At 36.2% G+C, this 110,005-nt stretch overlaps 1 protein-coding gene across 1 annotated transcript; it reads left to right on the plus strand.

The window, feature by feature from the left end:
* The first annotated feature begins 11,801 nt into the window (after positions 1-11,801).
* Positions 11,802-84,970, plus strand: LOC124539661 (dedicator of cytokinesis protein 1). The gene is made up of 36 exons (XM_047116966.1): positions 11,802-11,953; positions 42,969-43,140; positions 47,087-47,189; positions 47,482-47,627; positions 48,677-48,800; positions 49,709-49,936; positions 50,606-50,847; positions 51,589-51,709; positions 52,788-52,997; positions 53,787-53,885; positions 54,400-54,576; positions 55,509-55,698; positions 56,538-56,686; positions 57,241-57,404; positions 58,482-58,698; positions 59,250-59,380; positions 60,985-61,159; positions 67,764-67,859; positions 68,380-68,565; positions 68,966-69,186; positions 70,167-70,405; positions 70,628-70,771; positions 71,311-71,768; positions 72,633-72,881; positions 73,739-73,874; positions 74,514-74,657; positions 75,147-75,248; positions 75,547-75,711; positions 76,738-76,887; positions 78,773-78,879; positions 78,967-79,094; positions 79,617-79,667; positions 80,058-80,109; positions 80,737-80,991; positions 82,216-82,291; positions 84,707-84,970. The coding sequence occupies exons 1-36, from the start codon at positions 11,908-11,910 to the stop codon at positions 84,961-84,963; spliced, it is 5,910 nt and encodes a 1,969-aa protein (XP_046972922.1). The 5' UTR covers positions 11,802-11,907; the 3' UTR covers positions 84,964-84,970.
* Positions 84,971-110,005: the final 25,035 nt, after the last annotated feature.

The raw sequence follows: 110,005 nt of genomic DNA on the forward strand, positions 1-110,005 counted from the left end.
ATATTTTTCTAGATAATGTAAGCTGGAAAGACTTGAATCGTATCAAATTAGAATGGTTTTGTGATCTGTGTTGTTCAACATTACATCCAGGAAAATCTGGGCTAAGAACGAATTTGTCATTATCGTGAAACAATTATGTATGTCTTACAAAGATTGATGGTATACTGGTGGTATGACCTCTTAATAGAGATTAAGATTTCTTACCAAAGAACGATAGAACACTTAGATTTACATTTGGTAAAACTTCTTTAAAGCTTTATCTACATATAATAATTATAAAACATTGTTCGAGGATTTTATTTATTTTATGTCGATGGCCTTAAAGTATATACAATTGCAAAAACAAATTTGAGCTGAAACAAGTGTAAATTGTTATACTTTTTATGGGTTTGGTTAAAATGCAATACCCTGCTAAGTCCAAAACACGCACAGTTCTCCACAGGCTTACCTTCTTGAGTTTCTCGTTGATATAATAAATATACATGGCAATTAATAGTCATTAAACAGAATATTTTTATTAACTTCATGCAGTAATAAAATTTAGGAAACAAATTGGTATCTTTCCCGTTTGTTCCATTTTTAATTAATGAGATCTGCTACAATCATATCTATAAAGCTGAATATTCTAAAGCTAAATATTCCGTACTTAAGTAGAAATATCTCGTAATTAAAAAGTCAATTGCCTGTACAGCCTCTACAGAACCTCAAATTATGAAACTCAGGCTAACATATGTCGACGTGTTTACAAATTACATAAAAACTTGGTCCATGAACTACTTCTTTCATATCTCTTCGCATATCGCACGACAAATAATACGAGATTATTCGTGGCATAAGAACTCTCAAGATACAAGACAACAATATCGGGCTAACATTCGGTACGTTCTTTGCCTATTCCTTTTTTTTATGGTATAGGTTGGCGGACGAGCATATGGGCCACCTGATGGTAAGTGGTCACCATCACCCATAGACAATGACGCTGTAAGAAATATTAACTATTCCTTACATCGTCAATGTGCCACCAACCTTGGGATCTAAGATGTTATGTCCCTTGTGCCTGTAGTTACACTGGCTCAATCACCTTCAAACCTTAACACCACAATACTGAGTCCTGTTATTTGGCGGTAGAATAACTGGTGAGTGGGTGGTACCTACCCAGACGGGCTTGCACGAAGCCCTACCACCAAGAAAATTCGACAATATTTTGTTCATAATAAACCACATTTCTCGTAATGAATACAACATACAGTTAAAGAGTCGTTTGAAACGGGCCTGGGAACATTTATATAGGACTTGATTACGACAAATCACAGTTTCTGTCATATATATATAGGTCACCACTGCCCATAGACGTTGCTATTATAAGAAATATCAATGATACTTCATATCACCAGTGTGCTATCAATCTTGGGATGTTATGTCCTTTGTGGCTGTATTTATAATAGCTCACTCACCGTACGAAATGAAGCACAACAATTTATACTAACTATAATTATTATGTAATATGGATATGTATGGTAAGTATCTACATAGATTGGCGTGGACAAATTCCTACTACCAAGCCAAATGCAAATAATTCAAATCTAAAAGCCATACAGGTAGTTTATATTGCAAAGACCTTTTCACCCAATCCATTTTATTCCGCTGACTTAGGTACTTCGGTCCATCTGAAAACATATGAACCGGTTGTCTCATCAAGCATTTAATGGAAGGGAATTAAGAGTACATCTGTGTTTATGAACAACTTGCACTATTAGAGCTGAGATGGCCCAGTGGTTAGAACGCGTGCATCTTAACCGATGATTGTGGGTTCAAACCCAGGCAAGCACCACCATATATATGTGCTTAATTTGTAATTATAATTTATCTCGAGCTCGGCGGTGAAGAAAAACTTCGTGAGGAAACCTGCATGTGTCTAATTTCATCAAAATTCTGCCACATGTGCATTCCACCAACCCGCATTGGAACAGCGTGGTGGAATTTGTTCCAAACCCTCTCCTTAATGGAAGAGGAGGCCTTATCCCAGTAGCGGGAATTTACAGACTGTTACTTTACTTACTTTACTTTTGCAGTATAATACCGTCTACGCTCATTAATGATAGGTCCACATGACACACAGGCCCGCCGCTAGCTGTTTTGTCGCCCGCGTGCAATACCTATTATGGCGCCCTTTTTGTGCTGCAAAAATGCATACCACTATTCCTCCACATGAGGTGGGGTGTATACCTGCTAAAAACCAACGTTAGCGACCCACTCTGTCTTTTTGGAGGATGTTACGAAATCTTTTGTGCATACTACCGTGACGTCCTAACGGTAGGCTCACTTCTGCGGAGTTCCACTTCCTAGGGAGTTCTCAGGGTACAGAAACCCTTAACGCCGGGACACATATGGCGGGAGGAGAAGACATCCATAGCGAAGACCCCTTCTACTGGTCTTCTTCGGCGAAGCGGGTCAGCAGCACTGTTCTAACGGTCCCGTAAGATAAGAGCCTTGTTACGAGCATTAAGGGAGTCCAACCAAATAGGTGTATTTTCCGTGCAAGTACAGAATCAGCAAACAAATCCCATACCATTGCATCAAGGTGTGAGACGAGGGGACGTTATTTCCCCCAAATTGTTTACTAATTCAATGGAGGATATGTTCAAGACGCTGAACTGGAAAGGACGTGGCATCAACATCAATGGCGAATACATCTCTCATTTAAGATTTGTAGACGCTTGCTGATTCTTCTATGCGTATCGGCCTACGGATGAACTTGGATAAAACCAAGGTCATGTTCAATGAACATGTTCTACCAGAACCGATTGCGATACACGGTACCGTCCTCGAAGTTGTTCAAAAATATATCTACCATGGGCAGACTTTGCGATTAGGTAGAAACAACCTTGAGGACGAGGTGAATAGAAGAATTCAGCTGGGTTGGGTAGCGTTTGGAAAATTACGTCGAATCTTTACATCGTCGATCCCACAGTGCCTTAAGACGAAAGTCTTCAACCAGTGCGTTCTACCCGTCATGACATACGGAGCCGAAACGTTGAAACCCACGGCAAGGCCGGTCCACCAGTTTAAAGTCGCTCAGCGTGCTATGACAAGGGCTATGCTCGGCTTTTCTCTGCGGAATCGCATCAGAAGAAATGAGGCGATCCGCCAGAGAACCAAAGTCATCGACATAGCCCACCGGATTAATAAGCTGAAGTGGCAGTGGGCGGGCCATATTTGTCGCAGAACCGATAGCCGTTGGGGAAAACGTATTCTAGAGTGGAGACCGCGTCTCGGCAAACGTAGTGTAGGACGTCCTCGGGCACGGTGGAGTGCCGACTTACGCAAGACGGCTGGTAGGAGCTGGATGCGAGTAGCCCAAGAACGATCTCAGTGGCGTGCAATTGGAGAGGACTGGACATATCCAGCAGTGACCGGGTTGGATTAGATTTATTTATTTACAATAAATAAAAAATACAGTGCCATAGAGCGCACGCAGGCAAGGTGTTTGGTTTGCTCATCAATACCAACGTAGGAGGACCTCCTACGTTGGCATTGATGAGCTTTAAGCTGAGTTGGACAAAATGTTGCACGAAGCTCTATCCAGGATGAGGCCCTGACCCTTCATACATCTGCGCCTTAATTGCCGTCTCTTGGAGGGCGGTAGACGCTCCTCGAGAAGACCTCAGCAAGGACCGTGGATTAGGAGGCCCTCCGTATTAGTTAGAGAAACCATCAAGACCAGCATCTCGATTCGATCCACCGTGAGCGACACTCCGACTTTAGGGCCGCCATCTGAAAGGTTCGCCCCGTCACCGTGACACAACACACCCATCCCGGGCGAGATCGGTGCCCACAGGAGCCAGTCAAACCAACTTCAAACGCTAGATAAATCGTCCATCGCCCCCTCCCAAAGGATCACCTGATCCTGGAGGTATGCCCCAACGGCCTTCTGAGATAGGAAGGCAACTCGTGATATCGAAATGGTACTATGGTCTCGAAAGGAAGGCGGCGAGCTTGAAGTCTAGCGAATATCTGCTGATGTTAAGTAAAAATATAAAGTATAAAACGCCAAAGTGTATAAATGTAAAATATAAAAAAGGCATGGGCCTATGAGCCCGTGGATGCCGTAAATTAAATTAAGAAAAAAAGAAAGGAAGACTATTGAAGTCGTTCGCCAAGTCCGGTTATACCGTTAGGACTACGTTCCCTTGGACCACCGCCTCCATTGTCCGGGTCTTCAGGGTGTTTTAGGGCATCGATGGTTGAATGACCCGCCCTTTTTCCCGGAAATAGCTCCCCGATAAGTCGCAGGAGATCTGGCGGTAGTTATTCCGTAATAGGAGCGCCGTGTGTCCGGAGCTTCCCTCGCAAACCACGATAGGGGCGCCCCTTTGCTCTCTGTTTACTTAACGCCTTTTCTAACTCTTTTTTCAACTGACGATGTGCAGCCCACAGGTGTACCTCTAACTTTGCGTTGAGCACGTTGCGCCTGCGACAGCGAACGTATGCCCTCCGCGCCCGGTTTAACGGTGCCCGTAGCTCTGCTATTTCGAGCGACCACCAATATAACTTACGGCGTGATACCCTTCAAGCCGCCCTACGACAACGCCCTACTACAAGTAACGGATCTATAAGTACTACAAGATCTACCAATTGATAAGGAAGCTTAAAGGAGATTCTCCTAACTTCGACAGTATTGTTTTTCATAGGATAACAGACGACGGACTTTTAACTTTATTGAGTGCGATATTTTTCGATGCTTTGAATAAATTTTTTTACTTAAGGATTTGTGGGAATTATAATAATGACTTGAATTAGGTACGTGATGTATTGCTCAATTTGCCGCCCCCTGGACGTGCCGCCCGCGTGCGGTGCACGCGTCGCACAAAAACACTTCTTCTTTATTTACAAACATTCCTAAAACAGTTTAATTAAACATCGTCTCAATTAAGTTATAAGTGTCGAGTTATAAAACTTTGTCCAAGTCAGCTTTTACTCAGTTCCATCAAAGATGTTTGGTTAAATTAGTTAAGAACACTTCAAATGACTTGTAATCGAGTTAAATTTGCAAATATACATAGTGAATGAATACAAATAAGTAAAGTGGGCGTTCTATATTTAGTTATGGACACGTCACAACTTGAAAGAAAAGGCTTTTCAATGAATGTCATGTAATTAAAAATTTATAGAAGAAGGCGGTCGTCGGTTTTCTTTTAATTTGTGGAGCTGACTAGGAACTTACTCAAATATGTTACTTCAATGCGAATTAATAGATGGATGATAGCAGGTGACAGATTTTAATTCGCCTAATACAGATTTCATCACGATGTTCTATTTCACCATCGTGCACGTGAGATCACCGCATACTATAATTTATATGTAATGTATGTATGCATAAATCTTGGATTTTGATGCGATTTTTTAATAGATATAGTGATTTGAGAGGAAGGTTTATGTAGGTATATAATGCATGGGCAATATAGTACAGAAAAACTGATCATTTTAGAAGTTTGTAATGTGATGTCATAAATAAACAAATTCTGGTATCAGTATTGCACCCGTGCGAAGCTGTGGCAGATCGATAGTGATATATAAATGATCGATTTTAAGCTCGGAATCATCGATTAAAATTCAGGTCTACTGGATCAGCACAGTACTTATAACCGATCATGTGATGAATAATAAACAAAAAGGGTACCTGCCTAGATTTGTGTCTGCAATCGTAGTCATGTCACTCTTAACATAACAACGATTCTCTTTAACATGACTATTTTGTTAAGATCAAGCTACCTCTATTTCATAATTTTAAAGTATCAAGACTATTTTAAATTAAACTTACTATAATGCATAGAATATTCTTCTTAATAATAAACTTTTCGTTTTGAAATTCGGATATCTGTAAACGACATCGGACTCCAAGCGAACTCACTAACAAAGTTATACCATCCGTCCGTATTGTTGGACAAAGAGAGAACGCTTCGCTGAATGATAATTAACGAAATTATACTTACAAATGGATGCTCTAAGAATAAAACAATAACCAATCAGTTTTTTGTATTTGAAAATGTATTGCTGCAGAGCTTTGAGCAAGACCGTCTGAGTAGACCACTCACTGATTAGATATTCTTCCAATGTACAAAGATAATTAATATTTTTAATTTTCTGTTGGAAGTGAGACACTGGGAAACTAAAATGGGACAAAACACCTCAGCTTCTGTCTTCTTCTTACTGTCGGTGAAAAAAACTATTACAAGGGAGAAAATCTGCCACTCCTGAATAATATTGGAACAGTATGGTCCACCATGATACACCATGCTCCACATCTTCTCAAAAAGAAGATCTTATTTCAATAATATCGCTTAAACGCCTTATCAAGTCATTTAAATAGATTAAAAGTAGAAAGTGCAACTGCTTATATAAAAACTAGTCGCAGGCTTCGATCTCGTTTTAAGGAGTTAGTTGTCATATGTTAGGCAAAAAAGTAGCCTATGTTTCCTTGGAGTTTAAGTTTAGTGTTGTCTTAAATTTTCGCGATTATTACACATTTAAATAAAACTAGTTTTAGTAGATTTTAATCGCGTATATTAATTATTTTGGACATCCCAGCGTTCGTGGTCACGGGTCACGAACGCTGTAAAGTGCTCGAAACGTCGGGATGCCCAAAATAATTAATATACGCGATTAAAATCCGTAATAACTAGTTTTATTTAAAAGTTTAAGTTTACTTCATACCAAATTTCATAAAATTCGGTTCAGATGGTTTGGTCATGAAAGAGCGACAGACAGACAGACAGATAGCGTTACTTTCACATCTATAATATTAATATAGATCCCATTCATTATTATACACATCATGTTTATGTAATATATTTTATTAGTATGTATATTTTGTTTCGAAGTTTTAATATTGCTAATGACGATGACATCGTTGAATTTTCCAGAATTTCACTTGACATTTGGTTTCAACGCTATATTTTCACTCACCTGTGATTCCAACCATACAATGCCACGTTCAAATTCAACCTTGAAGTTTACTTCCAACGCGTCCAAAGAGAAAACTCATTTCAGACATAAAGTTTATTAATTAATGACTTCAGACAATACCTGAATTGAAATGAATATCCAAATAACATTGCCTGAGACAAATTGAAGGTAATTAATTATTGTTTTTAATTGACTACGTCACAGTTCCCTTGAACCGACTTCGAAAAAGGAGGACCTTCTGGATTCGTCTGTATATTCTTTTTTTAATTTATTTTAATACAACTACATGTTACTTCTTTTCATAACAGAACGTTCTATGAAGATGATATCATGTTTCATAGTTTTGTCAAAAGTTGTTGGTAAATTGAAAATGACTCTTTCATTTATTTTTCATCACATGACAAGACCCCAATACCTCATATATTTATTACTAGCGGTAGCGACCCGCAGGGCTTCGCACGGATGCAATGCTGATACTTTAGTTTTTCAGCCATTAGACAATACAAGCCGCTATGTCCCTGCGTTTTAAATCTGTAATATCTTCGAAATTGTTCAATTAAATGACATACCATGAACAGTCACATTGATCTATACTAAACGCAGAAAATGTTTAAGTTACTTTATTAGATAAGAGTTTATGCTGTATCGCTTAAAACCGCTTCGAAAATAAACCATTATTTCGCGTAAAAAGTAAAGGATAAAAATGGTTATTGTGGGTTATACCTAAGAGATAGACATAAGGTATACATTACTGTAGTACATTATTTTGATCGATATCGTAGGGTTCAGCCAGCGTTTGCAATGTTAGCACATAAAATGTTTTTATTTACAACATCACTTCAGAAATCTCTAAAATTATCAGTGTTTATGTATCACACTATGCATGTATGAAACAAGCAAATCTATTTCTCGAATCAATCAATCTATTAAAAAAACCGCATCAAAATCCGTTGTGTAATTTTAAGGATCGAAGCATACACAGGGACAGACTTGCGCGACTTCATTTTATACCATGTAATAATATGTTACCTAACTTTTATTTGTTTGATGACCTTGGGATTTTGAAGACTATTCGTAATTGAGTTAAATATAAGTACACGGTGATGTAATTGTGACATTAAAGTAAACTTCAAATTCCGTCAAAGTTTTGCAAACATATTTATTACTATGTTTGTCAGAACATATTTTGTAACAAAGAGGTACGTATACCGATTGCATAGAACTACAAACAGATGCCAACACACGAACACTAAAAAAAAAAAATATTGGCCAAATGGCTTTCACGTAAACATTAAACCGGAGCCACACGTTACAAAACCGACAGGTCTGCGCTTTGCTGAATTCGAAAGCATTGCTTTGACGTTTTAAAACGGTAAAAGTTCTCGAAAAGAGTTTATGGCGGAGCTACGCCTTCAATGAATAGATTTAGTCATTAGCAATGGCTCAATTACACTAAGTAGAGGATGTTTTATCTGTTAACTTTTTTCACTGTATAGGTAGGCAACAACATGCAAAGACTATAGATATTAGCGCTGTTAGAAATTTTAACGATTCCTTGCATTACCAATGCGCCAATTTCCTTGTTATTATATTATTTGTTGCTGAAGTTACACTGGCTCACTCGTCCTTCAAATCCGTTACACGTGTACCTACTACCTGTATACTTCTAGGAAATAATTTCTTTTACGTGGCTTACAGTAGAATGTACTGGCAGAAATCGTTACGCAAGAAAAAATAATTATGCTCCCTCCCGACGACCCTTCCCTTTCTTTCTTTTATTTTGTTTCCTTCTTTTTAACTTATTTTTATCAACGTTTTAATTCACCGGGTTGTTTAATAAGAAGCTTATTTTTATTATTTAATTATTACGTCGTTAATTTATATCATAGAGTTTATTATTTAACACACAATACAAATCAAAAGCAACTTCGTTCCGACCAGGCGTCCAGCGATACCCGCATTTTTTTTTTCCCTGTGTTGTCTGTATAGCTATGTTTGGTGGTAGGGTTTTGTGCAAGCCCGCCTGGGTAGGTATCATCCATTGATCAGATACAGTTAAACAACAGTACGCAGTATTGTTGTATTCCGGTCTGAAGGGTAAGTGAGCCAGTGTAACTACAGGCACAAGGGACATAGCATCTTAGTTCACAATGTTGGTGGCGCAGTGACGATGTAAGGAATAGTTAATATTTCTTACATCGTCATTGTCTATTGGTAATGGTGACCACGTACCATATGCTCGTCCACCAACCTATTACATAAAAAAGGCAGTAATGCCTACCTATTTATGTTTTTGACACATTTGCAACACTCTTTGGGAACACATTCCCGTCACGTATTATCCGAAACTATATGACCTACAAACGTGAAATTTTGGCACACTGTATTTTACTCTCGAAGGTTGCATTTAAAAAGTAAAGAATAGTGATACTTCTCATAACGATAAATATAATCGTTGATTATTTAAATAATGCATAAATATACATAATTTTAAAGCATAATTTTAGGTACAACGAAGCTGCATATAATCTAGTAAGAAAGTATTGTAACGAGCTTACATACTGTTATATATAGAAATATAATAAATAATTTTGTATAAATCAAATTCCATTGATAAAAACTTCAAAGTTTCAAGCATTCTCTCGAAGTCTAGTTCATTTCAATTCAATTCACAATAAACGCCAAATGAAGCAAATGTAATGACGAATTGAATACCCTCGAGACTTACGACTTTTGGCGCTGTTTTGTATATTATCTGTGACATTTTTTATCCGTCTTTTTGGCGGGAAAGCAAAACTCAATGCCAAGGTTGATTGTAAAACGTTAATTTACATTTCTGTATATATTTTTCATAATAAACTTCATTTTACTGTATATTTTAACGTTCAGTTATTTATTTTGTAAAATTATTTTTTATATTGTAGATTTAGCCTAATTTGAAAAAGATTCGATATATCTCCATCTTGATAAAGGAGGTAATTTTTTTTGCAGTAACTATACTTTCGGTCGTTATACGAGTATTTTGATAGAATATTATACAATTTTAATGTTATTAAACTACCATTTAGGTTAATAAAAGCATATCACACAGGTATATCACCTCTATATCTGGTAGTTGTTAAGGAGGGCTAAAAACAATATTCAAAAGAGATTATAACTTATAATATTATTAGGTATATTGATTATCCAACAATTAATGTTTGTTACAATACCTAATAAAATTATTAACAGTAGTCCCATACATACATGCTATTAAAATCATTTAAACAGAAGCACCTAAAGATTAAAAAACATATTTATTCATAATTTTAAACTTATATTTAGGCAAATTGCTAACTCCTTCTACAATAAAAATGAAGTTGTAAAACTACTTACTTCGTAAAACTCAAAATATTTCGTGCCTATAAATATGTCACTTTTACACAAACATAATTTCTTTATCTGTATTAACACCCTATTCCACTATATTTTCACTTAAATGTTATAACGTTTCAACTTTTCAATCCAATTTTGAATAATTAACAACGAAACGTACGGAAATTATTCCGCTAACTCAAAATCACATCACGTGATTATTATTATAAAATATGACGTATTTGGTTTTGGTTTCATAATATTTTATGAAGGTAGGTGTTTTGTTGACAATGTTGATTCATTCAGAAGCACAACCCAAATGTATTGTAACAAGATAGTAATTGGTACCATAATGATAATATATTTTTTTAATCTTTATCGCCTAAAAAAATAAAATAGCCATTATATATAACCACCTAATTGCTTTGTCAAGAAATTTTTATATTGCACTATCACATAAGAGTCAAGGTCTTTTTGAAAAAGTTGCAAACAAATCGACCTAAAAATATTACAATAAATAATAACTTACGTTTTCAGGTAAACTCTCGTTTAGCAAAAGAAATTGTTAATTCGATGTTTGCTTAGAATTCCTATATGAATTGGTCATATTTATTATATATTTAGAATACAGAAGTGAAATTGATTAAAAAAAGACAAGAATATAAATAACTTTAATCAGAATGTAAACAACAATGATGTTGTAGTAAACAGATATGTTATTAACGCGCAAAAAGTGAAGACTAGAAAACGTCCTAATTAGGACGTTTGCCTTTAGTTGTTTTACGTAGTAATACTTTATAATACATCATAATTACGTAGTAATACGTTTTGCGTAATTAAAACATCTAGTCATCCCTTTTACTTATTGTTTTTATCAAGCTATCCTTTTTACTTTTAACGAAATGTAAAAATAAACTAAAATAAACGGCCCGGCGCGGCACACTTTTTTTTGTTGTTTAGTATGGATATAACAAACCTGTTTATTAGAATATCATTGTTAACTACTTCAATCATTTGCAAATAAACCAAAATAGTTCTAACTTCGAAAATATCTTAACATGAATAAATCACCAAATCATACATATTAACGTAAATTACGTACTCAGTTGAGCTTACAAATCCAAATAGTTTTTTTTGTTTATTTTAATCTATCCAGCTCGTTGCATAATTAGAGGAATCTCCTAAATATATTTATATTTTCTATTAAAACACTTGATTTTTAAAACGGAAAAACCGTTATATATTTGGATTTGAATATACTTGTCGAGAGCGCCATCTAGTAGTGAAACTAAATCAGACCAACGAATAAATTGAAGAGCATACATTTTTAAAACCTTCATATCGGTTATAGTTTTAAAATAAAAATAATTAATTCTTAAAATTATACAGATATGTAATTGATGTTAGAAAATAATAAAATCCATAGACAATTTTGTATGCGATTCCGAACTTTACTCCCACCCGTCATTCACGCATCTTCACGCCCGACCATAGACAACGTGTTTTGACAAAGTTTTGATCGAGTTAAAAATGACGAGGCTCACATTTATTTAGAAAAAAAATAAAAATATAGTGATTTTTTCTAATATGACCGTGTGGCGAAAACTCGACGATGAGGACTGCTACGCTGTCGGTGAGTACTGTGATAATTTAATAGAAAATTTAAGAAAGAAAACTAAAAGTTTCTTGTACAGTAATCATTTACTGGTCCATATTTCCCTCCCGCTGAGTGCGATAAATATAAACACTGGCTCACTTCGGTAGCTAACTACTGTAATTTAACCAACGATAGTTTGGTTATATCATATTATTTAAATATCGTCTTATGACCACTCCCTCGATAAATTTACTATAGTTTGAGATAAGTATTCATTATTTTTTTGATGTCAAGTTCACTTGATGACGTCTTGGTATGATTTTTTTTTTATCAAATCGTATCAATATTGTTGTTTATTTATAGAGTAATATTTTGTGTTATCTGTCTTACTTCTCTAATGAACTAGACATCATTACTAAAATACACTGTGCTTAATATATTTCTCATAGAAATTCAATGATAGGAAAAAGTAAACACAAGTTAAAAAAAGTTTTTATTAATTTTTTTAGATTCTTTGCTAATATAAACACATTTAAGCTTACAAAATAACTCATATCAATGTTTGCTTATCATATTTTTATCACTAATACAAAAAAAAAATTCACAAATTAATTGGTGTAAGTGAAACTGATTATATTACTAATATTGATTTCACAATAAGAAATTCTTGAATGGATTTTCGACTATAATTATTTTTGTAACTTGAATTTATATTTTTTTATATTATTCGATTATTATTATACAGCAACAACTGTCTTTCTTGTATGTTTTATCTGTATGTCAAACCCATCATCGCTACACAATTTGTCTAAAATTTTTACCTGAGAAAGTAAATATGAATGTTGTTTTTAACTTTATTCAATTATTTTAAACAATAATTTTTATAGTTGTCATAGGGCAAATTATGTAAAAATATCTAATATTTCATCTTTTTATATATTACTCAATTATATTATAGGTAAAAACCGTTAAGATGATTTTATGTTTCTACTGAACTTTCCCTGTTATTGAGTTTCTTGTAATTTCAACTTTAATTTTCTCTACAGAATTGTACTTTGTACGTACAGTAATTAGTGAATTGGTAGCTCGTAATTGGTCATTCAAACAAGCAACACAAAGTTTTCCTCTTTGTAGAAATTACTTAAAAAACATTATAATTAGCTGACTTTCAAAATTGCTATTTATATACAAGATATTGAACGGTTACGAATTTTTAATTCTTAGAACGAACAAATCTCTAATGGTGTTGTATCCTCATTCAATTTTTATTTTGTTTACTAGTTTGTTTACTAGTTGTATATCTTTACTGTAAACAAATCTAATTAGTAATGCCAGAACATAATTTTGTTCATCCTTATGTGGTCATGGCAACATTCAATTTTAAAAAAACTTTATTATTTAGATTATATTTCTGTTTGTTAATACTTAATGACTTGACACACCAATTAAGTGGGACAAAATAATTTTGAAATGTTTTTAAATCAATAGAGAATCACCTAATAGACCAAAATATCTATTTGTCATTTGTTTTCATAAAGTTTAATTTTTTTTATAAAATACCCTTTAATTATATACTATATAAATAACATTTTAACAAATTTTGGCAGGGATTAAATTAAGGATAAGGAATAATTCCTTAATTTAACACCTGATCAGGATCTTTAATGGCAAACTTATTTATATTTATTATTAATAGAGCTTGAATAATTAACTATTTTATGACAGTAATGACAATTATTATATCAGAAAAAAAATATTATTTGCAAAACGTAGTTCGATTTGAGAAAAGGTTCACATACAATTCTACATGCATTTAAGATGAGTATTTACAATGATCGCATTGACTGTCTTTTTATGTATCATAAAGTTTTGTGAAGCGAGTTAGTAAATAAAGTTTTGAAAGCATTTCGAGTTGGAAAATATTCTCAGTTATATGAAACCATACCAAAATATTATGGAATTCGAGTCTTGTGATGAATTACAATGAAACTCATCAAGATTATAATTTAAACATACTTGTATTTAATCATATACCCAGAACAATTGAAAGGAAGTGGTCTCCACTGCTTGAAAGCATTGGAAATATATTTTGACTATCGTGATGGCCCAGTGGTTACAACACGTGCATCTTAACCAATGATTTTGGGTTCAAACCCAGGCAAGCACCACTATGTATATATATATGTGCTTAATTTGCGTTAATAATTCATTTCGTGCTCGGCGGTGAAGGAAAACATCCTGAGGAAACCTGCATGTGTCTAATTTCATCGAAATTATGCCACATGTGCATTTCACCAACCCGCATTGGAACAGCGTGGTGGAATATGTTCCAAACCCTCTCCGTAATGGGAGAGGAGGCTTTAGCCTAGCAGTGGGTAATTTACAGGCTGTTACTTTACTCTACTTTGACTACTACTGTTTAGCGGTAGAATATAGGATGATCATATGTATGGTAATACCCAGATGGGCTTGCACACAGCCTCATCACTAAGTCTATAGTACTCAATGTCAAGGGATAGCGCTTTATTGTATGGCAGATTTTAATCTAGATACAACTTACTTAACTATGCCTCTCGAGATCTTATTGGTATCTTTTGAGTTATGTGAATACCTGAATAAGGGCTTATGTTGAGGTAACTTTTACCCTCTAACGATTGTTGCCGTTGGTTCAGTTGTACGGCATTTGCTGTCTCATCGGAAGGCTTACGTATCTATACCTTTCGATCCGCAAGGGAATGAACGATATTAAATACTACTATTTGGCGGTATTGAACATAATATGAGTGGGTACCCAGACGGGTTACCCTCAAAATAGTGTAGAAATGAAATTGAATGATCTCAGTGAAACTTTAGAAAGTAGTAGTTATATAATTTCAGCGTTTGCCTGCATAATTTAACGATAACTATTCAACGATTGGGCCTGATTTATTAGTCTAATAATTGTTACATGTAAAACCAGTAATTAACACCGCTCCGGTTCATCTACCCCAATCGTATTATCTAATTTGTATTGTATTTATATGTTTCCGTATCAATGAGTAATGTTGTCTTGTTTTTTCAAAATTCGACCAACCATTGCTAAAAAACATATATAATACATTGATTTAAAAGATAGGATAAATTAGGCTCAGTCAGACGATACCTTGTCATCATTACAATAAAAAAAAAACAAATGTCAAAAGTGACATCGATATTTGATTTTGGCATGCAATAAGTGCAGGGCCGTGTGTAAAAAATCTTTGAAGTAAGACATTTCTTTGGGTCAAACTATTATAAGCAAAACTTTGAATACGATTGTTTTTTCGCTTGCGTTAGTGTTGGTTAACACACGTGTTAAGAGATTTTGAGTGTTTACGTTTAGTTTTGTAGTGTATTTTACTGTTAATAGTACTATTAGTTGATATTTGGGTTAGTGGTGTTACTAACATTTATACATATTGTGAGTATTTGCTGTATTTTAATATTCTGTAGTTTTTAAGTTTTATAATGGAGGTTGATACTCCTCCCGAACCCCCTGATCCAGGTGGCTCATTAGATTTAGTTCCCGACAATTGTTCTTCTCCTTCTATACCTTCTCGTAAACGACAAAGTACTAATGATTCGATTAATTCCGACTCCAACACAAAGAAAACGGTAATTCATCCCACAACCGCAACTCCCTCCATCCAAACGATTTATACCCATCCTTCCTACTCTGAAGGCCCTAAAAGTTATTTAGACAGTGACAAAGGCCCTTTCATTGTTCATGTGTCCCGGGAAGTCTCTGATCCTGCTTCAGGAACTACTATACGGGCTATCAAATTTGGGCAATTTCTACATACTCACAAAATTAGTGGTATTATTAACGATGGTCTTAAAAATGTAGGACGCAATAAAATATCTGTCGAGTTTTCAACAAGCAAGGCAGCAAACTCCTTTCTAGCAAACCCTGTTATTGAAATGTGTAAATACAAAGCTATTGTACCGACTTTCAATATTACTAGAATGGGTTTGATTAAGGGTATTCCCGTGGACTGGACAATGGATGAATTAGCATCATCACTCGAACTTCCCTCTGGATGTGGTGAAGTTTTAAAAATCAGACGCCTTAACAGGAAAACTTTTACTGATGGTGTTATCACATGGGTCCCAACCCAATCTGTGGTTATCACATTTAGGGGGCAAATGCTTCCCAATAAAGTGTTTTCCTATCATACTTCCCTACCTGTAGAAATGTATAAACTTCCTACGATCCAATGCCTGAACTGCTGCCGTTATGGACACATAAAAACTCAGTGCCGATCACAACCTAGATGTTTTAAGTGCTCCAAATCCCACACAGGTGAGTCTTGTGATGTAAGTAAGGATAACGCCACTTGCTTACATTGCTCAGGTGTTCATTTTACTACGGATAAGGACTGTCCTGAATTTTCACGCCAACAATCCATAAAAATTGTTATGTCCCAAGACAATGTGTCATATATAGAAGCATCCTCACGGTTCCCTCCTGTTCGTAGATCCTATGCAGAGATTGCAAAAGAGATGTTCACCCCTCCTATATATTCTCCAACTATCCCAAACAAATCTATCCCTTCCCCTATCAGATCCTATCGTAAGACTGTTTTAAGTACTCCTCGCCCAAGATCACCGCTTGGAAAAGGATACGATAAACAGGCTCACCAATCCATTGTTAGCAATTGTCCCTCTACTACTCCCAATGGTTGTGCTCTCAACCAAAATACTTCTCTCCCCGTAAATAACAATCCCAACTTCTTGGAAATGTTAACGAAGATTCTTCTAAGCATTATTTCAACCTGTAATGATATCCCCTTACCGTCCAACGTTGCTCAAGACTTAGGTCAACTATTCTCAATCCTTAAAAATGGCCCCAATCAGCTTCCTTCAATGGAACTGCAAGAGCGTCCGGCCTAAAAAACATGAACTCCTCTCTCTAATTAATCTCCATAAACCTGTCATTATTGCCATCTCTGAAACTTGGTTGATCCCTGGATCCCGATTTCGGGTACCGGGCTTCTCCTGTTTGAGAGATGACAGGAGTGATGGTTATGCCGGGAGTGCCATTTTTATCCGGCACTCCCTTCCCTTTTCCCAAATCCCTCTATCCCTGTCCAGCCAGCATATTAATGCTGTTGCTGTCAGAGCCCTCAACATCTCTTTTCTCTCCCTGTATATCCCTCACCCTAATCCCGCTTTAATTCCCGATTTATCCGCCATCCTCTCTAGTCTCCCTCATCCTATCCTTGTCATGGGTGATTTTAATGCCCACCATACCTCCTGGGGTTCACATTTTTCTGATTCGTTTGCTCTCTTGTTGATGGACATATTTGATGATGCAAACCTCTGCATCCTCAATAATGGCTCACCAACACGTAGAGTATACCCCAACCAAAACCCAAAATCCGTTGTTGACCTATCCCTAACCTCTCCTGCCCTTGCTTCTCAATTATCCTGGAATGTCCTATCATCCTCTTTTGGTAGTGACCACTTCCCTATCCTCCTTTCTTTAAATAACCGATCCATCCCATACTCCAACCCAAATCCTTTATTAAAATATAAATTAAAACATGTTGATTGGTCTGCATATGCTGAATCTGTTGACGACATGATTGACTCCCTCTTTGCGTCGCAAGACTATCGAAATGTAATCCTTTGCTACGACCTTTTCGTTAATGGTATTTTAACTGCAGCTGATCTCCATTTTCCCAAAAAACACATCTCAAAAAATCATTTGCTTTCCACCCCCTGGTGGGATGAGGAATGCAAACGATTAACTGAACAGAGACTAGAGGCTGAAGAAACATACACTATGTGTATGTCTATGGATAATTTTTACAAGTATCAGAGAATCGACGCTAAATTAAAACGACTGATTTCTAAAAAGAAAAAAGTCAGTTGGATTCAATTTTGTGAATCCCTGAGCCCTCGTTCCTCTTCCTCTGCAGTCTGGTCCCAACTTAAAAAATTCCGCCGTTGCCTTAACTCTGACAACCCTACCTCAAATACTCCTTCTGAGTGGCTTAACAATTTTGCTGATAAGCTTGCCCCCCCTTTTGTCCCATATGAGGACAGTTTTCTAATTTCTACGCCAGCATCTACTTTGGATGAAATGGATGCCCCCTTCTCTTTTTGCGAACTTCAATGTGCATTAAATGGTTTATCCGATTCGACACCTGGGGAAGATGGCGTTCCTTACTCTTTTATTTCCAAATTGAATGATAAAGCTAAACATTGTTTTTTAAATATTATAAACTCGGTTTTTATCAAAGGAATCATCCCGCAATCTTGGAAGTCACAAATTGTTATTCCCATTCTTAAACCGGGTAAGAACCCTTCCGATTTCAATTCTTATAGACCTATAGCTTTATCATCTACTTTGGCAAAGATCACTGAACATCTCTTGAAGAATCGCCTGGAATGGTTAATGGAAAGCAGAAACATACTTGCTCCCTCTCAATTTGGCTTTCGGAAGGGGTCGAGCACTATTGATAGTCTAAGCATACTTACAACAGACATTCGAATTGCCTTCGCTAAAGGAGAGTACCTTGTGGGAATCTTTCTTGATATATCTTCTGCATATGATAATGTCCTTCTTCCGTTGCTCAGGCAGAAAATGCAACAGCTGAGTATTCCTCCGAGGATAGTTCATTTCATATGTAATCTGTTAACTTGCAGATCAATAACGGTAAGACACCAACATCTCTCACTTCCCCCCAGATTCGTCTGGAAAGGTCTTCCTCAAGGCTCTGTACTCAGTCCTCTGCTTTATAGCATATACACTCATGACCTCGATTTGTCTGTTAACAACTTTTGTAACATCCTCCAGTATGCTGATGACATAGTTTTATATCATAGATCAAGTTCCGTTGAAAATTTATCATTTCGATTAAACTCTGCTTTGCATTACCTATCCCAATGGCTCTGTGACCATGGCTTGTCGCTGTCGATAGCCAAAAGTCAAGCAGTGATTTTTACGAAAAAAAGACGTATTCCTGCCTCTGATCTGTTTTATGAGGGTCAATGCATTAACTTTGTAGACAAAACAAAATTTCTTGGTATAATTCTCGATTACAAACTGAACGGAATTTCTCACTCCGATTACATAGCCAAGAAATGTGAAAAATCTATTAATGCCCTTAGAGCAGTGTCTGGAGTCTGGTGGGGAGCTCACCCTTATACATTAAAATTGATCTATAACGCAATAGTTCGTAGTCATTTGGACTATGGACTGTTCGTTCTAGATCCTTTTAATAAATCAGCTTCAGAAAAATTAAATAAAATACAATATAAATGTCTCCGTATTATATTGGGTGCGATGAAATCCACCCCTACTAATGCTCTGCAGGTTGAGTGTGTTGACCCTCCTCTACAGATAAGGAGGCAATATCTTTGCGACCGCTTTATCATCAGATTGTTACAGCTACCCTCCCATCCTCTACTGATTAGATTAAACAAACTATCCCACCTTTGTAACCCAGATAATCCGGCATCCCCATTCCTATTAAACAGTTTCCTCAAGTATACCAAACTCCCCCATCCACTTACCACTTTTCCCTCTAATCCTCTTTTTTCCACCTCCTTTAAAGCACTTATTTATAATCCTCCGGTAATAACAAATCTTGGACTCGTAAAAGGTTCCCCTGATGCTAATATCCAATTTCAAACAATTTTTCATCAAAATTGGCCTAATCATCTCCCTATATATACTGATGCCTCTAAGCTCTCGCCGACCGGCTGCGTTGGTGCAGCTTGTTGGATTCCTAAATTTAAAATAGCACTATTATTTAAATGTCCCCCCGAAACCTCTGTATTCTCCGGTGAGGCCATCGCTTTACTGGAAGCCGTAAAGTATGCCCTGTCACACAATATTCAGCAAACAATTATTTTATGTGACTCACTAAGCTGTCTGTTAGCCATTAAAGAGAATCCTTTTCGTAGCAGATCAAGACTTTCAATCGTTTTTAAGATCAGAGAGGCCCTGTTGTCCTGTCATCAACAAGGGCTACAAGTCCTGCTGGTCTGGATTCCTAGCCATTCAGCTATATCTGGTAATGAGATGGCAGACTCATATGCTAAGATTGCTATCCAATCTGGTACATCTGAGCATTTTGCCAACACATCTCAGGATTTGCTTTCTCTTGCCAAAGCTGAAATGATTAAATCCTGGAATTCTTTTTGGGTTTCATCAAAATTGGTCAAGGGTAAATATTATTCGGCGTTACAACCTGAAATTCCGAGGCGACCTTGGTTTTCATCTCACAGGCACGCTGACCGTTGGGTCACCTCCACCATCTGTCGGTTACGCCTCGGCCATTCATGCACACCTACTCATCTAGCAAAAATCAGAGTTCGTGATCACTCGCTGTGTGAATGTGGCCTAGACGAAGGCTCTGCAACCCATATCCTGTTCCTTTGCCCTAAACTTCTTCGTCCCATTTATGACATCCTCCCTCCTAAAGTCCCTCGCCCTATAAATGTTGAATGTTTGTTGACGTTTGTGTTTAGTCCATTTTGTTCAATCTTATGTAAATATATCAAATTAAATAAAATTAAGTTGTGAATAGTCCAATTTTTCATATTTTATTACATATATAGTTTAGAATACTAACAACTATTTTTTTTTTTTAATTATCTTATTATTAACTCTTAATGTTTGTGTTGTTCTAGGTTAAGGATTAACAAGGAAATTAATACTACTATTCTTGACTTTAAAATTCAATTGAGTTTAGTGTCTCAACCGTACCGATCAATCTCATTCGTGTCTTCTCCATCCTACGTGACATTGGCGAAATAATCTGTGCCCTGCCGGCACAACTACAAGCCATTAAACTAAGAATTGAATTGAATTGTGTGTAAAAAAAGTATTTTTTTAATTACCTTTTTTTATATGTACTTTTACTAAGCCAAATTTCATCTTTCTTTTTTTCTCCATATCAACTTAATTTACAGACTTATCTGTTTTCGTAATTTTCGTAACAAGACTTATTAAGTTACGATTCACGTTTTTTTTCTAACACATATTTAAGAAAATTCATTTATTAAGATAAGAATTGATAAAATTAAATGCTTAAATATATACAAATATGCACTAAAACTAGTTACTGTAGAAATCTTGACCGCGTGGAATGGTGGCAAGAATGCTAGCAGCATTTCCCCGTTGAATCGCAATTCCGATCCTCTGGGCAAAAAACGAACCAGCCCTCCTGTCACCAGTGGAGGCAATGAGGCGAGGTCAATACACATGTTTAAAAATATTAAGTTTGATAGACTATAGCGTTCCATGTAGAGCAACGTTCGTGCAAACGTTCGACGCAGCGATCGACGTAATGCTTACACGTCTGTTAACGTGCGTAATCTGTAACATTTCATTCTATGTAGCGTTTATTCAACGTTAAAATGTCGGATTTGCATGTAGTTACCCCAATACATACGTTTTTTTTTTAATGTTGTTTACGAAACGTCGAGCGTGGTGTCACGAAATTCTATTCGCTTTAATATATCACTTATTAGAACAACTCGTTATTTTGTTACAAACTAGAGCAATATTCTCTAGTTTAACTCATGTTTTTAACATCTATTATTTTAAAGGTAAAGGACAGCCCACTAAAACTCCAAACTGGTACAACTATGCTAAGTAAAGCTATTTGGCGGTAGAACACGTAATGAGTCAATCAAAATCAAAATAAACTTTATTCAAGTGGGCCTTTACAAGCACTTTTGAATTGTCATTAAACAATTAAGTGAAGCTACCACCGGTTCGGAAAGTAGATTCTACCGAGAATACTGTAGTTACTCTTTTTTCAACATTTTGCTTTCTGGCTTTAAAATACGATATAAAAACATAAAAATAATTTAAAATATTCTATATTTAAATAAACATAGTTCTAAGGAAATCCCTTAAAAAACCCCGTTGCTAGACAAATAACCGCAAATCGAGGTCTTGGATTCAAATCCCAAGACGCGCCGATAAAATGTGGTCGCGTTTAGTGTACATCTCCATGTTTCTAAATCTGAACGTTTTCCATTCATGGTAGATTTCCCGTCGAAAAGAGTGAGGGACTACGGAGTGTACTTCTGTTTGTTATGTTCTGTGTAGTAAATATTTTGAAATTCGCTCCCGTGTCCGAAATCGGTTATGACGACATCACGTGTAGCCTATTCCAATCAGACAAAAAATATATATATATGAGACATCACATACATTACTCTAATCCCAATGTAAGTAGCTAAAGCACTTGTGTTATGGAAAATCAGAAGTAACGACGGCACCACAAACACCCAGACCCAAGACAACATGGAAAATTTTCTACATCGACTCGCCCGAGCCCGGGACCACAGAGACCGGTGTACACACTACTCGACACGGAGGTCGTAAAGAATAACAAACCCTAGTTTTACGTATACCATGCGATTTACTAATAACTCATCTATATTGTGTATAATACAAAACATTACACATAACTACATAACACGATAACAGACACGTTCAAATCGCCAATTTTTCACGCAAATCTATATTAAATATTCAAACTCAACTCAAACTCAAATTTATTTATGGTCAATTGAAACAGTACCACCGGTTCGGAAAAGAAAATACCCTGACCTGGGAAGAACCGGCGAATGAAACTCAGCGGGTTTTTTTTATTATTTTATTAAATATAACAGATTTTTATATCAAGATTTGAAGAAAAGAAGATATTTAATACCGATACGGGCTCTTGCATTCCATCTTATGACACAGATGTTTCGAAAATTTAAATAAAATTCGCGTCATAACGCCCCCTAATATACCCGCATATCAATTTATAAGCATACGCTGAAGTATGAGTCGAGACGGCCCAGTTATACACGTGAACTTTAACCGATGATTCCGGATTCAAACCGGTCACCACTGTAGTTTTATTTCGTGGTCAATGTTGAAATGACTTGCCGTAAACTCAAACTCAGTAGAAGCATTACACTTACTTATTACTATAGAAGAGGAAACAGCTGAGAAAAACCGGCGAAAGAAAGTCAGTGGGTCTTCTTTTGTTAAATTTATTAAATACATATTGAATATTAATAGAAATAGCCAGGCGCCGATCGTTTCATTCACTATGTGTGTCAATCATAAACTCACTAATTACTCAGTAAAATAGGCATGTGTTGGAACCCTCCAACATATCCCTTCAACCCGCATTGGAGCAGTGTGGGGACATAAGCTCCAAATCTTCTCTCTTAAAGAAGAGGTGGCCTTGCTCGGTAGTGGTACATTTTCAAACAACAACCAATTATTACGTTTTAAGTGAACTTGTGAACATAAATGTTATATAATCTTTCGAAATGTACATATATTCTCCAGTGAAGAAATTAATGAAAAGTACAGCTTATTCCGATTCTAAAAAAAAGGTACCCAAATGTTTTCGAATATAATTCGAAAAATATAATTACTTACTAATGTTTTAAATTATAGATGAATATCCGTATCAGCAATTATTGATTGATAATCATGACACGTAATCTTTTTTTTGTAAAGATATGGATCTAGTGTTCTATCGTATATAGCTCAACGGTATATATGTAGCTAGATAATACTGCGCAGGAGACAATATATAGCGTAAGTAGCCAATCACAGGCGATCTTGCCATTCTCACGTCCAATGGGAAAGTTATCTTTCACGTAGAAATTTAAGGCTCAAGATCACCGTCTTTGAAACTTCCCAAAATATATTATTTTACAGAAAATCTTGAATTAACTGTTAGTGTGTTTGGACCTTATTTCCTTATTAGCTCTCTGCACCAACAAGGCACTCATAATATGTATTTTAAAATTAAATTAACAGTCTTTAAATATTCCATTGCTGGTTGTACACCTCGTCTCCATTTTGGTGAAAAGGTAGAACGACGCTCCAATACGGCTGTTTCGTTATACGTGTCAGATTGTTATGTGCCAAATGCAGGTTTCCTCACGATGTTTTCCTATGACCGCCTAGCACGATTAAGCATTTATAACACAATTAAGCCAATGAAATTTCAGTCCTATTTGCCGGTGTCTATAATAAAATCCAGTAACAAATTATAAGTCAATAGCGCAATGGTTTACGGGTCGCCTAGCGTGAAGTCGCAGGATCGATCCTCACCCCTATAATGTCTTACCCACACCTAACACAAGTGATAAGCTAAAGGAGTACTTATTCATATTAGTAATTCCTTAATTAATTTGGGACATTGCTACTAAAAATTAAAAAAAAAAAAATAGTGCGATACAGACATTAACTAACCGTTGCAAGTTCTACTGATAATAACTAAACTGTGACAACCAATGCTTTGTTTTAAAACAACATACATACATATTCAGCGCAGAGAGTTTCCTGTTTCATTTCCTTATTGAAACAAACAGTATGACGCGGTAATGATATTGTACTATGAATATTATTTTTATATAAAACGAACGCACCGCTTGATCCGATTGTCAGCATTTGAAGTTCTACGTATACCTGATAGGGCTCGCTACCAATAAACGACGTATTACGTACGATTTATACATACATATATAGGTGTAAATATGTGTGTGTTCCTATAATAGGGAAGATGCGATATTTTTATTTTTGTGTTTATTTAAAGAACTCTATACAGGATAGACCACAAGTATAATAAAAATCCTAAACAATCTAATTTACTGCTAAAAATGCAGTTTCAAAATGTCATAACAGGAGTGACGTCACTGAACGCTAATTAGTGTTCTGAAATACGTTCCGTTTCAAGTTACTTTAATTCGTAATTTTTATTATAAAAGAACACGAAATCAATCGTATACCTTGCAGTGGCCCTTTTATAATTTTTCAACATTTTAATACGAAAAATTCCATAAATATTATATTTGCGTGTTCCCTATTGAAGTTGGAATAAAGATGAAAATACCTGAGATTTATGTGTTAGTGCATTCTGCGGAGTTTTTGATTAATAAATATTCACTTTAATTTTACTCCCAAATTTAACGTATCCCGTTACGTTGGTAACAGTTTCGTCGATGTTCAAAACGCCATTTTATTTCGCAAATCCTTTATTAATATCATAGATTAATCAAGCTCTCGACAAATGATATCGCGGCTTTTCTCCTTTTGTGGTTGAAATATAGGATAGCTACCTTTCCCAGCTTCATAGGGGTAAGGATAAGGGTATATATAGTAGTACGACACAACTTAGATGTCGCATCGGCAAAATTCGTAGCCGATCACACCCGAATTGAGTACGCTATCCCAAATTATCAATATTTATTTCTCATGCGAATATGATCTTTGCACAAACGTAATAACTTGTAATATCATATGACCTAATATATTCGTCAATTTGACGCGTCGATTCACATGCACTTGCTTTCTCTGACGCGTGAATCTATAGCGACGAATAGCGTCGAATGTCGCGATAGGGAGCTATTTCTATTGGTTATGTAAATCGGCAGTAATCGGTTTTATTTTCATTCCATTGCATTTTCCGATGCTACATCTAATTTGTGTCGTACTATACACGGGTCTACATACAACCCATAGATAAAATAACGATCATAAAAAGAAAAATATCTAAGAGTACAGTGAGGGATTTGTTTATATTATGTTTTATAAGTAAAGGTATACTAGTCATATACCCTTAGTGGTCCACAATACAGCTGTTAGTGAATCGAATAAAATACCTATGGTTTCTTTATCTTTATCTTACTTCTAATGGAATAGCCCATATATATGAGTATAATTTATAGGACTCCCTGAGTATATTCGAAATGCAACCCAAAATAGATGCGACAGAAGTCAGGGGAAGTCGATAATAATAATAATTGTATGTCGTCTGACGTCACGTCTGGATATTGTCGCTCTCATATCTAGAGTTCATTTCCAATCTCTAAAAATGTACATATACTCTATAGAAACGAATTTCATACTTTTGAAATGATCAATGTGTCATAAGTAATTAATGAAAGTTTTAGTATTGATTATGTTTACATTACAATTAGTCTGAAAGTCATATTAGTAAATAAATATTAAACAATTATTCTTATCAATACAGTTTAAAGTAATGTATTAAACGTGAAAGTAACTTTGTCTATCTGTAATGTTTTCACGGCTGAATCAGTATATCAAGTTTGATGGAATTTCCTATGAAGCAACCTTAAACCCCAAAGACCTAACTTATGAACGTCTTTAGATAGTGTCACTCGGGTGAATTTGTGGGTAAAAACTAGTAGAGCAGTATACATGGAAATAAAAATTAAAAAGCATAGAGTTACTCTCGCTTGATTTTCATGCATGAGATTTATTTGGCAGGAAAGACTTAGTGGGTTTCTTGTCATCAGTAGAATCTACATACTAAACCGGTGTAAAGTTTCTGTTTAATTTATTTATGACGTTTTAAAATTGAGATTGTTAGTGCTTACTTTGGGAATACTTTAGAATGTCACTGTAAGTTACTAAGTACTTGAAAGTTCTATTCGACAAGGAATCTCATTTTATAATGAGGAGAATTGTATAATGAGGTTTTATTTCAGTGATGTCATATTTTCCATGTGTCATTTGATGGCATGACATGTTAATATTCCCTGTTTTTACGTTGCGCGTATACTAAACTTTCTTATAATATAAAATAACGAATAAATTAAAAATAAAAAATCACACTGGGACAAGCGGTATCAAATCTGCTACTAACGATGCATTGGAGTCAGAAAGATGTATTTTAAATAATTTTATTTAGTTCTTTAAATCTTAAATAAAGCACGTAGTTTTTAATATTTGATCTCTATTCGGAGGCGTAATTTTGTATGAATTATTTCATAAAAGTCTTTCCAACGTTCAAGGATTCTTTTTTTATAATGTATAATATCCGGTAGCTTTGCTATCTCATCCAAGTTTTGAATCAACAGATAAGTTGATAAAAGACCGGAATTTAGATAAGGATAAACTTATCAGCGCGACGATGCATTTTGAACTGACAAATGTATTAGCCGGTTTTTTTAAAGTCATGCCTCGTGGTATTTTGGAGATAGTTTGTCTGTGTATTGGAAATCTTCCTTATTTGAATGGAGTTTAATAGTTTATTACTTTTAAAATCGAATTATAATCTAATTAAAATTATTTATATAGATATATTTTACAGAATCTTAGAAAGCGTTCAAATCTTCTGTTCCAATTACATTCAAAAGAATCGTTAAAGACTGTTTGTTTGGTAAACGCTTAAAGCTTTGTTTGTAATATACAACACTAATGACTTTTTAGTTGATTTGCACACCTTGGAAATGAGATGATCGCCTCCAGGCTCTTTCAAATAACAAAAAAATGTTTATTATTATTGTAAATGTTACATGAATTTCAAAACAAATATACATATTATACATCCCGCTGAGTTTCTTTCGCCGGTTCTTCTCAGGTCCGAGGTGTTAAATTCTGAAAGTAGATTTTTTACAACCAATAAGTATTTAAAATCACTTCTTTATTGAATAAAAATTTATGACTTTGACTTTGATGCCCAGTAAAAGCTTGTGTGCGAAAGATTGTTGATGATGGTATCCGTATGAAAACGACATAAGTCTTAAATTTACATTATATATATGCGCGACAAATAGGTGAATAACTGAAAATCACGTTAACCAATTTTGATAATTCTTTTTTTATTATAAAATATATACTTAAAGAGTAATTTGGTGAAAGTTTCTGAGCACAGGATCCATGACAAAGTAGCGGAACGTAAGGGAACGGAACAATTCTGAGGAGCACGTTAGCGATATTCGGTCGAATCTTTTATTTATAGGTTATTTGGATATTTGAGTCACCTTCCGTAATGTGGTTATGTTTATGTAATTATCATAGTCAAATATTATAATCAACTAGCTACCCACCCCGGCTTCGCACGGGTGCAATACTGATACTAAATATACTACAGAATTTGTTTATTTACGACATCACATCGCAAACTTCTAAAATTATCAGTGTTTCTTTACTATATTGTTCATGTATTATATACACAAACCTTCCTCTTGAATCACACTATCTTTTAAAAAAACCGCATCAAAATCCGTTGCGTAGATTTAAAGATATAGAGACAGAGAAAGCGACTCTGTTTTATACTATGTAGTGATGGAACTCCTATAAGGCTCACAGTTAGGGTGCGATATGGGGCAGAATTTCTTACTATCTTTAATCAATTTGTGTATGTGATGTGATGTCATATGTTGTACGAAATGTAGTTGGTCTTTTTCAAAGTTTTTTTGCTGAGGTCGATTACAGCGCTTTCGAGGGATCCTTGTAGTTTACGCCGCATGACGTATTAAATCCGCATTTTCGAAAGTCTATTTTTGCTTTATTCGCAAGTTTTCTTTGAAATTGTCCTCGAAGTAGTTTCTGACTCATATAAACGAAACGCTTAATCTATCCATATTAAGAAAAATTAGTTAGTCAACATCATCAAAAACCGACTTCGGTTTTCCGACGAAGTCGGTTTTTCTTTTTGTTAAAATTTTTATGTGTATTTAGTATATAGTATATATGTATCTTTTGTTGAAGACTCATAAATAGCATAATTAAATAAACTAAGATGGTATGTCCCGTGCCTATAATTAAACTGATTTTTAATGTACACCGCATCACACGAGTAGCACAAGATTCACATATTCAAATGATATTAAATATGAAACAACAATCATTTTTAATGCAGTGATTTGTCATCACGTCTATCCCATGCGTTCCCCCACCTGAGGAAGTCCAATTACCAATGTCAAAACGTGACCCGTTAATGTTGGCCAATCCGTGATTCAAATACGCTATTAAACTGGAATGCCAGAACAAAAAGGTCATATAACCAATTAAATAATTAATGAAAATTGAGAAGTATGTATATGTTTAGTTTAGTATGTAAATTATTATCTTTTTTTAAGCTTTTTTGAGAATAAAGTATGTAAATATACAGATGTCGCCTATTATTTAAATTCAATAAAAACGTCTAGATAAATAAATAAGTATAATTTTACCTTATCAAATAATTGATTCTCATGTATTTTCTTAATAAATTAACTGATTTGATATTCGTTGTATTTCATACGGGAAAAGTACTAAAATATATTTTGATGTATAATATTTTTTAATATTAAACTCACTTATTGATAGGGAAAGTTAAATATTCCCATGGCTCGAAAAACCTATATTAATTTTATAAATGAGGAAGTAAGTCTTTCTATCTGTCTGTCTCTCACGATCATACCGTTGAACCGAATTGGATGAGTCGAGATGGCCCAGTGGTTAGAACCCGTGCATCTTAACCGATGATTGCGAGTTCAAACCCAGGCAAGCACCGCTGATTCATTTGCTTAATTTGTCTTTATAATTCATCTCGTGCTGAGGAAACCTGCATGTGACAAATTTCATAGAAATTCTCCCACATGTGTATTCCACCAACCCGCATTGGAACAGCATGGTGGAATATGTTCCAAAACCTTCTCCTCAAAGGGAAAAGAGGGCCTTTAGGCAGTGGGAATTTATAGGCTGTTGTATTATAGGTTGTTGTTGTTGAATTGGATGAAATATGTTATGAAGAAAGCTTCAACTTCAAGAAAGGATATAGGCTGATTTTTTGCCTGACACATGTCAACCAACATCCTAAAAGGCAAGCGAAACCGCGGGCGAATACTAGTAGCTTATATTCCAATGAAAATATACCACGAAATTTCATCAGTTACATTAGTATCGGGGGACAGGTGGAGCGCTCGATCGGTTTTGTAGAGCTTCGAATCTCATCGACAGCACCTGCAAAGTATTGCCACTTACAGATCTCAACGTTTTACGTGCCATTGAGAATTGTTATCAGTTTTCGGATTCGGTAATAACATTTATAGGGGAATGTTCGGCATTGTTCGATGAAGTTTATATTGCTGGGATTGGAAGTATAAATATAATTAGTTAACTTTTTGTTACTTTATCATTAGTATATTATTAAATGTATGTTATATATATATATTTATGTAAGTGTGTGTATGTTTATATATATATATATATATGTGTATATATATGTATGTATGTGTAATGTAATTCAATATAAGGATGGCTTTATGCATCTACGTTACGCTCTTTCTTGCATGTGCTAAGGTTGGCTGGTAGATAAGGCTATATAGCTTTAAGCCCGCCTTTTGCTCAATTTATTTTTTGTTAAATAGTTGTGCAATAAAGTTTAAATAAATAAATAATAAATAATAAGTTGCGAATGCGTGTTCTATATTTTGTCCTGAACTTATTCACTTAATGCTTAGGTTTTTTAAATGATATATTTAATTGGCCAAGCATATGGATCACCTGATTGTAAGATTTAACCACGACCCACAAACAATGACGCTCTAAGAAATAATTAATCATTCTTTTAATCGCCAATGCGCCAACTACCTTGTGCCCTGTGAATGTAGTTACACAGATTCTTCAAACCGAAACTGAACAATAATAAAATTGTTGTTAGATGGTAAACTATCTGCAAATTGGTTGGTACCTATTTAGACGGATATGCAAAGAATTCAGGCGCAATAGTAACGGTTCTATGCTTTCCGATAAGAATCCCTAAACAATAACCCCTATATATTTTTCGGCCCACAGAACCACGGGATTATTAGACCTACATATCTAGCCTAACAACGAATTAGACTATTTAATTTATACAATACAATACTATTTAATTTATACAACGAATTATATTATTTAATTTGTCCACAAATCCTGGTTACTTTTAAAACTATTAGCCAGTGTAACTACAAGCACAAGAACATAACACCTTAGTTCCCAAGGTTGGTGGCACATTGACGATGTAAGGAATAGTTAATATTTCATACTTCGTCGTTGTCTATGGGTGATGGTGACCACTTATCATCAGGTGACCTATATGCTCGTCTACCAACCTGAACCACAAAAAAATGTTCCAAATTTAAAAATAACTTGAAAAGAACTATGTCACGAACGTTTGATGTCATCAATCAGATCCGTTCGTCTATAATGCGACCCTATCTATATTATCATTGATCAGCATTCGCAGTGAGCGTTCGTTTCGCGTTGTTTTTGGAGCTGTGTTGATTCATAACCCATTGTAAAGGATTAATTATCACAAACGTGAGTAAAGCGGACGTTATTAATAACTTGGCAACCCAACTAAGTAATTACATGGACATCTGGTCCGTCTTATCCACTATTTGCTTTCCTTTTTGAATTGTTTGTTTTTTTTTTTCGTTGCATGTAAGTCGGTTCGCTTATGGGAATCTTTAGTTGTTTTTGTTTTTAGTTCGTAATTTGAATGTTTTTGTTAATGAAGGTTTTTTATTTATCGCTTTGTGTTGATCGGGAATGATTTTAGAGTGATTATAATTACAATGAATCACGTTGAATATGAAATAGCTTGTCATATGTATCACACGGGTAATTCAATAATATTTGACTTAAAAAAAGACCCGTTGAGTTTCATTCGCCGTTTCTTCTCAAGTCAGGGTGTTCCTTTTTCCGAACCGGTGGTAGTGTTTAATTTGACCATTAATCAGAAAGTGTAATGCTAACGTTGAATAAAGTAATTTGAGTTTGTTTTCTTAATTTGTAAGAAAATTTATATGTCGTATTTATTTTACTTTTACTTTTGACTTACGACGTTATTCCTCCATTATTACAGTGTTAATCGTAAATCAAAATTAATCATCTAAATTTGGCAGCTATAACACATAATTGATACAAGCGAAATTCCAGCCTCTGAAAGTTATATTTAAAACTATTTGTGCCCGCGACTTTGTACGCGTTTCAATTGAACAAAAAAAAATTATTGTAGCCTAAGTTACTCCTTATTATATCTGCTATCTGCCAGTGAAAGTCCCGTCAAAATCGATCCAGCCGTTCCAGAGATCAGACGAAACAAACAGACAAAATTTGTAAAAAAATGTAACATATGCATTGAGTAAAAAGGGCTATTTTAATATTACAAACAGACATTCCAATTTTATTATATGTAAAGACAATCATTGCGAGGAAATTTCATTGAAAAAGACTATTGTTTTTTGTAAGATAAATCATTACTTAACGGAGAAGCTGATAATAAACGTAATAAAGTAAATTGCTTCTCTAAGTAACATATTATCCTTGTGATCGTTAAACTTGGTTCGTAATGTGTGCTGTCCCGCAGTATTAACGTCTTAATTAATTTCGTAACGAGGGAGACCTCATTATCCTAATTATAATGTCATCTCACTCGCTCATTGCCCTGATTCACGCGATAAACTTTTGTTCCAAATAGGACTAACGTGTATTGTGCGACACTGATTACATAATTGGTGATAGTTTTAGATACATCAGACCTAGATGTGTGTTATCTAATTTACGCAGATATTTAGTAGAATCGTATATACACAAAGTTGCTTCGATATAAAAATTACTTTCATTTAGGTTATGTTAAAAAAAAAACGCGATGACACCATTAAATACTAGCTTTATGCCACTCATCAGATATTCTACAAACACACATCAGTATTCAATATAGAAGCGGAGCCAGTGTAACTACAGGCACAAGAGATATGACATCTTTGGTTCCAAGGTTGGCGTGGTCACCAATCTTGGTAATTTGCGATTAAATTGGCGAATTGGTCATCGGTGACGTCACTTCATCAGAGGATCCATTTTCTCGTCCGCCCTTCTATATTGTGAAATAATTTTGCCTTCATAAATCTTAATGTTAATCTAAAAACTTTGTCAATCTAAAATAATCGAGTAAGATTTCATTCCGTACATTGTCTTCCATGTGCTAAATTTGTGTTTATAATTTCATTCGGTGATAAAGGTAAACGTCTCGAGAAAGTCTGAATGTGTCAGAGGGAATTGTGTCACATTTGTATAAAGCCACATTGGAACAGTCTGACGGAATGCACTCGAAATCTTATCAACAGTAAAGCCTTAAAGAGACAGGCTGTAAGGATACTTTCATTTTTAACATCAACTTACTCTTACATCAATAATATTACAATATTATTGATATATAAGTTGATGTTAGTAATACCATAAGTTCATAAAAAATATGCTATTTGTCATAAAACATGGACGCATTAAGAAAAAAAGAGACTAAGTCCGTGGAGTTACAGACACCAACTAATATTATAAAATTGAAAGTAAGTATGTCTGCCATCTCTTGAGGCTTAAACGACTGAACTGATTAGATGATATTAGATGATTTTTTTATAGGGATAGTTTGAGTCCCATGGAAGAACATAAGCTTTATACTTTTTTAATTCATCTCCTAATGTCGTAAAATAAGGTTGACAGTTTGTGTGCTCTTTGATTTTAAATTAATTGATTATGCTCCTTAAATATTTATTAAGTTTAAAATTGTAATTAATATTTTGCGACATCTTTACAATATTAAATTATAATTATGTCTTTATGATGGCATAAAGTTAGGACGGCGCCTAAAACCCTTCGGGGCTGATTTTGGCGACCCAGTGTTATTGTTATGCCAAATTAGTTCGTGGCTTTATTCGATGACGCTTCGTCCTCATAACGATTGGCGATATAACACACTATTGTCACCCTTATTCACTTACCCTAAAGTCTAAAATGGTTTAAATATTTCTTTTACAAATTTCACAATAGCCGTTGACATGTATGTATAGGTTGGATGTGGTATGAGCATGTGTGTTTGGGGCATTGAAATTTGTGAAATTTTATTGTATAAGTTTTAATGGTATTGTTCGATATACTTTGATTTGCATGTAAAGTTATTTGTAATTTTATGCTTCGTTCTAAAAGGAAAATGTATCAGCATACTGCTGGTCAAATGTCTTACTCTTAAGAAGATACCTCTCTCATAAAAATAAGAGTTATTGTTTGCTACTCGGTACTAAGGTGATTTCACTGTATATTGTATTAAATAACTGACAATTTAATTTCTAGTTTAATACACAACGAAGTTATAGGGGGTTAAAAAGGGCCTGAACTTCGAGAAAAGCATAATAAGGCCGTGCCGCATTTTTTGCTATAAAAGAAAGAAATACAGAGATAATAACACTTACCTAATTGAAATAAAACTAGCTATAACGGATTTGAATCGCGTATATTAATTATTTTTAACATCCCGACGTTTCGAGTAGTTTACAGCGTTCGTGGTCACGGGTTCAAATCCGTTATAGCTAGTTTTATTTCAATGTGTAATCGCGAAAATTTAAGACTTACCTAATTACTGATAGCTTTTACCTAATATGTGATGAATTCCTCCATTTCACTCTATAGTAACTTTGCATGAGGTGAGGTCGTTTGCCACGTATCACATAAAAAATGACAAAAAAGAAAAATCGCGTGTCATCATCGTTTCATCGAAGCGCATCTACTTAAATGATCAAATTATATAAATACTAAAACTTCTTTCACGGTATTCTCCTTCGATGATGAGCTGGATTTATAAACACACCAGAATTTACCTGTAGCTTGGCTTGTGTTTGAAGGGGCTCCTAACTAACACTATGCTTCTAACACTATGCTCTTTCCTGCACCCACGACAGCGGGTATGTGCTGTAAGATGGGTTGAGCGTTTAAGGCGTGAGCTCCACCGTCGGGGCACCACGGTAGCATGCGAAAGCTATGTGGCGCCCGTCGAAAAGACGGAGAGGGTACCGCTGGTTTACCTATAGTGAATATTTTGGGTTTGTTCTTGGCAACGGCGAGTCTCACATACACCCCAACTTTCGAGAAACGCGAAGCATTTTTCTAGCGAGATGTAATAAAAGTAAAGGCATGAGAACGTAATAAAAATAATCACATTTTTAATATTGAGATGAAAAATCAGTAATGGATTTAAACCTGCATTGTTTACTTAAATAATGTACCACATAAACTAAATATCACTTTATATATAAGAAATACAATGAATATTATTGTTCGGTCCTCAATTTTAGTGATTACTGTGGGAATGTTTTTGACTCAATTGCTCCATTGTCATCTAAATTTCCAGTAAACGATTTAAATAGTATTTTATCTAATTTCACCTTGCATAATAGAATAGGTATTTTATTCTTAACGGCATTCTTTTTCTTAAATAGTAATTCGAAATTTTATTCAAAATTTAAATTCGATAGCATAATTCTAATTTTACCTACGATTACTTTTATAGGTACGTTGTACGTGCGTTGGGGGATTGCCTGCTAAGCTTAAAAAAGGAGCCTAAATTATGACCTTCCTTTGGTTTCACGTTTTCATACCACATTTAATTAAGAATGAGTTCAGTGATTTTATCGTGAAATAACAGGATATACAGACAGACAGATGATTTACCTTGCCATTTATTTATATTACTGTTGATAGATATAAAAAAATGGTAAATATATAATTCAGTGATAGATTTATAGAAATCAATAAATACTACTACTACTAATTCTCCTACTTCTAGCTGTTTTCTAAAGTTCTATTGCTGAACTGGTCAGTGTTCACCCATAATAAGTCTAAAGTCTTTTGCATCTACCCATCTGCAACAAGTTAATACCTGTTGACTTCCAAGCAGGATATATTAATTTAAATAATTGTATTAACTAACATGACTTTGTATATTTTAAATGTTGAAAAAGAGTAACTACTGAGTTTCTTGTCGGTTCTTCTCGGTAGAATCTACTTTCGGAACCGGTGGTAGCTTGAGTTAATTGTAATATGACGATTCAAAAGTGCTTGTAAAGCCTACTTGAATAAAGTTTATTTTTGATTTGATTTGGCTTCAGTTAGTCAAACTGACCCAAAGAGTGTCAATCTTTGTTATTAATAATGAAAAAAAAAAATGTTGCAATTTCGTACACAGTGTGTGTACTGTGTTATATACACAGCACACTCATACATATACGCTCACAGCTTAGTGATTGTCACATGATGAAACGATCGCGCATCAACAAAGCATATCAAAACCCTATTTTTTCAGATTCCAAAATAATTAAATAAATAATATAAATAAAAATAAAAAGCCTTTTATTTCTTGCACAGTGCTGCTTTTAGTACAATTTTGGAAAAAAAAGAAAGATTATAACTATTAAGAAAAGAAAGTTAATACTTATTTAATAATATTAGGAAAAATATAGTTAATTATTACTAGTTTTTTACAATGTTTAGATTTTTTTTTTTTTATAGCAAGAACCCTCCTCAGGTGAAGGTGAAGGCCTCCTCTAAAGAAGTCCATTTCTCTCGGTCTTGTGCTATTTGCGGCCAGCAGGGGCCAGCAATTTTTATGATATCATCTTCCCATCTCAGACAAGGTCTGCCTCTGAGGCGCTTGCCCTGTGGGCCCTTCCATTTGGTTACCCTGTCGGTCCATCTCTCGTCCGCTAGTCTCGCAACATGCCCTGCCCACTTCCACTTTAGCTTTTTTGCAAAGCATAAAGCATCTTTGGCTTTGGTGATTTGCCTGATTTTTGAGTGGCGAATTTTTTGGAGCTTTTTAATATTCAACATGCTTCGTTCTATTCCGCGTTGGCAGCTAATTATTTTGTTTTTTACGGTCGTACTGTATTTCCAAGTTTGGCACGCGTATGTAAGGCAAGGTAAGAGGCATGAATTCCAGGCTTTTGTTTTTAAATTTATTGGCATGTTACTTTTAAATATTTCTCTTAAGGACCAGTACTTGTTCCAAGTGTTTTGTGTTCTTCGTGCAACCTCTTGTTCATTTTGTTTACTGTCAAAGCCAATTTGTTTCCCAAGGTAGATGTAGTTATCTGTATATTTCAAAGTGTCATTGTCTACTGATACTTTTATATTTGTGCCATTAGTCATGACCATTGTTTTGGAAAGATTAATTTCCAGACCTACCTCTTTGCTGGCTGCGTTTAGTGAATTGAGCATGGTTTGTAATTGTACGTGAGATTCTGAGAGAAGTACTAAGTCATCAGCAAAGCGTAGATGGTTCAAATATTTGCCTTTTATCTTGAGTCCTATTTTGTCCCAGTTAAGTTTGCTTATTATTGACTCTAGAATCGATATAAATAATTTTGGGGAGAGTGGGTCTCCTTGTTTCACCCCTCTTTTGATGGGAAACGCAGGGCCAGTATCGTCTAGTTTTATTTTTGCTGTGCTTCTCTTGTACGTATTTTTAATAACTTCTATGTATTCTGGTTCAACGCCTTGAGCTTGGAGAGCGGCCCAGATACTGGAGTGCGACACGGTGTCGAAAGCTTTTTTATAATCTACGAAGGCGATGTAGAGCACTCTTTGCATTTCCTTGTACTTTTCTATTAGTAATTCTAGTGTGTGTATGTGGTCAATGGTTGAAAATCTCTTGCGGAAACCTGCTTGCTCTATTGGTTGTTTTGATTCTAGTGTGACGCTTATTCTTTTATTTATGATGGAAGAAAACAGTTTGTAGATACATGAGAGTAAACTTATAGGTCTGTAATTAGTAATGTCCCTCGGATCTCCTTTTTTGTAGATAAGAATAATGTCTGATTCTAGCCATTGCGACGGTATTTCAGCAGTTACTAAGATTTGGTTAAATAAATATGTTAAGGGTGGAGACAGTATCGCACTTGCTGCTTTAATGGATTCATTAGAAATTCCGTCGGGTCCGGTGCTTTTGTCTGTCTTTAGTCTTTTTATCTCTTGTAAGATTTCATTTTCTGATATTTGTATTATGTTTCCGCTCTCTTTGCTGTACGTAGGCTTAGCATAGCTATGGTTTTTGTCATTGGCGCTATAAAGAGTCTTGTAGAAAGTTGTGGCTACCCCTACAATTTCCTTGCGATTATTCACTGTCACGTCCCCTCGGTTTAAACCATCTATCCAATGCTTGTATGTTTTTAATTCTTTAAGAGCCTTTTTGGAACTTCCCGCTTTTTTTAAATGTTTTTCAAAAGTCATCGATCTGTATGTTTTATAGTCATGTTTTATGTATTTACTTATCAGTTTGTATAGTGCTGATAGTTCGTTTTTTTCAGCTCGAGTTTTTGACCTAGTATGTTGAAGCTCCTGTCTTCTCCTGATGAGTGTCAGCGTACGTTCAGTTAGGACTCTATGGGTATCTCTTGGAATTATTTTAGGCGATCGTGCTTCACGTAAACTTTGAATTATGGCATATTCTAGTTTGTTATAGTAGTCTTGAACTGATGTTTTTCCTTGGCATATAATTATAGCTTGTAGATGAGACAGTAGGCTTTGTTTATAGTTTGATATTTCTGTGTCTGTTTTCAATGACGAGTGTTCCTTGTTTTTATATGCTGTTCGTTTCTTCTTTTGTTTTTTTATTAACAGGGTTGCTCTGATTGGTCTGTGATCCGACGGGTAATTAATGTTTAGGACTTCTATATTTTGGCATGCGTTTGGTGTATTTGTTAATATGTAGTCTATTTCGTTTTTGTGTTCTCCATTTGGAGAGCGCCAGGTCCATCTTTGGTTGGGCTTTTTGGGAAAGAAAGTGTTTAGAATAGATAATTTGTGTTCGAGAGTGAATTCAATGAGCCTTTGGCCTCTGCTGTTCCTTACGCCATAACCGTATCGTTTGGTTATTAGACGTTCGTCTCTTCCAGGTTGTCCTATTTTGGCGTTGAAATCCCCTAATATGAAATAATATTTATAAGCTTGAGTTATAGCTTTGTTGACATTTGAGTAGAAAGAGTCAATCTCATCCTCGTTTGCTGCCTCAGTCGGTGCGTATACTTGTATAAGTGACATGAATACTCCTTGAATATCTAAGTTTAGTAATGCGACTCTATCATTTATGCCAACGAAGCTTTCAATCCATTCTCTGCGAGTTTTGTTTATTATAAAACCGACTCCATTTTTGCCTGGTATTAGTCCAGTGTAGCATATAATGAAATTTTCATGTTCTTCTATTTTAGTGCCTTGGCGTCTTATTTCGCACAGACCAATTATGTCGTATTTAATTTCTTGTATTGCTTCGCTCAGTTCTATTAATCGTTCATGAGTGGATAAAGTTCTTACGTTGTAGGTTAATATATAATACTTGTCATTTTTTTTATGTGTATGATTTTGTATTTCTTGAGTTAATGTCGCTTCGTGTGTTTTCGATATTCTTTGAGATTTCTTCTTTAGAGGGTTTTGGTCTTGATCTTCCACGGTGACCAGCCGGGTTGGAAGATAAGGTTTAGTTTTTGTAGTTGATTGTTGCATATTTTCTGTTTCTGATTCCGAGGAGGGCGGTGATTGTTAGTAGTTGTTGCTTGTACTGCATTGAGCGCTAGGTATGTTGTTTGTGTTTTTACTGACAAGGAAGTTAAGTAAGCCTGGTTTCACTGTTCCTTCCGACAAACTAGACGTTCTTTTTATTTGGGTGTGGTGTCTGTTTTTCTTTCTAGCCTGTACATTTGTAACTTCGTTGGTATTTGTTTCGGGAGATGGTGTCAAAATTCTTTTATTGTTATCTTTGGGTTTGGTTTTAGGTAGTATCACAAGTTTGTCATATTTGATCTTTACTATATTGCCTTTTTCTCGCTCGGTTATAGCCTGCTCTTGTAGCACTTTTCTCTTCTCTAATATTTGCTTGGGATAGTCTTCCATTAGATAGTATGTAGTTTTACTTAGTGCCTCTTTTCTCTGTTTGAATATTTTAATTTTCGTGCCAAGTGTAGTGAATGTAGCGATTATTGGTCTAGATTTTTCCCCTTTTTTGCCGATTCTCTTCACTTCCTGTATATCCCTATGGTTTAGATCTAGAGAGAAATATTTATTAACAAAATCTATTATAATATTTTCCAGCATTTGGTATGAATTTTCGGTTTCTTCGATACCGAAGAAGACTATGTTGTTCTTTCTTGCCTGTTTTTCCATGAAGTAAATTCTTTTTTCTTGGTTTTCTAACTTTTGTTTGAGGTCTTCATACTTTTCATCCCAAATTTTAAATTTCTCTTCTAATATGCTATTTATATTTTGTGTTACGGTTTCTGTTACTTTTTCGCCGCTTTGTAGGATGGTGTTCTTTTGTGAGTCGAGTTCGTTCTGGATTTTACGTAATGCAATCATTATATCTTCCATGACTATTAAGTTACTGGTTTTGTTGGTTTGTTTTGAAACTTCTAGCGCCCTCTGGTGGAATGCGCAGAACTAGCCCCCCTTAACACTTTTTGATCACTGACGGTTCAATACATTACTTGACGACGTAATTAGTTGGTTGTTTAAATAGATGGCGTTCGTTTGTAATTATAGTATAGTTTAATTTATTTATTTAATTTTTTTTTTTTTAATTTTTTTTTTTTTTAAAATTATTAATTGCCCAGCAATATATCGTATTTCTCTCTTATCTGTAGTAGAGAATTGAGTATTTAAAAATAAATATGATACTTCTGTGGATTCGGTCGGAATCGATCTCGGTTCTGTTGGTTATTCACAGTTCTTACATACCTTTACACCAAATGAGCTTTAACTTGAGTAATGAAATTTTTCATCAGTATCCGCTCGGTCTTAGTGACTTTGAGGGTAGATTCAATGAGGGTGTTTTTTGACCACCTTCAAACTTTTTAAAGTTTACTCTTATTTTTACTATTATAATAATAATTTGTTTGATATGATTTATTATTAACTTCACTCTCACTAGTGTTTATTGTTTTAATTTTTTTTTTTTTTTTTATAGTTCACCAATTATAACGATTTTTATGTTTTACTATTGTCAATTTTTATAATGTTTGTCGACACATATATAATCACTCCTTTTTTCACTTTGTCTGAATATTCACTTTGGATAACGTTTCTGCATACGATTCATTTGTAGATATGTCTTTTACACAAAATAACAACCACTATTTCGCACATATATAATTTTAAAAGTTTATTTTTTACGGATCGAGTACTGTAAACTTTGCGTGCAGCGCCCTCTCCAAAATAATTATCACATACTAATTATATTAAGTTATCAACGTCAAAGTTGTTTATTTATCAATACTAGGAGTATTTCCCATTGAAACTCCTTTTTTTATTTTGCCATCGTATACGATTTATATTCATAACTAGTTGTGCCCGCGCCATTGTACGCGTTTGAATTTTGCAAAAAAATAGCCTAAGTTACTCCAGTTATCTGCCAGTGAAAGTCCCGTCAAAATCGGTCCATTCGTTCCAGAGATAAGCCGGAACAAACGTTTGTTTGGTTAAACGTATGTCTAGACATATCGACAGAAATTGTAAAAAATATTATTTTGGTATATGTACCGTGTATAAATACATATGCATTCAGTAAAAAGGGGCTATTTTAATATTCCAAACAGACACTCCAATTTTATTATGTGTATAGATTACAAACACAAGTAACGTAATACATGTCATTAGCATGCACTTAGTTGTAACGGTTTTAAAAATATTGCGTTAAGTCGGAAACGATAGCCATATTGCTTGATATTTTAGCGAATGCCTTGACGAAGATCCGTTACGTAAGAATTACATAAAGTTATGGTGTTGTACAAAACTGGTGGCTTGATTTATGTGTTTGATAGTGATATTTGTTCGTTGGTTGGACGAAAACAATGGTGTAAATATATTCGTCATATACATTACTAGCGACCAGCCCTGGCGTCATACGGCAATACTGATACTAAATGTACAACAGATTTTGTTTATTTACGACATTATATAAGAAACTTCTAAAATTATCTGTGTTTCTTTAATATAATGTCAATGTATTGTATACAAAAACTTTACTCGCGAATGAGTATCTATTTAAAAAACTTCATCAAAGTCCGTTACGAAATTACTATACTATGTAATGATGATATATGTACAATTATGTAAATAGTATCGTTTGTCTAGTACGTTAATATAAATATCAATATATATATATATATAATAAATATCAACTATACTTTAAATCGTTGCGTCGCTAACCTTTAAACCTATGATGTTATGTCCCTTATTCAATCCTTAAGCCGGAACAATACTAATGATTGCATTGTGATAGTAAGGATCTATGATGTATTGATGATTCCTGTCCAGGTGGGTTTGCACAAAACTCTCGTATCTCAGTCGTATTAAAATTGAAGATAATAAATATGATGTGATGCTCCTGATGTTTCCGCAACATTTAGAAAAATGTTGCGGAAAGGAATACATTAACATCAGACTGATATAACTTTGTAGTGTTGGGAAAGAGTAACTACTGAGTTTCTGGCTGATTCGTATTAAAATAATCTAAATTTCGATTCGGTAGTTTTACGTTCAATAGTATTTGTAAAAGATTACGTGAATAAAATATATTTATAATTGTGACCTCAAACTAAGACATCTTGCACCGTTACGTATAAACGTTACCTATCCTGGAAAATTATACAGGTATTTATTCAATATGATGCGCTTTATTATCTAATTATGATGTGTTTGAACGTACACGTTTTGTACACACGTGGGCGATATCGTGGGCACTCGTATTATAAAATGCGTTGAGATGGTCTAGCGACTAGAGCACTAGGATTTAAACGATTTCAAGATCAAACCCAGACTAGGACAGTTGAATACTCATGTGCTAAATTTGTGTGTGTAATTTTGTAATTGACGGTGGACAACGGTAAATTTGTCGGATGATATTCCGACACAAAGTGAATCGGAGAAAGACCTCAGTGGCGTGCACTTGGAGAGGCCTATGTCCAGCAGTGGACAAAAACGGACTGATCATGTGATATGATTCTGACACATGTATGTCTAACACACATTGTGGTGTGAATGAGATCCGTACATTATCTTCAAGAAAGTCGGGAGACCTTTTCTCAGCTGTATTAATTCTAACTACCTCCGTGGTCGAGTAGTGTGTACACCGGTTTTCATGTTTATGCCACTCCGAAGTCCCGGGTTCGATTGTTGCCGAGTCGATGTAGAAAAAGTCCATTAACTTTCTATGTTGTCTTGGGTCTGGGTGTTTGTGCTACCGTCGTTACTTCTGATTTTCCATAACACAAAAGCTTTAGCTACTAACATTAGGATCAGAGATTTATGTGATGTTGTCCAATATTTATGTAATATTATAATTTTAAATATAGTATACCTACCTTTTTATTTATATGATTTCTAAATAATGTGTAATTGTACCGTAGCGTTATTGATATGTCTAGTGCATTAATTACACCATAAAATCTCTTTCAGCTCTATATAACTTCAATTCCCCCTCATCCCTCCACTTGCCGCTGGAAGTGGGAGAGCTCGTGCACCTCGAACGAGAGACAGATGACTGGTACTGGGGTACCAGCTTGAGGAGGGAGGCAAAAGGTGCCTTCCCAAAAGGATACGTCGTTATACGAAGTTGCAATGTCGACAGGTCAGTTTAAAAACTTTTCCCTTTAATATTCTATGCCTACTACCATAAATATCTTGGCATTTTAATTTATAATAATCATCAGCCACGATCACTAAGTTACACTAACATACAGTGACATATTATGAGTTGAGGGTCCACTTTTTAACCGTCTTCTAAAAATGGAGGTTATCAGTTCGCCATGTATATATATAAGGAAGCTAGAATTTAATTTTATTTGATTATGATGATCCATTTTGGTTTCCAAGCACGTGTTCTTAATTTCGTATGTGAATGTTTGTCCGCGAATTTCTCGAAAGCTAAAAGTCGTATTGTATCATTTTTAATCTAACTGTAGAAATTTTTTTATTAACATAATAATTAACAACATTAAATGCTTAAATATATACAAATATGCACTAAAACTAGTTACTGTAAAAATCTTGACCGCGTGCAATGGTGGCAAGAATGCTAGCAGCATTTCTCCGTTGAATCGCAGTTCCGATCCTCTGGGCAAAAAACGAACCAGCCCTCCTGTCACCAGTGGAGGCAATAAGATGAGATGTTAACTTAGTTACACTTCAACTTAGGCTTAACATCTAACTTTCATTAAAATCGCTCTAGTAAAGTAACAGCCTGCACATTTCCCACTGCTGAGATGAGGCCTCCTCTTCCATTAAGGAGAGGGTTTGGAACATATCCACCACGCTGTTCCAATGCGGGTTAGTGGAATGCACATGTGGTAGAATTTCGATGAAATTAGACACATGCAGGTTTCCCCACGATGTTTTCATTCACCGCCGAGCACGAGATGAATTATAAACACAAGTTAAGCACATATATATAGTGGTGCTTGCCTGGGTTTGAACCCGCAATCATCGGTTATGTTGCAGATGTTCTAACCGCTGGGCCATCTCAGCTAGTAGTTGTTTCTAATTTTGATAAATTTTATAAATTATTATTAATTACAATTACTACTTTTTTATTAATATGTAGTTTGTTAAATGCGTATGAGATGATTAATTCATTGCAATATGTACCGACTCGTTCATTTGCATTGCGATGTTTTGAATTCCTCAGCAATGTCATATCAACCAAGTCATATTATTAATCATGTTTAATTCATGAAGGAAATAACTGTAATTGTATTTTTAAATGAAAACCATAACAGGGGATTCCCGGAAATTTATGTACGGATAGTTTTTATATGGATTTCATCATCAGAACTGGACCAAATTAAAATAGGATCACTTGGAAAGCACTAGCTTTCAAACCAAAAAAAATAAATAATCAAAATCATTTCATTCAGCGAAAAGATATGAGGTAACAAACATAAGAAAATATACAGACGATTTGATAACCTCCTCCTTTTTGAAGTTTTTGAAGATTAAAATCCAAGTAATATCTAGCATTTTATTCTTAAAGCCGGCTGACCAACATGAGCGAAGTGATTACTTGTAAATAAAGTTGCGAATGGCGGATTGAATTGATACATTAATCACTAGACTACAGTATCGCGTTGATTAACTAAAAACTTTCTCCTTAATGAGATATAAGGACTCGTGATCAGCTCTGACATATTTACGAGCTGTTACTGATCATGACACTGAAATGGTACAGTGTATCATAAATCTTAACCGAAGTTTGTGGGTTCGAACACAGGCACCAATGAGTTTTTGTTTATCTCTTAATCTCTTAAACATTATGAAGAATTTGTACGTGCTTATTGATTATTCAGTGGTTAAATTGCGTACATCTTAACCGATGTTTGCGGGTACAAACCCAAGCAAGCACCACTGAATTTTCATGTGCTAAATATTCACCTGGAGTTTAGCGATGAAGGATAACATCGTGAGGCTTTATGTGTCTAATTTCAACGAAATTCTGCCACATTTGTATTCCACCGACCGCATTGGAACAGCGTGGTGGAATATGCTCCTTACCTTCTCAGTAGGTAGTTGCTGTTCGTATTATAACTTTATATTATGCGTCCAGCAATATTGGAGTATAGTGGTGAAAGTGACTCAATTCATTAAATCGTAAAGTTAATCCATATAGTATGTCAGTATCATTACGTCCCGTAAAATGCGAGAGCAATTGAGGGTCAATGACCTATTGATAATCGCGGTCAAATGAATCATGACGCCCGTCACCCATTAATTGAAATATTATCGCTTTTAACTGGTTTTTTTATGCTTTTTTTTATTATGACTTTTCCTTCGAATATTGAATGACTTTGTGATTGGGGGAATGTCCTGGTAGGGCTTTGTGTAATATATTCTACCGCCAATGTAAGTTCCGTTCAAGTTTGAAGGGTACGTCCAGTGTAACTACAGGCATAATGACAGTTCCAAACAGACTGACACATAGAGTTTTTATCTCATTTATAATATTATTATAGGCAAACTAAAACTATTCCAAAACAAATAAATATGTACTAAAAATAATAATAAATTAACCGCGTATTCAAAATATTTTTAGCGTTTTCCTAAATTAAATAAAATGAAAAATATTAGACTACTTAAAAGTCGATTTACGATTATATAACGTAGGTACAATTATTGTTATATTTGAGCCCGGTGTCTAGCTTTCAAACTAAAACAAAAAGTATCAAAATCGTTTCACCCAGTGAAAAGTTATGAGGTAACAAACATAAAAAAAATACAGACGAATTGATAATCTCCTGCTTTTTGAAGTCGGTTGAAAATAAACTACTAAGTTTTATGTTACAAACGAAGATGAATAAACAATAATAGGCTTGCTTAGTTTGATTTGCGATCTGGTCTTCTCAGATCTCGTAATCTCGAAAATTTTGACTATAAATACGTAAGTGTAATTCTTCTATTTCGAATACCACAAGCAATATATGCTTAAAACTTTTGTAGACTATTTTTTACCTTGCTATTTCATAAATACGAGATACAATAATATATTTTGAATAATCTTGAAACGCTTTAATAAACGTAAGATATGTATGCATTTCAAACAAGTACTAGCTGGTCATTATCCACCCTCTTTACATATATGGGATGAACAAGTAAAGCTAATAATAACGCATGATAAAAAGTCTCATTTTTAAACATATATTTACGACTAAGTAGGTATTGTGTATGTTATATTATTATATATGAAGATATAAATAGACACAGGACAACTTTGAACTTTTATCGTACTCAGTCTGACGTTATGTGTAAGTAGGTATATATATATGTAGGTATATTGAAATTTATATAATTTTTTGTCGAATTTTAACGAATCCTTATCCTAACGATAAGGATTCGTTAAAATTCGACAAACAATTCAACAATTGTAAGAAGCTAGTTGGATCTTCGGTTTTGCCTGCGTGAAATTTATCAACAAACAATAACCTTCATTTTGGACACTTATGTATATCTAACAAAAATACACGCATTTTATACCCTCCAAGGGTGATTTAAAAAAGCAGATGAATCTTTTCATACTAAAATATCATGTAAATAGGTTCATCGTGACGCAGACGGAACTTCGAACTCTTACAAGAACACTTTTCATGCTCGGCGCCGATAACAAATGTTTGGATATCAATGGGATAGCATGTGTCTGTTATACAAAAGGGCTCCCAAAAGTGAGGCTAGCTATATATGAAAAAAAGATACATTTTGAAGACTGTACATATAAAACTATATTTTCAACGAAAAATTATTGAATGCTATGCATTAGAAATGTCAAATGCATAGCATTCTTTATTTGACCAGCGGGTGCAATTCGTACGATTCGGGTGTATTCTCTACAGTACTCGAGATTAACCTTTCTATAAAGACAAGCTATAAAATTGCTCGCGGAGAACAGACCCATACAGTCTGACTGTCTCAGACTTTACTTTTCATTCCTATTCCATTTAAAATTACTTGATTGTATTAGATTTTCTGTTTTTCTGTACACAGATAACTAGTTGATGATGTTGATCATAGTGTTTGTTTTTTATGTTAAGATGCGGCGAGACAGTGGTCGCTTCCTCGGGTGGGAGCGGGGTTGTACATGACATAGCCGTCACGCTACGTGAATGGCTCCAACATTGGAAACTTTTATATACGGTAAGTGAAACGTTACCAATTATGTGACAAGATTTCCCATTTGAAAATATACATATCTATAGTGACTATATCTGATTTTAATGTCCTCCTGATATGCAAGTGTTCAGGCTCGCGAAATTGTCCGTAATGTTCGGAAGGGTCCTAAGTTTGCAAAGAACTTAGAGATCTCCAGGTCAAGAGTCAAAACTTCTACTAGAATTGCAAACTCGCTGAAACACTCAATGACTTTTGACACTCAGCCTGAGACCTGATGGTATGTATTCATTCGCTAATGGAAGAAGTGTTGCTTCAGACAAATGACGACCGCTTCAAATTCATGGAGGTGAGCATGCGGGCGTTGTTGGAGCTGCGCGCGCAGGCCGCGTCTGGCGCGCTGCCGCAGGACCAGTTGCGTCGTGTGGCACGCACTGCCGTCTTCACCATCGACAAAGGCAACAGGTGCGACGCCCACACCACTATGTGTATCTAAGCTAGCAGTTGCTTGCGTACCCTATCCGATCCGTCCGACACGTCCTACGCGATCCCGTCGACAGACTCACTGCCGACAAACACTACCCAAATAGGTACCGACAACACACACCGACCTCGCTGACGGGGTCGAGGTCCCTCTTACTTACCGACACGTCGGCGCTAGGCGTACGACGTTGAATGCACACGTCATTCCTCCCTCCAGTCGACGACGGCGTCCTAAGCCGAGGTCCGGCCTCATAGGAGGCACCCTCAGGATGCACGTATTCTGAGCCCTTCAGTGGGCTCCCATCACTAGGCTTGAGTAGTTTAGCTCGCCTACCCCACCCGGTGACGCTGTAGAGGTCAATAGGGCCAAGAGCAATACACAATTCGAAAAAAAAAATCTCTTGCGTTTTAGGCTGTCAGTATGTGTCAGGCAAACAAAAGTAGCCTATGTCCTTTATTGGAGTTCAAATTGGCTTCATACCGAATGTCATCAAATTCAGTTCAGACAGACAGAGTTACTTTTACATTTATAATATAACTTAAACAGACTGTCTATTTTATAAATCTTGGTGTGCGTGACGGCTACGTTTGATACTCACCAAAGTCATACTTTACTAGTGTGCGTGTACATCTTCAACGCGTTCTTATCTTTGACAGTCTACCTAGACATAAACAATTTTTTGACATTAAACATAAACAATAAAGTCCCTATCCTCAATTTGTCTTTGATTATTGATGTGTGTCTGAATGTTTTTTATTACCAGCCAGCATCATAGTAAATTATTTGATTTTTTGTATGGTACGAAATATTATTTCCTCGTGCAATAAATAAAAGACTGCATTAGGCTTCGCTAAGCGAATTCTTTGACTCGGAATTTGACTTGGAAGAGATGTTGGAAGACATCTTTTCAGTTTCTGGTTTAGCAAAATATTGCGACAATAATAATATCCTGACTCCACCTGTCATTTGAATGCCATACAGACAAGTAGCGTTGTGTTGTTTTGTTTCATTGAATGATTTGGTTTCATAGAACGTTAGGTATGGAGCTAGCGGTAAGGACGATGAGCGGTCAGCTGGTCGATCCTCTGACGACGTCCACATTCAAATTGAACGCGTTGCACGATGAAGCCAATTCGAGAATCGATAAAAATATGGTGAGTTAATTTACTTACATGATTTACTACGCCTATTTACATTGGTACTGAACGAAGAATTATCTATCATTTGGAACAAGGATGATATGTCTTTTATGCCTGTTATTATATTGGATAAATTAGCTTTCAATCCCTAACCCAACAATACGGTGCTCGGTGATAGATATATGTGAAGAGGTCTAACTAGCACAAATCCTCGAAGCCAATTTTCGTTATTTCCCTTAGAGGATATATAAATTTATCGTATAAATGTAACAATAGGCTATTTGACAATGCGAAAAATAAATTGTGAATTTTTGTAATCAGTGTATGTTATGAGTTTAAAAATGGTTATTTACTAACGAAAGTTGAAAATAATACTTAATTTATTCAAAAATCCATAAACAAAAATGCATTTTAGCAAACGTTTGTCACGTGACACAAAACGCTCCTGATTGGCCGGGCTTATGATGAAGTTACTTTCTTGTAAACTTTGCTTTTCTACTATATATACCACTGATTAAAATATAAGAAATTGACGTCACCGACGATTGAAGTACCATATTGTCCAAGTAGCGTTTTTGCGCGCTTTTTAAATATGGAATTTTAAATATGTTATTTTTCGGCAAATACGTACTAGAAATAAAAAACACAACTTTTACTGGGTTCCTTAACCTCTACTAAATAATATAAAATGGATTTTAAAAACCAGCCAAATAGCCTATTGGTTACGTATTACAATGCTTATACAAATATCTATATCACAAGACATGGTTTTGTAACTTATACTAAGTGTCTCCGATTCTTTATAAGATAATTGTGCGACGTGCTAGCTTTCTTACCTTTGATTCTTGAAAAAAATGAGTGATTTACTCGACATTTAAATATGATGTACCATCTTTTAAGTTTACCAATTATAATATTTTCAGGAAACGACCCCAACAAGTCGGCCGACGAGCCAGACGCCCACCGCCCGCACGTACACCATAGTCGTCTACATCAAGAACTTCGTCTGTCGCATGAGCGACACCGCCGAACTGTCGCTGGCGCTCCACGACTCCGCCGGGAACAAAATCACGGAAAACGTCCTCTTGAAGTGGCCGCCCGGACACTTGGGGGCGGCCGAGCTGTTTACAGCGCCATCTGTTGTATTTACGGTGAGTTACAACTAAATACCTGGGTAGGTTTTATATATTATCAACCTCACGAGCCAAATAAGTAAGCATTGCATAATATAAAACAAAGTCGCTTACCGCTGTCTAATAAGTCAACTGATTTTGATGCGGTTATTTTTAGTAGATAGAGTGATAAAGGTGAACGAGAGGAAGGTTTTTGTATACAATACATGTACAATAAAGTAGAGAAACACTAATAATTTAGAAGTATCTAATGTAATGTCTTAAATCGTATATTTAGTATCAGCATTGTATAGTACGGCACAACTTAGATGTCGCATCGGCAAAATTCGTAAAACCGATCACACCCGAATTAAGTACGCCATCCTAAATTATCAATATTTAGTTCTCATGCGAATATGATCTTTGCACAAACGCAATAACTTGCAATATCATATGACGTAATATATTCGGTAATTTGATGCGTCGATTTACATGCACTTGCTTTCTCTGACGCGTGAATCTATAGCGACGAATAGCGTCGAATGTCGCGATAGGGAGCTGTTTCTATTGGTTGTGAAAATCGGCAGTAATCGGTTTTATTTTCATTCCATTGCATTTTCCGATGCTACATCTAATTTGTGTCGTACTGTACCCGTGCGTAGCCGGGGCGGGTCGCTAGAAAATAATAAAATTATTATTATTCAACAGGATCTAGGCAGCGATATTAAGAAAGAGAAGATATTCCTGGTGTGCCACGTGGTCCGGATAGGGGCCATGGAGCCCCAGGTTGTGGAGCACCGGCGCAGCACGCTGGCGCCGCCGGCGGGGGGCGCGGGGGGCGCGGGGGGCGCGGGGGGCATGCGGAGGCCCTTCGGCCTGGCCTGCGCGGACATCACGCAACACCTCGCCGCTGATAATTCGGACAAGGAGATCCTGTTACCCTTCTACCCGTGAGCTTATACTTTTTATATTTCATATATAAATGTAGATTTTTAAATGGACCTGGTGGTCACCAGTGGTTGGAAAAGCTTTTATAGACTATGTGTATGTAATTACACTGGCTCACTCACCATTTAAACTGCAATGTAGTATATATATTAAAAAATGGTTTTAATAAATGGAATTATATGTTACTGTAACATTAAATTGAATACTTTTGAGCCTTCTTGAATGTGAAATAAATTGCTTTCTTTCAATATGACATATTAAATAACAAAGAATGACATTAAATATTCGAAAATAGTTATTTGACAATATATATAACTGCTTTTAAAATACAGAGTGTCTTAAAAAATAGTCCATAATATTTTTGTATGGAATAGGTTGGCGGACGAGCATATGGGCCACCTGATGGTAAGTGGTCACCATCACCCATAGACAATGACGCTGTAAGAAATATTAACTATTCCTTACATTGTCAATGTGCCACCAACTTTGGGAACTAAGATGTTATGTCCCTTGTGCCTGTAGTTACACTGGCTCACTCACCCTTCAAACCGGAACACAAAAATACTGAGTACTGTTATTTGGCGGTAGAATAGTAATATATATTGGCTGATGAATGGGTGGTACCTACCCAGGCGGGCTTGCACAAAGCCCTACCACCAATAATTGAAGAAATGAATGAGAGATAAAGGCATAATACTTTTGTAACGTAAAATAAATTAAAATATATTTTTGTTTACTTTCAGGTGTGAAAAGGATAATATGGACACGTTATTGAAGAAAGTGATAGCGAATCGTGAACTCAAAGACAAACACTCGCAGGGCATGTGGGTGTTTCTCCAGATGGTGGAAGGGGACTTGAAACAGGTGAAATGGCTTGAAATATTACAAAAACATTAGATATATTGTGATTGTATTTATTTTACTAATTTAGTACATACTTACTTGGTAGGTATAGTACGACACAACTAAGATGTCGCATCGACAAAATTCGTAAAACCGATCATATCCGAATTGAGTACGCTCTCCCAAATTATTATATAATTATTTATCATGCGAATATGATCTTTGCACAAACGTAATAACTTGTATTGTCATATGACCTAATATATTCGTCAATTTGACGCGTCGATTCACATGCACTTGCTTTCTCTGACGCGTGAATCTATAGCGACGAATAGCGTCGAACGGCGCGATAGGGAGCTATTTCTATTGGTCGTGTATATCGGCACTAATCGGTTTTATTTTCATTCCATTGCATTTTCCGATGCTACATTTAATTTGTTTCGTTCTATATTTTGGCTAGCGGACTTTAAAGTGATTTTGTAAAATGATAAAATTACTAGTGGCTATATAATATATTGCAACTATATTAAACTACAAATTATTTTCATAATATAAATGTATTACTCCATTGACGACCTCCGTGGTCGAGTAGTGTGTACGCTGTATGGGTATGTCACTTCAAGGTGATTCCCGGCTGAGTCAATATAGATAATTAATTAGTTGTGTATGTTGTCTCGGGTCTGGGTGTCTGGTACCGTCGCTACTTCTGATGTTTCATAAGAATTTGAAACATCAGTTCAATTTGTAATTCTGTTCTCAATGTGTGATACATGCATTTCTTGTCATATTTGTATTGTATATTGTATATGTGTATTTAAATAAAACTAGTTATACCGGATTTGAATCGCGTATATTAATTATTTTTGGCATCCCGACGTTTCGAGCACTTTACAGCGTTCGTGGTCACGGGTAGAGTCTACCCGTGAAAATAATTAAAATACGCGATTCAAATCCGGTATAACTAGTTTTATTTAAATGTGTAATAATCGCGAAAAATTAAGACAACACTATGTATATGTGTATTTGTAATAATGTACTATGAATTACTGGTTTCAATTAAATAAATAAAGAACATGTGATGTTGTCGTGATACTCGCAGATCCGGTTGGAGAACCCGCACATGGTTGTGGGCAACACGGCGTTCGCTCGCAAGATGGGGTTCCCCGAGGTGATCCTGCCGGGCGACGCGCGCAACGACCTCTACGTGACGCTGCTGGGCGCCGCGCTGGCGCGCCCGCCCGGCAAGAGCTCCGAGCGGAACGTCGAGCTGGCCGCGCGCGTCGTCGACCGCCGCGGCGCGCCCGTGCCGGTACGCACACCCCCCCCCACACACACACACGCACAGAGCGCAACGTCGAGCTGGCCGCGCGCGTCGTCGACCGCCGCGGCGCGCCCGTGCCGGTACGCACACCCCCCCCCACACACACACACGCACAGAGCGCAACGTCGAGCTGGCCGCGCGCGTCGTCGACCGCCGCGGCGCGCCCGTGCCGGTACGCACACACCCCCCCCACCCCCCACCTAAACCATCTCCTTGGAAGCGTTCCGTACTGTGAAAGTGACCTCAACTTTTCAACCAATCGACTTCCGTCATATACTTAGTCCCACGACGCGACAGCTAAAGTGGGCCAAGACGATTCATTCTTATAATTGACTAATTTGTGCAAAAACTGTGCTGGTTCTGGTGTAAGGAGAACACTATAACATGTCCCCGCCTCCCGAAATCTTCGACTTATCACATCCATTCCTTTAAAGTATAGGAAATTACCTGTAAAGCAATGATATTCTTATAAACAGATATGTTATACCCATACCATACCCACCCGTTTATTTTAGTTTATTTTTACATTTCGTTAAAAGTAAAAAAGATAGCTTGATAAAAAACAATAAGTAAAAGGGATAACTACATGTTTTAATTACGCAAAACATATTACTACGTAATTATGATGTATTATAACGTATTACTACGTAAAACGACTAAAGGCAAACGTCCCAATTAGGACGTTTTCTAGTCTTCACTTTTTGCGCGTTAATAACATATCTGTTTAGGTACTACAACATCATTGCCTGTAAAGATAATTTATTTTCTATTCTTCAGGGTGTAATATCTGTGGGCGCCGGGGTGCCGCTAGTTGACGAGTACACATCGATCGTGTACTACCACGACGAACGGCCGCGATGGAATGAAGTTTTCAAGGTAACTATCCTTAAACGATATAATGATACTTATACAATGTAATAACATGAAATTAAAAACAAGTACACGTTTATTAGAATTGCTCAAACTCAAACTCAAATAACTTTATTCAATATAGAAGCATTACACTTTCTTATTGATGGTCAATTGAAACACTACCACCGGTTCGGAAAAGAAAATACCCTGACCTGAGAAGAACCGGCGAAAGAAACTCAGCGGGGTTTTTTTTTTTATTAGTCTCATATATTATTTAAACAATTTAATATGATATGAAATAGCCATGCTTTAAAATTTTAAGTAGTATCTCTCAATTTATTCAAAAATTCATAAATGAAGGTGTTTGTCAAGTGACACAAAACACTCCTGATTGGTCGGGTTTATGATGACGTTATATTTACTTTAATGCATAGTTTGTCCATATATTTGTTGGATTTGTGTGTTATATTTATTAATGTTTATTCTTGTTTTCCAACTGTACTGCTACATAACTTTGTTTTGCATTGTTAATATCTAGGTGTGCCTAAACATAGAAGAATTCAAAGAGGCACATATAGTCTTCCTCTTCCGACACCGGAGCTCGAACGAAGCGAAGGATCGCGCGGAGAAGTACTTTGCGATGTCCTACCTGCGCCTCATGCAGAAGGACGGCACCACCACGCCCGACACGCAACACAACCTAGCGGTTTATAAGGTAACCAAGGTCCTTCTGACCTAGGTTTTGCAGAAACTAGTCGATTATTCTGAGATAGCTTAGAATACAAATTTGTATAGTCTGATCTCCCATTTTAATAAACTAATGATGGCAATGTACCAAGTAATGAGCATCCAGAAAGAATTTAGCTGTAAATCGACGGCCTATGAATTATACGACTGTAAATATTGTTTAACTGCATATTCCTGACTGCCACTAAAAAAATAACTCAAAATGCACTTTGGATTTGATTACTAATTTAATTGTATTGGGTGTCGAATACAAATTGGAAAATTATAACGACTGTTGTATAAAGGGATAACTGGCTTGACGAAATAAAACAGGCGAATTTGTATAACTTAAAAATCGTGTTAACTAAATGCCGGTATGATCGCTAATCACCGTCGGAACGGTGCACATAAAAATATAACTTAAGAATAACTTATAAGTGAGCGCTTCGGGTTGCTCTTTAAACTTATCAGGCGCTCGAACAACTGTCCTTTGAATTTGCATATTTTTTCTTAAATATGTTATTGATTTGGGATCGATTAATGGGTGGTTTGCTGACACCAAACATCCCTGGGAACGCAATTTGAACGTATGTTAGTTATCTGTACTGATCTGCGCATGCGCGGTGTGTTTTTCTTGAATATCTTATTGATTTGGGATCGATTAATGGGTGGTTTGCTGACACCAAACATCCCTGGGAATTTGAATGTATGTAAGTTATCTGTACTGATCTGCGCAGGCGCGGTGTGTTTTTCTTGAATATCTTATTGATTTGGGATCGATTAATGGGTGGTTTCTTGCTGCCAAACATCCCTGGGAACGCAATTTGAACGTATGTAAGTTATCTGTACTGATGTGCGCATGCGCGGTGTGTAGCTGGAGCATAAGATATGTGTACTGATGTGCGCATGCGCGGTTTACAGCTGGAGCACAAGAAGTGCGCGGGCAGCGCGGAGCTGGAGGCGGGCGCGGCGTGCGTGGCGCTGCCGTCGCTGCGGGACGAGCTGCCGGCCGGCGCCGAGCGCGGCGTGGCGCGCGGCCCGCTGGCGCTGCTGCCGCGCGACTCGCTCAGCGTGGCCACGCGCCTCTGCTCCACCAAGCTCACGCAGCGGGGTCAGTGACCTCCGACATCCTCCTGCCCTTGTCCCACTTTTATTTGTCTCAGCAAGTCTTCTCCTGAGCTGAGATGGCCAAGTGGTTAGAACGCGTGCATCTTAACCGATGATTGCGGGTTCAAACCCAGGCAAGCACCACTATATATATGTGCTTAATTGTGTTTATAATTCATCTCGTGCTCAGCGGTGAAGGAAAACATCGTGAGGAAACCTGCATGTGTCTAATTTCATCGAAATTCTGTCACATGTGCATTCCATCAACCCGCATTGGAACAGCGTGGTGGAATATGTTCCAAACCTTCTCCTTAAAGGGAGAGGAGGCCTTTAGCCCAGCAATGGGAATTTACAGGCTGTTACTTTACTTTACTTTACTTTAAGTCTTCTCCTTCCATACCTCTCTGTCTTCATCTCACAAGTAATATTCTTTCTAACCATATCGCCTTTCACACAATCCATCCATCGTTTCTTGAGTCGTACTCTACCTTTACTCGGTGGTAGGGCTTTGTGCAAGCCCGTCTGGGTAGGTACCACCCACTCTTCAGCTATTCTACCGCCAAATAACGGTACTCAGTATTGTTGTGTTCCGGTCTGAAGGGTGAGTGAGCCAGTGTAACTACAGGCACAAGGGACATAACATCTTAGTTCCCAAGGTTGATGGCACATTGACGATGTAAGGAATAGTTAATATATCTTACAGCGTCATGCGATGGTGACCACTAACCATGAGGTGGCCCATATGCTCGTCCGCCAACCTATACCATAAAAAAAAATAACCTCTATATCCAACTATACATCCAATATAAATAATATAATAAATTTTGAATTATTATTTTCCAGAGGAAATCCTCGGAGTTCTGAAGTGGAGCGCTCATCACGCGGAGGGCACCCTGCGCACGGCACTAACTAAGCTGCTACGAGTACCAAATGATGAACTAGTCAAGTTTCTACAGGATATATTAGATGCACTATTTAGTATATTAACTCAAGTAAGTGTTAACCGGTATTATTATTAACTATTCCGGTTTTAAAGTATGGCTCCAGTGCCATAATGATATCCAACTTGCCAAAATAATAACAAAAATAAACTTACGTATTAAAGAAGTGTCCTTTATAAAAATAACTAGTTTTCACCCACGTGTGAGAGGTTTTTTTTTTAAAGAGTTGAAATGGCCCAGTGGTTAGAACGCGTGCATCTTAACCGATGATTGCGGGTTCAAACCCAGGCAAGCACCACTGATTCGTGTGCTTAATTTGTCTTTATAATTCATCTCGTGCTCAGCAGTGAAGGAAAACATCGTGAGGAAACCTGCATGTGACAAATTTCATAGAAATTCTGCCATATGTGTATTGCACCAACCCGCATTGGAACAGCGTAGTGGAATATGTTCCAAACCCTCTCCTTAATGGAAGAGGAGGCCTTATCTCAGCAGTGGGAATTTACAGGCTGTTGTTGTTGTTGTTGTTGTGAGGGTTTTAGGGGGCATGAGTAAGATTTAAAACTAAGAGTTAGAGTAAGAGTAGAAATAAAAATCTATTCCAGGTGGAGGAAAATACCGAGGAGTACACGGAGCAGAGCTACGCGGTTCTCGTCCTGGATTGCCTGTTGCAGGTCATCTCGCTGGTGGCGGACCATAAGTACCAGCATTTCCAGCCCGTTTTGCACGTCTACATAGAGAAGAGCTTCTGCGACGCGCTCGCATACGAGTACGTGTATTGAGATATCTATCTACACTAATATTATAAAGATGAAAACTTTGTTTGTTTGGTTGTAATGAATAGGCTCAAAAACTACTGGACCGATTTTAAAAATTCTTTCACCATTCGAAAGCTAAATTAATCCCGCATAACAAAGGCTAAATTTTATTTTGAAAAAAAAATAGGGTTCCGTAAGATATTTTGATTTTTTCGGGCAAAAAAGGAAAAAATCTTTCAAAAAAGAGCCCAAACCGATTCAATGTAGATTATCATTAGCTTTCTATGTTGTCTTGGGACTGGGTGTTTGTGGTACCGTCGTTACTTCAGATTTCCATAACACAAGTGCTTTAGCTACTTACAATGGGTTCAGAGTAATGTATGTGATGTTATCTCATATTTATTTATTTATTATAAATTTGATGAAATTTGGTATGAAGCTTGAACTCCAAGAAAGGACTTAGGCTACTTTTTTGCCTGGCACGTGACCCCTTAAACATACATACAATCACATATTCTTATATATATACAGTTTTGGTATTTATTTATTATATGTTCGTTGAAGTGAACATTATTGTCTTAATGGTCGTTGAACTTTTTGTTATGTATTTATTGATTATGTCACACATAGTAAAATTAAAAATATTCGTCATATAAGTAACCTCATAAAATGTCTTTTGCCCATGCCAGTGTTGTGTTAAATGGAACACCAGACTCAAAAAGTCTTTATTCCACCATTTTAATTATGGAACATGTTAATAAAGGACAAGACAAGACATAAGTGCATCTGAACCGATGATTGCGGATTGAAACCCAGGCAAGCACCGCTGATTCATGTGCTTAATTTGTCTTAATAATTCATCTCGTGCTCAGCGGTGAAGGAAAACATCGTGAAGAAACCGGTATGTGACAAATTTCATAGAAATTCGGGCACATGTGTATTTCACCAACCCGCATTGGAACAGCCCAGCAGTGGGAATTTACAGGCTGTTGTTGTTGTTGTTTTAATAATGGACAATTAATTTTCTGTATATCTTGAATTAAATCCCACGACGAGATATCGACAAATTAAAATCATTCATTTTCCAGAAAACTCATAAAAATAATGGTCTGGACGATCCGATCAGCGGAGCAAGGAGAGGTGGCCTCGAAGCGTTTGTTACAATGCATGAAGTGTCTCGAGAGCTTATCGAGAGTGCTCGTGAGGTCCTGGCAACTCAGAGCCGCTCTAGGGTCTAGAGCCACGGCTCTATCGACTGGAGGGGTGAATGGGACCGACGAACCGACGTACTGTCCAGAACTGCAGGTGAGTCTGACGTCACGAGGAAAACAGGTGGTTAGAAATTTGAACATTCAAGAAATGTGTTGTTATGTATAGTACGACACAACTTAGATGTAGCATCGGCAAAATTCGTAAAACCGATCACACCCGAATTGAGTACACTATGCCAAATTATCAATATTTATTTCTTATGCGAATATGATCTTTGCAAAAACGTAATAACTTGTAATATCATATGACCAAATATATTCGTCAATTTGGCGCGTCGATTTACATACACTTTCTTTTTCCGACGTGTGAATCTATAGCGACGAATAGCGTCGAATGGCGCGATAGGGAGCTATTTCTATTGGTTGTGTAAATCGGCAGTAATCGGTTTTATTTTCATTCCATTGCATTTTCCGATGCTACATCTAATTTGTGTCGTACTATACGTACTAATTTTTAATGTTCGATACTGGTTCGTAATACATGTTTGAACACCTTCAATGTCCGCATCGATTTATTAACTTAGAGGGCGCGTCCTCAATATACGATTAATGTATAAACTTACTGAATGAGCACCCAATCCGCAGAGCTTGCTGGAGGCGCTCGTGTGGCTCATGCGCTGCGGCGACCACGCGCTCACGTGCCAGGGCTCCGCGCTCAAGTACCTGCCGCACGCCGCGCCGCACCTCACGCGCGTGTTCCCCGACACGCAGCTCAGGTGAGCACCCGCCACGTGCAGGGCTCCGCGCTCAAGTACCTGCCGCACGCCGCGCCGCACCTCACGCGCGTGTTCCCCGACACGCAGCTCAGGTGAGCACCCGCCACGTGCAGGGCTCCGCGCTCAAGTACCTGCCGCACGCCGCGCCGCACCTCACGCGCGTGTTCCCCGACACGCAGCTCAGGTGAGCACCCGCCACGTGCAGGGCTCCGCGCTCAAGTACCTGCCGCACGCCGCGCCGCACCTCACGCGCGTGTTCCCCGACACGCAGCTCAGGTGAGCACCCGCCACGTGCAGGGCTCCGCGCTCAAGTACCTGCCGCACGCCGCGCCGCACCTCACGCGCGTGTTCCCCGACACGCAGCTCAGGTGAGCACCCGCCACGTGCAGGGCTCCGCGCTCAAGTACCTGCCGCACGCCGCGCCGCACCTCACGCGCGTGTTCCCCGACACGCAGCTCAGGTGAGCACCCGCCACGTGCAGGGCTCCGCGCTCAAGTACCTGCCGCACGCCGCGCCGCACCTCACGCGCGTGTTCCCCGACACGCAGCTCAGGTGAGCACCCGCCACGTGCAGGGCTCCGCGCTCAAGTACCTGCCGCACGCCGCGCCGCACCTCACGCGCGTGTTCCCCGACACGCAGCTCAGGTGAGCACCCGCCACGTGCAGGGCTCCGCGCTCAAGTACCTGCCGCACGCCGCGCCGCACCTCACGCGCGTGTTCCCCGACACGCAGCTCAGGTGAGCACCCGCCACGTGCAGGGCTCCGCGCTCAAGTACCTGCCGCACGCCGCGCCGCACCTCACGCGCGTGTTCCCCGACACGCAGCTCAGGTGAGCACCCGCCACGTGCAGGGCTCCGCGCTCAAGTACCTGCCGCACGCCGCGCCGCACCTCACGCGCGTGTTCCCCGACACGCAGCTCAGGTGAGCACCCGCCACGTGCAGGGCTCCGCGCTCAAGTACCTGCCGCACGCCGCGCCGCACCTCACGCGCGTGTTCCCCGACACGCAGCTCAGGTGAGCACCCGCCACGTGCAGGGCTCCGCGCTCAAGTACCTTGCTCCTCGCGTGTGGCACAAAGCGCTTCTCTCGAAGCTTCCTTCCTATGGGCTTTCCGGGAAATTATGCAATTGGATTACCAGCTTTTTGGCAGATCGGAGCATCAAGGTCGTTGTCGACGGTGCATGCTCTGACTTAAAATTCGTCAATGCTGTCTCACGAGGCTGCGTTCTATCACCCACTCTGAGTTGCAAATCAGTAACGTTCATTGCTATGTAGACGACAGTACCTTAGACAGCTTATGCATCGGCCGGGCTAATAAAACAAAATTGATGTCCGAAAATCCACAACAGCGCGATTTCTTAGACATTTTCTGTCTCGCACAACCACCTTGTGGAACCAGCTTTCGCCGGCGGTTTTTTCAAACCGATACGACATGGGAACCTTCAAGGAAAGAGCGTACTGCTTCCTCAAAGGTCGGCAACGCACCTGCAAGCCCCCTGGTGTTGCAGATGTCCATGGGTAGTGGTCACTTTCCATCAGGTGTGCCCCCTGCTCGTTTGCCTATGAGTCGTGTGCCTCTGACAGTGCGACCGGGCGTTGTCCGCAGCAAGTACACGGTGTGGGCGCTGGAGGCGCTGCCGCTGGGCCGGCTGTCCAACCAGCGCCTGCACGCGCTGCTGGAGCTCGCGCGCGGCCCGCTGGGCGCCGCGCCCGGCCCGCGCGCCTACCTGCTGCCGCACCTCGCCGCCACGCTCGCCGCGCTGCTCGTCGCGCCCATCGAGGTACGACACCCCCCCCCCCCCCACACACACACACACCCGCACCACACACACACACACCACCACAGACTTTGGGGAACATTCAATAACAGTTCGGAGCTTTTCATGTTTAATTTTTCAAACGGGGTACCATGTCGATTTTAACTCCATGGGTCGTTTTGCTATTAAAATTCCCGGTATGTGTCCACGTGGTAAGGAGTAACAGGAATTGTTAAACGTTACACATATTTAAACACAACAGTTTCGACACATTTTCATTTCAGGTTTATAATTTCATTACAATTTATATTTATAAAATTGGCACTAACTTATTAGCTAGAGTACGTATCGGGCTTTCGCCATGCTTGACCATTCACTAAATCATAAATCGAATATTGAACTGTCACACTAAACTGACTTCTCTTGATCTCTGATTAAATATTACGACTAAAGAAAATATAACATCGAGTATCCTTTTTTATTCAAGCTTTATAAAATAATTAATTGAAAATAAAATAAATGTGTTCTGGATAAAAATTAATAGTTTACTTTATTATTGGTTTTTCTCGATAAGCTGTTTATACGTTGTAAATTACTTGGCTACAGTTGTAATTACTTCGGGCAAGTCCGTGTTCGATCATTGTCGATATAAAAAATTGTCAATAGTTCTTACAGCGTCAAAGTCAATGGCCTGTGTTGACATTAAGTGGTCCATTTTTATGTCTGACTGCCGACAATATAACACAAAATAAACATCAGTTTGTTTCCGATATTGTTTGAAATTGGAAATCGATTTATGATTGGTGAATTTTAATTAGGATTCAATTCCGAATAATATTTTTTTCAAAAACGTATTATTTAATTGTGTAACGTATAATTCATATTAAAAGTTAGTGCTAATTATAATATAAAACATTATGTGGTATCCGAGGAATGTTCCGTATATTAACAGTGTCCGTCCGTGTAAACACCGCAGACTGGGTATGTATCACATGCACTTTATGAGTAATATGCGGTATCGAGATTATGTCGAGGCGTTTTTAACACTTATTTTTATAATCTACTATATTTGTATACTATTATTGATATTATAAATGTGAACCTAACTCCGTCTGTGTCGCTCTTTCACCAAACCACTGAACCTAATTTCAAGTCCAAGAAAGACATAGGATACGGTTTTTGCTTAACACACCACTACAAACCCCCTAAAAATCGAACGAAACCTCAAGCGCCATCTAGTTTGGTCATATATGACTATGTTCTGTAACTGATCCTTATGGTAAATAATGTTAACAGTTAGCGATGGTAAAAGCATTAATATATAGAAGATTAATATAAATATTTTTGTTTTGTATTGGGTCACATTATTCTGGTATAAATAACAACTATGATACAAATGGTTCCTAACAAAATAAGTCTGATTTATTTTGATTTTTGTTAAGTGATTCTCGACTTAATCTCGATAGTCATAAGAACAATAGTCGGCTGTATGTTCGCGGTCGCAGGTTCCGAGGTAAGCCACGCTACGCATGCGCCTGACACCACACGTACATCTATGTAGTTCATACAGCGAGTTATAATTCCAAGGGTAATTTGTTTAGTAATCATTTTAATATAAATAAATATTTATTTCACAAATGACGCTTGGATATTTATACTTGCAAAAATACTTTTGGGCTATTCGTATTCGTAGACTATTATATAAGCATACTCTATACGTAAAATAATATAAAAGATTATATGTTATAGTCGGCGGATACGAATGGGTTATTGTTATATGTATATAACAGCATTGATGGACAATAACAATCAAAGTAAATCTATATGTTGTGTTAATAATAATAATGTCTCATATATTTCATTCCATTTTTCCAATAAAACGACCCCTTTTCCCTTCCGTATATCATATTAAATTTAAAGTCTTATTCGTCATATATATGAAGGTAACAGATATATCATTTTATAGCCTGATAACTTTAACAAGATGTTTCTATTAAACAGTGGCTACCTATTGCTGTTATTAATGCCTAATTTTATTATGATAAAACTCTTCCAATGTGTGTGTCACGTTGCATTCCCTTTTTATAATAAAATCAAATGTTTTTCTTTTATATTATTTACTATCTAGCTATGACTGCTGAGACGATTCTCCTGTACATATACATGTTACCTTATAACTGTATAAGAAATAGTTTAGTTCACGCCGCTGCGGTTCTGTTTAAAATAACCTTACAATTTAATTTCTCACTGTGACAAAGTTGTAAAAATAATCCAGCCTAAGTAAATAACCTTCACATAAACCTATTCCAAACTCCGTATCCCAAATTCCAAATTTGCGTAAAGTAATCCGACTAAATTCAGTACGTAATCAACTCATTTGTAATGTACGCACGTTATGGTGTATCAATGTTGTTCGTGTTGTACCGGCGCAGTTCGTCTGTCAAACGGTAAAGTATACTTTGGTTGTGTGTATCGTAACCTAACATACACTGTGTTCGTATTATCGCTTTGCATGTTTTAATGATGACGTTTAAGGACGTTATTAAGCTTCTAATTAATAATGTACTAACAGTTTGCAGTATTTCAGTCCAAATTGTTCCCAATTTTAACAAGCAATTGTTAATCATTAAATAATTGAATTGGTTGGTGTTTGTTTTTTCTAGTATGTTTAATTTTTTTTAAAAATGTCTTTAAATAAAAATTATCAAGTTAGAGATACCGGTTTTGTTAATCTGTGGCACGATTGGATTGAAATACATATATACAAATATATTTGTTTTCGTTTGCGAGGTATACAAATTAAATAATTAAAACTTATGAGATAGAAGCTGAAATCATTTCAATTTCCTTTTTATTACAATAATGTTTTTTTTTTTCCTATTCCGTTGTAAACGATATCTAATTGGTCATAAGTCGCGTTGTAAGTATCTAAAAGATATAGAGACGCTAATATATATAATATAATTTTTCCACATTTTAATAAATATTAAACGATTAAAAAACATCGTTCATAGTATAGATCAAAATTAATCGATTTGAAATGATATCTGCTAACATCTCCATATGGTATTAATCGAATTGAAAGTTTAACTTTTTCAATAAGAATATGCGTTAACAATCACCGGCATCGTGAGGTATGCACACAAGTCGTTAACAAACAAGAATAAACACTTTAATATATCGTTTAATTGTATTTATTATCTGTATTTAATTCTTCGTATATATCCTCTACATGTGAATTTATATGTTTTTTTCTTATCATGTGACATATTATGAAAGCTTTTAAGTCTATTACCCCATCTTCGGTTAAAAAGCTGCCATTGAATTATGAAGTGCCAGTGTTGCCAGTTTCAAATATAATAATAATTTAAATAAAAAGCATTATGGTCATATGTAACTTATAATTTCCCAATGAATAGACTATCTAACGAAAAGTATTAATTAAATAAAACTGATTGTTAGGGACTGAAATAATGGCGAACGTTAAATAAATGCCTATGCGTTCAGGGCTTAATCTTCCCTTGGCTGCAATAGTACTGAGGCAATTCCATGACTAATTTAGAGTTTCTAATCAAAATTTTCTTTAAATTACTATTTTTATGTATTACTTACTATAAATATTTTATATGTTTATGATTCTTTCTTGTAAGTCTGTAAGTTAATAATGTTACATGATAAGAATCTCTTATTACTTATCTTTACATTTCACACTAGTGTTTGTGTGTGTGCATGATTTTTCACGTGTGCGAGTTCAAATTCACGAGCTAACGGCAAAGCTTATATTTTAATTACAGATTGAATTAATAGTTATTTTGAATTACTTTTGTCAAGTATATCCAACCATTTGTTATTAAGAAATTTTGATGAACAAATTTTGAAGTGATAACTTCTTATGGGAGGGTGAACTGCTTCGTTACGTAACGCGTTACAGCGCTAGTCTATTTGTTGTCCCTTTCTCTCACGCACACGGCAGCGGTAGGCAAACTCCTATCTCTCTTACTCTAAGCCAAAGCGCTAGCCGTATTTTCGAACAGTTTAAGTTATCACTTCTTTCTACTTATGAAAATAATAATAATAATAATATAAACTGACTTAATAAGGGTTGAGAAGGGGTAGTGTTTTTAAATAAACTGTGTTTTGTTGTGATGTCCTTTAACATGTTTTTTTTTGTGTGTGAGTGTGCGTCTGTTTGTGTTTTTTTTTGTCACTTACTAATACACGTGTTATTATATATGTATCTACCATTTGTTTTATATACACAAATATTACATTACACACACATATTTAGACTACATAACACACATTAATTTATCTATGTATAAAATTTCAACACATTACTAGAAAATAAACATATTTTATATACAATAATAAATAGACAAGATGTGTGAATTTATAATTGATTTCGATAAACGGCTTTAGTTATGAAATTTGTTAGGGGGATTAGTTAAATATTGCTGTCTCACTTGTAATGTCATGTCAATAGTGGCAGAAAGAGAGAACAGTATTTAACTAAGCACCGCCTTAACAAAGTTTATAAGCAAGGTTTTAATAACAATTAATGTTTTTTTTTTTCGATTAAATAAAGAATAACAAACGTGCTTTCGTTGTCAAACAATTGTGTGCAGACTCAAGATGTATCGCATGTAAATGAAATGGGAAATTTAATTCTCATATATAAAAATCAATAGAAATTAACAAGATTTTTCAAATAATTGTATCTTTAGAAATTATTTCCTTTATAGTAATGTTAATTTCTAATGATATTTGAATATTTTTTTTTGGTGTACGCTTATAACAAGAAAGAGATAGATAGAGACTACGCATTGCTGTGATTGGTTTAATAAATTTACCAAGTAGTGTGTATCTCTTCGCTAACACATCGCTTTAAAATGCTGATCCTTATATACTGATATTTACTTTTAAATAAACGTGTACGTTTGATTGTTTTGGTTTAAACAATATTTCTTTAATTATACACTAGTGAAAAGTTTTAATAATATTTATATAATAAAATACATTATGCAATAGGTACAACACAATATTCTCAATAAAAAAACCATCGCCCAACAACATGATTTAAATGTAAATCTAAAAGTCCTGAAAACTACAGTTTTTTTCTGCCATTCGATATGTTTAATTAAATACAAAATAACATTGATGTGTAAGCCCATTTGGGTAGATACCCTAATTGGTAGTAGGGCTTTGTGCAAGCCCGTCTGGGTAGGTACCACCCACTCATTAGTTATTCTACCGCCAAATAACAGTACTCAGTATTGTTGTGTTCCGGTTTGAAGAGTGATTGAGCCAGTGTAACTACGGGCACAAGGGACATCATCTTAGTTCCCGAGATTGGTGGCACATTGACGTATAGGAATTGTAATATTTCTTACAGTATCATTGTCTATGGGTGATAGTGACCACTTTACATCAGGTGGCCCATATACTCGTCCGCTAACCTATACAATTAAAAAACCGCCTACTCCCGACCGGCTGGCACAAGGGCAATGACATCTTAGCACTCAGTAATATGTTGTCCTTCTAAGTAATGTTAAATAATTGTTTCTTACAGCATCAATTTTTATATCCGTGGAGGACATGCAAATGTCAAAACCTATGCCATAATTAATAAAAGTAACTATTAAATATTTTGATACAAGTAAGAAATGTGCCAATAAAATTTAATAATTATTATTATTGCCATACTTATTTTTTATAATTAAAAAGTAAATCCCAAGTGTTAACAATCAATCTGATAATTGAAAAGTTTAAGGCAGACTTTATAGAATGAACCAAACTGTCTTAGAAAGTAATTATAACAAAATAATTATAACTTTTGCCAAAAAAATATTTAACAAAAGCTTCAATGTAAACATTTCTACATAATCTTTAATTGTCTAATTTGAAATACAATGACAACTAACATATTTAAATGTTTTTGTTTTGGATAATTACAAATTTTACCAGTGTTCAGTACAGTTGACCTCTCTATTGAGCCTATTTTTAATATTTCTTTACAACTACGCCTTTATATGATATAATCGATCACTGGAAACTTTTATGTGTAAATACTGTTCGTTTCCATGATAATAAATATACCATAGCTATCTAATTTGTAATCTACAATTAGTTTGGTACTTTGTCTCACCACTGATTCTACCTTTGGACGAACTTACCGTAATGTCCAAAACTAAACTGTCATGTGTTAATTAATAATTGTATTAAATTCAGTACTGTTCTAGTTTTCAATACAGTTCACTACTAAGCCTATTTTTAATAAAGCATTTGTTTTTTCTGTACATCTACACCTTTATAGTCAATCGTTCTACTTATTCGCGTGGTATAATCAATCATTGGAAAACTTTTATTGGTAATTTACTGTTCTTTTCAACATAAATAAATATTCGATCAAATTTCAAATCTATCGCCAATTTATTTGGTACTTTGTCCCATCACTGTTCCTACTTTTGGATAAAACTTACCATAATGTCCTAAACTAACCTGTCATGGGATACAGAATAGTAAGAAATTTACCTTAAACCCACAATCAAACGTACATAAAAACAATTAATTAAACCTGATCAGTATGTCACGATCAACGTTTACCGGTCTAGCGTTAGTATGCTAACAGCTGGACAACCACAAATCGCGATCAGCGGGCAAGGCGGCACGTCTACTTGGAGCCGACACCGCCAGCCTGCTAGACCACACGCAGCAGATGCAGATCGTATGTATATCTATCTCGCTATCTAGATCCAGCGATGCTGTAAGTACACGAGATATCACGTGGGATAGAGGGATATGGAAACGTTATTGATAAAAGAGATTTTAAAGCAGTTTGGTACATGTACCGATACGCTTTCTGAAGGAATCGCCAAGGTTCTTTTGAAAAGCTCGTATAAGTTAGAGGAAACGATTGGAACGAAATCGGATATTTTTGGTAATGCTCATAGGAAATTTGCTAAACGATCTGAAGATATCATTGTGTTTTTTTTTTAATTCATAGATAATTTAGAATATAGATTTAATGAAAAAAGATCAACCAATTGTAAAATAGTGTGTTATCTTAATAAAGATTATAACTACAAATATGGTTTTAACGCAGCCTTCTCGAAGTGGAAGCGAAGGTTAGTCTGAGATGTTTTTCGATACAACACACATTTACTATCGAGCACATTCTTGCAAATTTGATGATTTCATTAAGCAAAAAAATTCCTAACATACAATTAACGCGAAGTGATAAACAGGTCGAGCTCTGCGTGGAGACGTTGGGAGAGGTCGTGTCGCTGTTAGCGCGGGACGACGTTGGTCCCGTCGAGGCGGATAGGGGTGAACTGGCAAGGACACTGCTGCCCACTGTGCTGAGAATCGCAGCGACGATGATGAAGGAGAGGAATAAAGAGGAAGGGACGCCGTCTGATGATCCTTTATTGGTAAATATATTTAGCATAGCCTGTAAATTTTCCACTGCTGGGCTAAGGCCTCTTCTCCCTTTGAAAAGAAGGTTAGGTTACTGTTATATGTGTCACAATTTCTATGAAATTTGTCACATGCAGATTTCCTCACGATATTTTCCTTCATTGCCGAGTATGAAATAAATTATAAACACAATTTAAGAACACGAAAATAAGAGGTGCGTGCTTGGGTTTGAACCCGCAATTTATTATGTGCTATGGCGTGTTTTAATCACTAGGCCATCTCGGATCTTATAATAATTAGATATAAAATGCCATAAAACTTATATCAAATAATGCTGACGATGTTTTTTTAGCTCGATAGTACGAGTTAGATCTGGTATCTTTTAAATATTATAATGTATGTTTTCTTTTTCAGCGCAAATTAATCTGCGTCCTTCTAGACATGGTCCGTCAGATGTCCGAAGAGCAGTACGTAGTCGTTATGAAGTCACTGGATGCTGAATCCTCTGGCAAGGCGAATACACTGGTGTCGGATGCTTTAGCGTTGATGATGGCGCTGCTGCAGCGACCGGTGTTCCGGCCGCATTGGGCCGATATGCTGCACTTGCAGCACTACGTCATGCTGCACGCTCTAAGGTCAGTTAGAGGAAGAAAAGCTTAATAAGAACTTCATACATACGTTACTTCATTATCAATACATACAAAACTGTCAAGAATTATCGTGACTAAAGTTATTAATTTCGGGATATTTACCATGTTTTTTATTTTTATTCGGTGGAGCTCGATATTTCGACATTATCTACGAACGTCTTGTTCACGAGACTTAAGTTTGCGGGTAGTTGATAATGCTAGAAGTGTCCATATCGGACTACCTCCTTTTTCGTACGTTTGCTTCGTAAACACCGGTCACCACTACTATTGTCACTTTCACCCCTACAATTGTCACTAGTTATATTTATATTATGTACACTCGATCTCGTGTTAAAAAAAATATTGTGACGTCATAACGTTTAAGTTAACATATATCATATCAACAATTACAACTATACGTAGAAGATTAACATGACTCCTTTGCAATGATGATACGCAAAACCTCATACGTGCATGCCGTAGTGGACAATAGTAATGACATGCCCTAGATTAGGATTACATAATATGTTTTTTTATGGTATAGGTTGGCGGACGAGCATATGGGCCACCCGATGGTAAGTAGTCACCATCGCCCATAGACAATGACGCTGTAAGAAATATTAACTATTCCTTACATCGTCAATGTGCCACCAACCTTGGGAACTAAGACGTTATGTCCCTTGTGCCTGTAGTTACACTGGCTCACTCACCCTTCAAACCGGAACACAACAATACTGGCTACTGATATTTGGCGGTAGAATAACTGATAGTGGGTGGTACCTACCCAGACGGGCTTGCACAAAGCCTTACCACCAAGAAAAACGAGATATTTTTTATCAGCTGTCGATCATATATGAATCCAATTTGTCATTGTGCGGGCATATAAGCCCTTTATTTTATAACTGTGTCACAGTATGTGTGTCATGTTCAAATAAATAAAAGTCTGAATGACTGGTATGCATATTTCTATCATCAATTATCACCAGGCTGCTGTCTACCACGCTGCGCGAACAGCTGGTATCCATCGAAGACTCAGACCCCGAGGTGATGTCGGCTGTGCACTTGACGCTCCAGGACTGGTTCAACACGCTGGGCGCCGTGGCCTCGTCGCCGCCCATACAGCTGGAGACGCTGCCGACCTCCCGCCGCCAGAGGGCGACCATGCTGTACGGGGACATCAGGCGGAAAGCTGCAACGCTCCTAGCTGATATGTGGTTCAGTTTGGGTAAGTTTCGGTGTACGAACTTAAGGAATTTTGCATCTGTTACTTGAAGATCTGTACAATACAATTTACCTCTATAGGAGCTACATAGACCTTTTTTACAAGATAAGAGGCCCCTTAAGTAGGAACTTTAAAGAAAGTAATTTTACATTGCTTATACTGTTTTTTTTTTTTATATGGTATTGTAGCATATTTTATTCAATTAATCGTGAACTATTTCGACAGAGGAGCACAAGCGGTTCTTCATCCCTCACCTCGTCGGCACGTTTTTGGAAGTGAGCTTCCTGCGGGTCGAAGAGGTGCGGAACATCATAATCCCGCTGTTCTTCGACATGATGCAGACCGAGTACAAGTACACCTCGGAGACGGGTAAGGGGAGGCCGGGGGAGTGGGGCGTCGCGAGTCGAGGCGCCTGACTGACCTTACTGACTGTGTGTGTGTGTGTGTGTGTGCGTGTGTGTGTGCGTGTGTGTGTGTGGGGAGCGTGGCGTCGCGAGTCGAGGCGCCTGACTGACTGTGTGTGTGTGTGTGTGTGTGTGGGGAGCGTGGCGTCGCGAGTCGAGGCGCCTGACTGACTGTGTGTGTGTGTGTGTGTGTGTGGGGAGCGTGGCGTCGCGAGTCGAGGCGCCTGACTGACTGTGTGTGTGTGTGTGTGTGTGTGGGGAGCGTGGCGTCGCGAGTCGAGGCGCCTGACTGACTGTGTGTGTGTGTGTGTGTGTGTGGGGAGCGTGGCGTCGCGAGTCGAGGCGCCTGACTGACTGTGTGTGTGTGTGTGTGTGTGTGGGGAGCGTGGCGTCGCGAGTCGAGGCGCCTGACTGACTGTGTGTGTGTGTGTGTGTGTGTGGGGAGCGTGGCGTCGCGAGTCGAGGCGCCTGACTGACTGTGTGTGTGTGTGCGTGTGTGCGCAGAGGAGGGCGCGGGCAACATGCGCGCGTTCGAGAACGCGCTGATCGACAAGCTGGACGTGCTGGCGGAGGCGGGGCGCGGCGACGCGGCGTGGCGCGCCAGCTTCGTGTCGCTGTGCGGCGCGCTGGCGGGCGCGGCGCGGCTGCCGGGCGGGCCGGCGCTGGTGGCGGCGGCGGCGCGCCAGCTGGACGCGCTGCTGCAGTACCGCGCGGCGCCGGTGCCGCGCCGCCTCTACCTCGTGTCGGGCGTGCTGCGCTTCTACGAGCAGATCGAGCGGCCGCACATGTACATCCGCTACGTGCACCGCTTGGCCGCGCTGCACGCCGCCGCCGCGCACGCGCCCGAGGCCGGCCTCACGCTGTGCCTGCACGCCAAGCTGCTGCGCTGGAGCGACGAGCCGCTGCCGCCGCGCCTGCGACACCCCACGCGCCCGCGCCACGACACGCACTTCCAGCTCAAGGTGAGCCCGCCGCGCGCACTGTACACATATTGACGACCTCCATGGTCGAGTGGTGTGTACACCGGTTTTCATGGGTACGCCACTCTGAGGTCCCGGGTTCGTCCGGTCGAGTCGATGTAGATTACCATTAGTTTTCTATGTTGTCTCGGGTCTGGGTGTTTGTGGTACCGTCGTTACTTCTGATTTCCATAACACAAGTGCTTCAGCTACTTAAATTGGGATCAGAGTAATGTATGTGATGTTGTCTCATATTTATTTATTTATTTATTTATTTATTGGTGACGACTGGGCTCGGGAATTTTTATTTTATCCACGAGCATAAGGTAAAGTGCAAATAGCCTGGATTTGGATTTTAAATTAACATGGTTATTTTTATTATTAAAGTTATTAATTTCGGGATATTTACCTTTTTTTTATTTTATTTTTTTTATTTTTGTTCGGTGGAGCTCGATATTTCGACATTGTCTACGAATGTCTTGTTCACGAGACTGAAGTGTGCGGGTAGATGCTGATAATGTTAGAGGTGTCCGTATCGAACTACCTCCTTTCTTGTACGTTTGCTGCGTAAACACCGGTCACCACTACTATTGTCACTTTCACCCCTACCATTGTCACTAGTCGAATTTATTTTATGTACACTCGACACTCGATCCCGTGTTCGAAATTAGTAACTTTAGCCTGGATTTGAACTATCAAATCCACGTCCTCTTTTAACCACTTCAGATACGATATACGTGCTAGATAAACGCACCACGTTACCCGTGATCACTTTAACGTGGTTCAATAACGTACTCGCGGTCCGCAGTCGGCGCTGTACACGGCCGTGATCACTGTAACGTGTTTCAATAACGTACTTGGCCGCAGTCGTCGCTGTACACGGAGGCAGTATCGCTGCTGGAGGCGGGCCGGCAGTGGGAGCTGGCGGCGCGGCTGGCGCGCGAGCTGGTCCGCGAGTGCGACGAGCGCGGCGCGGCGCACGGCGCGCTGGCCGCGCTGCACGAGCAGCTGGCGCGCCTGCACCGCCTCGCGCGCGACGCGCCGCGCCCGCGCCCCGTGTACTTCCGCGTGCGCTACCTCGGCCGCGGCTTCCCGCCGCACCTGCGACACCCCAAGGTAATAAGTGTCACTTATGACGTTTTGTATAAATTAGTAAGTAAGTAACCCGTAAATTTCCCACTGCTGAGATAAGCCAAGGTACCACCCGCACCATAAGCGTCACTTATGACGTTTTTTCATAATGCCGCGGCTTCCCGCCGCACCTGCGACACCCCAAGATAATAACCGTCACTTATGACGTTTTTTTTCATAATTTAGTAAGTAAGTAACAGCCCGTAAATTTCCCACTGCTGAGATAAGGCCTCGTCTTCCGTTAAGGAGAGGGTTTGGAACATATTCCACCACGCTGTTCCAATGCGGATTGGTGGAATGCACATGTGGCAGAATTTCGATGAAATTAGACACATACAGGTTTCCTCACGATGTTTTCCTTCATCGCCGAGCACGAGATGAATTATATACACAAATTAAGCACATATATATAGTGGTGCTTGCCTGGATTTGAACTCACGATCATCGGTTAAGATGCACGCGTTCTAACCACTGAGCCATCTCAGTTCTTTCATTAATATTTAAGTCTTATTGATGTCGAGATGGCCCAGTGGTTAAAACGCGTGCATCTTAACCGATGATTGCGGGTTCAAACCCAGGCAAGCACCGCTGGTTCATGTGCTTAATTTGTCTTTATAATTCATCCCGTACTCAGCGGTGAAAGAAAACATCGTGAGGAAACCTGCATGCGACAAATTTCATAGAAATTCTACCACATGTGTATTCCACCAACCCGCATTGGTACAGCGTAGTGGAATATGTTCCAAACCTTCTCCTCAAATGGAGAGGAGGCCTTTAGCCCAGCAGTGGGAATTTACAGACTGTTGTTGTTGTTGTAAGTCTTATTACTTTCTCGTTTTTAGGGTTTCGTGTACCGCGGCAACGACTGTGACATGCTGCACAACTTCAAGGAGCGTATGCTGGACGAGTGGCCTGAGGCGGAAGTGTTGCTCAAGCTGGACGAGCCCGGCGAGGACATCACCGAGTCGGATGGACAGTGTATCCTTTTAAAACAGATAATATAACTTTACTACAGTCAATGTAACTTACAATACTTGGAATGGAATTATATAGCGTTGAATTTAAAACATATATATCTATTTGCATGTTGCTTGTGTTTATACAAAAACACATATTCATTGTGTTATTTATTTATTTATTTATTTGCGGTTTCATGCTCACACATACAATTAAACTTTAGTTTACATGAAATAAACCCTGCTAGGGCGTAGCAAATGTTAGAGAGACGGACGTTATATCACAATTTTATCTGTCAGATATTCCTCGAGGGTGTAATAGCATTTTTTTTTTAAGAATTTCTTTTAACTTATTTGGGTAGCTTGGTTCATTTATATTTTCCTTAAATACGTCCGGCAATTTATATTTATATATTTGTTAAGTAACATAATGTAAGAAAACACATCATATAATATAGTACTGTTACACTAGCTTGCTCGCATATGGGGGGGAAAGGTAGTCGTGGCGTCAAATAATAGATATGTTTTGTTTTATACTCTTAACACGTATTGTATATAATGACTATCGGTTGTACAGTTAGACATGACTCACCTTATTACTAAGTACTTAACATACTTCATCTGTCATAATTGAATTATTAATATCCTGAATGTGGATCAGATTTACAAATAAACGCGGTGACGCCGATAATAGATGACATATGGAAGGAGAAGTTCGGTAAAACGGGTGACGAGCAAGTTATCAGATACTACGAGCACAATAACGTCAAGAAATTCGTATTCTCAAGACCCTTCCATAGACAAGGTATTTATTTTTCGAAATTAATATATAGACTGTGTTCATCTTGTCTATAACGTCTATGTTTAGTTTATAATTGGTCTCGGTCTCGACGGTGAAGCAAAACATCGTGAGGAAACCTTTACGTGTTGGAAAAGAGTGTGCCAAGTCTATCCAAATACCAAAAAATCACCTCGAAAAGGGAGGGGAAACTTGCCCAACATTCCCACTGTTGGACAAGAACATGAATATTCTGACCTTTCATTTTTCTTTACCTATACTTTTTTACATAAGCTTATGGTCATATGAATACCAATTATTTTCATTTTTTGTGTTTGGGCTGAAACCATTTTTCAAAGATGACTTGACTAATAAACTATAAAATATCTGATTAAAATAAGCATTATGTGTCTTAATTTGAAGTAGAATATCTGATCAGTAGGTGGTACCTACGTATTATGCACTTAGTGTACCAATAATGTATATAATAATTCGTTATTATAATATTGTTTGCAGAAGATTCAATAACAGATTCAACGGATGACTTATCCGGAGCGAACGAGTTTGCTACTCGCTGGCTGGAGAGAACCGAGTTGGAAATAAGTGATACCTTACCCGGTAAGATATATATGTGTTTGCATATATGTTTGATATTATATTGGTTGACAGAATTGGCATATATATGTAGTTCTTTGATGAAAACTTTTTTATATCTTATTGTAAATTATTGCCAAATGATACTGCATCAACTTCAGGAGTTTCTAAATAACGATATAAAAATACTTATTAAGCTTTTTTTTTATTATGTTATGAATATGACAAAAGTTACATAATTAAGTATATAAGTCGTGATAATGTCAGTAGAATGAGTTTTTTTTTGTTCAAAATGTAATGTTAAGCTGTAAATGGTCCCTAGGCATCCTCCGCTGGTTCCCTGTGGTGTCGACGCGCACGTACTGGGTGTGTCCGCTGGAGGTGGCCGTTGAGACCATGGAACAGACCAACAAAGAGCTGAAGGCGATCATCCAAGAGGCCAAGTCACCGGACGCGCCTTTGCATCCACTCACTATGAGACTACAAGGTTATTATTCTCCATTATAAATATACCGGATAATTTTAAGTAAAGTAAAGTAAGTAAAGTAACAGCCTGTAAATTTCCCACTGCTGAGATAAGGCCTCCTCTTCCATTAAGGAGAGGGTTTGGAACATATTCCACCACGCTGTTCCAATGCGGGTTGGTGGAATGCACATGTGGCAGAATTTCGATGAAATTAGACACATGCAGGTTTCCTCACGATGTTTTCCTTCACCGCTGAGCACGAGATGAATTATAAAGACAAATTAAGCACATGAATCAGAACCCGCAATCATCGGTTAAGATGCACGCGTTCTAACCACTGGGCCATCTCGACTCGTTATATTATATTATATTATATTACATTACATTACATTACATTACATTACATTACATTATATTATATTATATTATATTATATTATATTATCGCTTAATTTTTTAAGACTATCTTATGTTTTTTGTACACCTATATCATTCTTTCTTGTACATCCTAAGGTTGGCTGGTAGATGCAGTAGCATTAAGCCCGCCTTTTGTTAATACTTTTGTATTGTACAATAAAGCATTAAAATAAAAGTAATTTCATCTGTACTAATTTTATAAATGGGAATTTAACTATATCTGTCTGTTTGTTTGCTATTCACGGCGATACCCCGAAACCAAATTTGGTATAGTAAAGTAAAGTAGGGTTTAAACTTTTTGTGTCTTATACCTGATGGCCGACTATGTAATAATATATAGTGGATCTAATGAATGATCTGACGACCTCCATGGTCGAGTGGTGTGTACACCGGTTTTCATGGGTACGCCACTATGAAGTCCTGGGTTCGATTCCCGGCCGAGTCGATGTAGATTACCATTAGTTTTCTATGCTGTCTTGGGTCTGGGTGTTTGTGGTACCGTCGTTACTTCTGATTTCCATAACACAAGTGCTCCAGCTACTTACATTGGGATCAGAGTAATGTATGCGATGTTGTCTCATATTATTATTATATTGTATCATATATTGTAATGAAGCGTTGTGGTCCCCAGGCATCCTGGACTCAGCCGTGCAGGGCGGGCTGGTGCACTACGAGCGCGCCTTCCTCACGGCCGCGTACGAGGCGCGCCGGCCGCAGCACGCCGCGCTGCTGCAGCGCCTGCGCGACCACATCGCCGACCAGGTGCCGCTGCTCAAGCACGGTCAGTGACCCCCCCCCTCCCCGCCCGATATACTATTTATTTATTTAAGATTCACCAGTGGTAAATATATCAACACGTACAAAGGTATACAATTTTAATACAACTTAAAACTAAATGCATTACCTATTAAGGTGAATACCACTTGCAAAGATACAGTTGGAGATGACGAACTTACAAATAATTAATTGTTAGTAGGTAATTAAAGGTTAATTAAAAATGACAAGAATTAACAATAATAGTAAAATAATAACATACAAACAAAAAAAAAAATAATAATAAATTAGTTAGCCGACAATTTTGACAATATTTTCTTGTGAAACTTGTTTGATGAGTCTCCAAAAGGGTCTAAAACAGCGCTATTCATTAAAAGAGTCTGCGCGACCACATCGCCGACCAGGTGCCGCTGATCAAGCACGGTCAGTGACCCCCCCCCCCCTCTCCCCGCTCGATATACTATTCATAAACTTTTCGTATGTTAAATGACATAAGCCCACCTTATGTTACCTGTTATACCGGTAGCCGGTATGGTCAACAGACAGCCCAATTTTGAGACAGACTTTTATTGTAACTAGACTTTCTCCGTATTTAGTACGAATCAAGTCAATTCAAGTTATGAATCTTATTGTAAATTGAATAATATTTATTAACTTTCAACCATTTCTATATGAATACTCAATCATAGCTAATATATGAACTTTCAACAAAGGGTACTTCAGAGCGAATAACAGAACACACTTAGCCATACCGGCTCCCGGTATGTCAACAGTTGCGGCCAAAATGTGTTTATACCGGGAGCCGGTGTTTCAACAAACAAGAGGTTATAAGAGTACTTTTTAGAAAGAAACGCCTGGAGTTAGGCTCGGGTTCCATCATAGGACGCTAATTACTGTCAATAACAGCATTGTAAATGTGTTTTATTTGAAAAGAGCAACTATGCGAGTTTCTTGCCGTTTCTTCTCGCTAGAAGCTGCTTTCCGAAACGGTGGTAGTATTTGATTATTGACGTTTCAAAAACGCTTCGTTGTGAAGTTTACTTGAATAAAATTGATTTGATTTGATTTGATATTTGTGCCGTCAGCACGTCGCCTTTTTAGTTGTACTCCATATTTGGCATGACGAAATCATAACAATTTATTGTTAGATTATTATAATACATTAATCACTCAGTCAGTACAGGGTACTCAAACAATTGTGACATGTCGTAAATAAAAATACATATATTATTCCTTCGGTCTTTGAGTATCGGCTAGCCTCATACCTGGATACGTCTCTGAATATTATATGCCTCAGTATCTCAAGATATAGACCGCGTCGTGTAAAAAGAACGCTGGAAGAAAGCGGAGGGGGTGTGCTTGCGCATAAGTACTATCGAGCAAGAAAGTACTAGGCATATTGTTTATTTTTGAAGTAGCCTCGCGCGCGGGTATACAAATTAAATTTTGATAGGCACACCATAGGCAGGCTTTGTTCAGTTCTTCTATTTTTGCCGCTAGTTAGAAAGACAGTAAGAAATTCCGAATCTTTTGAACCTTTTAATATTTAGATTCGAACCATTTTGTGCCAATCTATAAAACGGACCACCATTTTATAGATTGTTATAAATTATTATCAACTGCAATAATATCATCCTCTCTCTTCATAAAACAATTTACGTCATAAATATTATTTCTTTCTTTCCTATGTAAAACCATTTCGTAATAAAAACTTTTTTGCGTGATGGTATTTTGAGAACAAACGTAACGTGGACACAGTGTGGATAGCAAAGCTCATACCACCAAATTGACCGATAAATAGTCTAGTGCGCAGGTTGACTGCTAGCGTTCTTTTTACATGACGAGAGCTATAGCCTACACGCTAAATATTAATAAGTTAACCGCGTCCACAGGTCTGGACGTGCACGCGTCGCGCGAGCCCGTGCGCGAACTGCACGCGCACCTGGCGGCGTGCTTCCGCCGCGTGCAAAACCACGTGCACCAGCGCTACGGCCGCCGGGTGAGACCTCCCCGCCCCCCTCTGCCCCGCCCCCCTCGCCCCGCCCCCCAGTGACGCCCCCTTGTGACCGTGTGCTCTGGCTGGCAGGTGTGCGAGTTGGAGGCGGAGAGCGTGTCGTCGCCGGAGGTCACGCTGCGCACCAACCTGCGGGACAGCGCGGAGATCGAGCCCCGGAACCCGTCCAATCGCATCTCGGATATATCTACGGGGAACGAGTGAGTCATATTAGGTTTATGTAATCTTTGAAGTCATACAAGCTATCATTGGTGTGAAAAATTAAAATTGTATATTATATCTAATGTCGAGTGTCGTAATGAGTCGAGATGGCCCAGTGGTTAGAACGCGTGCATCTTAACCGATGATTGCGGGTTCAAATCCAGGCAAGCACCACTATATATATGTGCTTAATTTGTGTTTATAATTCATCTCGTGCTCGGCGGTGAAGGAAAACATCGTGAGGAAACCTGCATGTGACAAATTTCATAGATATTCTGCCACATGTGTATTCCACCAACCCGCATTGGAACAGCGTGGTGGAATATGTCCCAAACCTTCTCCTCAAAGGGAGAGGAGGCCTTTAGCCCAGCAGTGGGAATATACAGGCTGTTGTTGTTGTTGTTGTATATCTAATGTTGCTGTTTATTTAAACAGTAAACATAACTTTAACGAAATGTATTATTACGTAACTAAGTTATTTTTAAAATTATAAATAGCAATACTTATTATTTTTTTCTCAGGACAACACCAAAGTCGAAATTTAAACTGAATTCAGCGATTAATTGGACGAGGTAATGTTGACAATTCTTAACTATCTTTCACTTATTCAACTATACGATTTTATAACATAACATATTATAATTTGACAAAAAATATTACTACGAATAGGCTGACTGGAAAATAGCACCACTCACATTGAAATACTAACCATCTTTAAATGACAATTTCCCTACCAGCTTTGAGAACTAAGTTGTTATGTTTCTAGTAAATATAGTTACACTATTTTAACACAAACTAATATACATATTTATATATACAATACTTAGAATGAGTAGCGGTAAAATATATGAAAACTGTGTGGCACCTACACGGGCTTGCACAAAGACCTACCTAATTAATTGATTAGATCTTAATTAATCTTCAAATGACATATTTTTAATATTATAAAACATTTGTTCCAGAAACAGTAGCAGCGGTACTTTAACGCCTCGACATAAGAAGCGGAGTAGAAAGGTCGGTAACCACTCATAACCATTTTTCTTATGACATATGTGATGTATGGTAGACGGGTGGACGAATGGACCACTTAATGGTAAGTGGTCATCATCACCATAGACATTTTGGCACGGGAGGAAATTTTAGTCACTCACATAATTTTCATCAAACTCGACGGGTTTGTAAGCTAACCTCAAAGCAGTAGAGGTAGTCAGACCATAATGAGTCAGAACAAATGCAATTTAACTAATAATAATAAGGGTTTTATCAATAATATTCTAATAAACAGATATGTTATATCCATACTAAACAACAGAAAAAAGTGTGCCGCGACGGGGACTGTTTATTTTAGTTTATTTTTACATTTTGTTAAAAGTAAAAAGGATAGCTTGATAAAAACAATAAGTAAAAGGGATAACTAGATGTTTTAATTACGCAAAACGTATTACTACGTAATTATGATGTATTATAACGTGTTACTACGTAAAACGACTAAAGGCAAACGTCCTAATTAGGACGTTTTCTAGTCTTCACTTTTTGCGCGTTAATAACATATCTGTATACTAAAACATCATTGGGTTTTATTAACTGACTGACATTATTCTTCTTTATATTAATATTAATGTATGTTCTCAATATTTTCAGAGTGAAGTGAGCCTGCAGTCGAGCGGTAGTCAGTGGTACACCTCAAACAGTGCCAACGGTAACATCCACAGCGCGATCAACAACGCCATCAACAGCGCTTTCAACACCGCCCTCTGCAACAACGCAGTCAACAACAACTCACTCAACAACAGTACCGTCAACAACAACAGTCTTAGCAGCAACAATACCAGTAGTAACAATATCAGCTCCCTGTGCGACACGTCAGCGTCTCCGTTAAGGGAGTTGAGGCAGGAGGTAAAATACTAGTAATGAACTAGACTAACTGTCATTTAAAAGTAAACATCAGTATAATAGTAGTAAGCTATAGTTAATGAGAGCAAAGATGTTCCAATATCGTTCGAAAAGCTGCATTAAATACGTGATCACTGTGAAATTGTAAGTACCGAATATTGTTCACAGTTCACTATATTATAATCATAAATGTTAAAGTAACTCTGTATGTCTGTTCGTCTCTCTTCCACGACCAAACCGCTGAACCGAATTTGATGAAATTTGGTTTAAAGCAAACTTATACTCTAAGAAAGGACATATGTTACTTTTTTGCCTAAAACATGACAACTAACACCCTAAAACGCGAGCACAGCCGCGGGCGAAAATTAGTGGTTTTATATTTATCATAGTAAAATGTCGCATGTGACATTCTGAAATAGCGCTCGTTTTGAAGAATAAATCTACGAATTAATTTTTGCAACGATGATAAAAATAATATCACTAAAGAACATTCCATGATTCTATTCCATTCAAGTAGCGCTCATTGGTCAATTATGCCTGAGATTTATTAGTGGATTATTGTCGGATTCGCCCCGCTCACCTGTAGCCGCGCATCGACCAATGAGGTGCTAGTACTTTGTTCCCTTGGAGTTCGAATTATGGAATGGGAGAATCGGAATTAAGGTTATTTTTGGTTGGTTTGTTCTCCTTATTGCCATAAAGACAAAATCGCAATACTGGAGATCGAGAATTTCGAAATTGTAATATTCAATTTTACGTTGATTAAAGTAGGTAGTAGGTATTTTTGCAAATCCGTCTAGGTAGGCTACCCACCCATCGTATATTCCATTGCTAAACAGTAAAACCTCAGTATTGTTGTATTCCGAGGATGAATGAGCGTATATAAATAAAGGCGCAGGAGACATAACATCTTAGTTCGATGCTTTGATATGAGAAGTAATAAATAGTATTTATATTCTGAAAGTATCGATGTCGGTATTGAGGACCTCATCATAAAGCCAATTTCCCAGTCAAACTTGCTATAAGACACATTATGACGTCATAAATATGATCAGACTTCTAGTGGCCCCTATATTATAGGTTTCATATTTATATTACATGACTCATATCGTAAAGAGGCGTATATAACGTTAGAATATATAAAGCGGGGCTCAGATATGGGCTAAAGTACGTAAGGTGTGAGGCAAGGTGTGCGTGGCGCGGAGTGTAGCGGCGGTGTGTCCGCAGCTGGTGTGCTCGCGTCCGCAGCGCGCGCGTTGCAGCCTGCCGCCTTCCGAGACGCCGTCCAACCGGGACTCGTTGGGTGCGTATTGAAGCTCGCTCTGGGGTCGCCTACTTGCTAATTGCAAATCCATAAACCTTGCATGCAACATCGCAGGCGGAAATTGCGTACTATTTTTTGGAAAGTATCAAAAACAGCCTGTCAATTTCCCACTACTGTGCTAATGCCTCCAAAAAAAATCAAAATCAAAATAAACTTTATTCAAGTAGGCTTTTGTAAGCACTTTTGAATCGTCATTTTACAATTAAGTGAAGCTACCACCGGTTCGGAAAGTAGATTCTACCGAGAAGAACCGGCAAGAAACTCAGTAGTTACTCTTTTTTAACATTTAAAAAATACAACGTCATGTTAATTAAATACAATTATTTCAATTGAAGAGAAAGTTTGGAACATATTCCACCACGCTGTGGAATGTATCAATTGTACGTAATTTCTGTGTTTGAATGACGGTTTTTATGAGTTGAGTTGAGTTAGACCGTATGCCTGTTTGCACGTTTTATGCATGTTTGCACTTTATTTTGTAGTAGTAGTTGTAGTAGTAGTAAAGCTTCCTTTTCCCTTTGAGGAGAAGATTAGACACATATTCCACCACGCCGCTTCATTACACATACATTAAAAAAAAAATCTTGTTTTGGCTAGCATAAATATAGCACTAAATCACTGTTTCAAATTAATCTTAATGAGTCCTGTCGTTTGGGAGGCGATAGATAAAGTTAATAAAGCGAATTATATAACTACGAGGTAATTTCTGATATCATTTTCAAATTGGAGGTATTATTTTTGAGATCTACATTATTCCAGATGATCATAAGTATTATAATTATAACCAAGAATGCGCTTAGTCCTTTGTCTTAAATAATTTATTATTAATCATCATATTAATCATCAATAATTGTTGTACATATTTCTAAAAATGTTTTGAGCATCTGCCTGACGTTGGTTGCTAAGCAACGCTTTGTTATTAAACATTCCACATCGAATTTGGCTGGACTATAGAAAAGAATATTTTCTTTATATACATAGTACCATGTAACTTATAAGGAAATATATTTGGAAAACACAAAACTGCGCCGACCCCAAATAAAATTGGGAATAGGGCAGGAGGAAAGAAAGAATTTGGAAAACACAAAAAAACTACCTTCAATTTTACTCACTTTTGACTTTGATTTTAAATAAGATTTGCTTAATGAGAATAATCGACGCAATAGTCCGCTGGAATATTATTTTAGCACCATTTTTTATACACATTGCTTATTTATTACATATTAAGCGTGTTTGTGAGAAATAAGTCTTTCATCAAATTTTTTTGGGTTTTAGGGATCGCTTTGTTTGGGTGTGTTGTAGTTTTTAGTATAAGTATATTATTGAATGTTTGAACTAATAATCCATATACATCATTGTTTTGAATTAGGTTGTGAATTTATTAAGGTAGGTCATAGACTATAAAAATATGACCTTGAATAGCAAAGCACTTAAAGGTCAAGGAACATGATTGTTTGTAACTGGTATGAATGGTACTGTTCCATGATCTAATACTATTAGTATTAAATAAAAATAACTATCATATTATATTGATATAGGAAAATAATTAATGCTATTTTATTACAACTCCTTATGTGATCAAATTACAATGTTCTCTAGAATTGATAATATTATAATAAAGATTTAATTTTTATCTGTGAAAATTGATAATGCTAAAACAATTATTTGATCTTTATGTATTAAATTCTGGTGTGTGTTTAAATTGTTTTAATGATTTTTTTTGTTTTTGTTATGATTTACTTGGATGTTTCCTAGCTATAGTGGGTGGTGGTATAATCATCGAAAATTTTATATTAATTTTCTTGTTAAATGTAACTTTCAGTCTGTTTTCCTAGCATCTCACAATTATATATTACCTCTTTAATATCTACTGTTAAAAATAATGTAACAAGTTATTAACTACGGGATATTTACTTGGTGGTAGGGCTTTGTGCAAGCCCGTCTGGGTAGGTACTACCCACTCATCAGCTATTGTTCCGCCAAACAACAGTACTGGGTATTGTTGTGTTCCGGTTTGAAGGGTGAGTGAGCCAATGTAACTTCAGGCACAAAGGACATAACATCTTAGTGACGGCGCATTGACGATGTAAGGAATAGTTAATATTTCTAACAGCGTCATTGTCTATGGGTGATGGTGACCACTTACCATCAGGTGGCCCATATGCTCGTCCGCCAACCTATACCATGTTTATTTTTATTTTTATCCGTTGGAGCTTGATATTTTGACATTATCTACGAATGCCTTCAGTCAGTCTCGTGAACAAGAATAAAAATCATGGTAAATATACCGTAGTTAATAACTGTAGTAATAAAAATAACCATGTTGATTTAAAATCTTATAATGTAACAAGTACTGACTGGCAGAGCTAGTTTTCATATAATACCTGATTACAGGAACGACAGACTCCAACCAAGATGACGAAGAGCCACCACCGTTGCCACAGAAGCAATCGCACAGAAGTCTAGAACTGGACGCTGAGAACAACAACCAGGAATTAAACCTGCCTGTCAGGCACAACTACGACCTAGTCATATCGCCTAGGAACTCCTACCTCTACCAGTCTAGGAGGAGGAATACATGTGAAAAGTTACCACCTAGCAGTGAGAAAGCGCCGACACCTCCCCCTAAGAAGAGAAATCAGAACGCATAAGGTATAATAAGACTCCCAATTGTTAATAGTTCAAACGTTTTTTTGTTAAATTATATTCGACACAGCAAAGTTATTTAAACATAAGGCGTCAATTACAAGATACAAACACAGAGAAAATATTTATATTATATGTACATAATATAGTTAAACTGTTTAGTACGAGATTATTATGGACTTTTAAATTGATAGAGACCAAAATTACGTTTTAAAACTTTGACTAACTGTGTCTTTGTCTATGGATACACTTTGAGAAACACTCTTATAGGATTGAGATTTTAATGATAATTATCAAACTACGTAATAACATTTATTCAATAATTAATAAAGCTTATTCAATAGTATATAATCGTTACGTTTATATGTTACTGAAGTTATTTATTAATACGTTTTTATGTTTATATAAAACGACAGACACGATTTTTATCATCAATAAAAAGTAATAACACATAAATATCGCGTAGTGCTGGCTTTAAGAGCAGATGACTAACTTAACTCGTAAAATAAGTCAAAAATGAACAGTTTGCAAAGAAAATAAGGAAACAATTTAGAAAAATATTAACATTCACTTGTAAATGTGATAAGGTGATATAATTATATGAAAAGTTGGGTAACAGATAATACCATTGATAGGCATAGGTCATCTTAGGGAGAATGTTGAGAGTTTGTACTAAAACTCTCCGTTGTGGTTTAATGGGTATCATCTGATACAAGTTTGCACTCATGCAGATTGTATCAATGTAATTTCCGTTTGGAATGTGAATAATTATAAGCCTTAAAACTGGATAGACCACCGAAAATATTACTAATTGAGTTTAAATTTCAAAAGTATTTTTTATATGTGATACGAAAAAATTTAAGATGCCATTTTCTCCAAAGAAAGATATTCAAATTTTTTTATTGTATTTAGGAAGTGACTCAAAATGATAGATTAAAAATGTTATGTCCAAAAATAGAATATTTAAACGGTATTTAAGAAACATATTCTGGCTACTACATGAACGTTTTAAATTTTATTTGTATAATTTACTTTTTATTTTGTGTGTTGTGACGTCACGGATTTGCTCACTTGTTCGTTTGTATGTACACACGTTTGATTCACTATATCTATAAAACATTAAGTATATAAATGATTCAAAGAACGAGATAATTGAAAAGACAAATATGAATACTTTGGTTCAATAATCATTGGAGTTTTTAATCTGGTATTGTTATCATTATCTCTCTCATATTATTCAGGTTGAGTAAAAAAAATGGAAGATGTTGTAAAATGCCTTATTAAAATATTATTTGATTAGCGACGAGGCTGCTGATTCTTTCATTTTTTAAATGACATATCATGATAAGAAAGTAGCAAGTATGTCTTACTTATGACTTATAGTATCAATAAGCATATTTCCATATTCAATACTTTTAATCATTATGTGTATATGTACCGTTAGTAAAAAAAGATCCCCAAATCATTGAATTAAAAATGATATTGACAGTATTTTTCCTTTCTATAAATAAACTCATATATGTTCAAATGTTACAATTTAGTGTTCCGCGAAATTTGATAAAATATTATTCCGAAAATAAGACTTAAGAAAATTAGTGCCATATATTAAAGTTACCGAGTTGATTTACTTCATTCTATATTCAGTTACAGATACCGAAAAAATAGCGTTTATTTGATGACAATTTTTAATTAAATACAAATAATAAGTACCGTATATAGTACCAAAAGTATTTACAAAGTTTCAGCTCAATTGATAGGGGAAAATTGTTTAAAAATCAATAGCAGGATTGAATCCACTGCCAGCTGAATGTAAATAAAAGCTTGTTAAAGATATTTTAATGATAAACAAGCAAGTTACTCTAGGAAATCTATGATACATATTCATATCGAATGTATAATCCTTAATTTAAATTCCTGTGATTAATTTATTTGACCGTTTCTCATGTAAAATTGTCTTCCAATACATACGGAACCGTAACTTACCCTATTGAGTCATTTAGTTAGACGCTATTATGATTTTTATATCATTAACAATAAAGGTTATAATCCTTTGTAATATGTTGTTACCTAAGATTATATTGTATATTCTAAAGTATTTAAGACAATACATAGTGCCTTATAAATATAAAATACAATTTTTATAAATATGTAAATTATTTAAATTTAGAATTGATATTGTAAATCGATATTTTTTATCTGTGGCCGTGTTATAGATTAAAAAAATGACGTATTTGTAGACCACAATGAACTTTGTAATTTTTTTATGTAATAAAAAATACTCTAAAAGTAATAACACTTCTATCTCTACATACAGTGTTCAAAGAACTGAAAAATATTGTTGCGCGAAAGAGACGGGAGACTTCTTCCAAAGTACGTTGAAAAGGGATGCATATATATTTCTTAGTTCACCCTTAATAGAGTAAGTATAGTGTAGATATGAAATGTTACTCCTTAAATAGTATAATATCAGTCATTATCGATTTTTGATGTAATATGGCTATTTCACACTTAAAATAAAATTTTAATTAAATGATAATAAAAAATCTTATCAAATTTTAAGAAATTTTATGGATGTTATATTATTTTGTGACACGATTTTGAGCATTCGCGTACAAGCAAGCTTTAATAGTCTGTATATTTCCCAATGGACGGCCTCCTCTCCCTTTGAAGAGAAAGTTTGGAGCATTCCACCACGCTGCTCCAATGCGGCTTGGGAGATAAACATGTGTGCAGGTTTCCTCACGATGTTTTCCTTCGCCACCGAGCACGAGATGAATTACAAACACAAATTAAGCACGTTAAAATTCAGGAGTATTTGCCTAGGTTTGAACCCGCAATCATCGGTTAAGATGCCTCTCGTTTACTGGGCCATCTAAGCTTTCATTTTTATGGAACAAACGAGCAGGAAGCTCTTGGTAAGTGTCCAACATGGACATTACAGCTTACTCATGTAATGTTCGAATGTAAACAATTACAATACAGGCCAATGCACCCATTCAGGGTTGCCATAATAAAATAATACAAAGTATGTGTTTAGTTTTTATTATTATTTATTGTTTTTTATTCTAAGTGTGATAAACCAGCTGTATTATATAATTGAATAGCATTTTAATTTTATTATAGAAATGTACTCATTATAAACGAACAGACAATGTATATAAATTATTATAATTGTTATTTGTAATAAAGAAGTTATCCAATTACATGTTTTATTTTCATAAATATAGATTAGTCGAGAAATACATGGAAAACATGATTATATTATAGGATATATGGTTGGTGATTATTTTATACATTTTGTCAACCTGTTCACCTTTCCACAACTCTCTAGTTTTTATTACTCTAGATAGAAGGATCTCATCTCTTCTATAATTTGCTGGGAACTCGAAACAAAAAATATTTTTACTCATGTGTCCAGAGTTCTCCTTGGTTGAGGCTTTGTGCAAGTCCGTCTGTGTAGGTACCACCCACACATCAGATATTCTACCGCTAAACAACAGTACTTGGTATTTTTGTGTTCCGGTTTGTATGATGAGTGACACTACACTATAGACACAAGGGACATAATATCTTAGTTTCCAAGGTTGGTGCTGATGTAAGGAATGGTTAATATTTTTTACATTGTCTATGAGCAGTGATGAACACTTACTATCATATGGCCCATATACTCGTTTGCCAACTCATAGTATACAACAAAGTTTGATTTCGTCATATTGACCTCTTGTGTGAAGGAATTGTATGTGTACGTTTAAAATAATAAAGTCTCCCCAAGAAATTTCGCTCCAAATCAGACAAGTAAAATATATTTACATTTATTGTGCAAGTATAAATATAAATAAATAAATATGAGACAACATCAAATACATTACTCTGATCCCAATGTAAGTAGCCAAAGCACGTCTTGTGTTATGGGAAATCAGAAGTAATGACGTTACCACAAACACCCAGACCCAAGACAACATAGAAAATTAATGATAATCTACATCGACTCGGTCGGAAATCGAACCCGGGACCTCGGAGTGGGGTACCCATGAAAACCGGTGTACACGCCACTCGACCACGGAGGTCGTCAGTATAAGCTTAGTATAAAATATTTTTATCCTATCTGTACTTGTACAGTCACCATACGAAAACATAATCATTATAACCTACTTTTCGATGTCGGTTAGTATTTGTTTGAATTCATTTTCGTAATAAAACGTGACAGTAATGTTTTTTTTAAGTTTAGCTTTTAAGATCTAGGTCTTTACCCACATAGATAGAGAAAATAAATATTTTTCTCGGTTTTCCGATGCACTTATCACTAGCAAGCAAATGGACATGATAAGTACCCTAATAGACCGGGAGATGATAATGACAAAATATTTGGTTATTTGTACCAGTATGGCGGTACTTCAGGGGTCTAATTACGTAAAGGCAAAAAGGAAAATGATGGTCATACCGCTCGCACCGGCGGCCCAATCGCGTGGGCTTTAATCGAACGTGTCGAAAAAATAACGAGTGTCGAACGAGTTGTTCCACAAAAATGCTTGTATTTTCAGATAGTCAAAAAAAAAAACGAAGTAGGCGGTAGCGTAATGCCATACTTCTCGGGTGTGGCTTACAGCCCGCCATACCGACGCGAATACATTAATTTTAATAGAACAATTGAACCATTTGTATCAGGCTAATTTTTGGATAGCTAATTATCGTCGAGTTGCCATTCACGAAAATCACCTTGCCATACTTTTCCGACAGTTCCCAGTGGCCGCCATACCACTGCAAAGGAGTAATTTTTTTTTTGGCCAAACGATTTGTACCACCCTGAAACTTTTTTTGACAGTTCCCTGTACGATCATAAATAGAAATCTGATAATGCCATACCTGTGGGAGGCGGCGAATGTGAACAATATTTTTTCAAAATCCTAAGATTTTATTCGTAATTCGAACGATTTGTACCAGTATGGCACTATTTTTTCCTGTAAGTTTGAGGTATAACGAATATTAATTTGTTACTCTTTTTCAACATTTAAAAAAATACAGTCATGTTAGTTAATACAATTATTTAAATTAATATATCCTGCCTGGAAGTCAACAGGTATTAACTCCACGCTTTTTTATCATCTACAAAATCTTGTATCGAATAATACGCCTTTTTCACCAATGTATTTTTTATAAACGATTTGAATTCACGAGACGGTAAAGTTAAAAATGTCTGCGGAATTTTATTATAGAAATGTCGGAAACTTGGCGTTATAAACTTATCCTTACTTCTAGTGCATATACAATGATTATCACTGATTTTATCAAAGTGATCAATGCTACTGTGAATATACATGATATTGATGTAAATATATTGCGACGCAACAGTGAGTATTCCTACTTTGTTAAAAACATCCCGAAGAGAGTCCCTAGCACAAGATTATAAATAAACTGAATTGCCCTCTTTTGTAAAATAAAGACAGATTCAATGTATGCAGCGTTATCCCAAAGTAATATGCCATATGACATAATACTGTGAAAATAACAGTGGTTGGAACTAGAATGATTGTGGTTTAGACTTTTAACATATGATTTAATAGTTTTATTTTTGTATTGTTTCAACGTTGCTGTTTATTTTTTTTATATTTGGTAGAATATCGAACACTTAAAGAAATTTTAAAATAACGAATATATAGGACAGTCATGAATATTTTATAGCGGTCTCGACGGCCCAGGGCGACAATTTTAACTTTGTTAGATTTTTTAATTTTATGGAGTATAATGTTGTAGAGTTACCCTAGCCTTTAGTACGGTGTTATGACATTTGATTCTAATATAATTTATATCACATTGTTATTGCATATTACGAATATAGCAGGGCTATTGAATTCACTTTATTATACAATTATTATTGTAATTAATTGATCAATAATTTGTAAAACTGTACTTAATTGATATTATTTTATATGGCATAGCATCTAATACTGGCATGTAACACTATTTCTTATTTTAAATATGATTGAGCTGTCATTAGAAAACAATAGGACTTTAAAGGAATTAATCAAGCCCTCGACCAATGATATCGCGTCAATTTGCTAACAGATTTTGTTAATTTTTCTTTTATTCTCTAATGATTGGAATAGACAATACCTATTATATTAAAAAAAAATCATGTTTGGAATATCGCATGTACAGGGCTACCCTTTACCATTTTATAGGGGCTCTTTTATATGATCAGGATCACACTGAGGGTACCAAAAACCTTTCGAAAAAATCGACGACGTAATGACGGTAATCGCAGCGTTACCATGGACCGATTCTAACTGTGAGGCAGGTAACTATAGATAGTGCCCCCCCAAAATTGGAAGCCCTAGGCCTCCCCATCTAACACTAGCACTGCGCGTGACATCGCGAGGCACAAATAATTAACATACATTGTAAATGCCACTTGTGTTAAGGATTAAATTATGTTATGTGTATAAACGTGCACTTCTAGAATCGTTAGCCTTGCTCGTTTCAACCTAAATCATCATAATTACCCATAGTATTCTTAAGTATAGGATTTTAAAGTTCATTAGAATTGTGACAAATGAAAGAATAAATTTATCGTTAATATGTAGCCAGTGATTTTATGAGTAATAGATGAGAATTACACCCGATATTTGTCTACTAACCAACAACCCGTGTTACATACCGGATATAACAGAGGTCTATAATAAATTTTGGGTTTAGAACAAACATACAAGGAAAAATTCTCGATTTTTTTCCCGCTAGGTAGATTGGTATGAAATTTCTCGGCTTTCTCTACTATAATATGCATTAATAATAAAAAATCCTATATATTTCTTCCGGCTAATCGCTGGACCGGCTGGACCGATTTTGATTGGATTTTCACTAGTAGAAATCTGATTTAATAAGGAGTAACATTTTATTTTTTTATTTTATTTTATTTTATTTTATTTTAGGGAAACAAACAATAAGATAAACTTATGGGATAGGAATATACAAAATTACATATATCAGCTAAGTTTCCACTGGTAATTAGACACATATTATTAAAGTTAAAAAAAAGACTAACATACATAAAATCAAACATTAAAAACGTATACTGACGAATTTCTTCGGCAGTTATGAATAAAATCTAACATAAATATAATGAAACGAAACAAAATTAAAAAAAAAAAAAAAGTAACAAAACACATTAAACAAAATTGAAGGCATTAATGGCTACATCGGTTAGTTAAATTACAGGCAAAACATTTATACACGTCAGAACAAACTATGAATTGATACATAAATTAATCTTATTAACTTTATTTTTAAAAGAATACATTTTTTCGAATAATATATCAATATCTGAGTAAACTTTATTATAATTTTGGCAGCTACGATATAAGAAGATATTATTAGTACTTTTCGTTTTACAAATCGGCACATTAAATAATGGTTTATATCTAGAATTTATTCGTGGACAATTAAATTCAATATTAGACAATAGGAAAGGTGAATCTACGAAACTGTTAATTATTTTATATAGGAAAAGTTGGTCTCTAGCTTGTCTTCGTAAAGTAAGAGGAGACAAGAGTTGCATTTTAGCAGAAGATACAGCTCTATAACACATGTGTTTGTAGAATTTTCTTTGAATGGAGTCTAATTCATTTATATAAGTTTTATACTGAGGATTCCATACGGTAGAGGCATATTCAAGGGTAGAGCGAACATATGAGTTATAGAGCAGAACCAAAGTTGAGCACTGTCTGAAGTCCCTACCAACTCTTAAAATAAATCCAAGCATTCGATAAGCTTTTGATGTTATGTAACAAATGTGAGAAGCATAAGTAAGCTTAGAGTCTAAGACTAAGCCGAGGTCTTTAACCTCAAACACCCTATTTAAAGAAATGTTATTTAAATTATACATATACATTTGTGGAATTCTTTTCCGGGTAAATGAAATAGTGTTGCATTTTACAACATTTAAAGTCAAAAAATCTTATCACAATAGGGATTCAAAAGCGCACGAAGTCGTGGGTTCAGCTAGTTTGGTATAAATTATTTATTGTCCAATTAACTATTGATATCTGATATGTAATAAGCATTTTTTAATACATAACTACAGGCACAAGGAACATAGCATCTTAGTTCCAAAGGTTGGTGGCACATTGATGATGTAAGGAATAGTTAATATTTCTTACAGCGTCATTGTCTATGGGCGATGGTGACCACTTACCATCAGGTGGCCCATAAGCTCGTCCGCCAACCTATATCATAAAAAAATATAATGCACAATCGCTTAACTATTTACGTAACACAACGGAACTCCAATCACTCCCACGATTCACGTCACTGAACCACCCACTGGCATCTTCCGTCATTTACTCATTCCATCCTGAGATCGTGTCATCAAGATCTCGGGAATTTAAAATGATATCATGTTGACTTCATCTTTCATATTCGGTCGAGAAAAAAACTATTTTGTGCACAGTGAACACTTTCCATTCAAAATATATTACAATCCAATGAATTAAAACAAATTGTGCCAACAATTTCAACTGAAGTGGAAGGTGGGATTTTGCCAAAAACACTTGATACAAACACATATGATCTTAGTCCTTAACGCTTTAATTTCTTCTTACTCGGATCTATAAAATCGTAATTTAGTCAGAAATAATAGGTTTTATCTTTCCTTTTGGAACGATATTATAAAACATAAATAAAATATAAACAACAAGGCAACTTATAATTAAAACAAATTAGCCAGGAATAAATTTTGTTAGAGTAATTTATCCTAGTTATTTTTTCTTAAATTTAAGTAAGGCATCAGAAGAATGTCATAATTCGCAATTTTAGAGCTGAAGTTAATATTCTCAGAACAAAATAAGTCAAGTCGCCTCTTGATGATCATGATCATTACATAGTATAAATTAAAGTCGATTAATGTTACTTGTCCATATGTATGTTTAGATTTTTAAAATTATGATTTTGATGCGGTTTTCTTAACAAGTAGAGTGATTTGAAAGGAAGGTTTTTGTATATAAAACAAGGGCAATGTAGTGCAGAAACATTAATAAATTTAGAAATTTTAGAAAATAAATTTTAGAAGTTTCTAATGTTATGTTGTAAATAAACAAATTATGTAGCATATTTAGTATCAGCATTGCACCCGTGCGAAGCCTGGTCAGATAGCAGAATAATATACTTAAATGACGAGACATGTCTGCTAAGACCTAATACAAGGCAAGCCTGACCTGTGAAACCTGACCTGTGTGTGTGGTGTTGATTTGTGTACTTATTATTAAATATGAACTCAAACAAATAAAAACTAATTGGAACTAAAATATGAAGTAAATCGTAATTCATGATTAAAGTATTAAACGCCTATTAAAGCGGTTAATTTGTCGATAATGTCAATATTACGTCATAATTAGTAGTAAACAATCAACAAGATTTAAAACTAAACGATGCTTGGTGATTGAAAGTCAAAGGTATCATTTGTTCTGCGATTCTTTTCGGTGATAACTAAGATTTTTAGCCCTCATACTACCAAATATAGTCCTGGTATATACCTCCGTGGTGGAATAGTGAATACACCGGTTTTTATGGGTACGCCACCCGAGTTCGATTCCCGGCCGAATCGTTGTATTGTTAATGTGTTGTCATAGTTAATGCTTGGCATGATGAGCTCCCAAATGGTTTCTTTTTTAGGACCGACTGAAATACAACTAAAAGGTTTGGAAATGTCTTCACGAACTTAGAACCAGCATCGACACTATTGCATCCCTTGTTAAAATATATCCTTTGAAAAATCCGTCGGGGTAGATATCACTCACTCATTATAATATATTCTACCACAAAATAGTAAACCCTTAGTATTACGGAACACAACAATACTAATAAAATTATTGTGTTCCGGTTTTAAGGGTTAACGAGCCAGTATATAACAGGCAAAAGGGACATAACATCTCAGTTCCCACATTTAGTAGACGCAGATTGTGTAAGAAATGGTAAAAATCCTACAGTGAGTGTATTTATGGGTAATACTGACCACTTACCATAAGCTGTCCCTTTGGCCACCCACCTAATACATGTTACCAAATGCCTTAAACTTTTCCTCATTATTTCATACCTCTATTTATCATAACTTAACCTGCAATATACTTAAAGACTAAAACAAAATCAAACAAAGATATTAATACTTTAATACCAATTAATATTTTTACAAGAAATTAAAACAATTTCAAAGCAAATATACAAATTAACTTCAGTATTCGTTAAAACGCTATTTGTATAAATATTTTAAGAGATTAAGACATCAAACAAAACGTATCTTTTTGTATGATGACTCCGCTATTCCACATGGGATACGCGTGGCTGTGAATACGTCATCTTGGAAGTGATAACGTTAGCAAATAATTAATTCTACTAACTCATGACGGTAATGATACGTTTTCGATTCTACTCATTTTTATGGAATAGGCTGGCGGAGCGTATGAGTCACCTGATGGTAAGTGGTCAGCACCGCCCATGTAAGAAATATCAGTCATTCCTTACATCGCCAATGCGCCAACCTTGGGAACTAAGATGTTACGTCCCTTGTCCCTTAATCTATAAAAAAAAAAACAATAAAAAAGGAAAGAACAATATAAAAAAGAGATTTGGTACTAGTTTGGTACTACAGATAAACAGGAACATCAAATAATTAACAATATTTAATATGGTTTACAATATTTAATTTTACAGTTTTCTTTACAATCATCCATTATCTTCCGTATTTAAAGGCAGATTAATAATTCCCATGTCAAATTTAATAATATTCTATTTCTACTTTTATTTATAAAAATGTCAAACCAAAAAGTATTCATTACATTCATATAATTCTGTGACTGAATATAGCTCAACAGCTAGAAGTTATATAACCTTTAATGATTATTTATAAATATTATATTTAAAATTCTTTATAGGCTTACATATAATAATAATTGTTTTGTTTTATAAACAAAGATTTATTAATCATAAACTCTTAGCAGTGCACAATATAGCTGAGTTATTAGTAAAGAGCATGAAACATTCATTTGTTTAACATATTTCCTACTTCCATTGGAATATGCTACAAATTAATTTTAATGTGCATGTTTTATTAACAGGCAGCATCACAATACACGTTTTAGATTATGTATATATGTCTATAGACTTCATATAGTATTCCTTTTTTTAACAGCACAGTGATGACCACTCACAATGAAGTGGCCCATTTGACCGTCCGCATAACTATTAATTAAAAAAAAATACAACTGCTATGTAAATTTCATTAAGGAAAACGTCAAAAATTCGCGATATGAAAAATAATTAGTACAGTCTACAATAAAAATCAAATCAAATCAAAATATACTTTATTCAAGTAGGTTTGAGTCGAGATGGCCCAGTGGTTAGAACGCGTGCATATTAACCGATGATTGCGAGTTCAATCCCAGGCAAGCACCGCTGATTCAAATGCTTAATTTGTCTTTATAATTCATCTTGTGCTCAGCGGTGAAGGAAAACAACGTGAGGAAACCTGCATGTGACAAATTTCATAGAAATTCTGCCACATGTGTATTCCACCAACCCGCATTGGAACAGCGTAGTGGAATATGTTCCAAACCTTCTCCTCAAAGGGAGAGGAGGCCTTTAGTCCAACAGTGAGCATTTACAGGCTGTTGATGTTGTTGTTGAAGTAGGTTTTCACAAGCACTTTTGAATCGTCATGTAACAACTATTTTAAATGAAACTACCACCGATTCGGAAAGTAGGTTCTACCGAGAAGAACCGGCAAGAAACTCAGTAGTTTTATTTTTTGCCATTTAAGAATACAGTCATGCTAGATATATATTTACCTATTTTTTTTGGATTAGATGGGAATAAGGATACGGGATAGTATGTCTATATATAAATAAGCGTAGACAAAACTCTCCAGTACACATACGTCAAACGATTTTTGTTTTTTTTTTATCGATAATTTTTTTATAGAAAATAGAATGTTTGTTTAAAATTCTTTCAATATTGACTTCATGGAATTATTAATACATTAGTCATACCATTCACAATCAATGAGCCGGTCATAACAATAAATATATTATGTCACATAACAGTGGTTTATCAGTATAAATCGTACGAAACCAGTTCTGACATGTTACGATCGTACCCAGGCCAAAGCCCAGAGGAAACTTTGAGGCGTACAGGTTTTCTCACGACCTTCATCGATGACTTCGAGATGAATTATAAAAACATATTAAATACATCAATAATGCGACGGTTTGGTCCGGATTTTTTGTTCATTAATCGTCTGATTGGATTATTTTTATTTCTCAGTATTTTGTTCAAAGGGTCGACCGTATTGTTGACTTCTGTACGAGATCTTTAAGTTTGACGATTATTCATTAATTTGAGAATAAGAGTAAGTATTGAGCTACGTTTCGTTGTACTTCACTCAGTGGCGGCGCAAGATTGAATCTTAATGTGGGCAAGATACAGTTTGCAAGGCCCTTGTTTTTTTTTTCAGTTCTGTGATCCCGATGTTATGTTGTACTTTTTGAAATTTCGGGTGCGAGGCTTTTTGCACCGCGAGGCCGTTGCTGTTTGTTACGAGTGGATTTAAACGGTTTAATATAAATTTCTTATTTATATATTGTATTTTCCAATATAATTGTATTTATAAACAGGAAAAAAATATTTACTTTATTACTTAGTAAAAAAAAATTGTTAGTAAAATCCATTTTTCCTATAACATACATATATGTATGTATATGTATGTATTTGAATATATAATTATTGCTGATATAGGTGGTACTATGTTCTTCCCCAAAAACGCAGTGAAGTGAATCTTTCCTTACGAATTTACATGATTACATTTTCCTTATAAAAGTATAAAATTAAATTCGCCTTAATCATACGATGGGAAAAGATTGCTAACAATTTGATTACTAGTCGTTACTTTGCTGCTTGAGTACGCTCTTTTCTTGAAGGTTCCCATGTCGCATCGGTTCGGAAAAACCACCGGCGAAAGCTGGTTCCACAAAGTGGTTGTGCGAGGCAGAAAATGTCAAATGAAAATGTCGTTCTATTTTCATGTTTCATATCCACACCGGAAATACCGACGGAACTTTCACAAAATAAGCAATCATTTGTCCATCCGTGGTACATTATCTTCCAACATAATACCCCATTCCATAATCTAGAGCATTTTTACTTTCTATAATACAAATGTAAACCTCATTACATCTTATAAGCCTCATACAATGTATCCGAGTAACGAGACTCACGAGACATGTCTACCCATCTGTTTGTTCTGATAAAGTTATTTAGGATTAACGCGAGCGTCATTCAACATAATGTTTAGTTAGTGAAAACCGGAAAACTTTTAGATAACACTCGTTAACGTTATTTGGAATTCGAATATATAATAATAAAATACTCGATCTTGTCTGTTTGTATATACAAAAAAAAATTGTCGATATATCGTACAACCTTCAAAGCAGTAAGGCATACGAGTATATATCTGGTTTAGTTAAAATAGAAGGGCCAACTATAATGGGCGTACTTGGTACGCTGCTCATCGACTAAGACAAAATAATATTAATGGAATACATCAAATGGTGTTGACACTGTAAAACTTATAATGACAGTGTCAATGGGCTGAGTAACTTACCATCAGGTAGGTTATTAGTTTACCTATGATGGTACTTAAAATAAATTCATTAAATGCTTGGGCTTGGAGTAAGCTTGTGGTTTAATTTACCACCTACTCATCAGATATTCACCCAAACACCCAAACAGAAAAACTTATTAATAGGGTAATAGTTTGATATAAGATATGGTTATTATTTCTTATTAGTTGAAGCCCGCGACTTCGCGCACGTTTTATGAGGTTGAGGGTTATATCTCAGGCAAAAATAGCAACGGCAAAAAAAATTGCTTGCTATGTCCTTCCATGGAGTTCAAGTTTGCTTCACACCAAATTTCATCGTATTCGGTTCATTTGTATGGTCGTGAATGTGCGATAGACAGACAGAATTCCACATTTATAATATTAGTATAGATAGCGCCAATGTTTATGAGCGATGGGACCCACTTATCAACAGGTGACCCATTTATCGTCTATAACAACATGAATTTTTTTTTATGGAATAGGTTAGCGGACGAGCATATGGGTCACCTGATGATAAGTGGGCACCATCACCCATAGACAATGACGCTGTAAAAAATATCAACTATTCTTTACATCCTCAATGTGCCACCAACCTTGGGAACTAAGAGGTTATGTCCCTTGTGCCTGTTACACTGGCTCACTCACCCTTCAAACCGGAACACAACAATACCGAGTACTGTTATTTGGTGGTAGAATATCTGATGAGTGGGTGGTACCTACCCAGACGGGCTAGCACAAAGCCCTACCACCAAGTAAATACATAAAATGTATTACAAAATAGCAGATACCGCCTGAAATGAAGTTCTTAGTGTTTTAATAACACAACAACAACAACAACACTGGGCCATCTCGGCTCACTGGGCCATCTCGGATCATCGGAGTTTTATATAAATTCAACAACCAATCTACCAATCTGACAAAGTTGCGCGCTTCATTAGTTATCTCAACAAATAATTTTGTCGCATCGCACACATGATCTGACAAAATATTCCTTCATTCGTCTGTTTCGTGTTAGTTATGACTCATAGGTTAATTAAATTAAGTTTAAATTTGATTTCGCTTAAGGAAAATTAGTATTAAATATGTATTTGTTTTATTTTATTTTTTAATTTCACTCTTAATTTTGTCACCTAAAATGTTAAGCAGTTTTTTGATATGCCAAATGCTAAATTAAAAAGTTAACTAAAATAGTTAAAGAATCGTTTAGAATAATACTATTTTATGGCTAGAGGGTTAAAAAAATCTTAGATTCGAACCGGCAATGTTTGCGTCAAAATATGACAAATTATAAACAAGTAGGTAAATAAAAAATAATGCTTTTTATTTGGTGACAACGAAAACAATTTAATAATATTTTAATAACAATTAACTTTGTCGTATTAAAATATATTAAGTTGAATAAGTTCTATTAATTATATAAAAATTGTGAATTTTTAAATTGGATAATTGTATATATAAGCTATAATTTATATACATTTTTTTTGGCAAGAACGGCCTCCTCCAGAGATCACCATACATTTCTGTCTTTTACTTTGGCTTGCCTGGGCTTGAACCCGCAATCATCGATTCTGATGTCCGCGTTCTAACCACTGGGACATTTCAGCTTTTTTAAATATATTAATTACAAAATATTTTCTAAACCAAAAAATGAGTACAAACATGCATATTAAACCTTAATAAATATACTATTATATGTACTACACATAAATAAATAATTAAGTATAAATTAATAAATTTCATAGAAACATTTCTAGAGCACACAATTTTCTACCAATGAGATGGCGCAATATTTTATACAATTAACCGTTCTCAAGATAGAGCACGGAGAGGACGCGAGTCGTAAGATTGATAAGGTATTCCGACTATGACATCAAATATATACACGTGGTATATTGCAAAATGGAACCCTGGAACCGCTTGCATTGGGTAACAAGAGCAAGAAAGGAGGCTGATTATAAAAATATGTTATATAGGTCATATTCAAGTTTTGTTCATTACAGAATATACATGGTTATTGGTAATTCGACGTACATCCGCTAGGGGGTGATAGGGGTGACTATTTGCAATAATTTTAACCCCTACATTCATTATCCAAAAGTAAACCATTTTTGAGTTATCACGTTTTTTAGCTTTTTTTCAAAATTTGTCAAAATTTCAACTTAAAAAAATTATTTAGAAAAAAATATCAATGAAAATCTATTATTTTCTTCTGATTTATAAAAACAAATAAACACTGGATATTTGTGAATATTTAAACAATCATTATCAGACCGAATTTGAAAATGGTAGTCGGAAAACCATCTTATTATAATACTATTTAAAAAAAATTTCCTCAAAAATGCCTTAAAAAATAAAAAAATCAATATGAAACTTCTTCTGCAGAGTATTTCAAAAACATAACCGTTTTCTTAGCTTTCCAAAAATGTATGAAAACTAGGAATTTATTTCAAAGCGGCCGAAATAAAATGACCAGAAAGGACGCTGGTGGGAATTCGTATTCGAACATGAACGAATTTGTACTATAGGTCGCCCTTTAAAATTCCCACATAATTAATTAAAAATAATACCCAATGTAAAAAATCTTACTTACTCCTAGCGGATATACGTCGAATTACCAATAACCCTGTATAATAAGATTTTGGGGGTAGGACTTTGTGTAAGATACTAATTACAAAATAGCAATAGATTGTAATGTTATGTTTTATTAATAATACTACTAATGTAAAACTCGTGAAAGTCTTTCCTAGTCTAGAAAGTCTTTATTTATCCCATGGGGCAAATCCCTCATCTTTTTTAAAAATTTTTACGATTAGAACTTATTCCACCTCGCTATGCTTTGACGACCTTCGTGGTTAAGTAGTGTGTAGAGCGGCCACTTTGAGGTCCAGGATTCGATGTAGAAAATGTTCATTACTTTCTATTACTTTTTTTATTTTTTCATTTTGGGAATTTGTGATACTGCCGTTACTGCCGTACATCTGATTTTCCATAACACAAGTGCTTTAGCTACTTATTTTGTGATCTGAGTAATGTTGTACAATATTAATTATTATTATATTATATGCTAGAATATTAATATCATACAGATTTGGATATACCACCCAATACATGTTTTGACTTCAAGTTTGCAAGATAATTAAAACATGCGAATAAAATCTCATTGTATATGGGCTTGTATATGTGTTTATGCACGCACACATATACAAGCCCATAATATAATTAAACACAAAGTAAATAACCGCTTCGGTTAAAATTATACACCATATTTAATTATACGGAGAAGTATACTTTTATTACGATAATTATATAGAGAAAAGTATATTAAAACGTATTTGAGGATGCAAAACTCTATGTGTGGAATCCCGAGGTTATTTTTTATAACTGTTGGCAACTGTTCGTGAAATTTATTCTTCTAAAGGAAAATTTGAAAAGGCATATTTTCTTTAGTATACATTTCTATATTATAAAAACTAGCCTCTCGACACGGCTGCTCACGTCACCACGTGTGCAATACTTATACTAAATATTATAAATAATTTGTTTATTTACAACATCACATAAGAAACGAGAAAATATTATATACAACCCTCCTCTCGAATCACTCTATCTATTGAAAGAACCGCATCAAAATCCGTTGCGTAATTTTAAAGATCTAAGCATACATAGGAATAGACAGCGGTAATCGAATTTGTTTTATACTATTATTGAATTGATAAATATACTTACCAACATATTTTTTGCAAATGTTTTTAATTTATGAATATTTTTTTATGAGTTAAGTAAGATATAGCAAAAAAAATATAGGTATAATATATATATATATATATGTCGAGTCGAGATGGCCCAGTGGTTAGAACGCGTGCATCTTAACCGATGATTGCGGGTTCAAACCCACTGCACCACTGAATATTCATGTGCTTAATTTGTGTTTATAATTCATCTCGTGCTCGGCGGTGAAGGAATACATGGTGAGAAAACCTGTATGTGTCTTATTTCATAGAAATTCTGCCACATGTGAATCCACAATCCCGCATTGAAACAGCGTGGTGGAATATGTTTCAAACCTTCTCCCCAAAAGGGAGAATAGGCCTTAGTCCAGCAGTGGGAAATTTTCAATCATCGGTTAAGATCCACGCGTTCTAACCACTGGACCATCTCTGCTCTTCTCAAAGATCATTCCAGAGTAATGTCGGTCTGTTGTGTTTAATTAAAATCAATTGACTTGACGTGTTTTATGACTGTTTTCGCGAACAGTTTAATAACGACCGTCCTATTCTCAAACGAATCTCACTCTAATTTTCGAACGGATTTGCGTTGATACGTTTTTTTGAACCAAGTATGTTTTAGATGTTACAATTATTCTGGCCACCGAAGCATATCAAGAACAGTTTTTGCTCACAGAACGGTTCTACCGCATCGACAATTTTGTTTAAACATAAATCAACTTACAGATTGTCTCATATATGTATATAAATTAAAGAATCTCTTCACTACATAGTATAGAACAAAGTCGCTTTCTCTGTCCCTATGTCCCTTTGTATGGGTAAATCTTTAAAACTACGCAACAGATTTTGATGCGGTTTTTTTTAATAGATAGAGTCATTCGAGAGGAAGATTTTCGTATATAATACATGGACAATATAGTAAAAAAACAGAGGAGGGTTTTTATATATAATACTTTCTCGTTTCTAATGTGATTTTGTAAATAAACAAATTATTTATAATATTTAGTATAAGTATTGCACACGTGAGAAGCCGTGTCGAGAGGTTAGTTTTTATAATGTAGAAATGTATACTAAAGAAAATATGCTTGTAAATAAACAAATTCTGTTGTATATGTAGTGCCAGTATTTTACCAGTGGAGGCAATAAGACGAGTTACACTTTTATGAAGCTTTTAGCACCATGACTCCAAGGGCCAAGCGTTTCTACAGCAAATGGGACAAAAAGTACACTTAATGTCGGTTCCAGGTCTGTACAAAATTTTACCAACAAATAAATGACATACATATATAAGATAGGAATATTGGCACTTCTTTGATTACTTCGTGGTAGGGCTTTGTGCAAGCCCGTCTTGGTAGGTAACGCCCACTCATCAATTATTCTACTGCCAAATAACAGTAATCAGTATTGTTGTGTTCCGGTTTGAAAGGTGAGTAAGCCAGTGTAACTACAGGCACAAGGGACGTAACATCTTAGTTCCCAAAGTTGGTAACACATTGACCATGTAATGAATGGTTAATATTACTTACAGCGTCATTGTCTATGGGTGATAATGACCACTTACCATCAGATAGCCTATATGCTCGTCCGCCAACCTATACCGTAAAAAAAATAACCAGCATTGATTGGTTTTCTAAAAACGTTAATAAGATTAAAAAAAACTATTATTAGATTTATAAGTAAACCGGTGATTATATCGCTAATAAGTTGTTTTTTTTTTTCCACAGGTATCCGTTCGGAACCGGTGTCAGCTGATTTAAATAAACTTGACCTTGGAAAACTACTCGAATTTAATATCGAAACTGATTTATTGTGACCAGGTGTGTAATGGAATAACGATATAATCATTATTACGATTATATTAATTGTTTATGGTGTTTTTTTGGGGCCATATATGGTAATATATGTCATATGATATTCAGTCAGTGTATTCAGCAAACTACATTTCTATAAATAAATCATCTCAATGGATAGTCCTTTACAACAACAACAACAATCTTTAAATTTCCCACTGCTGGGCTAAGTTTTTTCCTTTTGAGGAGAAGATTAGGAACATATTCCACGACGCTGTTTCAATGCGGGTTTGTAGAATACTCATGTGGCAGTTCCTTTGAATTAGACATAAGCAGATTTCCTGATGTTTTCGTCGCCGAGTACGAGATGAATTATAATAATAAATTAAGCACATGAATATATTGTGGAGATTGCCTGGATTTGAACCCGAAGTCATCGGTTAAGATGCACGCGTTCTAACAACTGGGCCATCTAGACTGTCAAGAGACCCTTATCCAGCAATGAAACATTAGATAGATAATTTAACTGTAGGTATTGGGACAAAAAACAAAAGAGTAAAGAAAAAACACTACCACGAAGATTTTGAACTATAAGCTAAAAAAAATTGTGATCCTTACACATATGACCTAATTATGTATATAAGTAAGGTAAATTAATAATCTACACTGATTACAATAATTCACAATTTATTTTTCGCATTGTCAAATAGCCTATCCTCACCTGCGCTTTCTCTATTTTTAGGGTTTGGTTGCTATTATTTACAGAATATCATTACAATTTGCAGCATAAGTATTTGTTTTTCTGATATATAAGTATCATTATATTGTTTCATTACAATTAATTCAAAACATTCAATTATACAAAGGAACTGAAATTTCTTTTCTTGCATTTTGAGTAAAGTGAGTAGGGTTTTTTTTTGTCTGAAGTATTGGTGTTGGTCCAGTAGGACCAACGTCTTTACAGCGTCACCGGACTTTCTGGCGAGTACTAAAGTTCTCAGCGCTAAGGTCGGATTTAAAGTTCGTCCTAAGGGTGCCTCCTATGAGATCGCACCTCGGCAGTGCTTCATATAAAATAAATTGCGAATCTCGTCATCGCGATGTAGAAATATCAAAGATTGGCCATAACGCCATCTAGTGTTCCGAAATAACAATAAACGCGGTAATTACCTGTACGATATGAATTATAGCAGATTCCTAAGATAACTTGTAATTGTTTATAATATTGACACTTTATACTAAAATGTAAATTAAATTGTAACGCTACCTGCTAGCAAAAACTTGCAGATACTTGAAAATAGTGTAAAAAAACTACACGATACAATAAAACAACGGAAGACTCATGTGGAGTATTATTTATATGTTGCATATTTAATATTTAAAGTACATTATTAACCACAAAACCAGTTGACAAGTTTAACTGCAAGATTGATGGTGCCATACAAAAATTATGCTTATTATGAATATCAAGATCAAAATTCATTATTTAAGTTAGCTCATATTTCAAAAATTTGATTATACCGAGAAGAACTTCCAAGAAACTCAGTAGTTACACTGATCAGCCATTTTTGATATATACTTTTTAACATATAAATAATTTAAATTTTGACATATATTACTTTAGGAAAAAAAATTAAGGCTTTACCACATTTTTGTTTATGAAAAATAAATAAAATTAACAAATAGCGTTTAAGGCTTAGACCTCAAGTAAACTTGTATATACAGGAAGGTATGGAATGAGTTTGGGGTTCCGCCTTCAAAGTAGTTACTAACTGAGCACGTAAATAAAACGCGTATTATATTTTTATATATATTTATGTTATAGGGAGCAAACGAGCAGGAGGCTCACCTGACGGAAAGTGATCACCAACGCCATGGACATCTATCAACAACTTTAAAATTATCGTTGATAGATTTTGTATCACTAATTTTAATTTAATTGAAATGCTTTCAGACCCTTAAATATTCCCGCATATCTCATCATTTACAATTTTTAGACACAACAATCGAAGTAGCCCAGTGCTAAATCGCGTGCGTTTTAACCGATGACTGCGGGCTCAAACCCTTGTTTTTCAAAAGCAAGCACTTAATTTACATATGAGAAAATATCATTCGGAAACCTGTATGTGTCAAATCCTTCAAACCTTCTCCTGAAAGAAAGCGGAATCCTTTTTACAGTAGCTTACCTAGCCTTACCTGTAGTAGGATGTATGAAGGTACTTTTTACATTACAACCGACTTCAAAAAGGAGGAGGTTATCAATGTTTGTTACCTCATAAGTTTTCACTGGGTGAACTGATTTTGATAATTTTTGTTTGAAAGGTAGTGCTTCCGTTGTTGTTCTTGGCTGACACCGGGCTCCAAATAAAGCAATAATTATAACTACATTATTTAATCGTAAATCGACTTTTAAGTAGTCTAATATTTCTCATTTCTTCATTTTTCTTCATTTTTCTCATTTGAAAATATGTTGAATACGCAATTATTTTGATTACTTTTTAGTGCATATTTATTTGTTTTAAATTAGTGTTTGATGTCGGTTTGTTTTTGTTAATTTTTTTATTTATACTTACATTTTTAGACACACAATATTAAGACTTATCACAACAATAGGCACTAAATTAATATCAAGATATAAGGATAAATCACTAAATTGATTTTGATTAAAGTTAGGAAGAAGTGTGATTAAATTCCGAGTTGAATAAACTTGTAACCCCTACTTTCCGTTTGTATACGGTTTAGAGAACGTTTTTGGGCACTGGCATATGTAAAAAGATACCGAGAAATATAATCAATATACCATTTACAAAAAGTAAGGCTCTTTTTCCATCACAGGACACTAATTATTGTGAAAAACTGCTTTGTTTGATTATTTGAAAAGAGCAACTATCCGAGTTTCTTACCGTTTCTTCTCGCTAGAGGCTGCTTTCCGAAACGGTGGTAGTATTTAATTATTGACAATTCAAAAACGTTTTATTATGAAATCAGTTTACTTGGAATGATTCTACCTAACTTACCTACTTTTTCAACCTTTGAAGGGGTTATGTGGATAAGGTTGTATACAAGTTCTCATTGCAATTATGTTTCAAATTGAATTCTACATAGAAATAGTCAAGGGCTACAGTCATTAATAAAAATGAATAATTACCGCAAGTAACGGCATTTCTTCAAAAACGCGTAACGGAAAATGTCTAATAAAATTAAATCACAATTTTTATCTGGTCCTGTTTACGAAATTCCTTAACTACCATAACGCGATTTTAAATAATGTTTATGAATAAATTAATGAGGCCTCTAAAGGTTTGTTCGTTCACAGAATATAATAGCTGTGCCGGCTAATTTTAGTTTATCAAAATAGTAATTGTTGTACCCCTTATTTTTTTTTATCGCTGGAAAAACGCTTTACGCGCTTCCCCCACGTGATGGAAAGTGGGGGGGTGTGTGGGACTCCCCGGAGCCCTGGACGCCGAGTGCACCCAAGCACGCCGGGTTTACCCACTAAAAACCCAGCGGTACCCTCTCCGTCTTTCGGTGGACGCCACGGGATCGCTTACGCATTCTACCGTGAAAATAATTGTTGTACCTTAAGTTACTCCTTATTAAAACAGCTATCTGTCAGTAACAGTTCCGTCAAATTTGGTGCAGCCATTCCAGAGATTAGCCGGAACAAACAGACAGACAGACAAAAAAAAGTGTTATATTGGTATATATAACGTGAATACATACATATGCATTTAGTAAGAGGCGGTTATTTTAATATTACAAACAGACACTTCTTCTCTCACACTCTGGGATAAAAGAAAACATCGTGAGACAACCTGCTTATTATTTCTAATCGAAATGAAATTCTGCTCCATTTGTGCCCAATCCGGACTGGAACAGCCTTGTGGAAAACTCTCCAAAACCTTCTTTAGTAATACGGTGAAAATTAAAAATATGACAATAATATCTATCAGAAATGGTGGCAACATGAGCGTAAACGGGATTATTTACATAGTGATACATCGATGTTCACGTTATACTTGCTCACACTAATCATTTATCTAACAACGTGTCATACAAGAATTAAAAAAAAAGTTTTTTTTTATGCAAGCAGTAAGAGCGCAGATGGCCCAGTGGTTAGAACGCGTGCATCTTAATCGATGATTTCGGGTTGAAACCCAGGCAAGCACTACTATATATATGTGCTTAATTTGTGTTTATAATTCATCTCGTGCTCCGCGGTGAAGGAAAACATCATGAGGAAACCTGCATGTGTCTAATTTCATCGTAATTCTACCACATGTGCATTCCAACAACCCGCATTGGAACAGCGTGGGGGAATATGTTCCAAAACCTCTCCTTAATGGAAGAGGAGTTCTTAGCCCAGCAGTGGGTAATTTACAGGCTGTTACTTTTTAACTTTAATAGTAAAAAATAGGTGAGCACAATTGGAAAATCGACCTGTTAGCAACTGGTCACCACCACCCATAATTATTGTGGGAATATTAAATCTACATCGACGTACGAAATTTTCAAATAAGATATTAAAATGCAATAAATTCCTTCTCTTTTCCATAACATACGCGAGAAAGGGACAGCAGTAATTTAAAATAAACTAGAGTAAACACATCTAGGTAAAGAGATCTGTATGAACATAATGAATCATTTAGGGCATGTTTACGCTGATGTCGCCGGACTTATGAATTTGCTATCTCGTGAAATTCACGTGAAGTGCGAATGATTGGTACAACATAATTCTAATTAAGATTAGTAGGACTTCAGAAGTTATTTAATTTAAATTAGGAAGACAGGTTACCAACGCCCACAAACATTGGCGATGAAAGGAATACTAACCATTCCTGACATCGCCAATGCGCCAATATTGGAAACTGTGACGTCATGACTTGTATGACTACCCAAAGAATGTCTAGATTTTTTTACTTTTTTATATAGCTCATGTCCACCTGAGGAAATTTTGTTGTTGTATCAATCAATCAATCCTAGGTAGGGGGGATACCTAACTCATCAGATATTCTACCGCTAAACAACAGTACGGAGTATTGTTGTGTTCCGGTTTGAAGGGTGAATGAGCCAGTGTAACTACAGGCACAAGGGACATAGCATCTTAGTTCCCAAGGTTGGTGGCGCAATGACGATGTAAGGAATAGTTAATATTTCTCACAGCGTCATTGTCTATGGGTGATGGTGACCACTTACCATCTGGCGGACGAGCATATGAGCCATCATATGCTCGTCCGCCAACCTATACTATAAAAAAAAGATTAAATGTGAGTGTATGACCGTATTAAGTTTGATATAGGAATATGTATTAATGTATCACTTGATGGTAAGTGTTTACCGTTGACTATAGACACTAGCTCCAAAAATTATGCATAGATAAATAATCCCTATTATACGTCATTCGTCAAAGGATCGGTTACCTATTTAGATGTAACGTCCCTTGTGCCTGTAGATACACTGGTTAAAATAAATACTAAATAAATATGAGACAACATCACATACATTATTCTGATCCCAATGTAAGTAGCTAAAGCATTTGTGTTATGGAAAATCAGAATTAACGACGGTACCACTAACACCCAGACCCAAGACAACATAGAAAACAAATACCTCGACTCGGCCGGGAATCCAACCCGGGACCTCGAAGTGGCGCACCCGTGAAAACCGGTGTACACACCACTCGACCATAGAGGTCGTCAAAGGTATACTATATAACCTAACACAACACAATATCTAATATAAATTAGTGTAATCGGATAATTGATTTGTGGGTTGCACTTACCCGGAAAGCATAAATAAATCAGTAATGTACAAAAAAATTAAAGTTGCATAAAATTAACCAATATATTTAAGAGTTACAAATCGCAAAGTCTAAGACTTAATAGTC

The sequence above is a fragment of the Vanessa cardui genome, chromosome 23, assembly GCF_905220365.1.
Source record: "Vanessa cardui chromosome 23, ilVanCard2.1, whole genome shotgun sequence".
In the NCBI taxonomy this organism is placed as follows: domain Eukaryota; kingdom Metazoa; phylum Arthropoda; class Insecta; order Lepidoptera; family Nymphalidae; genus Vanessa; species Vanessa cardui.

Bases quoted from the DNA above. Each gene is read 5' to 3' on its own strand.
- LOC124539661 (XM_047116966.1), top strand. From the start codon at position 11,908: ATGACCGTGTGGCGAAAACTCGACGATGAGGACTGCTACGCTGTCG. The intron at 58,699-59,249 runs GTGAGTCTGACG...CCCAATCCGCAG, and splicing joins CGTACTGTCCAGAACTGCAG to AGCTTGCTGGAGGCGCTCGT. The intron at 79,668-80,057 runs GTAATGTTGACA...CATTTGTTCCAG, and splicing joins TCAGCGATTAATTGGACGAG to AAACAGTAGCAGCGGTACTT.